This window comes from Athene noctua, chromosome 1 (genome assembly GCF_965140245.1).
Source record: "Athene noctua chromosome 1, bAthNoc1.hap1.1, whole genome shotgun sequence".
In the NCBI taxonomy this organism is placed as follows: domain Eukaryota; kingdom Metazoa; phylum Chordata; class Aves; order Strigiformes; family Strigidae; genus Athene; species Athene noctua.
In genome coordinates this window covers 236,151,636-236,268,452 of record NC_134037.1, presented here as the reverse complement: position 1 = coordinate 236,268,452, position 116,817 = coordinate 236,151,636, and the positions used below count along the sequence as shown (strand labels likewise).

At 42.6% G+C, this 116,817-nt stretch overlaps 5 protein-coding genes across 12 annotated transcripts; 2 read left to right on the top strand and 3 right to left on the bottom strand.

The window, feature by feature from the left end:
• Nucleotides 1–2,890: 2,890 nt before the first annotated feature.
• MRPS31 (mitochondrial ribosomal protein S31) lies at nucleotides 2,891–24,511 on the bottom strand. Of its 2 annotated transcripts, none has more exons than XM_074913727.1 (7): nucleotides 24,357–24,511; nucleotides 22,040–22,348; nucleotides 21,191–21,349; nucleotides 16,206–16,352; nucleotides 13,097–13,170; nucleotides 8,683–8,826; nucleotides 2,891–3,579 (listed from the first exon to the last, which is right to left on the bottom strand). In XM_074913727.1, the coding sequence occupies exons 1-7, from the start codon at nucleotides 24,488–24,490 to the stop codon at nucleotides 3,368–3,370; spliced, it is 1,179 nt and encodes a 392-aa protein (XP_074769828.1). In that variant the 5' UTR covers nucleotides 24,491–24,511; the 3' UTR covers nucleotides 2,891–3,367. The 2 variants fall into 2 exon arrangements, with proteins under 2 accessions (XP_074769828.1, XP_074769818.1); XM_074913717.1 differs by having other exon boundaries at nucleotides 22,040–22,330.
• Nucleotides 24,512–29,975: 5,464 nt separating this feature from the next.
• SLC25A15 (solute carrier family 25 member 15) lies at nucleotides 29,976–46,619 on the top strand. 3 transcript variants are annotated; one of them, XR_012634240.1, is made up of 9 exons: nucleotides 29,976–30,092; nucleotides 30,698–30,810; nucleotides 32,580–32,707; nucleotides 36,879–37,137; nucleotides 41,656–41,793; nucleotides 42,118–42,287; nucleotides 43,305–43,463; nucleotides 44,336–44,693; nucleotides 46,374–46,619. XR_012634240.1 is itself a non-coding variant. In XM_074913691.1 (8 exons), the coding sequence occupies exons 3-8, from the start codon at nucleotides 32,653–32,655 to the stop codon at nucleotides 44,458–44,460; spliced, it is 906 nt and encodes a 301-aa protein (XP_074769792.1). In that variant the 5' UTR covers nucleotides 29,976–30,092; nucleotides 30,698–30,810; nucleotides 32,580–32,652; the 3' UTR covers nucleotides 44,461–46,619. The 3 variants fall into 3 exon arrangements, 2 of the variants coding, with proteins under 2 accessions (XP_074769792.1, XP_074769801.1); XM_074913691.1 differs by having other exon boundaries at nucleotides 44,336–46,619; XM_074913700.1 differs by lacking the exon at nucleotides 30,698–30,810 and having other exon boundaries at nucleotides 44,336–46,619.
• A 2,474-nt stretch (nucleotides 46,620–49,093) lies between these two features.
• Nucleotides 49,094–68,933, bottom strand: LOC141973319 (phosphatidylinositol 3,4,5-trisphosphate 3-phosphatase TPTE2-like). 2 transcript variants are annotated; one of them, XM_074931759.1, is made up of 19 exons: nucleotides 68,843–68,933; nucleotides 67,912–68,004; nucleotides 65,812–65,889; nucleotides 63,469–63,516; nucleotides 62,594–62,752; nucleotides 62,065–62,184; nucleotides 59,338–59,437; nucleotides 58,443–58,506; nucleotides 57,850–57,914; nucleotides 57,236–57,296; nucleotides 56,256–56,337; nucleotides 56,085–56,173; nucleotides 54,769–54,830; nucleotides 53,726–53,806; nucleotides 52,574–52,679; nucleotides 51,830–51,927; nucleotides 51,360–51,455; nucleotides 50,821–50,891; nucleotides 49,094–49,329 (listed from the first exon to the last, which is right to left on the bottom strand). In XM_074931759.1, the coding sequence occupies exons 2-19, from the start codon at nucleotides 67,959–67,961 to the stop codon at nucleotides 49,227–49,229; spliced, it is 1,533 nt and encodes a 510-aa protein (XP_074787860.1). In that variant the 5' UTR covers nucleotides 67,962–68,004; nucleotides 68,843–68,933; the 3' UTR covers nucleotides 49,094–49,226. The 2 variants fall into 2 exon arrangements, with proteins under 2 accessions (XP_074787860.1, XP_074787869.1); XM_074931768.1 differs by lacking the exon at nucleotides 68,843–68,933 and adding an exon at nucleotides 68,216–68,353.
• A 7,331-nt stretch (nucleotides 68,934–76,264) lies between these two features.
• LOC141963928 (fibrinogen-like protein 1) lies at nucleotides 76,265–86,094 on the top strand. Of its 3 annotated transcripts, none has more exons than XM_074913672.1 (9): nucleotides 76,265–76,389; nucleotides 76,565–76,622; nucleotides 77,915–77,999; nucleotides 79,292–79,502; nucleotides 80,581–80,740; nucleotides 82,295–82,392; nucleotides 82,473–82,561; nucleotides 83,487–83,677; nucleotides 85,143–86,094. In XM_074913672.1, exons 3-9 carry the CDS (start codon nucleotides 77,925–77,927, stop codon nucleotides 85,162–85,164), a joined length of 846 nt encoding a protein of 281 aa, XP_074769773.1. In that variant the 5' UTR covers nucleotides 76,265–76,389; nucleotides 76,565–76,622; nucleotides 77,915–77,924; the 3' UTR covers nucleotides 85,165–86,094. The 3 variants fall into 3 exon arrangements, with proteins under 3 accessions (XP_074769773.1, XP_074769766.1, XP_074769781.1); XM_074913665.1 differs by having other exon boundaries at nucleotides 84,724–86,094; XM_074913680.1 differs by lacking the exon at nucleotides 77,915–77,999 and having other exon boundaries at nucleotides 84,724–86,094.
• Nucleotides 86,095–86,230: 136 nt separating this feature from the next.
• Nucleotides 86,231–110,228, bottom strand: THSD1 (thrombospondin type 1 domain containing 1). 2 transcript variants are annotated; one of them, XM_074913649.1, is made up of 4 exons: nucleotides 110,149–110,228; nucleotides 103,883–104,848; nucleotides 94,982–95,140; nucleotides 86,231–91,036 (listed from the first exon to the last, which is right to left on the bottom strand). In XM_074913649.1, the coding sequence occupies exons 1-4, from the start codon at nucleotides 110,204–110,206 to the stop codon at nucleotides 89,661–89,663; spliced, it is 2,559 nt and encodes an 852-aa protein (XP_074769750.1). In that variant the 5' UTR covers nucleotides 110,207–110,228; the 3' UTR covers nucleotides 86,231–89,660. The 2 variants fall into 2 exon arrangements, with proteins under 2 accessions (XP_074769750.1, XP_074769757.1); XM_074913656.1 differs by lacking the exon at nucleotides 94,982–95,140.
• Between the last annotated feature and the right edge of the window lie 6,589 nt (nucleotides 110,229–116,817).

Here is a 116,817-nt window from a genome sequence, read left to right as displayed (position 1 = left end):
TAAGAACCCCTGCATTAACACAATAAATTATTCAGCCCTTCATGGAGTTTTCACCCTACTCATTCCTATCGTTCCCTTTGGGTAAGGGACCATCCCCGTGAAGTTTGCTCTTTTCCAGCCCAATTTCTGACCTGTGCAGTTGCGGGGTGTGTGTGTGCGTGTGACACTGAGCTGGATGTTCAAAGCGGGTTGTGAGCAGGTGCTTTGGTTTTAACTTAACTTCAATAATCAGTTCAACTACTGGCAGGGCACAGCAAAATCAGCCCATGGGAATCAGAAATAAAGAAGTTACAGGGACAGAGATAGGCGGGTTATAAGTGTTATGCCTTGCACTTCTCCATTACACCGTTACAAACCACATGGGTCCCTTTCATTGCCCCCTTTTCTTCCCTTGCTCTGCCAACATAGAGTCACTACCCTCTGCCAGGTCTTTTACCCATGCCAATGCCTCAGTCTCCTCCCAGATGGCCAGAGACCCTCTGGAACTGCTGCAGTAGCACCAGATGGGTGGAAAATGGAGACAAGCCAGGTGAGATGGAAAGCAGTGGAAAAGGAGCTTGGACTTCTTCACAGTGTAGCAGCTAATCTGGGAAAGCCATGACCATAATTCACAGTCCTATCAACAGCTACCACTGCCACCAACAGTGAACCTCTATGCTTCTGCACGCAACTTTGCAGTAGCTCAGCCATGTCCACTCAACAAGGTGTTCTCCTTCTCCTACATACCCACTGTAGCAATCCCAGAGGAAAAAATGTCACCTAAAAAACACACATGGACAATGTTCCCCACAATTATGGCTCCAGGTCAGTCTTCTCCATCTTCTTGCTCTTCTCAGGGCAACATCAGCTGCCCCAGCCCACAACAAAGGCAGGCAACTTTCCAGTGTGGGTGTCATGGAAGTATAGCATTAGCAGCGCATTAACAAGACCTCAACTTCTTACATAAAGAAGAAAACGTAGAACCGCAGAACACAACAAACGCTATTTAACATTAGGATCTGTCCAAGGCAGAGTCCGTTACACGTAATGCCACCTAACCAGTTACAAGGGGAAAACCCAATCATCGTAAGAAAAGCCCAAATGACTCCAGCACAGGAATCACTAGCCACAGCAGTGGCTCCGCTCTGAAGAACGGCAGACAGACTTTATCCTTTGGGCCGCAAAAAGGGGTGATTTTTATGCTTCTGACTCATCTGTAAGCAATGCTTTAAATTCCTGCAAGCCTACTCTTTTGGGACTACCAAGAAATATACACCCCAAAAACCTACACACAGAAAAACCCTGCCACTTGGGCTCTCTTAACATGCCCCAAGCACTCCCAGCACACATCTATACATATGTGCAGCTAGGTCCGATTATTCAGATCCTGTTGTCTAGTATTAACTCTCAAATCTATATTTAAGCACCTAATCAGGAATTACTATAGCTTTCCAAAGATTCTAAGCACCAAGAGCTCTTGTTAAGAGCTTGTTGAAGTACTGACCTCCTAATGAATCTGTTTAAATAACAACATTCATCTCGCTCCCAGTCCTGTGAAATTCAGTATTTCACATGCAGCTAATGCTACTGAACCTCTTCCAGTAGGAGCCAAGCTTGTGAGTGTCCTGTCTTTCGTATCAGAAGACAGGTTAGATGCAAATACACAAAGGATCTAATTCTAAAAGCCCGCAGTGACTTCAAAGTGACTGTGCCCCTTTTTAGAAAAGGCTTGAAATATGGCAGAACGCAGGCTGTGCATTATAGTTTGGTAGAAATTTGGGAAGAATGGTACTTTTTAGGTAAAATGCATCTGAGCATTAACCCAAAAATTCAAACTGTCCTAGTACTAAACGGAGATACTTGGATATAATTCTCTCCATTCCGAAGTCAGGAATCCTCTGAAAATTTCTGCAGAATTTGAATCTTGCTGTTCTTATAGATAGAAAGACAAAAAAGCTCCTTTTGCCTTTCTTAGTCCGAATCTTGCCCTTTGCCTGAGAGGCAACATCACATCCTGCAGAAGAGCAGAACACAGCAACAATATTCCAACTCACAGAAAAAGACAAACTACTTATTTTTCATTTGCCTTCCTGTAATTCTGATTCTAAAGTCAGTTTGTATAGGAAGCCAGTGGGTTACCTTTATTCCGTAACTTCCTCCTTCCTGCTTGAGTCATAAGGAAATGTGAGAAAAAGATAGGAGCATATTTACAGGGCCAATAGCTGCTAAAGTGGTTGGAGTAGAGAGGACACAGAAGTACACAATATGCAAGGCTGGAAATGCTCTGAGAAGTTAAGCAGTGAGACATAATCGAGGATTCTGAATGACCAAGTAATTCTGGATGAAAATTTAGCAAAAGATAACTGAAGTGAAATATATTGCAACTGCTTAATCAATACAAAGGACCATACACATTTAAGAAGAATAAAGGATCTTCTAGAAAAGATGCTACTTCAGCAATATCAGAGGACTAGACAGAAACAGCAGTGGCATCATGCGACAGCAATCTGCAGGCAACAACTCTCCTTGCCAGTAAATGTCAAGTCCTCTTTCTAGCTCTGCAGATGCAGGAGATAAGGCCTCAGCTCCAAACATCGTAGTGATCAAAACTGTTTGCTCTAATGAAACAGAACTTTATAGATTACTTGACAACCAGACCCATTTTTGAACAACAAACACCGATGAAAAGTTGGTCAGAAGCTTCAGAATGGATGTATGGATGGTAGGAGAGACTTCCCGGATTATTTTATGTAACTCGCCAGTATTATGCTGTGCACAGATCTCAGGAATACAATAGCCTTTCATTGAGCGGATGAACTAACAAGCATTCAGTTCAAACGGATTGGTTATTACCAACATTTTTAAATTAACCAATAAAGATAATTAGTGAAAGGAGGATAAAAAGGATTAATACCATCCAAATACTAGTGTATTTAATGAATTAACAATTACTATCTCAGTAACAGCTTTTCAAAATTAGAGCTGTATCAGGATTTTTACAAATGAAAGCACTACAAGTTTTCCAGTATGGGAAAAATGATCAGACCTGTCAAGATACACACCAAGTGTGAAGGGCACAGAAAGTGGAATTAGATCTAATATTTTGTAGGGTCAAAAGATTAGTTTCAAATTTAAAAAGACAAAAAAATTGTGATAAATTTTAAATGCAAGTTCTACAAAAGTCATACTCTTCAGTTTCTTCTTTTGTTGTCAAAAAATATCTACACATACATGGACATACACACGTGTAAGTATGACCTTTCAGTTTATTCTTTAAAATACAACTTTCAGGTCACATGATTACTATGCACTGACAGGATTTCCGTTATAAGAAATCATCACTTAACGTAATGATTCTTCATTTCAATGTTAAGCACTTTCCCAAGTCTCAAATCTCTTGAAGAAGTTCCTTCTTCTCCTCAAAATAATTCTGAAACCATTCAATGTGTTCAATCTTCTGTTTAACACTGAGGTATGGGTTTTTTGAAAGCCCACAGATGACTAATTCCATGAAATGGCGAATAGGTCCTTGCTTGGGAAAGTCTTTGAGGTGTTTCTCCAGAAAGATATGTTCATGAAATTCAGCATCATCCTCCATCCCTAACAGAAAGTACAAAAAAAAAAGACGACAAAGTTTTTATAACAGCAAATTTAAAGTAAAAAACAATAGTTTGCAAATGATCTTAAATTATTAAAATTAACAGGTTTTTGCCCTTTAATTCTTTTGCACAGTTAAGCCAACCACACAGAAGTGGAAGAAACTGCAGAATTTTAAAACGTTAATTTCTTCCTCTACACAAAAATGTCAGCAGATATCATACTCCTGTCTACCATATTACTTTCATTTCGTGCTCTCACTTATAAGAATATCTAATATTTAAATCAACCTTCTGGCTGGTAATCTTGCTGAAAGCTGATATCAGGGCAGGAGCAGGGAGATTAATTAAAAAAATAAATCAGTCTTCTTGCTAAAACCCTGTCTGTTCAATACATGAAAATTTTGTTTCATCATGTGTACCACCCTTTTAGATTGAGAACACTTTCTTAATGAATTCTGTAAGAAAACATTGATTGCCTAAATTGTGCAGAGGATTAAAGAATACAAGCTAGTCTTGAACAAATGAGGCAACCTTATAAAGTATCTAATACTGAACAGCTACCACACTTGCATGTTTACTCCAAGTCATGCTTTTAACATTCTGTTGATAGCAAATGGGCACAGAAAATTGTTTTTCTAACACTTTCTGAATCTGTGAGTGCATGCTGATGTAAAAATGTTGTGTATCTCACCAGCTGCTACTTTTAAGTCATAACCAGCACTAAAGATGATGCATTCAAAAGCATCCACAGGAACACGGGACAAGGGATTATTACTGTGGATATCTAATCAAGCACAGCTCAGATCCTACGGTAAAGTTTTGATCTCTGTCCTGTTGATCTATTTTGCTGTTGTTCATATTATGATGCTAGCGGACACAAAACCAAGATTCAGAACACAAATTCCTTTCTCAGTTCCAAATTCTGAGACAAAAAAACAAGGCAAAGTGGGATTTGCAACTGATTTCTTCAGTTAAGGATACGTGAAAATTTTTTTGATCTCAATTTGCTATAGATTCGTAAATGACATTTGCACCTTTAAATACATGTCTGTTATTAAAGAAAAATATTGCATATGAACATTTCTAGACAACAAAAGTGGGAGTTTTACACCACAGACATAAATGTACATGTTTTTCTATACTAGCTAGCATATGATACATTATTTGATGACATTAAATCAGGAGTACTAAAATGGAGGTAATTAAGCCACATCAGTCACAGGCTTCCTCCAGTGTTAGAGCTTTTACAGTTTCAGAAGAAATGATGGTCACATTATTTCTTTCCTGTTTTAAACTTTAGATACTCCAATAACTGAAAAAGCTGGGAAATACCTCTATTTTTCCCAGAAATATGTGAGCATACCAATACCAGCTACATGCCATATTTATTTCCCTTATCCTTGAAAAAGGAAGCACGTTTCCTACTTCAGAAGCTCTCTTCTTTTTCCTTTAAGGAAAAAAAAAAAAAAGAGGTCATGTCAGCTTCAGAAGGTATATTTCTGCTGTGCTTGGAAACCTATGTCCGCTTACAGAAACACAGACATGATCCTTTTACCATGCCACCCACACCAACCTTCCCCCGCCAAGGGAAGGTGGAATCTCACTGTACCTGGATGCTGATGGTTGCTTTCACAAGTTAACATTCTTTCTAGATTTCCATACTTCTGCTGGTCACAAAAATCCAAGAGAACTAAACTAACAAGCCCACTACTGAAAGAATCTGAATAATGTTGACAGCAAAATACGGCCTTCTGGATGCTCTTTTTTTAGGGATAGATACAGGGTATCACAAGAGATTATGTCTAACTAATCATTTCACCAATTTTCATCTCTAACCCAGAAGAAATTAAACCATTTATAATCTCACAGAAATGCAGGTCAGAAGAAAATATTACATGATGTATTTTGATCTCCCATTTGTCAAAGACACGATACATAATTTGGGGATGAAGTGTTAAGTCCAAATATTTCAGTTAGACCACATATTTCAGTCCTCAAAAAAGTAAAGTGTGCATCACAAAAAGAAACCACAATTGCCCAAAGCATCAAAGGCTGAGACCTCTGGTGGGAAATGATTAGATGAGATATGCTCTCATGACTCCCCACACCCCCAGCAAGCCATAACTCCTGCTGCATGGGAAGAACAAGCCTGTCTGTCCCTCAGCCTCTCTTGCACTGTCCTCAGAAACCTAATTTGAAAGAACATGCATAGTGGGAGTGTAAAGTAGAGGATTTTCTTTATCAACCTCAAAGCAAGAAGCCACCCACTCTCAAGATCCTATTTCCAATCCCCTACATACTACAAAACAGAAAGTCTGAGGAATTTCTCTAACTAAAACACTAACCCTTCCAGAACATGAACAAACTTGCCTTAAAGATGACATCTCAAATGCAGATGTCCACCCGTATAGGGAGTGTGCTGACAGGCTACAAAGATGACCAAGTATCCTGATCTAGTGAAAGACATCCCTGCTTAAGGCAGGGGTTTGGACTAGACGATCTTGAAAGGTCCCTTCCAACACAAACCATTCTGATTCTAGGATTTTTTAGGATGAGATAAATCATGCTCTTACAGTAGGTCCCTAAAATAGACTCAGAATTAGCAAAGCAACCCCCCACCCCCCCCACAAAATGGTTGTGTAACATTTGCCACCTCTCTTGGCAAACTGATCCAATGCTTCTCTGCTGGGAACAGCACCTCAGCAAAACAGGACTTGGTGAACCTTTGCCTACAGAAGCCAGAGGCAACTGAGGCAATGACTTTCTGAGACTTCCATTAAGCCTACCACTTTTGCCATCAAAATCTCTGGCCCACCAGAAGCATTTGCTCCTCTGAATGAGCTGCTAAAGCAAAGTAGCACCAATAACCTGCACTGTCCTTTTCAATGACTGCACTCTTCGGGATTTGAGTCACCAAGGCATAAATGCAAATAAATAATTTCTAGAAGGGGCAGAAATCAATGTTTTTCCCAACTTTTTGCTATGGCAACTCACAGAGCAGAACCAAAGCTACTGGAAGCAGAAGAGGCAAGCAGAAAGAAGGAGGAGCGAGAACAATGTTACACAAGCTATACTAATGGTTTGCTAATCTGGTAAAAATTAATCAGAGGTCAGAGAGATGGAGAGAAAAAAAAAAAAGGGTAGTTTTCTGCCTAACTGTGACTTCAACTGTATCAGATAATGGAAAGGACAGGCAGGATCAGACAACAGGGAAGTGGGGAGTGGAGGGAAGACTGCTACTGGCCACTGTGGCGAGCCAGTACATCCAGCCACATCTTCAGATGTTCACACCAAGGCCAGAGAAGTTTTAGAAGTCATGACCTTGCCCTGATGCCTCAAAGCACAGCACTGTGCCTTGGTAAAGCACTCTAACGAGAATACCAGAGATGCTCTGGAGCCAAGGAAAAGTTATAAGCAGTCTTCCTTCTTTTCTATATTTGATTTAAAACTTTAAAGGCTTTCATAATGCTGTAAGTTGAACATTCATGCTGCCTGAAAAGAAAATTTAATTACACTTATGTTTTTAAAGCCACATAGCATAAAAGAAAAATCACACACTTCTTGATACAAAAGAAGCTGAGATAATGTCATCCTGTTGAGGGAAATGACTGTCACAAACTGCAAAATTAACAGCAGGAAGGGGCACCTTTCTTTTGCTGAGCCACTGAAATTACAGTATGTTTATATAATTGGAGCGAGGTTCTCAAGCTTTTAATTGTGCTTTGACATACCTGATCTGATAAACAGACTGTGGCTGGCAGTTTGATAGGATGGAATTTACTGACTTGGTATTTCAACCTGAGAGGTGAAAGATTTTGGAATGCTCCACTGGAATTTTCCACATGACTCGTCTTTGTGGACAAATCAATAAAGATTCTTGTTTAAGTATATGTAAAGACTCTTTGTCCATTTGCCACCCCATCCCAGACAGCACAGTTCCAGCCGCATTGCTGCAACAGAAAAATCATTGGCCGCCAAAGACGCCTGGTCCACTTACAGCCCCAGACAGCAGGGTTCCAGCCACATTACAACAACAGAAAAACCATTGGCCACAGTGGTTTTAAGCTTGCAAAAACATGACTAGAGTATACTCGAATTTCTACATGATGGAACAGATCAATTCTGGGAGCAGTGATTAAATTCTGTGAAGAAACTGCCAAAATAGGATGAGAATAAACATTAAGAAACAATGAAGCACATTATGCAATTTGCAACTCAGTATAGGACAGATTTTCAAAGACTCCCAGCTTCAGATATTAACCTGTTTTGCTTTCAGTGACTGAATCATTCTAAAGTAGTTCTGTTTGATGTCTTTAAAGTCTTTTTTTTTAAAAAAAAAACCACCACAACCAAGCTCTCCCTGAAGTTACCAAGTCCCCTTTCCTAAAGTGTACGCTTGCTTTGTGTAGTTCTTCCCTTCCTTAACACTCACTCTCTCTTTGTTGGCTTAACTTCACACAGAGCTGGGGTGGTGTTTGTTTTTTGTTTTTTTTAATGGTAATAAAGTAAATACTGTGCACAAAGATGTCTACTTAAGATAGATGCCCAGAGTGAGTGAATATTGTGACTGTTTATTCTTATGAAACAGAGAGAACAAAGGGAGCAAACAACTGTTTAACACTCAGTGGTGCAGATATGGAATTGTCAGATAGCTGATTAGGATCCAGCTAGCCACTTGGTCTGGGAGACACACCGAAGAACAGAATCAACATTATAAAACGCACACAGCAGTTTTAAGATTCCCCATCCTCTGCTAGAAGCTTCTTTAAGAAGCTGCATAGTAAAAGCTATTATGTAATAGACTTGAATGGTCTCTTGATTGAAAGCATTTGGGCTAAGGGAGGGAGGGAGGGATTTCTCCCCTTTTTGGCAGCAGCCAGTCCTCAGATCAGCCAAATCACCTGCAGGATTTCACCTGAAGAGAGCCAGAACGAGTTCATCTGAAACACCTCTAATTTAGGACAGTTGGAAGTTACATTTATTTACAATCAAATGTATGATTCGTAGCTGAAGCACTATGTTAAAACAGTCAAAGGTCATAACATGCTCTTATTCTCAAAAAAGATAAATATAGACAGATAATAAAAGTTAACGGTGCATGTACCAGCTTCATTGTCAATTGGGAACTCCCACAGTATTCCTTCTTTTGTCCACTGGATCATCTCCTCAAAACCATTTCGGGGAGGCTGTGCAGTTACTGCTGCAATCTCCTTAGCGAATTCCAGATCCCAAATTGTTGGTGAAGATACTAAAAAGAAATTTTGTAAAGATCCATCAGCATGTCAAAGCCTTTCTCATTAGCTAAAACAAAGTCCTTTAATGTTAACCTTTACAGAGACTAATACTTTCAGCTGTGCAAATTTTTCTACCTTAGATGTTAGCATCACCTTTCTCAAATGAGAATTCTCTGTTGAGATGAAAGTCCATTAAATTCTCAAATGTCTGGTGAAAACATATTCTGAGGGGACAATTTTTAAGCCTTTCACAGAGAACAGAAATTTAATTTTTCCACCGTCTTTTTTTCTCTTTTGTCTCTCACAAATTGTACATAAGGCAAACTAGAATGACGGATTTATAGATATATAAATACTTATATCTAGAACTAGACTGATGGACTCTGCTAAAGGAATCTCGCTTACTACAGGAGTTTTCAGGTAATTCACAATTATCTCCTTCAGGGAGACAATTCAATCTACAGATGATGGCAATTCCTTCTCCAGCACTCATAAGTATCCCAGTTTTGTCTCTTGGGCTGGAGAAATCCTGACTTCCTATTCTTCTTCCAAAGTCAAACAGTCCCTTTAGGGATGCATTTTTCCTGATGCATACAATTTATTTATTTTAAAATCAAAGCGTACTCATATGGCAGCAGAATTACTCTTAAGGAGTTCCTGCCCCTCCACCCAGGAGAACTGGTCATGAGCCCAGTCTGAACAGCATCACTGGAGTGAAGGGAACAAGCTGTTACCACAGGACAGGGAGGAACTGCTTGGGAGTGCCTTGGGCTGCTGTCTCATGAGCTGGTCTAAGTCGCACCCCCCTTTGTTTCTTGTCTCCCCCTGTTATCAATTCACCCTAAGTTCCTTGGAACAGAGATCTTGATGTGAATTCAAATGTTATAGTCCATTTGAAGTGGATCATGGCCAGCTATTATTTTACTACTCATAAGTGTAAGTATTTGAAACTAAGATATAATTTTGTTTGGCTCAGTGACTTACAACTCAACTGGATTTTAAAAAAATTCCCCCTCCTTTATGAAAAAAATAAAATGAAAGGTCAATCAGTATTTTTTACATACTGGAAAGTGTTTTCATTTTTTGTGTTAAATCAGGAGATACTTTTTCAAATTATCTCTTACTTAGCAGGGAGATTTCCAGAAATATATTCCCTATTTCCCTACTTTTATTTAACGGCTGGAGGCAGAAATAAAATATAGATAAAAGACAACATGAAAAACCATACAAGACTGAAATTATTGTCCACATCTTAAAGAATAACTTCTAATAATGCACTAATAGTAAACCTTCTAATAGAAGAGAACAGAAACTAGGTTTTTCAAGCTTGCAGTAAAGCTGATAAAGATTGTATTTTCAACTCTGTGAAACAGAAAATATTACTGCTATTTTATGTTAACAGTTATGAGTAATTTTTTCAGGATGCCAATTTACTTCCAGTTAACACTCAGATTTTCAAAATAGTCAATACATAAGATAAAACTTGCTTTTCTGTCATGTATAAACAGTATTTTAACTCATTATCTCCACTAATATGAGCCAAAAAAGTGAAAGCAAATGAATCAAAGTATCACACTGGTATTCCCAAGATTAATGCAAAAAAATTATTGTCATCAGGCTTAGACAGTAAACTGAGTAGTAAATTTCCTTGGCTTAGAATATATTATAGACTTTCTCAAGGCTACCTGGAATCAAGCAAGAAAACGCCATAAAAAGCTGAAAGAAGCTTAATTCTTAATATCTAATTACAAAGCCAATAAACTCCACTTGCACTCTTACGCAATTTGTGTGCATTCCAGTTCTGTGTTAAAAAAGTGTATCTCAACTTTTTATCTATGGTGACTACTATGTGCTGTTGCATAAGCACTATGCTCATGCAAAAAGGAAAGGTTAAATTATCACCATTTTAGCTGAGAAAATTTGATTCAACTCAAATGCCAGTTACTTGAATACCAATTTGTCAAAATAGCTAAAAACAAATGCTGCATCATGCATTACATTTTTATATATAAAATTGACCGATTTTAAGGAAACTGCCAGTCTTAAACAACAGCAAATTGACTTCCATTCTAATAAACAACTGTCAAAGTCCACCACAGAGGGGGATGCATTCAGAAAGCTCACAGCTGCTTGAAAAATACGCAAAGAGCATTATCTGTCATTTTACTAAAGAAATTAAGTAAACAAATTAATTTCTCCCTGCAGTTTTAAGTGTAAAGAAAAGGAGAAAACTACTGACCTAGAATCTGGCAAAGACTAACAGTCCTACTCTTGAAATAGAAACAAATACATATCATTTTCTAAGATATCAGAGAGGAATATTATTTCTACAGCTTATGGCTTTATATATAGAGTTCTAAGACACTACACTGGAATAAAGTCTTTTTTTTCCAAAGGGCCTCAAGAATAGCTTACAGCAAACAGTGTATTAAAGATCAGTGCTAACAATCCACAGTTTCATTGTTCAAAAAGAAAAGCAAGGGAGAGAGTTCTTTATGTGACTTGCCCACATTCACAAAGTCTTACCCAAAACCCAATCTGTAGTAAAGCTAAATCTTCATGCATGAAAGCTGTCCCCCTCATGTGGCATTAAGACTGTTCCCGCAGAGCTGTGCCCTTCAGTGAATAGGAAGGTGGGTCATACCTGTTTTGCCATTGTTTTTATCTTACATGAGTTTTGGCACATATATTTGGTGGATAAGGAATTGACTGGATGGTTGCATCCAGAGAGTGGTGGTCAATGGGTCAGTATCTGGATGGACATCAGTGACATGTTGTCACTGTTTTGGTATCTTCATCAAAGACACACAGAGTGGGATCGAGTGCACTGCAAGCAAATTTGCACATGACACCAAGCTAAGTGGTGCAGTTGACACATCTGAGGGACGGAATGCCATCCAGAGGGACCTGGACAAGCTTGAGAAGTGGGCCCATGTGAACCTCGTAAGGTTCAACAAGGCCAAGCAAGGTCCTGCACGGGCTGGGGCAACACCTGCTACCACTACAGGCTGAGGGATGAAGGGATTGAGAGCAGCCCTGAGGAGAAGGACTTGGGGATCCTGGTGGATAAAAAACTAGACATGAGCCAGCAATGATCACTGGCAACCCAGAAAGCCAAGTGGCTTTATAAAAAGAGGCCAGCAGGTCGAGGGAGCTGATTCTGTCCCTCTACTCCACTCTGGTAAGACCTCACCTGGAATACTGAATCCAGCTCTGGAATCCTCAGTACAAGACAGACATGGACCTGTGGGAGTAGGTGCAGAGGCAGGCCACAAAAATGATCAGAGCACTGGAACACCTCTCCTAGGAGGAAAGGCTGAGAAAGTGGGGGTTGTTCAATCTGGAGGAGGCTCCAGGGAGCCTTTCAACATTAAAGGGGGCTTTAAGAAAGACAAGGACAGACTTTTTAATAGGACCTTATGCAATAGAACAAGGGATGATGGTTTTAAAATAAATGAGGTTAGATTCAAAATAGATACAAGGAAGACATTTTTTACAACAAGGGTGGTGAAACACTGGAACAAGTTGCACAGAAAAGTGGTAGATGCCTCATCTCTGCCAACATTCAAGGTCAGGTTGGATGGGGCTCTGAGGAACGCGATCTAGTTGAAGATGTCCCTGCTCACTGCAGGGGGGTTGGACTAAATGACCTTTAAAGGTCCCTTCCAACCCAAACCATTCTATGATCCTAAATGTATATGAAGAGCTTTCAGAGTAGGTAAAGCAAGGCATCGTTTGTCATCCACTTAAAGGATCTTTCAAGCTACACACACAACACTAAACAAGAGAAGGCCAGAAAGCAACTGAGTGTCTGATACTGGTTTTTTTCTACCCTGCTTATGCTTAGTCGCTGCAGAGCACACTTGTTTTCCTGGGACCACAGCCTTCTGTTTCTCTCCCATAAAATCAATGCAGAAAGCTTGCAACTTGACAAGCTAAACTACTGGAGCAAACATAACCATTCTCCAGGCTGGTTTTACGCTCACAGAAGAAAGACTGGCCTTAGTGACAAAAAGCCAGTTTTACCCTTCAAGTTCAGTAACAGACTGCCCTGATGAGTACAGAAAACAATCTGTTACACTGCATGGAAGTTTTGCTTGCTAAAAAAAAAAAAAAATTAGAAAAAAAAATTCAGAGTTACATTAAAGTATTCATTTTTTTATAGGTCTAAAAAAGCAGGAAGTTAACAGGTCATAAGTCTCCTTCACAACAGTGAATCTCTTGACATTCCAAAAATTCAGAACTTGGCTTCACTGGGTTTTTCATTATTGAATTTCCACTAACCTGTTTTCAGTGCGTTTTCTGTTTCTTTAGAAGCCTTACTGAATATATTAAGCCTCCTTCCTACTTTGAGACTTCTATAAACAAAAAAGAAAAACGATATTTAGTATTTCACAACATTTCACAACACTGCCAGATAACACATTTAAAAGCAGAAAATACTCTCATGAACTAACAGATCTCTGGAGGGGAAAAAAAAAAAAAAAAAAAAAAAAAAAGAGATAGTGACTCTCACTAAATCCTCAGGGTTTTAACTAGAGAAAGTGTTTATGACTTTATTATTCATCTGTAACAGAGCTTCCCAAAATGTTTCCCAGTGAAAGAATGAGCATAAATCAAACACTATATTTTCAGCCATGTTTTACTGAAATATTTAGGAATCTGATCAAAGCTAAACAGTATCAAACCACAGTACTCAAGCAACTTTACAGTTACAACTAAAAAGTGAATCTGGTGATCTGTGTTTTTTCCCTGTAAAAAAATATTGCACAACTCAGGAAGAGAAAAGGCAACAGCTAAACTAAACAATTCCTGCTTGATGACATAAATAGCCTTTTGGAAGATTACACAGTTACCTCTCTGCCATAATGACAAACACTCAAAATATATCTGTACAATATATTTTAAAGAGCATCACCCTGATGCTCTCTCTTCTGAATATAAAAATATTTCACTCTTGACCATCTATTTTGAATTGTATTTATCTTCAGCATAAGCCCATACTAAAAAAAAACCTAAAAATCCAAGAGTTCAACAAGTAATCAAAATAAATTTTCTTATAAATGGAAACAAAGAAAAAACAATGCTTTTACTGTAGAACACACTGAACTTTAGAACAAATGATTCTTTTAACCACACAATCTTCCAGGTTTCCACTGAAATTATAATAGTTCCTACTTTATGTTATTACATATTCACTGTTACCCTAGTGATACTTGCCCTTCCTGACCTTAAATTTCACCTCTCTGGATTTACTGCAGATTTCTGATGGCCGCAACTACTTCTGCAAACCTGCTCTTGTCATACTACATTCTACTGATGTAACTACCCTGGATCTATTTCAGCACAGAGCAATCTAATTACAGAGCCTTAAAAGAATGTTGATTTACGATTGTATTTTCCTATCTGTAATTCCCAATAACACTGGCCGAAGATACAAGCGTGACTTGGAGGAAGATTTATTTTAAAATGACTAGTTCAGATTACTATAAAGCAGCATCACTCATTTCACTGAAATCTACTAACTCGATTTAAACTTAGATATTCTTCCTAACCCAGTCTTTTCATATTATCACTAGATAAGTACGCCCATTAGATTTTTCAGGGATGAAGGAGGAAACTTAGGACTTAAACTGGAGACAGTTTGCTCATTACAGGGATTTTTAAAACTATTTTCAGGTTTCTAAAGGTACATACCAAGTACATTCTCATCACACAAAGAGAGCAAGACAGCTTCTCAGATATCATAAATTTAATAAATGTTCTCAAACATAAGTGAAATTCGCTTTACTTTGCAGTATGTTAATAAAATGTTTAGCAAAGACATAAAATAATACACACTGCACAAGCAAGTAATACCTCAGGTTTTCAGTTTATACTTCTAGTTCATATTATTTCTATTCTTTCAAACTTGAAAAACTTTTAATCCAACACCTTAAATAAAGTATTTCTCATAGTCAAGAATCATAGCATAATAACAAAATTATTTTCATGTGACTACCAACACTGTCTGATAATTATCCCTAGATTAAAAATATCTATAGAGCTATTCAGCAGCTGATAATGAAGTCAGTTGCCTTGCTCCTCAAACCGGCAGCTTATAGCTGAATTAAAACCACAGGACAGAAATATCTAAGTCAGGAGGGCTTGGTCAAGAACCTTGTTCCACTTCTTCTGTTCAGTTTCCATTACAAGAAGCCCCCCTTGCACTTCCTACAAGCTTTGCATCAGGAAAAGAAAACACTGCTTGCTGGCCTTCTTGAAGAGGCCCAAGAGATACTTTCCTTAACACACCTTAACAGTTCGGTAGTTCAAGAACAAGGAAGTTACTCAGAAACATTTCAGCAATCAGGTTAAGTTCTCCTAATGACTGCCTATAAGCTGCCACTGAGGTTTTTTTGCACGATTTACATACTTCAATGCATATGTTCTGATTTGTTCCTTATGGAAAGCCACAATTCTGTGTTTACGATATATTGAAATAGATGTCTTGACCAAAGAGGACAGAATATTGTACATCTACTCATCTGAAAATTTATGGGTTTTCTTAGTTATCCAAATTCTGTCTTCAGCATTATCTATCTAAGCGCAAATGACTCCTTCAACTTCCAGCCCCTAACCTCAAGAAAAGGGGATTAATTTGTAAAGTAAAACTAATGATTACAGAAGTTAATCTTACTAAAAACAACGGCCAGAGAAAGAATATACTGAGAAGGAATGTGATGGTGCACTGCCATGAGAAAAATCAGAAGACTGCAGGCAAGAAAGCATAGCTTACAGGAGTAAAACAAAAGCACTCCTTAATTCATTGAGAAATAGACTGGCCACATAAACCAACAGCAAGATAAATTTAAGGAGTACCCTGAAATCATCATGTAAATTGTAAAGTTCATTTCACAGACAATTATAGTGTCACAGACAACAGAGAAATCAATTACAAAATGACTTCTTAGTTGCAACAAGATGGTAAAAAAATAAAACAACTTTAAAATCTCTTCAAAAACCCAACAGAATGGATGAAACTTTTCTAAACAGAACATTTAAATGTTTTCCATTAGATGGAAGTCTTCAAAGCCTCCATTTCCCAAAAAGTTAAAAAGTTATATAAAACTGTATTATGCTTAAGTGAGAATAATTTAAACTGGTTAATGAACACACATTTCAGTACTAAGTATTTTTAATTATCTAAAATTATCTGATTAGCTGCTTCATATTAACTAGTGTGTTCTCACAGAAGTTTATTTCAATGCTAACAGTACTTTTCTTGAAAAATACTTAATTTCTTTAAGCTCTGAAGTACCATGGTAACATGAATACGTACAACTAAATTTAAAGTACTATCCATTAGTAATTGATTGCACACTCCTATTGGAAGGAAACACAACAATACCACCTTCTGTTGTCAAAAGACTGAGGTGACAATCTTTCAGGCTTGATTCTTTGATCATCCTCATCCACCCTCAAGGAAATGCGACTGGATATCCTCACACCTCTCTGAGCCGGGGACTGCCTTTTAACTGCCATTTCTGAAATAACGTTGCTGAAATGAAAAACATGAATGTAAACACTCAACAAATCAACAAAGCAAGCAAGTTTGTCATGCATATTAACCAGAAGCTCTATTCTAGGTTGGTTTCCTAAGTCTCTATGAGACAGAATTATACAGTCCTCACAAAATACACCCATTTTTAAGTCACTAAACATTCACGCCTTATTTTTTTAAACCATGTCAGTTGTTATATTCTATATAGATTAAATGAAAAGTGCTATTTCAGCCTACTAAAACTACAATGAAAGCTTTCTTAAAAATTAGTTTCCAGCTAAAACAAAAACATCATATATCCGCATACCAATATTCACAGAGTGCGCTAGGTATGTTTTCCTTAAGAAAATGAGGAATTTCTCTGGATATAAAGAATACGCTGGAATAGGGAGGTAAAAATCACCATTTTTTTGGACAGGCACTAACACTGCCCAGGGACTGAGCTGTGTGCTACTGACCAAAAGGAAGCTTGCCTTCACACATCAGCTGACAAGGGTCAATCATGCCACCATAATAAGTAGGTCACCTTTCCTGATCCACTGCAATCTGCTGCATTGCATAATCATATTACAGCATTAACAGACCACATCTTCCTTCGTAATTCTGTAGTCAAAATCATACGTGAAGAGCAAACGCTCTGATCTCTTCCAGCACTGTATGCAGCTCATTCTGAATGCAAAGGACAAAACACACCACCTTTCTGCCTCCACTAATTAGTCCCCTTAACTGTTAAGTCTGTTGGTTGGCAAAGACCAAGCTGGTAATTCGCCCTCACATCTATCCTCTCCGCCCAACTGCTTCCAGTAACACAGTCATCCAAAACTGCCACTCTCAAGTTTTAAGGCATAAATATGGTCTCAAAAAACAAAAATAGGCCAAGTAAAAAATACTGCATATCCATTTTATGAAAATCTGAATGAAATTCAAACTATGTTTTTAGCAGCTTAAGTCAAAAGAGACTTTACCGACAAAAAATAAGTACTTCTGGAAAATTGTAAAAGCTAATTGCCACATGAACACAGCAGGATTTCTCTTTGGTCTTAGATGCGGTTTCAAATGGCAGAACAAGAATAGCATCACTCCTCAAGTACCTACTCTGAAAGAAAGGCATCTAAAAACAAGTTCTAAATAATTTCATTTTAATCTTAAAGAAAAAACATCTCAGATTAGTTGTGTATCTCACACTAGAAATTACTCTATAAAGAGCCTACTGGCATTAGAGAGCTGGTGTTGGGCCAGAGGCTTGACATACTTCTGAGGGTCAAGGGGACATAATTCCTAAGGTCAGCCACACACAGCCAGGCCAACTGCTGGACTCAGCTGAGACCTAAAAGGCTGGAGTGTTCCCATGCTACAGAGGGATCAGGCTTGCTCAGAGAAGCTCTCCTCACAGCTGACCTTGATTTATTTGTGGTTTTGCACAGCAGGTCTGGACAGACTATGCCACGAAGCTATCAGATCATGCAGCCAATGGTATATTTCTCACTGGAAGTTCCAGTGTCACCTCATCATTGGTATATGAACATTTCTGGCAGTAACATTCATCACTCCACCATTAGAAGTGCCCTGTATTAACTAGAACTACAAAGATGTTTTTTGTTGCAAAACGCATTAAAACATCAGATTAAAAAGCGATACTCCAATGTACCTACAGCAGTTAGATACTACCCATGTCCCAACATGAGGTTAAAAACCTGAATTCCTAGATACTCCTGCCTTCCAGAGATGGAAACAGGTAGAGCTTTTGTAACAACCACAAATTGTCTCTCCTTCCTGATTACTAACCAATAATTATAATACTAAAAATGGAGACCCAAGGAGCTTTGGATATACTTTATCCTAAGCTCTGAATTATTTTTCTTCTTCACCCAAAACAGGAGCTGAAATTTAACTTGTAGTGCTGCAGATTTTATTTTGGTATAGTACTGTTGTAATTTCCACTGAGTGAAACTTCATCCCACGCTGAGAAAAATAAATTCCTGTATCACTAATATTTTCCCCTTCTAATGAACAACACGCTGTCCTCACACAGTCTACAAAACAAGGCAGTGAGACAACTGCACACAACAGTGACCTCTGGAGGTCATGTCACAATCCTGGCAAAAAAAGTACAAACCAAAAGAGCTGAACAACATACCATTTATTATATATCATAAGTCTCAACAGCAGTATACCAATTTTTTGCAGTTGAGCATTATACGGCTCTACTGCTTGTGAAGGTATGTCATTTTTAAATATCAGAGGAATATATATTGGCTTTTAAAACATGTCAGTGTATTGAATACAAAACTTTTCTATAAAAAATGAAGTTAAATGGCTTGTATTCTCTAGTCAAAATTTAACACAAAATAATCATGTATGAATAAAAACAACTGATTTCTCATATATTAAAAGCATTTTAGTGCCTCGCATGGACTGGAGTATTCTGCAGTATAATTCATGTCCAACCAAGTCTGACAGCTGCTGAACTTTATAAAATCAACATTTTTAAACACTGATCAGAAAGCTGAAAGTACCACATTTATCTCAGAGTCTGACTGTGAAAGGTTACTATTGACCAAGTTTTCAGTCACAAAAATCACAAGGAGTTGCTGGTCTTTCTTGAAAATTCATCTACCAGTAACTATTAAGGAAGAAAATAAAACTCTTCAGCATCCTGGGAGGAGGGGGGTAAAGTATATTCCCAGGGAGAAACAAGCTAGTTCACAAAGCTGCCTCAGGGTGCAGAACTTCCCAACTCAAAGCACAGCAAGCCAGCCATGGCATTCCTAGCCAACCAAAAAGGCTGGCTTTGGTTGAAGAAAATGCATTTTTCTAACCATTCTTTAACCGTAGTGATTCATGCACAAGCATGTTATAAAATACTGTAACAGCACCTCCTAACCCATCAATCTACTATATAGAGGCACTATATAGATGCAGGGACTTCAGCATTTACATTTCTGAAGAATTTAAACTGTCAAGAGAAAAAAAGCCTTTTTTCTTAGGCTACAATTTCCTTAGACACCTTCCTTCTTCCACAGCAGCCACAGCTGGCTAAGTGCTTCATGGAAAGTATAATGGGTGGCAAGGACAGTGAGCCCTTGATGCCAGCAGGCAGACTAACCACGTTTAGAGAAGAGCATGTATACCTTAACGAACAGATGCAGGCGCACATGAGGTTAGCCACTGCACATATTAGCTCAGGCAGTATCAATACAATCCTCCAACATCTTATCAGATACTGAAGTATGTTCTAATTATGTTAAAGTTGGCCACCCACAAACAATGCCATTATTAAGACATTTGTGTACTCTGCTCTTCTGAAAACCCCAGTGACAGAGATGGAACCACCTCACTGGTAATTAATAGTTTAAGAAACACATGCTTTATATAAAACAGTCCTTTTTTATCCTTCTTACATTAGGAGGTGTCTCTTAAGTTTCTGGTAATACTGCACACACACACCAAAAAAAAAAAAAAAAAAAAAAAAAAGCAGAAACACATGAATTTTACATAAAACAACCAGACCTCTAACCTTTAAAATACTCGGTTTTGCTCCAAGAGCCTGTGGAGAGAGAAGCTTCTGTCAAGTTCTATATGCAGGCTGAAAGGACATTATGAAAACAGAGCATACACACAGCCTTTGGAGATGCTTGCATGTACTACCTAAAACCATACTTCCTCCTCCAACAGCACAGACTTCACACGTTTGGTGAGAATTTCATTCTGCTCTCCACAACCACCATTAGCGCTCTTGGTAGAAAGAATCATGAACACAGGCTAAAAGGGAAACTTACACAGTTTCTCCCTTTTCCCTTCACAACCTCTGAAGAACATGCATTTTGTTTAACAAAGTTCTTAACTGATCATTGTGATGGTTGCAAATAGGTTGGGAAGCAAACTCGATCTATTTGCAAGCATCTGTCACATTCTTCCTTAGTTTTCAATCCCATAAAGGGTAGACATCAGCCACAAACGTCATTAGTTTGTGGGCTACTCTGTTTGCAGTTCATTGATACACATACAAAGCAAATCCTTTACTGATCCCTAGAGCAACCTACAAATAATAATACAATCATAGGCCAAACTTAAATCCCAGACTGGGACAAATTCATTTTCATAGAATAAATTAAGATGATAAGCAACCTGCAGTTCACAAACAGCCATACATAAAAGTTTCACATTCCAATTTTAAGATCCAATTTTTTGTTTAGTTCAGCCTTTCACCTGGATTTAATGCTTTATTTTGTGAATAGTTATCTAAATACTAGCTGAAGAAAAAAGAGAACCAAAAAAACTGTCCTTAGCCATCATCCAAAACAGCAGTATGCACAACTGTTTCAGCTTCCAAACAAATGTTTCTCATGTTTGAAAACCACACTGGAAACGGAGTTAAGCCAAGAGATGAGTTTCTTGGGTTGACTGGAAAGTTCTGAAAGGAAGGGTGGGGCTATAAATAGAGCTGCTCTAGTTCAGTTCTGCAGAGCTGTCATGAAAATCCACCAGTCCAGACAGAACGTCTGAAATGTCTACAAATCCATCCATTGTGTGAGAATTTCAGAAGCTTGGAAAGAAAAAATTGTTATTTTGCTAGCCTGTCCAAGAAAGTAATGATCCTGGGCAGGAAAACAATTCCATTTCTGCAAAACCATTTTAGAATGAGGATGGCAAAACTTACGAAGTTTGGTATAATCAGACCAACGATATCCCCAATATTCATTCATTCCAAGGGTATACCTGTCCAAACGCATCTTTTAGGGCCATCTTTCCAACACAGAACCCAGTCACCTTCAAGATGATATTGCGAAATCATAATTTCAAACACTATTGAGAATAACATTCAATAAACAGACCGTATGTTAATAAGTCCCCCTTTTTTCTGTTTATCTGTGGTTTCTTCATGTCTTCTTAGTTGTGCAAGAAGTTCTGATTCAGTCTGTTTCTTGTTGAGTGGTAGAGAAGATGCAACTGCAGAAACAGCCTGCACCAGTTCTGGATTTAAAGGCTTGCCTCTGTAAGAGACACAACAGATACGGAAATACAAAAAATAAAGGCCTTAATATATTAAAATTTTCATTTCTATAATGTCATTTTATGTCCTAATAACTCAAAGTTAGTTACACATCATCCCAAATGGGAGTGGCCAGGGGGACAAACAGGTTCACCCCATTTTACACTAATCATCAACTGCCAAATGACACTGACAAGCTCTTGTTCTCAAACCTCCAAAAATGGCAGCCCTACACCACTGCACGGCCACCCCAGACACGAAGCTTGAAGACCACAAGCAGCATAGACTTGAAGGGTTACAGACATGATGTAACACATTGTGGAGGGGAGCCACTTGCAAGACTAAACAATCATAATGCCATTCTTAAAACTGAGGAAAAAGGAAAAAAATTATTTTATCTGAACAGTATTTCCCCCCTTCTCAATAAAATAACTTTCCACAGGCAAATGCTAGTGCTACCTTTCAAGAGTCTCAGTGCAGAAAAAGGTACCACATGGCAGAAAGCACACATCTTTTGTCCAGATTCTCCCCTGTGATTTACTGCAATCTACATCTGTACAGCACATTCCCTTACAAGATTATTTTCCACACCTGGAAATGGCATTTGATGCTTTTTTTTGGTGCTTGATAATGAAAAAAAAAAAATGGAAAAAGGAGAAAACAGGCTAAGAGAAGTTTGTTAATGCTTTACCCCTGGATGTCTTCTGTAGTTCTCTGAAGCACAGTACGTTCACTGTCCGGGCCTTCCAGCATGTTTGTGGCTTCCTTTTTGATCTCACGTGTTTTTAACTGTTTGAGTTTTGTCCTGTAGCTCACTTCTACTGTCATATTACCAATAATGTCTAACAACTTCTGCTTTGGTGCTTTTGCTGTACCCTCCTGACTCTTTGATGCCACTTCAGTGGTGCTGTCCTTGGAAGAGGTAGATTTATTGTTCTCAGTAGAAAGCACGCTGCTTGTGCTGAAGAGTTTCTGTATTTTGCTAGATGAGATTAAAAGTTTTAAAAAAAAAAAAAAATCAGAAGTCACAAACATGTCAAACAAGTACCCTTTGAGTTTTGAAAAGGGCTACGGCACTATTTAAAACTCTTGATTATTTATGGTTTCTTCATCACAAAAATCAAGTAAACAACTTTATTTCCTCCACAAATAAACTGTGTTTAATCTATGGACTTTAAACTTCTAAAGTATCTCTGCATTAGGTAGCAGACTCTACCTGCTACTTAAATTCATTAATACTATAGAAGACCCACTGAAACTCTTAGAATGAGGCAACAGAGGGATCACTTCTAGTCACCTGAAAAAAGCCTATACACACACATTTAGCTTCACACCATTCCACATTTGTGGCACTACTATGGATCACGTTCTTCTACTCTCTGCTCTGCAATATAGCAGCCAAGCATTTGTACAGCCATATAGGGAAATGGATCCTGCTGCAAGATAACCCAGTAACAAACAAAAAGTTACTTTGGTTATTTTCTCCCCTCTGGAACAGCTCCTCTACCTAGTTTACCACAGCACTGCGAAGAAGCTAAAACCAGCACAGCGCACGCAAAGATGAAAAGCCAGGGACAGCAAGGAGCTGCTCAGGATACTGCTGCAACACAGACACAACTGAATTCTCTAGAAAAACTACCATAAACTTCAAAGAACTGTTCTCTTTAATATTCTAAAATAAAATGTTTAAATCTTTACATTCACAACTACTTATTTTGTTTAAAAATCACCTTGAAGTTACTAATATAAAGCAAAACAACTTACAATTAAATATTTATTTTGATTGAAAACACTTTAATAGATCTTAAAATACTTCAACAAATCCGAAGGAATTTTGACATATCTTCCCCCTTCTCACACACTTCTCTTTGGCTAAAAAAATCTGCTAGAATCAGCAGGCACCAACATTATTATTTCAGTCACTCTGCACTTAATAAGTCATCAGCATTATATTGTCACCATTAAACCCTAAATTTCAATGTTGAAAAGCAACAGGCAAATTTAAGGGAAGCTTCGGAACCACATTATTGAGAAGATGGTAGGAGTCCCTCTGCTTTACACTGAGCTATTTTCCACAGATCTTTATAAACACGTGTTTTTCATTAATTCAGGCCACATGCCCCTTAAAACTATTTATCCATTCAGAGACCTTTGCTTACAGTATCAGAAAAACACAGCAATGAATTAAATGAATTAATGTAGTACACTGCAGTCTGCATTACTGTATTTCACCTACCATCAGGTTTGTCTTCTGCTTAGAAGCCTATGCTTATAAAGCAAACACTGCTACAAAAGAAACCAAGCCGCTTCACCCATGAGGCTATCACAAGTACCAGCGCTCACTCAACAATGTCGAGGAGCTTTGAAACAGAAAAATAAGCACACAACTGGCTTCTCATTAAAAGCAGTTAAAGTCTTTTAATTAAAAAAAAAAAAAAAAAAAACAAAACATAAAAACCCAAAACACTTCCAAAAATTAATCAGCGTTTTGGGCATGTACCTCTGCCAACAGGCAGCACTGCTCTGCTGATACGCAGGGTGTCATGTGAAGTTATGGTACCACGGCACAATGTAAAATTACGCTCAGGTCACACACCCGATTCCTTCCCACAACTCAGAAGTGAGAAGGACGGCGAGGAAAGCAACACGAGGAACACAACCCAAACCACTCCTCTCTGCCTGATTTCACTTTCCCGACGGCTTCTGCCACCGGTGCCCGCAGCCCCAGCGGGACAGTCGGAGGCGGGCGCGGCCTGCGCGCTGCCCGGGCGGGTCTGCACCCCAGGCACCGGCAACAGGGCACCTGAAGGCCGGGCGGCGACGCTGACTAGGCCCCGCACCCCACCCGCCCGGTACAGGTACCACGGTCACGGGAGACTGTGGCTAAAAACACGAGGCCCACGTTTAAAGCAAAGGCCAACGGCGACAACCTGCTGAGGGGCACAGGCCGCGGCGAGGCACCACCACCCCCCCCGCCGCCGGGCGCCCTCTCCCCCAGGTGAAGGTACCTGCGAGTCCTCCCCTCCAGCCGCGCTAGCCCCGCCACCTCCCAGCCGCTCGCTGGCCCGGCGACGAGCCGCACGGTGAGGCGACAAAAGCCCCCGGCTGCGCCGCCGCCCCAGCCACGGACGCGGCTCCACATCGTGCCCGCGGCGCGGCGACCCGTCCCCCGGCGCTGCCGGCTGGGAACAGGGGCCGCGCCGAGCGTTCCGCGCAGCAGCGTTCCGGCCGGGAGCGGGGGGCAGTGGCACCGCCCGCCCCTCTGACAAAACCATCCCGTTACAGCCCGGCCTTTTTCTCACAGGCTGTCGGCTGCTGCTAGGAGTTACAGGCACGTAAACCACATCTTGGTTTACACTTGCCCTTGTGAGGCATTTAATAGTCGGAGGAGATAGATACCCCCAAGGATTTCAGCTGGGGCTACAAAGCGTTTACCTCTAATGATTTTGTGGAGGAAAGAAAAATATTAAGTTCACGTGTCTAATCAAATGGTTCTCATCATTCCATCACTGAGTACTCACTAAGTTGGCTCTGCATTAGGAACACCAGTCCTGCTCCAGTGGGAGCGTGGGTCACCCATGCCAGTTTCCTAAGCACCAAGTATCTATTTCTTGATACTTAAGAAATCAATTTAATAGATTCAACAGATTTGAGTTCCCAAAATACTCTTTTTTTAGTCTCCCATCAGCAGTACAGATGAGGACAACTGAAACAGGTAGCAGCACCCAGAACTGTTCTGTCATGGTATCTAAAGAGCAAAGTTACCTCTCCAAAGGACAAATGGTCTTGTATTTCACAGCTTAAGTTGCTTTAAGAAATTTAAAGTAAATTCCTATACAGCCAGCTAATTCAAGCACCTCTCACCTTTCTCTAAAGCTTGTGGTACTGAAAACAATAAATAAAAACATTTCATCCCATACCAGGCTTTCAGTGCATGGCTGGTTCCATAGTGATGTTTCGGCACCGAGTTCCTGTTAAATGCCTCACTTCTATCTGTTTTCAGAGGGAGTGCGGGTGCCCAAAGAGGAGTGTGGAGACCCTCTCTACATCTGGCACAGCTGCGGCACTTTTTTGCCTGTGCTCCCCTTTCAGATGGGTGTCAACCACAGCTCAGAGGTATCATGTAGGAAGCACACACCATCAAGGGAAGGGAAAAATGAGACAACTTTATTTTTCTGGACAAAATCTGTCCACAACTAAAGAATAACTGAGCTTACAAGTACTGAAGAGATGAAATCTGGTGGTTTCACAGTCTCTGCCCCAGGATACACCCATGACGGTTTTGGGGTGTCCAGGTTGGAGACAGACAGACACATACAGTGGATCTGCCTTGCAGCCTTTAGCTGTTGCTGAGGAAAATGGCTTCCTGCTGTGAGCACAAATACTCATGAGAACTCTGATCTAGCTGGAAAGGATCAGAGGAACTTCAGATGTACCAGAAATGGAAGGAAAATATTGGATCTGGCTCAAAACAGTCTGAAACCAAAGTGAAAACAAATATCCAATGAACTGGGAACTGCTGCTGTTGGCCAGTTTCCTCAAACTCTCTCTGGCTTTTGGCAAAATGCTGTGCTTTTTGTCCTCCCAGGGTATTTTTTCCTATTGCATGCAGTAGCAATTTCCAAGTGACTTTTTAACCTTTGATATACAAGTGCTCCATATTTCACACACAGAGATATTTTAACATAGGTAACTTCACTAACAAATGCCTTTTACTCCTAAAAATCGACTCTTTTGCATCACAACCCTCCTTCCTTGTAAACTGCTGCCTGGTAGTATCCCATCGCCCTAGCTGAGGCAATGTATCAAAAAAATTCCCAGAGTTTGGTTGATATGCAGTAACTAACTCTCCATAACTTTACTGAATGCCTGAACAATTAGTTATTTAAAAATCTGATAGAAGTCTTACTAACATGTCCAAGAAACACACCATTTTCAGCTCTGCATGTTGGTCTTCTGGGTTGCTCTTTTTGCATGAGATTTTAAGGGCAAGTATTTGATAATAAACAGGCAGAAAATGCTCATGGTGCACCATAACTCCATAGCAATTAGTAGTTATCAAGAAGCAAACTAAGAGAAATTATTTATTATGTGATCAGAGTATAGAAAACAGAACCTGGAAGTATAATTCTTACATTGCAAAGAAACATTCCTCTAAAGACCTATCTCTGCGGCTGGTTTACTTTGCTGTAAATCAGACCATATCAATGCAGTACTTGAGTACAGCCGAACACCTTTGATGTTTTCACTCCTGTGGAATCAATAGTCACAGCAACGTTTGTGTCATCATATCTGCTCCAAAGTATTTTGGTGGTCTTCAGTTGTCTTTTCACACAGGAATGCATCCTGCACTGCCCAGCCGCACCATTTACCTGCATGTTCTCCGTTGTTTCAGAGTCACAGTGAACAAACACCAAGTGATAAAATGGTGGCTGCAGGTAGTCCCCTCTCTCTCAGAATGATCCCTATAGTAAGAATGTGAGCTTTTTTTTTCTCTCAGACTTGCACTATCCCTCATCCCTGTGCTTCCAGATAGATTTGTAGTAACATCTTCAATCTCCATGCTCTCTAGAAAACACCACAGTCCAGGAAGTTCTGGAATTCCCAAGGTGGTGGGACCATCTATACTAGTAATTAACTTGGTGCAACAGAAACAAACCAGCACATTGAAATGTCTAGTGCTGAGGTTCCTCACCTGTGACTTGGAGAGTCTAGTTTCATTAGGTGAGAGCCAAACATCCTTCTGAAACATGTAGTTCAAAGTTGTGCCCCAAACCTTCACTTCATTGAGTGCAGCCTACTCTGGAAAGGGCAACACTGTCCTCTCACTTGCAGCTGACAGCAGTACATCAGTACCCAAATCACTATCACCTGTGTAAGGCCTTACACACAGAAGCTGTCTTACTTTTCCTCCATGTACAACCCCCATGTGGTACTGTACTGCTTGACCCACCTCTCCAAACAGTCTGGACAACATCTACTGCAAGGTGCTAGATGAGTTTTGATTGTCTTGTTTCTGCATCTCTGGCTGCTATTCTGGGATGATACTTGTGAAGAACTGATGTTCATCCTCCTGGCCAATGAGGACTTCCCCAAGAATTAGGAAAGGCAAACTGGCTTTTAGGGAGCAGTTTGCCTGTGATTGGATGGAGATAGTAGGTTCAGAAGATAAGTTTGGACTGCTGGTATCCCACAGGAGGGAAAGGAATGCATGTTGCAAGGAAACCCGTTCCTCTCCTGCCTCAAACAAGTTTCCATGGTGTCCTGCTACCAGTTTTTCAGCTCCCAGAAGTTACCCATCTCTCCCGTGCCAAAACACTCAACTCAAAAAGGTCTGTGCCCCTCCTGTCACACAGCGGGCCATCACATCCCAAAGCCAGACCCATACCCCAAGCCCTTCAGTCCTAAAAAGCGCTTCCATGTTCCTGCACAGCACTTGCAAACCAAGCTCTCTGCACACGTGTTCCATTTCTGTCCTGCCTAAATCCTTTGAGGGGAAGCTTGAAGTTAAGCTCCAAACAAATTGTCCATTAGGACCTCCATGCCAGCACGGTGCAGGAGCAAAAGGTACAGTTTGTCTTAGTAGACATGGGTGCAGGTAGCAGAAATAGCCATGAGGTGGCAATATGCTCATTGTAGTGCTGCATTTCACGGCTATAAAATCTCCCAGGCAACATTTCAAGTACTCTCACCATCTCTATCTTTTGTACAGGGTTCAAACAAGAGCAGATCAGGCCTGGTGGTCTGCCCGAGGAACATGATTCTGAAGAAGCATCCTGAAATACTCAAGGCCTGATGTTTCATCTGGCAAATGGCAACGGCAGGCAGCACACAGTTTAATGGCATATTAGTCTCAAGCTTCAGCCCATTAGGGGTTAGATGTTTTCCACCAGCTGGATCTTCCAACAGTGATGCAGTCCTGCTAAAAAAGAAGTCAGCACACAGGTCAAAATTCTTTGTGACTAAATGGTAATCTCTAAGTATTTCAGGTCATTTGAGATGCACAACTAACAATCACTTAACTGTTTACCACAGCAATTATTTCTACATTAAAGCAGTAATTTACAATTTGATGTATCATTTCTAAAACTATTTATAACCTGGCCTGGTCTTCCTTAACAATTGCTATATTTTGAAGAATAGCCCCAAACCATTTAAAATTAATGTTTCAAGGAAATAACCATATAGAAAAATCGTATCTGAACCCTATACTTAATTAATAGTGACGGGGGGAAACATACACTTAACTTTCTGGTATTTATAATGCTTTTTTGCTTGGTTAGGGCTTTGAAAGTAAGAGCCATCAGTTTTATTTGGGGGAAAACACCATGGATCTAAGCTCAAATATGTAGGTCTGTGTGTCTCAATCCACACAAACACATCTGCAGCTCAGCAGAGATTGCAGGTGTACGGCACCTCCCAGAAACACTGCCTGGTCTGTCAGAGTATCTTGAGTGTTACTGATCACTGATATACATTATAGCTACTGCTCATTTACCTTCTCACAGGTTGTACAGTGTCCTACTGCTTACAAATAGGCAGTGCTTCTGATGAGCCTTATTGCAAGCACTTCAGTTAATTGCTAATCAAAATAAAAAGAAAAAAAGAGTTTTGTGACGTTTCAGTTGAAGAAAGTGGTATTAGCCCTCATGCCAGTGGTTTAAGCCATTATATGCCACTTCACATTCCCAAAAAGCAGCACAAAGGGTTTTTTTAATGTTTTAAATTTTTAATTTATTTTTTTTTTTATTTCTCATCTTGGGAGAAGTTACTTGTTGATCTGCAGCGAATTGCTTCTGAATGTCTGTCTATGTCCAGTTTAATATGCTTACGGGCCACTGTTGAGTATGCATTAGTAAAGCTAGAGGTTTTAGCATAAATCAGAACAGAAACAAATTTTTTATATGTATCTCCACAATTATTTGACTATTCAATCCAGCTAAAGCAGCAGAAAAAAATATTTTAGTCAGTATGCAAGATGTTGGGTATATCTTTATAACTTTAGACAGAAGATTGTAGACTGCTGTTATCTTTATTTTTTAAGTATAAGATAGCTACAGACTTGTACAGCTTAGTCCTCTAACACACATGTTAAATTTCATGGGGATTTTTTATTTTGGGAAAGAGGGAATAGTAGTTTTTGTTTACGTAACTGCTATTCAGTCACATAGTACAAAAAAAAAAAAAATATGGCCACAGGTAAATTTTCCTTCTCCTCTATTGCTCGAATGACATTTTAAAAATTTGTCAAATACTTCAAACTAGCAGGAGGCAAAAAAAAAAACATCTAGTCCGACTGCGGCTGATGGATGAGTGCCTGTCTCGGGAATTGCGGCAGTTCTGCTGGGGTTCCCCTGTACGCACGAAATGTTATTTCAGGGTATTTAATTCCTAAATAAATCCTTCTTTAAAACAAAAAAACACCCACCCAACCAAAACATAAAAGGTACTGTGGGCCGTAGGGTTTCGGAAGGGGCCGGAGCAGGGCGCTGCTGCGACCGGTACTTATGGGGACCCCAAAACCCCGTCCCCGACCCTCTCCCCGCAGCACGCCGGCCGCCGGGCGTTTCCCCGCCGCCCGGAACCGCCTCCCGCCGCCGGGGGCCCGGCCTGGCCCGGCCCCGCCGCCCGCCCACCGCCTCCCCGGCCCGCGTCTTCCCCGGGGCCGCGGGGGGCCGCGCTGCCTCCCTCGGCCGCCTATATAGGGGCAGCGGCGGCGGGACTGCCCGCCCGGCCGGGCGGCGGTGAGTGGCGGCGCTAGGCGGGCCGGGGGTGGCTCGGGACGGAGGGGTCCCCGGGCGGGAGCCGGGCTGCCCCGCGGCCTACGGGCCTGGCGGGCGGGCCGGCTGGGTGCGCTGCGGCCTCGGGGCTCAACGGTGCGCGGCCCCCCGGGAATCGTCGGTGTGCGTGCAGCCTCCCGGGAGGCGCGTCGCGCCGACGTGCGGGGGGGCGTGCGGGGTTCAGCGGCCTCCTGCCCCGGCAAGGCCTCTGCCATCTCCCCGCGCCGCCCCGCTAAAGGCCGGCCGGCGCTTTCCTGCTCAGAAGGGTGGTGTGTGGGAGCGGGGGGTTCCCGCGATGGCGGCCGGCGCCTGGCTCCCCTGAGGAGAGCTGCCCTTCGGCTTTGCCCGCCCGGAGCTGGCGGTGTGGCCGGTACCGAAGAGAGTCGGCGTACAGCGGCCGGGAGCACGTGTGGCAGCCTGCGCGCTGCTGCCCTGCGGGCTGGCCCCGGGAGCCTTTAGGTTTATCCACTTGGTGTTTGGGGGATGCATCAGTAGAGAAGAACGTCTGGGGCCGCGGCTGGAGGACCCTGCGGGGCCTGTTACACTAACCAGTGCTTCTGTGGCTCCAGGTTTGAGGACTGGATTCGCTTGGGAAGTAACAGCGGTTGTTGCCTTGTTATATCTACAAGCAGTTTTTAATCTGCTAGTGTTATTGCAAATAGGAAAAAAAATAGCAGAGAAGGTATGTACGTGTATACTACTGGCGTAATTTTGACTAAGTCTTAAGTCTTGTGAAAGTGATAATGTGCTCTTATGGATCAGGAAACTAAACTTTGGCTCTCAAAACTTCCGTGTTTTTATAGGCATTGCTGTTTTTCCTTCTGCCAGGCGATCAGTAGGTATCTGTGGGGGATTTGGCATGTACTCCCGTTGGGGACTGGCACGAGTTGATAAGCACTCGGTGTGATGCAAGCAGTGTCCATTTCACTGAATGCGGGCAGTTGTTGCTCTCTAGTAATTCCCTTCATTCAGAGGCTGTCTCGCTGATCTCTTGTTCTTTTTTCTTCCTCTGAATGAGAAGCAAAAGTGTGGAGTGCTGTGTGAACGCTAATGAGGTATATAGGATAATGAAGTGTAACTTGGTCTTGTAGCCTCTGTTTTGAAATAACAGTATGCTATGCTGTCAGTGGTGAAGAAGTTCCAATCTGTAACCACAATTCAGAAATAGCATGTATTAGTGCCATTTACTGTAAAAGAAGGGATGCATCTTTTTTAAACCCATTACATTCAGATTCATGCAACTCATCTTAAACAGACTGGACATGTGAAGTTACTGAGGGACAGTATTTGGCCTACTGGGGAGTTTTTTAAGCTTTGGCAATAATCTGTTTAGAGATAGGCTTTCTTAAAGCCTTAATTGCATGCGGGTGTGTGTACTTGTAAAAGTTGTACAAAGGATGTAGTTCATACAGTGTGTTTCTTTAATTCTTTCAGTATAGACTACTGTAAATTGTGTTTTCCATAAATCTTACCACAGAATACGTTTTTGGAAGCTTCAAAAGAAGCACCACAGTAGGTAAAAGAGTGAAAAATGTTCTGTTCGCTGATATATTGTCCTTGAAGCCAGGCTTAAAAGTCAGTGAGGGTGTGATTCATGTGTGTATTTGTGTGGATTTAAGACTCATGCAACTCTTCTGACAGCACCACCAGCTAAGTGTCTCACTCAGCAGCATGGCTCTGTAACAGTGGGAGCTCTTTGGCTTAGTGATTTTACTCCAGATAAGCAATCTTTTAACTGCTCACCCAGTGAAAGTACCTTACTGCAAACTTGAGAACTGAATTAATTTGAATGTTTTGTTTGAGAGTGTCACCTTTGCATTTCTGCTTTCCAACTGCCTTCCTGAGAGATGAGATGTAAATTTATAGTATGCTGGTGTGGAGGGGACTTGTGCTGGGAACATGACATCCAGATACAATTCTAGATGTTCATATTTATTCCCTTTCTACTCGTATCTTCTGAGAGCCATGTAGAAATGTGCCTGTAGCATCATGAATGCAGTTTTCTTAACTGCTGTTCACCATGAGGAGAGCAATTCTCTTGTTTTGCTTTGTAGGTGGGGAGCCTGGCGGGGGTGGGGGGGATATTCCTGCCAGCTAGCCTTAGACCCCTGATGGAGACTATGGTTCTATAATCTATAAAAAGGTAATGCTCATCACTTTTCCCTGGGGTACTCTTTGCTTTCATTTGAGAGATCCATGGACACTAGAAACTGGAAAGCCCAAGTAATCTGAAGCTAGGCAGTGATACTCCAGAGGATTTGCCTAATGCAGCAAAACTAGTCAGTCAAAATACAAATATACTAGATATCAGTTTTGGGGACAAGCATTTTCTGTCTGTAAATGGTTTAGAACAGTGTAAATGGAAGAGTGAAAGTGAAAGCAATCTTGTGATGCTTTTGACTGTCAGTTACTGTGGTAAATCGTGTATGCGTCATCTTTCTCTTCTCTTAGGAGACGACTGTCTCAACACCTGCCAGGAAACAAGAGACTTCACTCTGAAGTAACTGATAAACAAGTGTGAAGCATGAGGATCAACTCAGCTATTCAGGCTGCTATTGACCTCACAGCAGGAGCTGCAGGTAAGCTAGAGAACTTAATTGCACAAAACTTCTGAGAGACAGAATAATAATGCCTTTGAGCATTAATAATTAGAGCAATAATAATTAATACCTTTGAGAAATGTAAAAGCAGTTTCCCATTGCTGTAACAAGCCTTGCCTTATGTATTTTAAGGACATGGAGGTGAAGCAGCTGACCTCAGCTGGTGTTGTAACTGCATCACTATTACCCCTCCCTGGTGAAACCCCTGCCACACAGTGAAGGTGTAAGCCTTATTCCAGACTAATAATTTTCCAGAAGGAGATTTAAGTTTCAGTGTTAGTTCTCGTGCTTACATGAGTTTAAGCATTGGTCACAAGCAGAGTTTTGGAATGAACTTAAACAGTGTGTTGAGTGGTTGAGATGCTGCTTTTGTCACAGGAACCTGCTCTAATTGAAACAGGCAAGAGACTATGTGAAGGGTTATTAGCTCAGATAACATCCTGATGTGAATCTTCAAAAGCTAGGAAGCTTAGTAGTAGGACTAATGATGAATTCATTCAGCTAACTTCCAGTTCAGTCTATGTGCTATAAAGTTTTGCTGAACCAGTTGTGACAGTCACAAACGTGGAAACAGTTGCATTGTCTCACTAACATTACCATGTTGGTAATGTCCATGGCTGAGGGGTGAATCGTTTTTTAACTCTGCCAAAGAAAAGGGGTCTTTTTGACACTTCTAAGCTGGCAGTGTTTATACAGAAAAGGTGGAAGGAAAGATTTGTCCAATGTACTCTTGGAAGCAGTTTAAACAATTTAATAGTTTTTTTTCCCATACAATAGCTAATGCAGTTGGTTGGTCCTTTTGTGATGGTATTAATGGTGTTAAGTGTATTTCAAGGGTAGTTATTTGAGGTCATTTGTCAGACTGGAGTTAACCTTAGTGCAGTGAGAAATCAAGGGGTGACAGATAACATGAGTCCAGTGTGGCACCTTCATAAAGCATTCTATCTACCGCCACATTTTGCCCAGGTAATACCTGCTTTGTTAGCCTTTGTAAAAATATGTTAATTTACTAGACAACACTCTTTTCCTGCAAGTGAAGTGTTTCTGCTATTATTCTTTTATTGCCTTAGAAAAAATGTTACTGCTAGTCTGTTTATTCTCCTTGGTTTTTGAATCCTCAGTAAATAAGTGTCCTGGTTCAGCTAGGATAGGGTAAAGTTTCCCCAGCAGTGGGGAGGGAGCTCTAGCCGGGTACCATGCTGATGTCAGGTCCGGGTGCCCAAGTGGGGAAGAGCATTGGGACAGTTTGTGTTCCTGGTTGGTACCTTCACTCAGTACCCTCACTTGCTGTATTCCGTGCAGTATATCTCCTGTTCATTGTTGTTATTGTTGTTGTTCAGTTTGTTGTTGTTGCACTGTTGTATTAAATTTTTCCTTATCTCAGCCCCGGGGTTTGTATCTCACTCCCTGCCCTGTCTGGTCTGAGGGTGGGGGAGGGACAGCGGCAGCATGGTCTCGGGTCCCCGCAGGGCCTAAACCACCACAATAGCTATTATCTGCTCTATTTCCCAAAGTAGTAACTTAATATCTGTGCAGTTCTTGATGTTTTTGTGGGTGTTCCCAGGGGCTTAAATAGGAGGTGTGATTGCTTTCCTTCCTCGTACTTCAGCTGAGGAATGGTTAACATCCAGGGCAGTGGAGCACTCTGGCTTAGAAGCTGTCTTTCTGAGTTGAAGCTCTTGGTGACTACAAGAGCTGGAAACTAGCATAAGCTTAGAAATCCATTTCTTGGCGATACTGTTCCATGCTCACACTCAGGCTAACAGGGCATGCACTTGAGGTTTCCCTGGTTTTGGCAGTATTGCTTAGAGGATCTTGGAGCTAATTATGCTGTTTTCTTCTCTGGTAAAGTTCTCCTTCCTTTGGATAAGATGAAGGAAGTCAGACCTCTTTGAAAATTACTTCAGTAATCCTAAATCATTGTTCTTTGCTACTTTTCTTCTAATACAGTTTTACTGTTCCACTAGTAGTTATTTTCCATATTCTTTCCACATACTTGCTTTGTATTGCCTATGTTCATTGGTAGTGCTCACTTTTGTGTTACATATGTGTCTGTACCCTTTAGAAAAGTGTTATTTAGGCAAACAGCTAGTTGCTCCCGCAAATGCACAACCTGGTTTTACCTTTCTCTCCAGATACAGTCTTGACTAACTGGTAAATAATGACATACTGGAACAAGTAAGTTCTGAACAGTAAGTCCTTCAGGTGCCTGAGGGTCATAGTTCTTTGCCTAGGATCTGAGCAACCTCTGATCACTTTTCTGATTAAGTAGAACTCTTTTCCCCACTGTTCCCATGTCATTATTATAACCACATTTGTCTAAACATTCAAGCATGGTTGACTTTTTTTGTTTTTTTCTGGTTTGTTTTGGGGTTTTACACTGTATTGCTGGCTGGAAGAATTGTTTTCTTTAATGTTTTAGATACTAATTGTGACTCTTGGTCTTTACCTTGAAGCTTACAAAGTTCATTGCTGTAGTTTACTGGGCTTCTTGTGCTACCTCCAATGACAGTGTAAGGAGAGCCCTTTCTCTTTTTGGAACAGGTGTTCAGTCAGCTCTGAATTTTTTAGTTTTGCATGCTCAAGACCACTCCTGGTTTTCTTGAGCTTCTTCCAACAGCCATTATTTTACTACACATGGATGTTTTAGGTCTGCCTTTACACAGGAACCTGGCATTTGTCTGCCTTTACACAGGAACCTAGCATTTGTCCTCTAGATTAAAATCTACCTGACTTGCCTGCAGGTGGCATTGGCTGAGCCTTTCTAGCTCTGCTTCTCATCTGAGACTGACATGGGTGTTACTGGTCAGAGCCAGCTACTTTCTTCCTTGGTTATTCCTCACCTAGCAAGAAGCTCTTCATGTTTCCTTGCATAATTTGCTCTGAAGCTTTTAATGATCCATTTGATGTTTTATGGCAGCTAGATATTTAGTTCCTCTTAAAGTCCTGAAGTACCTCTTTGCAGAGCAGCAACAATATAATGAGTAAAATTGCTTGAAAATAACCCTGGTTAAACAAACACTTGCTTACTCTTATTCTCCCCACTTAGAAGAAAAATAACTAATCTTAATTGGATTCACACATATGCTTCTTTTTCAGTTTCTTTACCTTATCTGCATTTACAGATAATTACTTCTGTTTCCTAGCTGAAAAAATCATCTTGTTAACTTGTTCTCTTTACAGTATATGCATGTCAGCTGTGCTTTAAATGTCAGCTAAACATTTAAAGATGATCTTCCATTTTAGGATAGTTCTTATCTCTTGCTAAAAAAGCAGAATCATAAAGTCTGTGTAAGGTACACCTATCATATGCTTCCTCTTAGTCACTGGCTTCTAATAGATTGCTGTCAGTGTACGTAGGTATTTCTTACTGAAAAAGTGTAATGTTAGCTCTTTCTGCAGACTTCTGAATTGAGTTAGTTCATGTAGAAGAACAGTGCGCTGAGGGAGAAGTGATTACTGGTATTGATTGAAATATTTCACAGATTTTCAGGGTATTGACCTTGCAGTTCAGTTTGGAAAAGATAACAGGTTGAGGAACTTTGCCCTTTTGCCCTTTTTCAGCTTATACTGGACACTTTCTTCTAGTATGTAGGAATAAATGCACATAAGAGTAATCTGGAGTTTTGAACTAAAGGGATTGAGTCTTTGGTTAACAATTTGTCTCATCAGTTTTAGCACTATCTCAGCAGTGTTCTCTTGTCCTGGAGGAGTCTTTGTCTCACTTGATTCAAAATCTGTCAGGTTTTTGTTATTAGAGTGTAAAATTGGATGTCTTCTGAACCACTGCATTAATGAACAGTGAAAATGTTGCTTAACTCAACACAGGTGACTTGATTTTCAGAACAGTATCTCTAATTCAGTACCTGTTTATGTAGGTGAATCGATTCAGTTAGATGCTTGCTCTTAATAAGGTAAAGAAATGCTTAATGAGACTTAAGCTGTTACTGCTTTTATGCATGGTTTTCCTTCAGGTAACTAAATTCACCACTGATAACTGATGCCATTGTGCTGAAATCAGTGCACTTGTCTTTTCCTGTGGAGAATTAATTAATTGTTGCTTTCTGTGTGATTTTCCTAATAGTGCCGTTTGTGTATAGATGTTTCAGTTGTGATAACCTTCATCCACCCTCTTCCACTGCTTGTTTAGGTGGGACAGCATGTGTGCTGACTGGCCAGCCCTTTGACACTGCAAAGGTGAAGATGCAGACATTCCCCAACATGTACAAAGGAATTGTAGACTGTTTTGTGAAAACCTACAAGCAAGTGGGGTTTCAAGGCTTCTACAAGGGAACTACACCAGCGCTTGTAGCCAACATTGCAGAGAACTCTGTTCTGTTCATGTGCTATGGATTCTGCCAACAAATTGTGAGAAGAATTGTCGGAGTAGACAGGAAAACAAAGCTCAGGTTAGTTATAGAAATCTGCTTCGTATTTTAAAGGAAATAAGAACTATGCAACTGCTATTTGCAAGTACTGTATTGTCAGAGCATAACTGATGTCCCAGTCCCCCTCTGCCAGTATGCATTGTAGTAAGTTTTGGAATATAGACCTTTGTGCTAGGATATGGTGTCTAACTACAACAGAGCCATCTACTTGTTGCTGCAGTTGGCTGGTTGAATTGCAACTTAACTGGAATATTCAAGACCTGGAATACTTTTACTAAACGGACTGAGCATTGCAATACCTGGAAGTTAGTATTCCCTTGACCTTTAGGTGGTTCTCATTTTACAGGGCAGGTAGTGGTTCTTACAGGGAGGCATACCAAGGGGAAAAACTTTTCTAATATTGCCTTGCTTTTAAAAATTTAAGTTTCAAAAGCTGGAATGTAATGAGGGTTAGATCAAAGGTCTAATTTTGCACAGTGTGTTGTCTGCAGCACTGGCAGTAAGTGGCTGCCTAAAGAGAGAAGAGAGAAAGGAGGTGTTTAATACTTACTGTGAGTTCTCTGCAGACTTGTGTTCTTAGTTCAGAGGATTTCTTGATCCTTGTGTGATCCAGTCAGTGACTATGGATTTCTTCTGAAGCACTTGTCTGGTCTCCTCTTGAATTCTTGTAAGTTCCTTGCATCTGCAGTACACTTTGGCAGGGAGTTCTGTGGGTGGTAGTCATTAATTCTGTAACTGGAAGAGGCAGCTGATCCTTACCCACTGTCTCCATGCTACCTGGGATTTTGTAGATCTGTCCACTGCTCCATGCTCCTCTTCCCCACCCCTTCGTTGATGGAAGGATCCCATCCTTCCTAGTCAGTGAGTACTCTGAAGCTGTTTCTTTAGCTCTCCTCACTGTCCTTCTCAAACTCTTGCAATCCTGACATGCCTGGATTTTTAGCTTATGAGACCAGAGCTGTGAAAAGCATTCAGGGTGTGAACAAGTCCTGGTTTTATGCACTGGCATAATGATCATAATCTTTTTCTAGCTAGGATGGCTTTTCTCCAGGGGCATCACTTTAGAGCTGTCAGTGGTCCAGCAGTCTCCATGTGCCTTACTGTTCCACATTTCTCAAGGTATGTCTTTGGTGCAGCACTGAAAGTAGCTGCACCTTCTCCATCGTTGTGCTGCCTCACAGTGTAAAAGATTTCTCATACTGTCCTAACTCCAGTCAAAGGGTGGTGCAAGGTTAACCACATTAATCTTTTTATTAATAAAAACTTTGTTCTGCCTCTGTCATGTCTGTCTCCAAATGAAAGTAGCTGAGGAGGCCATGAATCTGCATTAGAGATCTTTTGACATGACATAGGTAGCTACCTAAGTGCAAGACAAGTATCTAGAAGTGGCATTAAGTGAGGTGTTCTCCTGTCACATGTTAAGATGTTGTATCTTAAGGTTGAGGCCTGCTATGAGGGAATATGAAGTGATGAAGAGACAAATTATATTAATTGTTCTCTACTTGCATTCTCTTTCACTGTTTTCTGACAGTTGAAATACCTCAGCTGAGACAGTCATTTCCACCTTTTTTATTGCTTTCTTAGATCAGGGGGTTTCTGCTTGCTCAGCTTACAGACCTCTTATCTTTTACTACCCACTCAAATGTTAGGAGGTAGGCCTACCAACGCATGATTTGCTGCTTAACCATCTTTTATGACCCTCCTGGGAGGTAGACTACAGACTTGCAGAGGTCCTGGGATCATTTCTTCAAGGGACTGAGACAGCATGTTTACAGCATATGTAGGGGAGGTAGCACAGGAAACTTTCAAACAGTATAGACATAGGTGTACTATTCCACATCTTTGGAGTAGAATACAGAATGGGAATATAATTTGAATATGTAGCAATAGCAAGTGCCTCTGACGTCTGACCTCTCTTTCCTTGGTCAGGTAAATGGGTACTTTTCAGACCCAGGATGGCTGTTTAATACATTGTTGATTGAAGAACAAATAGTGTGATTGCATGGCTGTGCTAGGATAAAACACTAAAGGATTTACATTTATTTGAAAGATTTCTCCCTTGATGCTGCTTCCTTGATCTCTTATTCTGGATCATTGTGGGGGCATCTTATGAGGTGCATGTATGAGAGAATTGACATGGTTTGCAGTGGTGCCCTGAGTACATGTGGTCTGTCCAGGATGTCTCCAACCATTCTTATTGTGGGAGAGTCAAGAAGCCTTTGTGTGCTGTAGAGGAGGGAAGAAACCCTGATGACATGGTTAACATCTGGACGTGACACATAAGGAACTATAATTATCTTCATTGCCTCTGCTGTTTAAAAACTCTCATGCTACCTTAGCTCATCAAGTTACAAACTGAGGTCAACCTGACTATTTTTCTCACCTGTATATAAGCAATTGCTTCTCACTTTTTCATTATTTTGTAATGCTTGAGATTTCTCAAAACCAGCTACAATAGTTTGGTTTTGCTTTAAGTTACCTTTCCAGTCACACCTTTAAATGGCTTGGGAATAAGCTTGCCTAGGCTTCTTGTGTTCAGTGATACCCCAGTCAGTGAGTGAAGCCTTGCAAAACAGTTGTAAAACAACAGTTTCTCCAGTTAAAGGAATGCATGTCACTGATGAGTGAGTCAAAAAGAAAACTAATGGAGAGAAATGCTAAATTCCATTTATCTTTTAACATCCATTTAGTCCAACCAAATTGATTTCATTCCATGCTAAAGTCTAAAGTGAGACAACCAAATGGAAAGAAAAGTGCTAAATTCCATTTGTCGAAGTGCCCACTTAGTCCAACCAAACTGATGTCATTCTGTGCCAAAGTCTAAACTGAGAGAACTATTATCCTTGTTCACCTCAGTCTGACTTTCTCAATACGTGACTAGTCATCTTCAGCAGGTTATTTTCTTTGAAAAAACAAGATAAATACCTTTTATAGAAGAAGCAGCAGTGTTAAGAGTAGATGATTTTTCTTCCTGTGATGTATGATCAAAACTCTCCCATCCAGAAAAATTACTGAATTAGGCATTTTGAGTTGAGAGGAAACCTGAACAGCATTCAAGGCTTATCACTTCTGCAGTGAGGTTCACTATATTAAAGACCAAAGCCTAAACAGCAGGTCCAGTAGAGTTTTTGTATGCAAAATCAAACATCAGAGGGCAAAAGTAGAAAGTATCTGAATTACGGCTAAATCTAATGCTTTACTTACATATGTCAATTCTTTTTGTCTGATAGCATCATTTTTTTTCTTTCTCCTGAAGGAGGAAGGATCCTGTGCACCCTTTAGGGCATAGTTAGAAGGCACCTCTTCCATGTCATCTTACCCTGATTTCTTCAATGTGTAACCCTACTGCCTTGCTGTAGCTCATAGCTGCTTAACTGTAGGGCTCAGTGCCTTTCTCTGTCTCGAGCTTTAGAGAGTTGCATTTCAGATCCCTGTTACACCAGGCTTTGTGTGCCACTGTTGTGCAGTCGATGTTGCCAGTTCTTACTTACTCCGTATTATGTGGTCACTGCTCCGCAGGCAGTTACTGACTTCTTCCACTTTGACAGTTCTTGTCGCTGCCATTTTGCTTCATGTGACAATTTCAGTTCTGTGATGCTTCTGCAAGGTGAAAAGTTGTGGCTTTAATCTTTAATACTGTAGATGTATAAAACTACTGGGCACAGGGCAAACATCTCCTGTGTATGGAAAGAATTTCTGTGCAGCAGCAAGGGCAGTCTCAGCTGTGCTGACTCCCCAGGTTCTGAAAGAAGGGAGAAGCTCCACTTGTTCTGTGCTGTTGTGCAGCTCCTGTGCAACACACCAGTGTCTGTAGGAACATGTTTAAAGTGTATCTTATCCTGGAGTACCAGCCTTTTGAGTCCTAGCAGTTTGGCAGCCCAGACTTCATGATACGTGTAAAATAACTGCAAAGTAAACCCCGGTTTTGGAATACTGTGAGTCAATGCAGATTATAGTGCTGTCTTGTTCAGTGGTGTTTGTCTGCACTGTCTCTGATTCACATGGCTGCATTCACTGCAGTACATCCATAGAAAGATTATAGTGGTCCATTGTGTCTTGGTTTCAGATTTCTAGAGTCCTCCATTGAAAACTGGTATTAATAGTGGTAAGGTGAATTTGAAAACACTGACATCTGTATGAGGTAATGATTATTCCTGTTCTGAGGAAGTAACTAGTACCCAAAAGTTGCCCAGTAAAACTACTCTGTAGAAATCTTTATCAAATTTTATCCTTCTTGACTTTTATAGTGTTTATTCTGCTGCAATCAGTAAAATATGGCAAAAAAAAGGTAAAGGTTGCGATATCTTCTTGGGTGTCAAAAGGATGTATTTGAGTTGTATATGATGATGGGATGAGCCAGGTTTCTTATCTCCCTAGATCAAGTAAGTGCCCTTTTCCCTTGAGATTTTCCCCCAAGACTGTGTCAGGTTTTTCTTGATGATATTTCGAGTACAGGTTCAGGAGGCTGATTGCTGGTGCAGTGGCTCCACTGCACTGAAGGTCAGTGCCCAAATACCTTCTGCAGTTTCTCTCTTGCAGTGATCTGCAGAACGCTGCTGCAGGCTCCTTCGCCTCTGCCTTTGCCACCCTTGTCCTCTGTCCCACAGAGCTGGTGAAGTGCCGACTGCAGGCCATGCATGAAATGCAGTTGTCAGGAAAAATAGTCCAGGGACACAAGTAAGTATACACCCTGCCCAGTATCTCTGAAACCCTTTTACGTGTGATTTTTTTAATTCTGTATTGGCTTGGTGTCACATCTGTAGTGCACTGTTAACCAGAGAAGAGTTGGGGCTGGGAGGGTTGGAGCCTGGAGGTCTTTGAGGTACTAGTAAAGCTGGATGCCAGTGAAGGGCTCCCCCTAGGATCTTGTTCTGAGTCTTAGTTGAATTCTGTTGTCTAAACAATGGGTCTAATCCTTAATTGTTGCTGCAGCTGCCTATCATTCCGTAACCTTCTCATCTGGCTATTAAGCATCACTAACTGGATCAACCTCTCTCTCAGTACAGTTTGGTCAGTAGTGAAGGGTGTTATTCAAAAGGATGGTCCCCTTGGATTTTACCGTGGCCTGTCAAGCACTTTGCTGCGGGAAGTCCCAGGCTATTTCTTCTTCTTTGGAGGGTATGAATTGAGTCGGACATTCTTTGCCTCTGGGAGATCAAAAGATGAGTTAGGTATGGTATCTCTTTTTTCCTGGTGGATTTTAGCATGCTGTCAGGGGGTCATAAAGGGGGGGGGAGGGGCACATATCTTCCCTGAAGATGTGCTTATGATTCACGGCTGTTGTAAAATAGATGTAAAACAAGGAAACTGGATGTAGGAAATATGGAGGTCTGCATTTTGTGTACATATAGTAATGAATTATTGAAGTGACCACTTTCCATTGGGGCAGAATGTATTCTAAATGGAGAAATAAATACAGTGAGCTAACAGTAATACTACAAAACTACTTAAATATCTGACCCTACAGTGTAACACAACTCTGAACTATTTCATCAGCTGTTTAGAGTGATTTACTTTACAGCTTTAGCTGTATTCTCTTGAACAGTGAGCATACATGTGAACAGACCGTTAGATGTAATTACAACGATAGTAAGAGAACACTGAGATGGGGAAGTAGAAATTAAAAAATGAGGAGATGCCAGAATAATGACAGCTTGTCTCCTGTTGAAATATTTTGTCTTGCTGGGAGTTAGGATTTTAGCTGCATGCATTCTGGTTGCTGCTGTTACAAAATGTTTATCAACATCTGATCTGAAACACAAATCAGGTTGCATCCTGAAAAATGACTGATCACAAACTGCACTGTACCAAGTAAATCTGTTTAAGTGATTAGTGACACTATGTGATGTTACTCTAATCCATTTCATGATTAGCCTTGAAAAGTGATTGCAAGTGTGAAAGGAGTGGAGTTAATGTAGTTAATACAGTCAAAACAGAATTCCAGGTTATGCTTTTTTACATGGTCAGTAATCTAAGAGGCACTCCTTATAACCTTTGAGCTTCTGGTTAGACTTGTGACTTCCCAGTGGCTTAAAATTAACTTAAAGGTTTGTGGGGGAGTAGAAACTGCTTCTCAGTCATAAAGAAAACACTGAGGAGAACACTGCTTGACTTCTGTAGATGAAATAATGTGATACTTATGTTGGTGGATATTTTGTGGTGTGTATAAAAGCTTTTCTTTATTTCAGGTCCCATTCCTTTGCTACTGAGTGGAGGTTTTGGAGGCAGCTGTCTGTGGATTGCTGTGTATCCTGTGGACTGTGTCAAATCTAGAATTCAGGTTCTTTCAATGGCTGGAAAACAGACAGGCTTTATGGGGACATTTGTAACTGTTGTGAGAACTGAAGGTGAGTATGCAGCATATCAACTGAATCTGTAGGGCTACAGACTGAAATCTATACCCTCCAATACCAAAAGCTGCTTAAGAAATCTAGTCCACTGATAATGTGTTAGAGACAGACAGTAGCTGTTTCTAACAAACAGAAGTATTGATGCTTCATGTAGTCTGGAAAGCTTGGAATCTAGAAATCAAGACTGGCTGCATCTGCCATGCCTCTTGGTTTAGGAGACAATTCACAGCTCAGTATGCATTAAAAGTAGGTAAAGGAATGAGCTCCATTACCCATCACCAAACCTGTACATGAAAACTGAAATAACCAGTTCAGTAAAGAATTTATCTTCACCTCTAAAAGTTCATCTATGGCTGTTTGATAAATCAGTCCTATCTAGCCTGGCAGCTTGGGGCATCTATCTGTGTCTCATCTCTGGAACTGCACTAGGCACTTCAGAAGATGGTGTGAGAATGTACATGGCAGCAGATACCAATCCTGGCCCTGTTGCTAGGGAGGATAATCATCAGAGCGGGTCTCTGATGTGGGGCACAGCTCCAACAGAGTCCTGTGCTTTTTTTGTCCCCTTGCCAGCTGTGGTACAGCTGCTGTGAATGGTATCCTCAGGTGACCAAGGTAGTGTTCTGCAAACGCTGTCATACCTGAGATAAGTAAGCACTGGGATGGCTAAACTCATGTTAAAACTTCAGATACTTGTCTACCACTATCCAGTAACATTGTGGTTAGCAGCTACACCAGCGAGTTCAGCTCTCTGTGCATGCCCCTCTAAGCGGAAGCATTACTTCAGTATCCTTCAAAGGTAAAAGCACAGTGGTTGATGTGGATAGGCAATTTAATAAATTGCTAACTGGCTCCAATTTCATTTCCAGGTGTACTTGCCTTGTATTCTGGACTAAAGCCAACTATGATCCGTGCATTCCTGGCCAATGGGGCACTGTTTCTTGCCTATGAGTACAGCCGGAAACTTATGATGAAACAAATAGATTCATACTGATACCTTCCAGCAGATGGAGAACAAATGATTGTTTAAGGATTATTTAAATAAATGATCAAAAGCCTGTAGATCACATCATGGTCTGAGTAGGGCCAAAACAGTGACCTAATTTTAGGAACTCAACTCCAGTTTAGGATTTGTAATCTTTTAAATTCAGGTGATTTTTATAGATGTGTACATGCTGCTTAAATTGGACCAGCAGGATTATCTCCATCTCGCAGAGTCTGCACTAGGTACGCTGCATGTCATAAATCTATTTTCCTGACCTGTAATGGTGCTAAAAAGACTTCATGTTGACCTGTTGGGTTTAATGTAACATGCAGCCGTAGGCTGTGTTTTGTTTAAGACAAAGCACTGTTTTAAGATCTGTGCTGTGGTGGTGAACTTTCCCAGATGTTGCTGACAAGTGTCTGACTCAGAGTAATGGCAGTCCTGTCTAATCTTGCTGAGTATGGCTGACTTCTACATATCCCTCATCTAGACACCTGCCCTTCTCCAGCTCCCTTCTGCTCTGTGACTCTCCAGGGTCATGGCAGGCAGTGTCCAACTTGTGTACTCTGGGCTTATAAAATAGGAAGTGTTCACCCCTTACCTTGCACTTGTATGACTTTGAGCCTGAGGTATGCCTGTATTTGAGATAAAAACATGTAGTTACTGGGTTTAAGGAGTCCATGCAGCATTTTATTTTCTAAATCCTTTTGAGAAGTGCTGGAGTATACTAAGCACCACTGAATTAAGCACTTAGTGTAAGGGAGACTGTTGGAAATAGCTGCTGGTGCTGAGCACAGAATTGTAGCTTTGTGCAGGCTCCTGGTTGGGTCACCTTGATGTGAGTGAGTCCATGTGCTTGAAGGACAAGAAGCTGAAGAGGAGCAAAAAGTCAGAACTGAGGTTTTAAAGACAACTGACACTGGTCTCCATGGTGTAACATGTGCTTACTTGGGCTGGAGTCCTGCCACTTGCTGTGTCTCTTCAGCGGAGTGGAAAAAGCTCATATGACTGGATAGTTTGTATCACCTTCAGGCCTGGAGGGCATGACTGCTTGGTCATGTTACTTGATTAAACATGCAGTCAGTGTTACCCAAAATAATGCAGGAACACCTATTTCTAGATGCCACTTTGATTCTTGAAGTAGGATGTTCTTTATACAAGCATCCACTGCCTTGTAAGAGGCAGCTACTACCTATCCTGGGAGAAGGCAAAGCAGGTCTCAGCAGCACAGTGCAAGACTCAGGCCTGGAGTTGGACAGAGGGACACTGCTGTGACAGCCCACCCTTGTGGAGGACACAGAGTGCTCAGACCCACCAAAATCATGGATTAGCACGATTTGTCAGTGACTGACAGCAGTCACAGCTGGAAGAGCTCAATTTTGCTTGTTACAGCTTCCTTTTCAGATCCCAGAAACAGGAAAAAGCTTTAGGCATAGGTGAAAGCATGTCACTACCTCCTGCCTCTTGCAGTGCAGCCAGGGTGCACTTAAACTGGCTCCTCCACTGCACTGAAAGGTGGTTGCTGCAGTTCCACAGACTCTTCCTGCTTGCCCAGCCTTCACATGCAGCAACAAACTGTTCATCCCCCTTTCATACACTCATGAGATGAGGCAGTTAGAGCAGGGTGTGGTTGGAGAATCTTCACTGTCTTGCATCAATTTACCTTGACTGGTACATTAGGGGCAGTATTACTGTACATTGTCAGTACTTTAAAAGGAATTTATACCAAATGTTTAAATAATCCAGGTAGGAGGGTGAGGCTTTAAGAGTAGTTAGACTTGCCCTTCTTTTCAAAGGTGTTTAGCCAGAGAAAGTATATTTGTACATGTTTCTAATAGTTATGAAAAGTTGAAGACTGATTCCACATCAGTGGAATATTTCAATCTATTTCTTAGATTTGTCTTTGCTTTCATTTTTTAAAGCTCATGGTTGCAGTTTTTAATACAAAAGTTGAAGCTTCAAGAGAAGCATGATATTTTGAACTGAACCTCCAGCAAGAAGTTGGTGGCTGAAATAGACACAGTTGGAGAGTTTACCTCTTGAAGGTGATATAAGCAGTAATTTTTCCATTTACAGCTGCTTAAACTGTACACATGTATTGGTTGTTCAGCTAAGAATAATGTTGGCAGAGGAATTAATGGGAATAAAGTTTGATTTGATTAACTGCATATCTGACTGTTGTTATGCAACAATAATTAACAAGCTTGTTCACCTGAGGAGCAAAGAGAGGGTGGAGTTGGTGTCACCACCCTTCCAGAAGTAACAGGAAAGATTTTTACAAACAGTGAATGTAATAAAGCCCTCAGCTGAAGGGAAAGTGTCAGCCATAACAAGGTGCTGTGAAATACCTGCAGATTTTACATAATCTGCTATGGAAAATAAAGTCCATAGTTTAGCCTTTGGCCTTTAGAACTGACTTTAGTACTAACAAAGCTAATAGTAAGGTTCAATTCCACTTCCAAGTGTCTGTCTAGATTGTTGAGTACCATGATATATATACTCTTAAGGGTCAGTTTCCTGCCAGAAGTCCAGCACAGGTCCCCTAAATTCCACATAGGTAAGGGATGAGTGTCTATTACCTTGAAGCCAGAGCTGCAGGGAGTTTAGGAACTATTGTTACCATCTTCTAAGCAGTGGTACTTACTACATTTCTTATAGAGAGATCTATCTCCTACATACAGCTACTTAGTTTTTACTTAACTGTGCTTCAGCTAGAAAAATCTTGATGCTTGCTGTTAACAGCCTTTGCTGCTGCTACACAAGATTAGTTTACTCCATCAGCAGGAAGAAGGTTCACCTTAACTGCCCTGTAAGCTATTAGAAAGGGCATCTGAGGACAGCGATATGCATTTGCCTGAGCTAAGCCAAAAGTAACTTAGTCATCAGCCACTTCAGGCTTCAGAAGGGCATCCTCTTCCAGCTCCTAGCACATCCAGTGCAGACACAGGCCTTGTCTGCTGCCTTGCTCCATCGCCCTCTAGTGATGCAGCTGTGGTCTCACTCCTGTATCACTGGGCATTTTTTCCTTTTCTCAAGTCGAGATGCAAGGCTTACATGAACTTTGCCAGCACCCCATAACCTTGAAGGGCAGTTTATGTGCAACACCACATGCAGCCTCTGAAGCATTGCAGGAGCTGACCGTGAGCCAGTGTACCCTTGCAGAGGTGAGGCTGCAAGGGCAGGCTCTGGAGCCAGCAAATCTGACAGTTCTGCCCCTCTGCTCAGAGCCACTGCATTGGTCAGAGCAGATGGGGAGTACCACATCTAATTTCATGATCCACAGTGCAAGAAAGGCAGTGACATACTAGAGCAAGTCAAGCAGAGGGCAGTGAGGATGCATGGTGGAGAGAGCACTTTGTTCACCCATAACAAAGCTGAGGAGGTATCTTGCTACAGGCTACAGTTACCTAGTCATGGGAGAGGTAGAGCCAGGCTCTTCTCAAAGACATGCAACAGCTACAGCCTAGAACATAGGAGTTTCCAACCAGTAAGGAAAAGTAATTGTAAGATTAAGTCTTATGTGAAAACCCTACCTACAGGGATAGATGGTTTGCATAGGAGCTTGGACTATGTAATTGACCCTGGCTCACTATCCTGCACCTTGAACTGCACAGTTGGTGGAATGCTGTTGGTCATTCAAGAGAGATTTCAGCCTCCACCCTTGAAGTACAGTGTGGACAGAAGCAGCTTCCAACAGGCTGGCTCCCAGATACCAGGTAAGTACACAGCAACATCAAAAGTTGAGTCCACACATGTACTTTGTAATGTACCACTACCCTCAAGCGAGCTCAGGAAGGTATGTGATTTCTCTGCTTACTTCATTAACTAGGTACCAGCTAGGAAAAGCTCTATCACTGCCCTTTTGCCCTTGGTTCCTAACAATAAAAGGACTAAGGAACAGAACCAAGAAGTTACCTCAACACATTTCACATTAAGGAAGACATGAACAGTCTCCACAGAAGAGCTGCACTACTGTGAACAGCAGGAAACAGAATAAGCATCCTGGGGGTTTGTGGATTACAGGTTTTAGTATAGCTCAAGAGGAGTCAGTGAGCACTTCCAGTATTAGCTCAAAGCAGCAAGTCTTCAGATTAAAGGTATTAAGGCAATCCTGGCTAACTGACCCCAGGCAGCTGGCACCCTCCTGAGCTGATGAGACCCAGCCTGCAGGAAGGGTGAGGGCATGTGGCCATCTCAGCCCTTGGAGGGGAGGTACAGCAGCAGAGAAGCAGCTGTGCAGTCTCCAACACCCACAGTCAGGTCCCAGGCCAGGTGTTGCTCAAAACCCTACATCACTGGATTGCTCATGAGGACTTCTAACACTTCTAGAGTAATCTGACACAGGCAGACTGATATTTGTCCCTCCAAATTCCCATATTCTACTGACCTGTGGAAAACCCTGATGCCAAGGGAAGGTGTGTCAGATTTTTCCAGCAGTCTCCTGCAGACTGCTGGTCTCCACTCACCATCAGGTTAATGCTCTTGCTTAAAGACAGACAATTGTCTTAGATTAATACAGTAGGGATTACCTGTATGATGAGACATCTAAACTCAAAAGGAACCAAAAGCTCATTAACATGACAATCGGCTGACAGTAAATCAGAGTATTATTGCTCTGCACAACAGAACTTCATGTAAGTTTATTTGAGAAGTTGTATCTACACAGAAATACATTAAGCACATCTAAGTGAGACTGCTTCACTTTATGCTGAAGCAGCAAGACACTCTCCAGGAAAAGAGATTAATTTTGCGTTTCCTTTTTTTCCAGCTTTCCCTTATGGTTCAATAAAGTTCACCTCCACAGCAAATGTCTCACTATAGACTTTCCATGTTTTAGACTTGTGAGGGTTGTCCAGCTCATTCCTGGGAAGGTACAGTCTGAAAGACAAAATTCAATATATCTTAGGCTGAAAGACATGATTTTTCTTTCAGACAGCCAAGAGGACTTCAAGCTCAGCCCTGAAGTATTAAATATAGCCCCAGATCTTGAATTCAGACAGATACCAGCCATGCCTGCACAGGGCTTGAGATGGGAAGTAGTCTCAGAAACATACAGTCAACCCGATGGGTTTGTAGGTTGGTTGGTTTTTCTTCCAGAGCCCCACAATGCAATATTGTTAGAGTAACTAACTGTTACATTCAGCCCAGTGCTTCCTGATGGATACAACTGGCAGGAATTTAATAACTGTCCTTCCTCATGGCAAGGATTTGATTCAGTATTCAGTCAAGCTCACCAGGCACATTTCCCACTTTTAATGCTTACCAAATTCATGTCTAGTTATCACTTAATAGCACTTGTACATCAGCTGTGGCTGAATTAGAGAGACATAAGCACTGCCCTAACAGCAGTTTCATTTCTGATCAGACCTAGTCCCCCATCAGGTCTACCAGAATTTTTTAAGCAAAAAGGGAGACAGTCTCTACTCTCTTTAAGAGAAGGTCCGGTGGGACATCCTCCCCAGCCCTGGAAGAAACAAAGCCCTTGGGTGAAACTTTTGAAACAGTTGCAAGGCTGTCAGACAGCAGGCGTACATTTCTCTTGGCACTGTTTGATCTAGCCAGCCTGCAGACTCAATGTCTGCACCTAGAATGCATGGTGTATTGCTGGCTCAGCCTATTAAGTTTACAGTTTGAACACATACTCATGGCTTTCTCTCCTCATGCTCTGATGGGATCTGTTAAATAAAAATTGTTTTCTTCTTGTTCCAGTCATGGAGAACACAGGAATTATCTCCTATGTCAAGTTCACTGTTCCTCTGTCTAAATCTGTCAAGTCTGATAGACAGAGTATCTCCTGTCTCTGCATTTCTACATCACTCCCCTAGTGAGACAGACAAGCTCAATTTTCAGTGTCTGGAGCTCCCCTGGGAGTTCTAGTCTCAACAAGAAAAAACACAGTAATTTCTTACACTTTAACTAAAGCATAAGTAGTAAAAGAGCCTTTCTTTGGGATCCCAACCATCAGCACCTCTAAGTCTGGTCTTAATGTTGAGCTACTAAGCTGCTGAATGAGTTCCAGCCTCCCAGGCAGCCATGCTACAGAGGATGGAAGAGCTGCCTTTGCTTTGAATAGTTAGCATTACCTTTTTGAATTCAAGTTTATTAGCAGTACTTAAAGTGCTGAGGAAAGACTCCAATGGATTAAGTTGATGAAGCTAAAGAGCTCACATGTTTAAAACACTTGTCACAGTGCAAACAAGTGTGCACCAACTGCCTGCTCACAAGTTACAGTTCAGAGTCAGAGACCTGCACCCACACCAAAGTTAGGTGGCTGATCCAGCCTGTCTTATCTCAGCTATGTTTATGAACATCCACCTCTGTTCAGACACCAGCAGCTAGGATCTGAAGGCAGTTGCTACGATCACTTACCTGTTATTTTCAATAAAGGAAGTGTTGAACCAGAAAAAGAATGGGCAGTTGTCATAGCCTTTTGGGAGATCCTAAAAGGAAAGGCCTTGTTTAAGGACTCCATTCCACAAAACTACTATTTTTGCAGAGCAAGAGTACCTACCTGTCCTCAGTAGTTTGGTTTACAAAGCTACAGTGCCAGAGTCAGTACACTTGAAGAACCCTGTATCACACCCAGATCACTATTGTCATTGAAGTTACTTTAGGACTACGTCACTCAAACAATACAACGAAGTGAGACACCCATGGTAGAAGCAGCAGGTACTCAACTAATGTGTTTTGGTTGTACTGTGTGAACAGCCAGACACCTCTCCTACTGGCTCAGGCTGATGTAGCAGCATTTGCTGCATCACTCACTGCACAGTGGGGCCACTCCACACAGCAGGAGTTACGGCAGAAGAACACAGATTCTGCCCCCCACAGCACAGCCAGTCCAGCTGCAGTTTACACTACAGCCTCTCCTCATACTCAAGTGAAGGTCTTCATGCTGTTATACTTACAGAGAGCGATTCAAATCTGACTTTCACATCACCACTTATAACAGGACTGTCTTCCAAGCCAATGACTACAGAGTCACTTTCAGAATCAAGGAAGAGCTGGATGACAGAGTAAAGTATTACATTAATGAAAAGCTACTGCAGAGACAAGGGACCAATTCATGACAATACCTAGCTACTCATTCATGGTATACAAATGCAATAGCAATGTCAGAATAATAGCCAGCAATTTAAGCCACTCGGGTCAGAGTGATTTACTGCATTTAATTGACTTCTAGCAAAATCTTTCACTATCTTACCACTACTTTTCCTGCGATTTAGCAAAGCTTAGCTTTTTCATTCTCTCAGAATTTACAGCATCCATTTATTTAGACAGTTTTATGTTCAGTATTCAACTTTTACAGGAAGACATTTTTGACCCATAAGTCAGCTTTCAGCTTCTGTGACTCAACATGATTTCACAGTACTCTCACCTTGCAGTTTCCTTGATTGGCACATACACATTCTAATACAACTTGCTTCCTCGCTATTATCTGCACCTTCATATCAGTTCCATTGCCTTTTCCAACTCCTAGGAAGAATTATATTATACCACAGTACATATATTAGCTGGAAACAAATGGTCATGAAGCCATGTGCAATCCTATTCAAAAGTACCTTCTCTCCAGAATGCCTTGCTATAGACTTTAGATAACTCACATCCTAAAGGTAGCTCAAGGTTCAGTGGTTGATAACTGTATTTTGAAGTAGCAGTAAATCCTACTAGTGGAGCCAGAACAGGCTAATGTAGAGTCTAGTTCCACTGACTGAAGAACAGCAGTTTGAAGTCCCCTTGAACAAGTAGTGCTGAACTTCCAGCCTTTTATCAAAATTACCAGTACATATGTACAGAAACAGTTGTGTGTATCGAGCTGAGAAACATTAGTGGACCCAGTTCTACATGTGAAGTTAATCTCACCTGAAAAGCAATTCTCCTCCCAAAACAGAGCAGGCTGTACGAAAGCCACCATTTGACCAGACACCCAGAAAGTGACAGAACACATGGGGTAATTGCACTCCACAATGCTCTTCACTGCATTTTACCTCTGCTATTTGAATTCTCAAATCCCATTAAATCTACATTCCTATCATGGGCTTCACAAGACAGACAGAGATCAGCTGCCTGTACTAGGAAACCATTACAAGATAGAGGAATGCCCAAATTCAAGAGTTCTTACCATGTATAGAGTGGATTTTGAGGTTTTTTATTTTGAGTTGTCTCTCTGGTGGGAGTTTCAAGTTATATTTGTTTTTCAGGATCTCGTAATACCCCACATACCTACTCTGTAATGCAAAAAACCCAGACACATTATGCAGTTTCTGTACCCCACACAGACTAATTCTAGTCAGAAGTAGGATTAAATAGAACTTCTACACAGAGTTCTTAGCTCTAAGTCCAAAGACAAGAAGAAAGTAGCCAATTGTTCTCCTTCCCCTCCCTTGTTCAAACAACCCTCTAGACAAATTCAATATCTATATTTTTAGCAAGTATTTAAGCTTCATGTTCTAAGAGGAATTCTGTACTTTTGAGTTCAACAAGAAGTGAAGAGCTTTTATATTGTAGCTTTAAGGGACAGAACATTTAAATGTACAATATACTTTCATTTTACAGAAGCAGATTCTGAAGAACAGCTGTACTTCCATTCTCTTTTATACCAGCAGCTAAAGTACTTCTGTAACCAGCTTCATTTCACAGTACACAATTAATCAGAATGAGCACAGCCCCAGACAGTGGTCTGAGGCAGTAACTTGTTTAGTATTTCCTTGTGAACACAGTCTCTAGAGGCGGCATTCTTCCACCCAGGCACAGCAGTGCCACAGCCCTCCCCAGGCCAGGCTGCAATGAATCCTTGATAAACAGCCCAGTTGCCTTACAGGGTTGTGATCCTGTGAGGGTGGGCAAACACTGCAACAGGTTGCCCAGAGAGGTTGTGGAGTCCATCTGTGGACATTCTAGACCTGATGGAATATGGCCCTAGGCAACCTGCTCTAGCTCACCTTGCTTCAACAGCGGGGTTGGACCAAAAGCTCTCCTCATCTCAACAATTCTGTTATCTTAGATAGCATAATTCAGATTTGGTGATATTACAGAGAAAGGCATAAAGGAATGTGCTTGGACAAATAGGAGGGGTGGGGTGGGGGGGAAGATGCACTGCAACCCTACCAGCTGATAAATCTTCCAATGCTTAAAGAAAGAGTACAGCAAGTTCAGGAGTTAATCATTAGTAGGAACCTACATATCTGAAACGAGACAGGGGAGGTGGAGTAGAGTAAGCACTCACAAGGCTAGTGTTGGTTTGGCTACTGTTGCTGGACTGACTCAAGCTCACCTGGGATGGAGTTTCAACTCCCTGAAACTTGGTGCTTGTGCTTTTATCAGTTCTTCTCTCCCCAAAGTAGTCCAAACTTTCCTACATAGGAAAATAATTTCAAGGGTTAAGATATTCATCCCACCACCATTCCCCTTCCTGAGAAGGGGACAGTAAACTAGAATTACACTGATCAATTCCAGTAGGAGAATATAAGTGAAAATATGCAATAGGTTTTTTGGTACCTTCTACAAGGAGGCTTTTAACTAGAATAAGTACTAATTAGGAAATCAAATACATTAAGTCTCTCATTCATGAAAGAGTGCTGAAAAAGCTCACTGAATGAGAGCAATGTGCTTTTAAGCAATTGCTTTAGAACCATCTATATGGTTTACAGCGCTCTGTGGCACACCAAGCCAAACATTAGGTTCAGATCTTCACAAACCAAACTCAGAGAAAAAAAGTGATTAAATGGATACACACTCTGGCCAGACTACCTTGAGTGACCTGGGTCTTTGCAACCCAGGTCTCCAGACTGATAAACCAGACCTGGGATACTAAAGCAGCACATGCATCTGTCCTGGCTGGGACTTGCTGATCTTTCTCCTTTTCCCCAGAAGGGCTTGAATTGCTGTAATTCTGGCAGTCAAGACTCAAGAATCAAGAGAATTCTTGATACCTCACACCACTTGGAAGGAGGTTGGGGAAAAAAATTGCACTTTAAATCTGTGACACTATCTTTAGTGGAGTATGCTCAGATACCATCTACAGTTTAAGAATGTTGTACCTCAAAATCATAGGTCTATTATGCCTCAAAAAGAGTACTTCAAAAGTCGGTATTCTGCTAAGTTCTAATTTCCTAGGTCTTCCCAATCACAAATAGTCTTCATCAGAAAGGAATTTACATATTAGCAAGATTTGCAAGATTTTTGTGAAATAGATTTTCACAGTATCATTTTTCCAGTATAGACTTTTTGCAGAGCATTAGTGCATTTCACCAATTAGTAGGTTCTAAAAGCCATTTTGAACACTATAATATTCAAAAATTAAACACCAGGTTTTACCTTTGCACTCTCAAACTGGTCACTGTCTATGAGCCAGGTACAGACCATTGTTCCAGTCCTGCCTGTATTAGAAGAAACAGGTTGAACTACAGGAGTTCAAAGGTATTTGGGACTATTTTTGTCAAGATGAAGTTATAAATTTTGAAATAAAAGAGATTATAGTCAAGTGCCTGTTTTTCTGGGAAGAATAAGTTAAAAACCAAGATACCACAGTTCATTAACTTGTTTCTTGAAAACAGTCCCCACATTTCTTGGTGGTATTCCTAAAGATACTTAGGAAGCTGGTCAGTATCTGCATACTCCATTTAACAGGGGATACAGCCAAGTACATGCTACTGGATTAGGTTAGACTAGCACTTGCTAATGCTCTAAGCCTCAAGATTTGCTTCTCTGCTCCAACTTTTTTAGTCCCCAACCCTACTAAGAAGGCATCAAGACTGCTAGCAAAGACTCCAATATCGTTTCAGTTCTGACCTTAAAATTTCAGAGGTCAAGTCACTCCTCCCTACACTTGTTCTTCAAGCTGGTTTTGGCCTACAGGCAGTTTCAATGTTCAGTTTTGCAAAACATTTTAAGCTATGGCTCCAAGTGGGGGAAACTTCTTTACGTTAAGTAACCACCTGGTTTAAGCCAAGCGTTTGCAGCAGTAACAGCAGGCAGCTACAGATGTGGCAGATGTTTGCAGGGAAGTTTGACTTATTTGCACAGCTATCAATGTACTTCAACAGCTCCCATACTACTACAGGTTGCAGACAGCACCCACAGGTCAGCTCACGCCCAGCAGCTTTGGCTAGTCTGTCACCATAAGACTACACTGCACTATCACATAACACTCTGTGTATCTCAATTTAAGATCCAGTGGTACCTACAACATTCCACCCCTCCACTGCAAGAAATTAAAAAGCTTGAAGTATATTACAGTGCAGGGTATTCAGTGTGGGTAGCTAGCTGCCAGGGAACCAAAGCAGCAGCTTAACACTTTTGATAGCAGCAGTTTCAGTAGCTCCCTATCCCCAGCCTCTCCTAGGGGGCTGCTGTTCCAGCAGCCAGGACAGCAGGAAGTTCTTGAAAACCATTTTAAGAGATTAGATGCCATCTTAGATTAACAACTAATTTGGGCTACCTAGAAACGGGGTTGTGTAATACTAAACACACAACACTATACTGTTGCTAGTCATCACAGTGTCTGCAGAATTTGTGAAGCTACACTCCAAACCCATCTCACTACAGCTTAAGGCCATACTATCATCAAAGAAGCCATGATCAGAATACCATGTAATTTGTAGCATACACAGATTACACATGAGAAGTCCTACCTTTGCCTCCTTTACAATGAATTGCTATGATGTTCTTTTCATCTTGACTCATCCATTCACGGACACTGGCAGTGAATTTCAGCATATCCCTAGATAAGAGGAAAATTAAAGGATCAAAGCCAATGCCCGCATAAAACCATCATGATGTATGTATTTCTTGACAGGACTCACTGTAGCGCTGGGACATTGTGGTCATCAATAAAGATCCTTTCCACCCTGTAGTGGAAGTACTTGGGGTCATAGCCTTTTTCACCTACAAAGAAGTATCTGAAGTTATGCCAGGAAGGGGAACAGGATTGCAACAAAGAAAGTGTCTTGTGACACGCAACTGCTGGTCTGAGCATAGACTAGTGTTTAAAGTACAGTAGTAAAAAATACACAGATCAAAAGTAGAAAAACTATGAGGTAGTTTGGCTAAGCTTAGCTTCTAGTTTCACACCTCACTTGAGTGAAAATTCAAGCTCAGATGGCCATTCCTTTCCATAGGGGTTATTTAGGGATCTGAAAGTTAATGCTCTGATGTACTGTCAGGATCAATCACTGCAACAACCACCTACAACGTGGTAAAGAGCTGATAACACCACACTCTTCATCTGTGACCCCTCATCCATCCCTCTGCTGGCTAGAGGATAGTTTTACTGTTTCAGGACTTGTATTGAAGTATTGATGCTTCTACATCATACCTTGTCTGCTTCCAGCTCTGACGCTCTACTATGAAAGCAAAAACCACAGGATAGTTGCTCCTGAAATATTTTTCATTAGTTTTAGCCACCTCCAAACAGATGATGTTTTAACTATTCATTCTCCCCAATCTTCTAAGCCTTCATTAGAAAAATCCTTGAGCATCACTCCAAGTTTTTGCCCAGGTTTATTTCTCCACTTTAAGAGCTTTGAAACATTGAAGCAACTGTTCAGCATGAGCAAGGAAATCTAAACTGAAAGGCATCCAGTATCACCTTTGCAAGCTTCAGTACAATATATTAGATGCTCAAAGTCAGTAGCCACATTCAGGACAGAATGTAGTCAGACACAGCTGTGTGCTTTTGATAGACTTTAAATTCTTGGAGATCTGGTATTGCCAGCATCATACCTTGAAAAGATGTTTTCCCACTTAGTGGTATTTCAGTAAGTCAGCAGCTAAACATACTTACTGCAGAGATTGTAGACTTTATAGTGGTCTGCGTGTTTGGTGTCCAAAAATCTTACAACTTCCTAAAGCAATAACAGGATATAAATTCAGAGTAGATAGTGCTCTAATCCTTATTTCCACTGCCACCTCATCCCCACCCCCTAAATGGGGTCAGCAACTGCATTCATAAGGAGCCCTTGGACAGTAGGCCTTTCCAGCCCAATAACTCAAGTTCTTGTACGGAATAAAAGTATTACTGTGGCTATCTTGCCTGCCTTACAAATTGATGTTTCCACAATATCAAGCAGCATAGCTCTAAAGGCGTTAATGACCTTTTAAAGATTATTTAGATGAGTATACAGTTCATCACTCACACTATTACTAACCTGGGACAGGACTGACTTGGCTCTCTGAAGCATTCCCAAGGAACAAGGGCATTAGAGCACCAGTGTGCACACTGCAAGATATATCCCACTAGGCTTAGCTAAGAGACTACAACACAAACTGTGCAGCACACTGGAAACCAGCGATGACAGCAGGACTAGGACTAACTTGACAATCTAGTCCATATTAGTGGGAACCTGGAAGTGAAACAATATTCAGAAATACTGAACTTGGTAGATGAGAGATTTTTACCTTTATAGGGTTCCTGTAGAAAGACTGCTTCCCAGAAGATGGAAATGACATTGCAATAATGCGATCTGTGAAGGAGACAACAGTCAGAAGTAACAGTGGGAACCCTCCCCACATGTAAGAAGTACATGACTGAGAGCAACATCATTATGAAACAGCTTCTTTCCACCCTAATTATAAGAACCACCTACCCATTTCTGAGAGGTTTTCTTTTGCATTTAGTATAGCCAGCACAGGAGAATAATGCTTCCTGAAGCATCAGATACCATTACGTGTCAGTCTCCACAGAATCACAGGCAAAAATATCATGAGTTAGTCAACAGTTTCTTGGATCTGGTTCCCTAGGCCTCAGGAGAATTTCTATCATTACATACAGCATGTACAACCTCTCTCCTAGTAGGCAAACCCATGAGAACAGTGCCAGAGTTAGGAATCCATATTTCACAATCCCACAGAAAAGAAGTAGGCCTGGTTTGACTTCATACTTAAGTTTCATTAGCCTAAAACATTGCCTGTATTTCATGTCAAGCACTTAACTGAATAACTACTGTTAGCAGGATATAACACACTGAAAACTGTCATTTGCTTCTACAAACCAGTAATATAAGTGAGATCCAGATCAAAGCCATCTTTCATATAACGCCTTTTGTTTTCAGAGACCTGCCAAAAGAGTAGAGTTAGTCTTCCGAAGAAATGCCAGGGATCAACAAGCATTGCCTGTTACTAGGGAAAAACAACCATCTAGACTCTGAAGTTAAATCATGAGTAGCAGAGCTTCATTTTGCTGCAGCAAAGTTCACAGCATTAGCCAATAATAACATTTATTGTGTTAGTTTTTAGAGAAAAGCTCCATACAGAATTTTTACCCTGAAGTACCAAAGTTTTTTCTAATGGAAAGAACACTGCAGATTCTTTGTGGACTGCAGCATGAATCTGTCATTGCTATTGAGGCATTTGGGGGCCAAGGGAAGGAAGAAGTTAAGGGCAGCATAACCAAGACTGCTTATTCCTGAGCAAAAGGACATGCTTGAAGCTTCAAGTATCATGTCAGCACCCCTGACGAAAATAAGAGGAGGCATTTACAATGGGTAGGTCTTCAACAGCTAGGTTGTTTTGTCTTCACCTGGAATAAGCAGCAGAAGCATTACAATTCCTATCCTCCCCCACGTGAGGGAAAACAGTCCATGTATCAGACAGACTAGAAAGTATTGACTAAGACACATGGTAGTGTTGCAATCACTTTGATATGCTGGCATTCCAGGTCAAGTTGTTGCTTACTTAAACAAAGTTAAGAATTATTAGCTGTACTGGAATTGGGGCAGAGCTCCAGTACCTTGTCAGGGACACAGAGCAGATATGCTGTTTTGGCAGTATTATCAGTTGCAGGCCGATAGGCTGTGGGCAGTCTTACTACTCACCATTGATGGCTGTCTGAAGAAATAGAGTTGGAAACAGTAACAGTAGCCTAGACAGATTAAGAGGCAAACTTACCATTCTCCTGGTCACCACTTCAAGTTGCTTCTTTTGTGAAGCCAGGCGAAATATTCTTATTAAGATGACAATTCTCAGAACTCGGAAGAGAGTAACCATTCTAGATAAGGGTCAGATTCACCATGAAAGAAAATGAACATTAAAAAAAAAAAAAAACTTAGCTGCAAAGCTTAAAGCATTCAAAAGCTGTTTCAGACAGTTTAAAGCTTTGTTTCATATATTGAACCAGGACTTCTCAGGCTGATTTTGGAGAAGATACTATGCTTGAAGAATACAACTGTTTTACTGAGGTTTTTTGGGAATGTTATGAACAGCTATCAGAACTAGGAACCCCCCTACTTGCTCAAACAGAGACTTTCACAGGCACCTCTGCCCAGTAAGCAACAAATTCCTTTATCACTACCTATGTTATTACCCTCAAATTCTTGTTCCTTGAAGCTTGTTCTCAAGTATATAATTAAGTGTAAGTAGCCACCTGAAAAATAGCTGAAAAGAGAAGCTGGACAGGCTATATTACACCATGCCTTGATTAAGAAACCTGAGAACAGAGTTGTATAAACCTTGTGTTTAATCATTCAGCAACTTGAGCAGATGATTTTGTTTGAGGAACTTCGAACTGCTGTTGAACTTTGAAGCAGGCAAGATGCTTATGTGAGTGGTTCTACAGAAACAACTGAACAGGGGCAGCTGCTTTTGCATACCACTAGGGACTAGGACAAACTAAAATTCATTCCTTAAGGAGGTATGTGAGCATATACTTTTAAGGAGCACATGCACATATTTTAGGTCCAGATACACTTAGGTAAGAATCCTGGTGAATACCTACAGTAAGGGGAACAAGTATTATGGAAACATTATCTCATCACCTCCACTTGAAGACATTGTGCTCTCCACTGATGTGAAGCTTAAAGTCAGCAAGACAAGGTTCTCCTGGACAACTGGAGGAAAGCTTCAGTTCTTTCCCCTAGCTCCTTCATAGTCCAGGATCACCCTGCTGTTTTCAGGAGTTCGGTTGGAGCTAACAGCCAAGGAGATGAACCAACACTGGAGTGAAGACTCCATAGGCCCTCTCTCCAGCCTGAACCACATCTGTGAGAAGCAGCTCTTTAAGATGAAAGCAGTTTGCAGACTTCAAGGAAACATGTAATTCATCCCAATGCGCACCCAGCTAGACCAGATTAGAAACAGAGACCACAGACCTCCATCAGGGCACGTTACCTCTAAGGACTGCCACTGAAATTTCACCTGTCACATATATGCTCTCATCCACATAAAATCTGTTCAGATTCTAATTATTCTGAGATGCATCAGGTGTTTTAAGACTGCTGTTTGCTTCTTGAGGAAGGTCTATGAGGAAAGAAAAGTGCTAAACCTCAGGCAGGCTACTGGGAATTAGCTGGACTGCGTGGACACTACTGGAGTGTTAGGTAGGAAGACCATCTCACCTCAAGATCTGGAATTCGGCTAAGTCTGAGGTATCATCTAGTGCCAGATCGTAATATTACGGTCATAACAGGACTAAAGAGCCCGTAGCAAGAAAAGCCTCACAGAGGGCCTCAAGAATTACGTGGGTGAGATGGTAGGCCCCAGCTGATTATCTCTCAAGAGCATCAGTGTGAACTCTTTTTTCTGTGACCCAAAAGCCTATTCTAAATCCCCATCAACTTCAGCTAGTGAGAATACAAGGAACTTGCACACACTGACTACAACAGGATGTCAGTGCATGATCAGGCCTACTACTAACATAGCCTAATAAAAGTAGCAGTGCAGATTACCCTGTCACAGTGCTATTTCTCCTAACAGATGCTGCCATAAGATGAAAGTTGCTTTAATAAAATGTGGCCAGAGAGATAGGAAGTAATCACTAAATTCAGATTAATGTTTAAAAAGACCTAGAAGGAAACAACCTTTTATGACTTATGCAAGTTCTATTCCTTTGACAGTTCTATTTTTGAAAAGTGAGTTTATCTGGCATTTGAAAAGACTACTAGGACTTCCAAATGTTTGTCCAATTCTGGATTCTTCAATAACTAGATTTTGAGTTGGTTTCTTCTAGAAGAATGTTTCCCCTCTTGTGCCCAGTAGCCAGTTGAATTGGGGGCAGAGGGGGTGTGATATTTGCTCAACTTCTCTCCCTGGCTGATGCAAGCAAGTTTCATCAATTCAAACCTAGTGCAGATAAACTAATCTTAGAGTTGTAGTTCAGTCTCCATCAGAAGAGAACTCCTCTCACAGATTATTATCTGATCAAGCTACAGAAATCAGATGGAAATATGACTTAACTTATGCACATCAGCAGCATGTTTCCCCTCCCCAGGGTATGGCTGAAAAATCCTACATCAGTTACCATGGGGCTCTTGACAAAGCAAGATGGAAGAAACAAGACAGTGTGGCAACTCTTTGTATTTCAAGGCCCATTATATGTGCTCCCCCCCAAAAAAAAAAAAAAAAAGGCTTGGCTCAGTATCTGGTGGCCTCACTATTCACTTTTTGTTACTCCAACTGGTATGTCTAGATCATCTCTGTCTTCAAAACAGGGACAGTCTACAGTATAACTGTAGACCAAAGTTAGGTGCCTCTGTCCTTTACTACTCTGTACCATGAAACACAAACACAGCATATTCATGATCTAGTACGACCTAGCATCTAGCTTAGAAGTGCCTGAGAAAATTCTCAGAAGATTATCAAAAGACAGCTCACATTTAACAGCTGCTATAACATTCTTACCTTGGTATCTGATCTGCTGCAGCAAGGTCAGAGAAGGAGTACGTCATGTTAATTAACAGAGTGCCCACCACTATGAATGCATCCAAAATATTCAGTTTGGACTTGAAATAGTTCCGGAAGCTGAAACAAAGGAGAGCTTTAGAAAGATGCTCACATGGATAGCAAAGATTGAAACACATCTTTCAGGAAGAGAATCACCTATACAGAACTACTGCTAGAGACAAGTTCTCCTGAAGTAGTTCTTAACACTAAGCACTGAAGACTCACTAAGTAAATATTCTGTCTACATACATAAGTCACAGCAAAGCTGATGTGGTTTTCAAGTGCTCACTTATACCAAAAGCACTCTACAGATTATTCTATAGAAGGGTAAGTGCCAATTTGCACAGCCAAGAAGAGATGTGGCCACTGTCTATGACCAGAAAAATCAGCCTACAGGGCATCCATGTTCATAGTCCAGTCTTGAACTATTGCTTCCTTGCTAGCTTGAGTACTTGCCACACTGACTTAATTTTCACCCATGTCTTACCCTTGAACAAACACCCTCAGGATAACATCGATGAGAAAGAAGAGCGCTATTGCCAGGGAAACACCTTCAAGAATATCTCTAACACCCCTCTTCTCACTGATCGCCAGATCCACAATAACGATTATAATGTCCACAAAGATAAGTACAACTCCAAATACTCTGCAAAAAGAAAAATACAAGTCATCTTGAGAAGCAGGAATGAATTGCTGACTTTGATTGAAAAGCACAAGCCCAGATTTCTGTTTTAAGCTGTTCCAGTGAGAGCATATCATCTTATATATTGAGGCCTGCTTGTATAAGCAGCTGAAGGATTCAAATTGCATTTTTAAGTGATCTGCAAAGAGTACATCATCCATGTGGAACTGTACATATACTTCACACTCAGCTGTAGTTGACCTATAATTCCACAGCTACCCAGAAGTAGTGCAAACCTGAATGCTTTACAGCACACAAGTGTCAGTGCTAGCTTTCAATTTACTTGCCTTCCCTCCCACCTGTGACTTACTGTAGTCCATTAAAAATAACTGTCTTTAATGGCTTACCTTGTTTCAGCACTTACACTGCATACAACTGATGAAATAATTGCTCAAGGCTGACACAGACTGGAAAAAGTCATTAAAAAGCTTTTATCCAAGTCAACAGCATTTCCAGTTCTGACTTTCAGCTCTCCTTGGAGAATATAGTCATATCTATTTAATACTTCCTTCCCAATTAAAGTACTTTGCTCAGTCACCCTTTCTGGAGGTGATAGCAGATTCAGTACTTTCTAGACAGCAGGCTGGAGTCACTGTTGTTCAAGGAACTCCCCAAGTTCTTACACCAGAAATAAGGCCTACTTCTACCCTGCCCATATCGTTACAAGCATGGTCTTTTACCTGAATCCAAATGACATCACAAACGGGGAAATCTTTCTCCTAATGGCACTGCAAGAGAAGAGAACTGGCATCAAGACAACTGACATTTTGCTACTGGCATCAGCCACAAGAGCACTGTTAGATACATTCTTTTGTTTACATTCTTTGGTTTTCGAGTTCTGTATAGTAGTGACTTCTTTAAAGGAGATTACTCATTTGCATTCATGAAGTATACAGGTTAAGACAGTACTTGAAAGCAGTGCTTTGACCACTTGTTAGAAAAAGTACTCATCAGCTACAGACCCTAGAAGTACAGCAGTATGTACTTGTGCATAACACTAGTCAGTGCCACAATTCCACTGACACAGAAGCCTGACTTAATGTCCAGTTATAAGCTTTAAGAAGTGGGCTTATATAATAGTCATTGGTCAAGAGGAAGATTAAAGGGTAAGCATCTCTTAAGGTATATTATTCAAGATATTAGCTTATAGTATCAGAGTATATTTTTCCCAGGCCTGGAAAAAGCTGCACTTGTTAATTCCACTACTGCTTGTGTGCTCTCAGGATAGAGGACAAATCCCTCTTCTGCCTTTCCAAGGAAATACTGGTTTGGCTTTCTGACCGAAGACTCCAGTGCCTTTTAAGAAAATGAGTTACTGAAGCCAAGTTCTTTCAATTGTGAGAGTTATCTCCAGCCCTACCAGGGTCGCAGCTCCTGTTTTCACTTACAGGAGATTATTTGCTGCCTCTCTGGTATGCTTTATGTCTTCCAGTTTAAAGCTAGGCCTTTGCATAACTATCTCACTAGCTGAAAGTTTCTTTAGGCTACACCAAGAACCAAGGTAGAAGCAATTATCTGCTAACCCCAAATTCTGTCAGTTTATTTAACAGACTGGCAATCCGTTTTTCTGTCTTGGGATTACTTAACTACTGTAAGCACTGAGTCTTTTCTAAGACATTTAAAAACCTTCTCCAAGTATATCACTAACAGTAGGACCTACCAAAAGGTTCTGACATACTGACAAAAAGTACTAGTAGATTCCTTCCATATTGTTCACATACCTACCCTATCATTCCTGTTCTATACCCTTACTACACTTCCCCTCCTCACCACCATTAGAGATACCACTGTTACAGGAAGTCTTTGTCAGCTCAATAATGCATGCTGCACCCCAGTGATCCTGTCTGAACTACTTATTTCCTCTAGGGTAACTTGAGCATCGCATTTCACTTGGTGCATATCCTTAACACCTCAATAACTCGGTTTAAGACAAGGCTAGATATCTTTGAAGTTACAAAGAAGAATTTTGCTGGGCTTACTGAATTAATCCACGCTTCTCATTATTAGGTTCATACTTAAAAGAACAAGGTCTAACCAGCAAACACCTGCATCCTTAAGCAAGGAGGAGATACTTAGGTTGTAGTATCCACTTTTTCTACAGAAGTCAAAGATGTAATAACAGGTCGTTTCTTGAAGGCAGCCTAGCATATGGGAGGTTCTCCTTGTATTTATGAACATCTAATATCTAAGGAAGAACTGCAGTATTGTGCTAACAGTTTGCTGGTCTGTGTCTTTGCCCAGTCAATCCTGCAATGCACATGTATTAGGTACACCAAGACTTCAGCTTCCACAGTCTAAGGACAAGTACCTTTATTAGATGCACTAAAAACTGAAATATATATACACCACTCCAATTTGGCCTGCCAACATCTTAAATCAGTTGATGAGAACACGGCACATTTGCTCACATGCTTAGGTTGAAGCCTTTGTGAAATGCATTTGTAAATACCACCTTCTGAATTCTAGAAAGACATTGTCACATAAAAGAACTGAGGCAACAGGCTTAGTCTAAGCTGTTCGAGCTGCAGGAACAGAGAAACAAGTCTATTCACTTGTCACTGACTTGAGTAAGTATGCTAGAAGAGTTAGTAATCTGGTGACAGGAGTTAAGCTCTGTTAGAAAATAACTACTTCAGGAACAGAGTTAGCCACTAGCAAGTTCAAACAGTTTAGTCTTAATAAGGGCATGATGCTTATCATTTGCCCCTGATACTCATTCACCTCATTTTCTTACCAGCATTTGTGCTCTCCCACTCATTCCTTTGGGAAAGTTTAATCAATGCAGTTTGGACTACCTGTTCTCCATAATATGATGGACTTGTTCTTGGGGTGGGCTTTGATCTCTAGAGGCATGAAGAAGCTTCCTGAACTTACTTATCTTTTTTTATGTACTAGAACAAACATCAGTATCACGTGATTTATTTGGCTTATCTCTACTTCAGCAAGCCATCTGCCTTCTTATTTTGTGTCAACAGTTTCCACTTTCGGGAGTAAGCAAGTCATTTAGTATACTATTAGCTTACTTGGAACAGCTGTCTGGTTCATTATCCTCATCACGACCATCATCAATCTTTACTGTGGGCTCTTCTGATGTTGGAGAGCTGGCAAAAGAATAACACAAGTCACATACTGACACAGATGTCAACTTTATACATTGTTACCCTTTGTTGTTCCAGAGAAAAGAATATTAACTGTCAGTCGAGTAGCATACAGCAGCCTGGACCAGAGCACAGGCATAGTACCAGGAGAAGAGAGACTTCCCTTACACTGGCACAGCAGAACCCCTTGGCTTGTACCGACCTAGTTCCCATTAGTAATCTATCTCTCAAAAGTTTCTCTTTTGGGGGAGGAAGGAAACAGATGTGTTCAGCAACAGGATAAAGGGCTTTGAAGCAGGGCATCCAAGAGTCCAATGAGGACTTAACAGTTCAGTCAGACTATGGAAGTGATAGAAACATACATATGCAAAATTGCTTCAGAGTCCAAATGACATTAATGCTATTACAGTAAGCTACTTGTTCAGAGAACGAGTGTTTTCACCAGGAAAAACCATAGCACAGAGATGTTTTTGTGCAGAGCAGGATACCAGACCGGAAACTGGAAGACCAGAGCAGCAGCAGCTGAGCTAGTACTGGAGCAGCATATTCTGGGGGTAGTGGCTGCTTGCCATAACTTCCTTAAAAGGGTCTTTTCAGATCAAGTTTTTGTTCAGCCACCTGAGAAGCTTTGAAGGCCACATTATTTTCTCTAAAGTCATCAAGTGTAACACCCAAATCCAGGATTTGCTAATTCAGCCTCCTCCAAAGAAATACTGTGCTGTATAATAGCACAGCCACAGTGTTTGCTGTGGCTCTGCCTCTGGCATCATTACTTCTTGGGCAGTAACAACTACGTACACGTACTCAATATTGATGTTTCCATGCTGTTCTGAGGCAAATCAACCACGTTTGAAGCATCAGTGTAACAACTCAAAGGATCCACATATTCTTCATCCTTTGAAAGGATGGAAAAGTCCACTTTTCCACAGTGTGGGCTAAACCCCTTCTAAGCAAGACATTTGATGATGCATTTCCTACAGATTCGGCAGCCAGTACTGGTGGTTCACCACTTGTACTCAATATCAGGCTGAATAAAGGAATGATTCCAGTATTTCTAAACACCAATACCTTCATTTTGTTCCTAGAACTGAAGCAAAGCTCTAGCAATGTATGGCCATTCAGCCTCATTACTAGCTATTCTTACAGGATATTCACTTGGGAGTTTCCACTTAATGTACTACTGAAATGCTTCACATTAAAGCAGGTTGCTGCTGCTACAGCAATTTTGCTGCAGATCACTTGCTTATACTTCCAGACACATGAAGCACACCAAATGCCACCTTCTTATCCTCTATTGTGATTAAAATAAGCCAAAATAAGAACGAGCAACAGCAGTGTTTTGGATTAGGAAGCCAATCTTTAACACAAAAAGAAAACAGAAGCCAAATGACAGTACACTGTTTCCACTGTGCTCTCACACAAAAATTCAGTTCTAGATAATGCTTCCCTCAGAGGGAGTTTGTTTTGCTGAGCACTCTACATCTACTTGTTGTCCAAGTTGGAACAAGCTCTCTGCCACAAGCTACATCTAGTCTTTGACTACTGGAATGGAAGAGAAGAAAATGCAGATACACTAGAAGAACCTATTTCCTCCCCATACACACTCTCCCTACAGAGCATAATCTCTTCTGACTGCTAACAGATAAAGGGAACTTCAGACTTGAGGCTTTTAAGGAAAGCAGAGCAAGAGCATCTTGCTATACAAGAGACCTTGACAGTGTTTCTGGATGCTAGAAGAGAACAGGATTTATCACCATGAGCTTATTATACAGGCCTGGGTGCTCTGTACTTCTTAATTAGCTCTTAACTACTTGGAAAAAGTCAATCATGACAGCATATTTCTCTCAAAGATATCACTCCTCTCTGACAAGAACATTTTAAGAGGGGGGGGTGGGGGTGGAATACAAAGACTATATGCTGTACAAACTTCAAGCACTTCATCATTAAAGCACTCTCTAGACAGCAGACAACACACAGCATACTTCAACTCCAAACCCATACACTGGTGCAGTTCATTTCACTCACCTGGACACTTCTGTCAGCTCTGCCCCTTGTTCATACTTCACAGTTGTCATTTTGCCTGGTGTTGTTGCTCTGCTGGTCTTAAGAGAAGTACATCTAGTTAAAGAGAGATCAGTACAACAAACAGTGAATACCAGCATCTTGTAGCAGCAGACAAGCTTCTGCTCCTTTTTCAAATATTTCCCCCTGCCCCCCAGTTGGCCAAGCACAATCTTGATAGGGCTCACAAGAGTGTGCACACTCAGCAGCGTGGTGGTTTTTCAGCTATACCGAATATGCCACAGTGACAATAAAACAGCATCTTTACCTCACGATGAAGCACTTTCCTCTGCTTCAAGCTATAGACACACAGGAGCCCCAGCCGGCGCCTCTGGGAGGGGTGCAGCCCCGGCGGGCCGGGAGCCCCAGGGAGCCGGCCCAAGACCCCCCGGCGCACATCACCGTCTGCGGCGGGAGGCCCGCGCTTCGCCCCCCGCCTCTCCACTGCCTCAGACCTGCCTCGCCGGGCGGCAGCCGCCGCTCGGGCACAGCTTCACAGCCCCAGGGAGGGAACCGGCTCCTACAGCGGCGGCCACGGCCCCACCAGCAGCCTCCCCACCACCCCGGAGAAGGACCGGCATGGGCAAGCCCCCGGCAACCCTGCCCAGCGGAGGGCCCGCAGGCCGAGCCCCGGCCCGGCGGCCGCCACACGGAGCCTGGGGCTCCACAGACCCAGGGGGTAGGGCCCGCGGCGGCCCCAGCCCCCCAGGCGCTCTCTGTGCCCCCACCGCCCTCACCTCCGCGCGGCCGCCCACCGCCGGCCGCCGGGCTCAAAGTCGAGCCCAGACACCCGCCCCCGGCGCTCCGCGGACTCAGCGGAAAGTTGCGTTAAACTTCCTGAGGGCTGTTCTCCCGACCCTCCCGCCTTCCCTCAGCCCGGCAGAGCCCCACTCACCCCCGAAGTACGAACGCCCTCAGCCTAACGGCCTAAGGCCGCGGCTAAATGGCCCGGCGGGGCTGCACCTGGGCCGGGGCCGGGCCGGGCGGCACCGCCCGCTGCCATGGCGACGCCGCCGCCGCTCCCGACACCGCCCCTCACCTCGCCGTGGTGAGCAACAACCGGGTGGGCAACAACCGGCGGCGGCAGCCGGGGCAGGGCCTGCCCGTCCCCCCGGGGTCACGCCGCCCCCGGCCCACACAGGCCCGTTGGAGCGAGGAGGCTGCCAGCCAGGCCGGGCCGGCCGGGCCGGCCTCCTTCCCCTGAGCCTCGGCCATTCGGGCTCTGTCAGCTTTGCTGCAGCGCTTTGACGCCTCTTAATGCATTTCCCGTGGCATGGCGGCTTTTGGAGGCCGCGGTGGGGACTGGGCTGGTGCAGGTAGGCCGCGGACTGTGGGCCAGTGAGGCCCCCACGGCCTGTGACAGCCACTGCCTCCATCCCGGGCAGAGATGCGTATCATTGAGCGCTTAGTTTTGTCATGTACGATTGAGCACTTAGGTTTTTCACACAACATTGAGCACCTTATGTTTCTGCAGAGTCGGAGCCTGCAGGGCAAAACGCGGCGTGTTACCCTGTGCTCTGCAGAGGCTTCACGCCTACCTCCTCGTTTACCAACAGTCAAGCAAGAAGCAATCCCGGAGCAATGAGCACCGTGAGTAGAATAGCGCTGCTGCTGAGGCCAGGACGGCGCTGTGAAGGTTTTCTGCAAAACGCTCGGCAGCAGAGGGAGCTCAAAGCGAGCTTTTGGGGGCTGCTCCCAGGGCTGCAGAGCTTCGTCTGGGGTGGATGCAGTTTACCGATGGCTGGAGACTTTCCGGATGCCTCTTGTTCAGAAGAAATAAATTCTCTAAGACAAACGCTGAGAATAGGGAGTATTTCTGGGCAGCTGACTAAATAGAAAGTTTCTCTTTCAAGTCTGTCATATATATATATATATATATAGCTAGTACAGGGAGTGGTCGCAAGTAATGAGCTAAATATCTTTGGTATATTCAGATGACTATGTATTCTAGGAGCAGCTAAACATGGATGGAGACCAAGCTGGATGATGAGAAGAAACTATTCGACTAATTTGCTTTTCGTTCTGAAAAAAAGTTTACATGTGCATGTTATTTAGTACAGGCTTGAGCTGTGGACCATGTGGGTATCCTGTGTGTTACTCTCACCAGAAGCTTACACCTGTGGAGCACCTTCAAGGGGGGGACCATACTGGAGAAGAGCATAGAAATACAGAAGTCCAGTTTTGGCTGTCCTGTTCTCAAAGCACCAAGGCGTGAAGTGGATAGTTCACAGAACAACCTGCAAAAACCAAAGGAGGGGCTGGAGGCAGGAGTTGTCCCAGTTTGGCACTCAGACTGCATACCAGGGCTGTAAATGAACCAGCTTGCTAGAGGTTGCAGGTGCACTTAAAAAGGAAAAACAATTCTTCACATTTTTCATCAAATACATAGACACCGCACTGCCAGTGATAACACCGTTAACTGTTCCTTTCGCTGTTGCTAATCTTACAGCATTGGTGATGCTGTAGAAGATTTGCCAGCTCTCATGCGTCATCATGAGTTTCCTGGTGGTTGATCTATTTTTTTTAAAGCCCTAGCTTCTGGAATCAGATGACTAAAATAAAAACACTACCTTTTTTTATTAATAAAATTACATTTCTTAGCTCTCAGCTGGTGGAAAAAAGCATAGGAACAAGATCCAAGGTTCAGAAAGCTAAAAATAAAAAAGAAGCATGTTTTTTAAATTCAAGACTTGTAAATAATTTTCATTCTATTTTGCTGGTTAACCCGTGATACTGATGTTTAAAAGCCCCTCCGAATCCAGTTCTGATCCCTTAACAATTATTCATCAGTGTAAAATAGCAGAATTGCCAACAAAATGCAGAAAAGGTTGAAATGTTCAGTAAATAATACAGTTACATACTAGGTAGAGAGCAGGATGAAGTATACATATCTCAGAGGGGTGATGACATACTTTACATTCCAAAAATAACAGAGTGGTAAACAGAATCTCTTAAGTTGACAGATTTTAAAATCAGTAGGTATGGCTCATTTATATCTGATACTGTTCAGAGAGACAGCCAAGAAAAATAATTCCATTAAATCTTGGGATAGCAGAGATATGGAGATAAGTAGGGAAAAAATCAATTCTCTGCCAATTTTAAAAGCAGGTAGATCAGATGGCCTGATGACAATAGATCTGTCAGCTTGGCTTTGCTCCCAGATGAAATGAGAGCAGAGTATGTAGAGGTTTCAACTAATAAAATATTAAAGAATCTTACTGATGATGATGATAATAATAATTCCAATCAACATGGGATTAGGGAAAATAATTCCTGTCAAACTAATTTATATTTCTAAAACACGATTATAAGTTTTACTGATAAAAGTATTTTCTTGCTTCTGTAAACAACTGTCTGGCTAGAAAATCACTTTGATTAAAAAAGTAGAAGAATGTAAACTCAGACTGGTTCATATTGGTGAAAATCCAGCACACTAGTCTTAAAATAACTAAAGGGGAACCATCCTAAAGCAATTACTTTTCAGAGAGGTTCTGCAGGCATTGGGTATTGTCTTACGCTGCCTAATATTGTGGTGTGTTGTTTTGTTTTAAACCATGCCCCAGATAAAATCCCAAGTGCTGAAGTTTGCAGCTGACACAGAGGTTGGAAAAGTGGTGGGATAGAAGAAGAATGGCTGCCTAACACTGAGTAAATTATAACATCTGGTAAATTTAGATGAGGGAGCAACATGCTTTTTCCATACATCTACTGTCAGTCTCAGAACAAAGGACTTCAGGATAGTGCTTTTCAGCTCTTGGTACCTAAGGACCATGCCACAACTTTTAAAAAAATCCTTGGTCTACTTATAGTCCCACTAACTGTCACTGCAAGGCACCTGCCACCTGCATGGCATGTGTGTGTCCATGTCAAAAAGCTTGCAGGCATTTCTGGACTAATTAATCATGTGTTGCAAATCACTCCCCTGACTGAGGGGAGTTACACCATGGCAGGTTAGACTTGAAGCATCAGTGACTGTATTATGAAAACAGGTAACTCTGAAAAATCCTGGGGTAGCGGTAGGGAGTAGCTGGCCACAGGTGGTTGTGGCATGTGGCTCTGTGGCAAAAAGAATAACAAGATCCTTGGATCACAAACAGGAAAGATGCTGGGTTGGAAATATTGCTTGAGCTCTTTACTTGGCTCCTGTGTGCTCTCAGGTCTCCAGTCCTGGTAACCACAACTCCAGAAGAAAGCAGGAAGAGCCATGATGTAAGTAAAAGGCTGTGAAGTGCCCTCATCACACCTGAGTCCAGGGGCTCAAAGCCGTCCATCTTCTGAAAGAAAAGATGAGTGACTTAAACACAATTGGTCCGCGCTGGATCTGGAAAAAAGTCTGGGTGCCCATAAAGGGGTGTAAGCAAACTTAGAGTTCCAAAATTTAGATCTAGAAAGGTACTTGGTCAGCAGCTGCCTAACTCTAGATGCAGTTAAGTTGATTAGGCACCTCTCTGTTGGGCTGCAGGCATCCCCCCAGAACCTGCAGTTCTACTCCTGTGCGTGCCCTGGACTGTCCTGGGCACATATCTCTGCTGCTTGCCCCTGCCTAGGGTTCTTCAGGATTCAGGCTGACATAGCGCTTAGGGATATGGTGTAGCTGAGAACAGTTGTGTCCGGGACTTCTGCATCAGCAGAGAACGGTCAGTGTTATGTTAGTGGTTGGATGAGATGATCTTCAAGGTCTTTTCCAACCTAAATGATCCTGTGATTCTGTGAAATCTAAGCAGAGGAGTATTTCAGTCCCCTCAACAAGCCCAGTGAAACCACCTCCACCACACGCTGCCATACACCACCCACATTTCTTCTCACCCCTATGTATATATTCTGTATTAAATAACCCTGAATAAAATCACCCCAGGAGCAGAACTTCTTGTTGCCTTTCCTCCTTCCCCATGCCAGCCGAGTACCCTACCGAGTACTCTTCCCTCGGGATGTGCTCTTGCCGTGATGCCCAGCCTTGCCCAGCACAAGCTCCATGCAACTCCTCACTCCATGACCCTGCTGGCTTTCCCCCAGCACGTACGACTGCAGCTGAAGTAGGTAACAAGGGTTTGGGTTCCCAGCCAGGGACAGACACGCAGCTTGTGTGTACTTGGACCTAAGCCATAAGCAGGGAAAGAAACATTTGGCAGCAGAGGGCTTTTCCCCTTCACAGAGTAAGGCATCACAAGATTAAAAGGCTGCAAGATGAGCCTTGGCAGATTCAGATTCAGAGCAGAAAACAATAATAATTAACAATGAGGGTTATTAAGCAGTGGAAGAGCATGCTAAGGTCTGTGGCTGGTTCTTCAGCACTGAATATTTTACACCAAAATGTCTTTTTCTCAAAAAGATGCTCCCATTCAAATGGGAGTGAATTAGGTCAGGAGAGTTCTCTGACCTGAGGTAGGTAGAAGATCACACAGATAATCCACATATTCCCCCTGGCCTTGTGACTAATTCCCTTTGGTACAGCTACTCCTGATGTAAGTGAGATCGCTCGGATCTGTGCTTGCCTTCAGGAACTTATAAACTAATTACGTTTGTTGTGTCAACCCATTAGATACTCATAGGCTGCATGCAGACTCATTAGTTAGACTGAATTATGTCTTTGCTCTTTGAACATTATCAAAACATTCAGATCTAGCGTGTTTCATGGTCTGCCACCATTACTCCTTCTTTGTACACAGATTTCTGTGGTTACTCCTTGCTAACAAGCCACAGACTTTTAATGCACATATGTCGGTTTCGGTTATTTCATAGATTGAAACTATGGTGGCTGATGTCATCCCAATCTTTTAAATTTATCATACTTTTGATGAAACCTTTTATTGTTAGATTTAAAAAAAAAAAAAGTTTCAGATCTTGTACATTAACTTTGTTTTAAAAACCTGGCAGCCTAGATTCCTACAGAAAATGTATAGTAGCTCACACATCGAGAGCCTGCAGGCCCCTGCAAAGGAGCCTGGTCCACAGTCTCTCCCAATGAGGAGGACATTCATGAAGAAGTATAAAAGTAATGGCAAATGCATAAAGCACCTTGTTTCAGTGCAAATGAGCTGTTTTGCTTGGAGCTGACTCCAGACTACTTTGAATTTTCATAGGGCACAGGTAGGCAGACTCTTGCTGTGAAAACCTCAGGTCTCTGTACCTCTGTACCTCCTTTGGAGTCCACTTCATTTCTTCCCCTCCCCCTGTAAGAGCAAACAAACAACAACAAACTGATCTCAGAAGAGTTTTGAGATGCCACCATTGTCTTCCAGCTACAGTAATGTTCCGTTGGGCTCTGGGGGAGTGCATGTCCATCAAGTGTCATCTTCACATCTTTATCCCAAGCGATTCTTTCTGGGGGACCCCAGTGCCCTGTGACTGTAAGAGTATCAAGAGCTGCCCCAAAGCCACTCTCTTCATTTACATTTATCCACCAGTTTGCATTCTTCCTGTGCTGGCTCTGCATTTAATGTGCGAATAATAGTTTTTTATGACTGTTACTCAGCACCTACATACTTTTGCTGGAAGCAAGGTGGAGGAAAGCAGGGTGGGGAGGTTTTTAGTTAATGAAACTGTTATTATTTGCTGACAAGATCAGTGAATATCTTAAGAAGACGGAATTTGATCTCCTTCCAAGTAACTAAACAGGAATTTTCACTGCAGAATATGTGTGAATATGTGTATTCCAGGAAAAAAAAAAAAAAAAAGAAAAAAAAGAAAATAGCATTTACAGTCGCATTTCTTAGGGATTTCAACATCTGTGAGGAAAAAACATCAGTGATCACACAGTGTCCACATTATTTATGACAACTTAATTATTTCAGCTCTGGGCCAATGGAGCAGAACATGAACACACCCTTCTGCTAGACCTACTTCACATGAACTCAACCTCATGGCAACCCTCTCTTGTGCTTCAGATATACCTAAAGCTTCATCTAGCCTGGGAAAAGTAAGTTCATTTTGAAGCAGATATGCAAGAAACACATTCCAGCTGACTGGGTTTTTCACACACAGGCATTGCTGAGGGTAATGCTGGTGGAATCTTACAAAGAACGTGAGAGTGCTCCAGAAATCTTGGCTCTGAGAGGCGTTTGGGGGGGTGCCTGAAGGAGAGTTGGAGTTTGAGTCCTACTCCTACAAAGTTGCAGTCACATAACATGCACGCCTGAGTCCCACCGGGACCGCAGCTTCACCATCCCTCCTACCCAGGAACCAGCAGGACTCCCTGGCTGTATGGCCCTGCAGACAGCTGTGGGGGCTGGCTGTGCTGCCCACACTGTGACTCCAACGCTGCCACCAGAGATCCAGGCCCATCGCCAATCCCACCTGGGACCAGGAGGTGTTCATGGGCCGAGGAGGATGTTAGCCATCTAGGCAAGAGCATAAATTGGTGCGCAGCAACTCAAGCGCTGGCTGGCTGGCTCCAGCTGAGAAAGAGATGCTGCTGTGGTTGAAAGCCACAGGGGATGGTGTGCCGCCTCCCTGTGCTCAGGGCACCCCGTGCTACCCGAGCACCCCGCGCTACCCGAGCACCCCGCTGTCAGCTGCAGCCACTGGTCAAACGGGCGGAAGAAAGGGCTGAGTACCCACTAAGGGGGAGAGGAGAGGTTTCACTCATTTAATTTCACAGCTGCCAAAACCAGCCTAAAACGGGTAGAGAACATGTGAGAAGGCAAGCATTGTTTACATAATCCTTTGGCAGTGAAATGGATCAGTGGTTCTTGCGGGAGAAGAGGAATGCAGTTTTTAAGAAATAAACAGCATAGCTGTACATGGTAATAGCTGGACAGTCCTGCTTTCCTGGAGAGTAACACAGAAGTTTACTATGGGCTTATATGCCTTGTCTTTTGTCCCACGGTCTCTTCTGTGAGCACAGCTCTCTCAAATGGAACATTCCTGCTGTTTTCTTTAAAATAATCTGTAATTCTTTGGCCATAATGCAAAGGGAGGCACCCATCTGTTTGTTTGGGTTTGTTTTTTCTCTCTTCCACAAATGTCCTTGTTTGTGTTAACTAGCAAATCTCATCATCCAGCTCGGAGGAGAGTTACACAACTGCAAACCTCCTGAGATTTCAGTAGAATAGCAAATCTTGCTTAATATCCCTGTGTTCGTTTCTTGCTTCAGATTTGCAGCTGCTTTGGTGAAGGACACAGCTGTGCTGTGCTTTTACATATAAACCAGATTAAACAGCAAAAGGAATGCTGAACGGAAAAGCTGTGTTATTTCCACCTTGCAGGACTTACTGAAATGAGCCTGGCTGTATTAAACACAAGATAAAAGTCCCACAGGGAGCGTTAGTCTGAGTGATTCATATAAACAAAGAAGTCAGTCTTGGTTGAGCTTCCTAGTCAAATAGGGTGGGTAATGGTACGCCAGCAGCAGAGCCCCTCTCCTTTGGAGAGCACTGCTGATAGAAACCTAACTGTCATTTATCCTCACTGGGAAGCAGCAGGATGGGTATTGGGTAACAACAGGTAAGCCAGGGTTTGGGTAACTCTTTCCCACAAGGAACTGAGAGTGTCTTTTCTGTGGAACTGCCTAGTGCTGTGGAACATTCTCGGTCTGCATCCTTGATGTGGGCCGTCTGGAAAGGAAAAGCTCATCAACCTCTAGAAACACAGCCAGGTTTATGATCACTTTCTTTTGCAGTTGACTCTAAGGGAGATAATCTTATCAGGAGGAGGTCTGAAGGAAAGGCGAGTTACAGGTATGTGCACTTAATACGTGTTGATAAAGGTGTAGATGAAGTTGCTTTCTTTCCCTCCTGTCTGCACTGTCTGGTTTTCAGGAGCCATTGCTCAAACCCATCTTCCCTGTTAGCTTTTGCCTCCACCCACATGAGGCTTGATTCTGACCTCAATGCCGGGTGCTGCAGCACACCACTGGCACAGCTGTGGGGTGTAAATGTACAGCACCAGTAGTCATGCGGCTGGGGGTCCCTTGCTGCAATACTGAACTTTTCTCTCTATGAGCTGAAAAAAAGCCGCATTCTGGGGCACCCCTCTGCATGACTTCTTTTATGGGTGACTTCCACAGGGCACTTCTTCTCTCAGCTTGCTTTGGGCCCTGCCTGCCCAGCTTGGCAGACGTCTCCCCTGTCGCAGCGGCGTTGCTGGCTCTGGGAGCAGCCCCAGCATCAGCCACCGTGGGGATGCTAATAGAGCTGTAGCTGAAACAAAGCACAGATCTGGGTAGCCAAGTTTCTGCAGTGCTTCCAGATGTGAAGCGGGGGAGTTGGTTTTAGCCTATTTTTCAGATCTTTTTAATTCTTTCTGATTTTCTTTTTTAAAGAAGCATCCAAGCACACTACGAACAATTTGTACTGTTCACTCGCATTCAGCTGCATGTTCCCAGCGGCAGTTGCTTAGTGTTTTTTCTAGCTGAGTCTCTATGACTGAGGCCCCATCTGTGTGCTGGGGCAGGTCATCAGCAGAGACCTCTTCCACTGAAATCCAGGCAAAAACTATCCCATGGCCACTCTGTCCCACGTGTAACTTCTGCCCTTGGCCTCCAAGGTATTTCAATCCTGACAGACCACTGCATGGGCTGAGGAGGGGCAATGCCTACGTTCATTTAACCAGAAGACAAAATTCCTCTTAAACTTTGGGGAGTTTGGACTGAATAAGGATGGTGTAATTTTGGACAACAGTTTGGCAAGGAGTCCTCCAAGGAGGTGTTCTTGCTGAATTACTTCCCGTCTGCGTGGGCACTCAGGAGAAGGGGTAGAGGCTTCGGGAGAGTCATGCTGGGTATTTATTTCTCCAGGAAAACAGGAGCTTGGACCTAAGCCTTGATTCCCCTGTCAGCACACTGCACTGGTGCTAGCTTCTCCCTAACATGCATCTTTTCCCCAATTTTGTCCTGCCTGTAGTTTCAAGTACCCTCCTTAACAAATCCTGCAGCATTTTCTGGGGAATTAAACATGATTGTGAGGGGGGGATTAAGTTGTGAGAACAATTAGATAAACCTCCAATGCAGCTTGTCAATGATTCTTTTCAGGTGATAAGAAATGAGTGAGATGATGCCCTGGTTGCTGCTGCTCCTTCTCCTGGTCAGCTTCGGCTCACCCGCACCCAGGTTTTCAGTGCGTATCTCTTAGCTAGTGTCTATACAAACTCTCAATGGTTTATCATTCCCAGTCAGACCTGCAGGAGCAGAGCAAAAAGGCATCTGCCTGCAGCTAAAGGAAGGTCACTTTTGTTGTCCTGATAATACAGGGTTTTCATGGCATTAGGGGCTGTGCAGCTCTCTGTGTGGCTGGACTGACATTGCCAAGAATGAAAAACAACAAAAACCCTTAAAAAAAAAAAGGTAATTTTATGGCCAGTGAAGAAATACTCTACTCCCTTCCCTCAGGGAAAACTGACTTCATTTATTCATTGTGATTTAAAAAGCAGGAAGGGGAAGAGGAGGTAGGCATAGTCTGAAGCAATCTGTACTCTTCTGGTGAGCAAATTTCTCTTGGGCCAACCCAACAAGGTAAAGAGCTTGGCAAGGAGAGTTTGGTGAGCTGTCCCTGTGTGACTCCAGCCTGGAAATCCTCCTCTGTGGAGGAAAACCAACAGGCCTAGGAGAAGGAAGAGGCAGCTGGGAGGCCACGTTTGAGCACACTCAGCAGTCTGCTGTCGTGGGCAACTGCTTGTTTTGCTTATGCGTAGAGTTGGTCCTGACCTGGTATCACTGAAGCCAGCTTGCGCAGAGTGGAAATAGCCAACTATTCTTATTGCATGGGTTTGCTTGGTTGTCTCAGAAGAGATTTTGCTCAGTTTTGTTATGTTTTTAATGGACTAACACCAGGCAAAGACTAGATTGTTGCTGAAAATGTTTATCCCAGCCAGTGTGGGTCAGATTCTAGTCTTCACTATGGTAATGCAGCTCTGAAGTTACACCACTGTAGGCTCAGTGCTTCCAGCTGATTTGCACCAAATATCAGCTCTTTTATCTTCCAGTTTTACAAGAAAGTATTTCTGATACTCCACTGATTTGGCCTGGCTGCAGCCCACAAGCTGAGTTTTCCCCCTTTTATTACCCTGAGCAGTTTCATAGTCTGCAAACGCTCCCTCTGAGTTCATTAAATGGGAGTTGAGACGAATTATTTTTGTCCAAAGTGATTTTCTGTATATCTGAACATACTCTGGGATGCTATGAGCTGTGGCAAGGTCATTGCAGAAAACCCTTTTCCACTGGGTTCAACTCAATAGCCCATGCTCTGCAAGATTTGTATATTATAGGAAGAGGCCACCATTGAATCATCTTGATCCACAGAAGCAGTGTGACATGTTAGGGTCAAGAGGAGACAGATACTCCTTCTCCCTCTGCCTCCCTCTGCTTACCACTGACTGAAGCATGGGGTTTTTTGTTTTATTTTCTCCACAGGAAAAAGATATTTGCCTCCTAGACAACAATAAATTAAGACAAAGGTTAAAACAGCTTCAAGATTTGCTTTACTTATATGAACTGCAACTGAAGGACATCCTGGAGAACACTTACCATAGAACAAAAAGTGGGCTGTTCTCAGGCAACAGGAGTGTGCAACATGAGATGCTCTTACCTACAACCAGTGGAAATTTGATAGTCTATGACCAAGGTACAGTTTGCAGTAGTGTGAGTGGAAATTACAGCTTGCCACAATGTTTATTTCTCCCTGCAGTGTCCCATGTGTCATATTTTATTTCTGCTAAAAGTTTTAGAATTTTAAAAGTGGACCATGTTTTAAAATGCAGTCAGATACATGGGAAGAAGAAGGACAGACTGGTGGCCCTGGTACCAGCAGACATCCCCTAGGGCCAGAGTCAGCTGGCCCAGCTTTAGGCAGCTACCACTCAGATACACACAGGTACCTGTAGCTGGGCTTCTCACCTGGGACTCTGGTGCAGAGAGGAACAGGCACCTCTCAGATGTTTTCTATCAGACCTACATTAGATATCATCTGCTTTAAGAGCTCATTTCCCCTGAGTGACTTAGAGGAGCCCGGAGTGCCTGGCTTAGCTGCAAGCACTGAAACCCATTTGGAGGAGCCCAGGCTCCCTGTTCCTTGGCTCCTCCATCGCTTGTGCAGTAGTGAGAGTGCATACTCTGTTCCTTGGTGTCACTCTGAAAACATGACCATAACTGGAATTATGGCCTGTGACCAAGATTTTATTCTTCATGGGCCTTACATTGAAATCATGAAGCACTGAGGTCCTAAAAGGCACTCTCTTGATACAGCCCTGGTAGAGCTGGTTGCAGAAGCTTAGCCTCTTATTTTAGAAATTCTGGGCCCTAATCCAATGTGAAGTACAGCTGAGGTTGCCTTCCACATGAAAATTAGCTTCCCTGCAAATGATCTTGCCGACCTGGTCATGTGTTGCTCCCATGCTATAGCCTCACCCTGAGCTGCAGCCATCCTATATCTCACCAAAGATTTGGGAATGACTCCCTCAGAGGACATGGCTATAAAGGCTCCAAGCCTTGCTGCTCTTTGTCAGGTCCAGCAGTTTGCAAACCAGCATTGCTAGTTCCTTAGTGAACCATTTGCTTCGGCTTTGCAGTGCTTGCAGAGCTATACACAGGCTGACCAAGTGTCCTTGTCCGATACAGCCTCTCAACCAATGTCTTCTCTTGGCTTCACATAACGCTTTGATTTCCCCTTTCCCCGTTTAACAAACCGATACCATTCTGCCTAGATTGCTCTGAAGTGTATAATCGGAAGAAGACCAAAAATGGCTACTACCGGATCAGGCCCAGAGCAGACCGAGAGCCTTTCCTGGCATACTGTGACATGTCTGATGGCGGGGGGTGGACTGTCATTCAACGACGGAGTAATGGCAAGGAGAATTTCAACAGGTGGGTGTGTCATGGTTGCATCAACATGTCTTGCAGTCAGGCCTCCAGCTCCCACCCCCTGTCCTGCTTCCTATCACAACCCTACATTTGAGAAGCAGGGTATGCAAGACTATACTTTAGTGATGATAACTCTTTGCTTTAGGACAAACTGGCAGTACATATTGGTAGCAGGAGGCCATTTTCAAAATGGACCTATAATGCCTTTTCTATAGCTTGTCTGCATTTGAATCAGTGTGTACATGTGTGCAGATTTGTTTTATTATTGGAGACTGTCAGAGGTTCTAAATTGGCAGGTATCTGCTGCCAATGCATAGGCTGAGACCTGTTGAACATACCTGTTCTCATATCAGCAATTATGTTCAGCATGGTGTAACATTTATTTCCTTATTCATATCATTCAAAAAGATGCCAAAGCGTTAGTCCAGATTGTCCTTTATGCAAAATCCCAGAGAGGTGACTTTCACCTGGAAATCTTCAAGAGGAGAGGTGCTCTGGTAGCATAGCAAGGAAGAAACGTCCCCTTGCAGATTAGTTCACTACCACAGCATACACAATTTCAGGGCATGTCTAGTGTTTCTTACAGTGAGTGCAGTTCATTGCAAAGCTACCTCAACTGGCTCTAAACTGGCTTTCCCAGAGCGTGGGAGCTATCTAGCCATGACAGTTCAGCTCTCAACACAGGTGAATGAAGAGCATTCTCAAGAGGAGCATTGACTAGTATGTAGGTCAAGCAGAATTAATATCCCTAATAACAACATGAGAAAGGAAATAAACACAGGATTAGTAAAACTGGAAATGATGATACACAGGAAGTATCTGTGAATATCAAAGATAATACATAAATAACAGAGGAGATTTAAAGAGAACGAAATGATGAGAAGAAAGTAACAGCAGGAGATTTCTCTTAGAAAGATGAAACCATAGAATGCCGATGAAAAGTAAATACATGTATCTCTGAAGGACAAGTTGCCACATCCAAACAGTGATCCTGCAAAACAGCAGAGGTGAGAGTGGTCAATGAATCAAAAAGAGATTTAAATGGAACAGGAGCACAAAGCAAACCCAGATATTTTACTTCATCTGGAAGCTTTTGTTTGCAGCTTCTATTCAGTTTCTGATTCTTCACCATACCACATCATACATCCAAGATTGCAGCATAGTTTGGACTGCAACATTCATTTCCAGCCAGGAGTGCATTTGAATTATGCCTTTCTGAAGAACAATAGCAGATGCCTTGCTGAAGACCAATATGACAGCTGCTTCCTTCCCTTTCCACCTGACAGCCTCATTCTGCGAGCACTGCATCTGGCAGTTTGGACGTTTGATCCCAATATATGTGTGTGCCCAGGTTTATCAGGAGAAAAAGTAAGCTGTGAGTTGTATTTACTTCTAATGCCAAGTGACAAATCTCAGCTCAGCTTGCAATGAATCAGATACTTTTAGAAAACAGTGTCTAGAGATAGAGATGAAGGGGTTTTTTTGTTACCATACCCAGGTGTCACAAACTGTCTAATTCTCTCACATGCTGAAATTGGTATTTGTATCTCACTGCAGGAAATGGGATGATTACAAATTGGGATTTGGGAAATTCCAGGGCAAGAATGATGAATACTGGCTGGGCAATGACCACATCTATGACCTGCTTGCTAGAGGTGCAAGTATTTTCCCTCCACAGATTTCTTTCCAATTTGCATGAGATAGTTCATCTAACAGGACACCACTTTGTATTTAGGAGAAAGCTCTTTAAAGATTGACCTGATGGACTGGCATGGGGAAAGACGTTATGCAGTCTATGAAAATTTCCAGCTTGCAAATGAGCAGGTAAGAAATGGAGACAGTGGCAATTTGCTCGTTTTTTCTGTGAGAGTGGGTTATCTGTATATCATAGAATCATAGAATGGTTTGGGCTGGAAGGGACCTTAAAGATCATCTAGTTCCAACCCCCCTGCCATGGGCAGGGACACCTTCGACTTGACCAGGTTGCTCAAAGCTCCGTCCAACCTGGCCTTGAACACTGCCGGGTGGGGGCAGCTACAGCTTCTGTGGGCAACCTGTGCCAGCATCTCACCACCATTAAAGGATTTAATCTTTATACCTAATCTAAATCTACCCCCTTTCCGTTTAAAACCATTACCCCTCGTCCTATCACTACATTCTTGATAAAGAGTCTCTCCCCATCTCTCCTGTAGCCCCCTTTAAGCACTGCAAGGCCACTATAAGGTCTCCCTGGAGCCCTCTCTTCTCCAGGCTGAACAACCCCAACTCTCTCAGCCTGTCCTCATAAGGGAGGTGCTCCAGCCCCCTGACCATCTTTGTGGCCCTCTTCTGGACCTGCTCAAGCAGGTCCATGTCTTTCTTATGTTGGGGGCCCAGAAATCAGATGGCTTCTAGTTCTTGGAGCAAAATTCCTAAGGAGTTATTCTATCTGAACAATATACTAGTTTATGAGGGCAAATACTTGGCAGTTTTCTGCCAAGTTGTTCTTGATGAGCCTGTTGTATAGTGTAGCAAATGGTTATTGAAATACAAAAAAGCCCAAAGCCCTTTGTAGCAGCAGCAGCAATTATTAATCCCTTCTGGAAGTTCATTAAAGAAGATCATTAAAGCATGGGGCCAAAAGTCACCGTTGACTTCAACGGTCATGCCTTTGACAGTGGATACAATGGCCAGAGCAAATTTTATTTTAAAAATGGAAGAAAGGGCAGAGAGAGCTGACATCAAAGACATGTTTCACATATTCTTGCAGGACAATTACAGGTTATGGTTTGGCACCTATTCTGGTAACGCTGGCGACGCTCTGTCTGGTGGGAGCAATTTTGAAGATCAGTGGTCAGCCTCTCACAGAGGGATGCAGTTCACCACATCTGACAAGGATCACGATCGATTCCTGGCAGGCAACTGTGCATCAGAGAACAAGGGCGGTTGGTGGTTTAACAGGTATGGAAAACACTTGATTCCTTTTGGACGCACAGGGTGTGGGTGGCTGTGCAGCCGAGAGGACTTGCCTGCCTTACAGCAGCTGGAGGTTACTGTGTACACTTGCCATCTCACACAGCCAAATCTAATATGTTAACATGTACAGATCCTCATAGGAAAGCAATCTGCTTCTTTCATCATGAAGCAAAGTAGGTAAATTGCATTCATTTTAAGAAACTGAGCTACAGGTAAATTGCATTTATTTTAAGAAAATGAGCTGGAATAAATGCATAGGGGGGAATGCCCTGGAAGGAAAAGAGCCCAGTTAAAATTCCTTAAAGTGCTCTGGGTTATATCCCAGGAAAAAAAACCAATGGTAGTCACTGGAAGGTGAAGTGTATACAATGGCCATTTCTCTGTTGTGGAGCATGTCTAGGGGGTGAGCTACCCCTTAATAGTCCTGACAATATGTTAGGTCATTGGGCATACCCCACACACCAACAGATAGGGACTCAGGCTCACCAGCCCTGGGAGCATGGACACACTGCTCTCAGTTTTTCTCTGCTTTAGTGCAGGATGAGGGTCTTCTTTGACCGGGCCCTCATCCCATGCAAATTGAAATCAGTGGAGCTACAAAAATGTACATCAGTAGTGGGATTAAAAGACATCTGCATTTTTAGGTGTCAATATGTATCTGCCTCCACTTGAGCTGGAGCCTACCAAATGGAACTACACCCCTCTGTTTAGGCAACTGAATCATGTCCCTAGTTAATACACTTGAAGGTGTCAACATGTTGAATTATCTGACCAGCGTAGGTGTCTAGGATGACCCACATACTTCTCTGGGTTCCACTGAATGCATTAACCAGATCTCCATAGGCATCTCCAGCAGGACTTCAGATAACCAGGTCAGTACAGACAGATACATCTAGGTGCCTGAATCTGTCAGTGAATCCCACCCTGGTATTTCTAAATGTACGTTGTATGAAAATTGTACTTCACTGTAATGCTGCAATACCTTCCCATGCTAAACCTAATCTTTTTTCTCTCTCCTACATCATTACAAGGTGTCATGCTGTAAACCTCAACGGGCAATACTACAGAACAGGAAGGTACAATGGATCCCATGACAATGGCATAGTTTGGTCTACATGGCATGGGATGTGGTACTCGCTGAAATACTCAGCCATGAAAATCAGGGCTCCGTTCTTTGTTGACAGCGAGAGTGGAGACGGTGAGAACAGTCAGGACAGCTGAAACCTGCTGCTTTGGAAATAAAAAATTACAGGCTGAAAAGAATTGTGTAGGTTAATAGCTAGCCCTGCATTGCTACCAATCGCAAAACCTGCACTGTGATAACTGGAGTTGCACCCATTTCTACTAGCTGAAGCTAATGTCGCAACTTGTTTTGAGTACAGACGGCCAACAATTTAGTGGAAAACATATGGATGACAATCATGGAATAACCAGTTTTCTTTTTCACCAGTTTTCAGGACTTCATTGGATAGTGTTTATGAATCATAAAGCTCTCTGGACCCTGAATGAGCAAGCGTGTTCTTTTAGCCATCTGTACTCTTCAAGGGCTAAATCTTTCTCATCTTGATTTTAATCATCAGTGCTTCAGTTAAAAGACCATACGGATACAAACAACAAGGTGATGGGGAAGTGGACTTCATCTGGAGTGCCTTTATCGGTGCTTTGCTCTGGATCAGGAGATTGTTTTTAAGCAACTCTGCCTATTGTCCGCAACTGCCACACTTCAGTTGCAGAACACTCCTGGAGTGTGTGAAACCAAACCACCACATGTATGGACATGCTCCAACTGCAAGCGTGCATCCAGACTAAGGCTTTTCGAAGTAAACCCCCACAACATGGACAGTGTGGACACTGTGTTTCATTGCCAACAGCTTCCCACTGCAGACCCACTTCTATAGCACACTGCAATACATTAAGACAATGCTGCCGACCAGACTTAAGCCTCAGATTAAAATTAGGCAGATTTCACTAAATTTGAGATGAGCACAGATATTCTTAGGAGCTCATAAAATGCAGTCGTGATTCATATGTATGTTCTCGTGTGATTTACCAGTGAGTCATTGAAGGGGAATCAGAAAGTGGAAAGTGGTTGAGCCATAAGACACACTGCTTTCATTGTCTCACTGGAGTGAAACGAAAGAGCAACACAAATGACTGAAGGAAATGGAATACTGAAAATTTTTCCACAAGTTGTTTAATAACAGTTGAAAATGAACATAGTATCAGCTTGATGCAAATCATTTAACTACCATGATGTAGAATGAGCTTATTCTTGTTCTGAATTACAATAATTTTTTTAACTGGTAGTTCTTTTCCATTTACTTGCTTTTAGATTCATACATATTGTAATTTGTATTATATATCCATAAAGGGTGAAATAAAACCATCTCAGTAGGACTTAACACTTTGTATCTGGTTTTCAACAGTAGGAACTTGAACAGAAATTTGGATTAAAATCTTGAGAAAGCTCATAATACAAGAAATGCACCCTTCTGGTGTTGGCACCTGCTGTCCCGGGTAGCTGAGAGGGTCTGCAAGGTAAGTTTAATTTCCATGGCTCAAGCTGTCCTGGAGACATTGCAGAGACACATGAAGATTCAGTGTAAAACTTGGTTTGGTTCCTCTGCTTTGTCAAGAGGTAAACCCTGTTCTCACTTCTTCCCAGACATGCCAGTGATTGCAGACATGAACACCAGAGCGCGAAGGGCCAGCACTCCAGGGAACTATGCTCCTAAAGCCTGTGCCGTGGCAAGACTGCACCACTGGCCTCTTCCCAAGCGTTGGCATGTACCACATGGAACGAAACTTGCACCTACATCTCTGAAACGAGGTTGCCCTTGTGAAGAAAGGGCTGTGAACAGCCAGCACTTGCTATTTCCTTTCTGATCCCTACTTCTGTATTTTACTATGGTAAAATCTTAGTGTGAGGTTGTAACTGCATGTTGGGAACATAAGGAATCACTTTGCACATGTTATAACCATGTGGCCTCTGATGCAGTGCCGTAAGGACATTTTTTGTCTAGGCAGAAGACACAGAGAAATGTGAGTGAAATGTTAATGCCTTCTGGCAGATGAAGTTCGATCCCATTCTTCAGTAGAGGGCTAGGGAAGCAGCGTAAAGATTACAGACTAGTGATGCTCAACACTGCATGCTGGAAATCAACTACAGCACCAAAGGGACAACACTAGTGGTTTGACAGTTCATTGTGCAGCCAATAACCCATTTGATAGTGGAGAATCAAGCTGGAGATAAAGTCATCAGGGCTTAGACAACTGCTACCCAGTCTGGTTCCCCTGTGAGAGAGCAGTGAGTGAAGTCCAGAGTATGGAGCCTGTGTCAATGGCAATAGTCAGACTGCCTTCAGCCAGCATCAGTATGTTTGGGTTTTTTTCTCTCTAAGAAAAGGGCGAAGATCTGAAAAGCTGGGAGAGAAGGGGTCTGCCTTGCTGTCTTCGATGTATCAAAGTCCACCTAATGCGTTACAGTAGCAGTTCTGAATGCAGCCCAACACTGAGACAAGGTTGCAGGAAGCAGCACCTGCCTTAGAGCCAGGCTCCCTCTCCTCTGCCCTCCTGTGACGCATGAAACCCCTCAGAGATGCAGGGGGCAAAGGGCTTTGTGCAGGACCCTGTAACTCTCACAGCAAACCTAGGAAGTGTTTCAGAACCCTCTTTATCTTAATAAACAGGGTAAACGCCACTAGCCAAGTATTTATTTGACCCGAGGGCTACCACCAAGCTCAAATCACTCCCACCGAAGGCTGGGGGAATGCTTGCTGAATGTTGCTGTGCTGTACATTGGATCTCCTGTTTCTCCAGGGTCTCCCATGCTGAGAGCCTCACCAAAGCTGTAGATAATGTAGCCCTGTAGCTCCAGTGCTGACAGATCACTGCTTCAGGGAGAACACGCTTCACACAGTGGAGTTCACCCTAGCACAGGGGTGGTAAGTAACCTGAGCAGCAAGAGCTTCAGAGGTTTGATTTCCAGCTCATCTAAGTCAATCTGAAGACTCATTACATTTGATTGGCCTTGGATCAGTCCTCAAGCGTGGACATGTTCTCAAATGCTTTAAAGAGCATTTCAAGCTGACAGTTTATGGGAACACGTAGCCAGTACAAACACTGTGCTGAGCTGAAGAGCTGAACGTTGACAACGTGGCGTGCTGGCGCAGCTCGACAAAGAGCGAGCTCACATCATCCTGTGAGCCGGATCCCGTGCTCCAGCAGCATCTGCAAAACGTTACCCATCAAAAAGACCATTCAAATGGCAGGGGTTGACGCTGGCAGCCAAATGCTGAGCATCTGCTTCCTCCCAGGCAGTCACAGCAAGCCCTCCTGCTGTGCGCCTGTCAGGTTACCTGTGCGTGCTGTGGACACTTCGGTGGGGTGCCATCAGCAGCTGGCTAACACACAGTGATGCTGCTCTCCCTTTAAAACGGTTGTTGATTCAGAGAAAAAGAGACAAAAAAAAAAAAAAAAAAAAAGCGTGGGATTGGGAGATCTATCCTTCTGCTCAGAAAGCCAGTTTTGAGAAAGATAGCAGCTTACTGACAGAAAACTGAGTATATTCTAATTTTTCCTTCACTCCCACAAGGTGGGTTAAAGGGCATGTAGGGTTGGACTCCTTATGGGAGAATGGTTTTAAGACTGACAGTCCCCTGCCTGAAGCTACCTTCTCTCACTCCATCCTCCATGGGCACCATCTCTTTTCTTGTTGCCCAATAGCATTGCCCTGGCCTTTCCAAACATCCTGAAGAGATGCTTATCCTAACAAATGCCAAGGGAAGTCTCTGAGTCATTCTTGCTGGCCCAAGCTCTGTCTCTGTTGTTATTTGGGGTTTCAGCCCAGCTCTAAATACCTGCAGCAGTACGTAATCACCGATTTTTGATCTCTGGTTTTAATGCATGACAAAAGAAAACAACATAACTTTTGTACTTCACCATAAGATTCTCCAGGAATCACCAGATGTTGTCAAGCCATTTTATGTTTTCTTTTTGTTTGCAAAACAGGTATTCATTGAATAAATTTGTTATTTGCAGGTTTTATTCATAATTTATTTTGAGCTTGCTTTACATTTTAGAAAAATTTTGATAAAGGCAAAGATGATTATGGAAAGGATGGATGACTCAACAGTTCTCTCACTGCCTTTTACAGGTGCTTAAATACTGCAGTAACATTTCTGTGAGGACTAAAATTTGATCACCCATTCTCTTTGCCCTCCCTTTGCCCTTTTCTACGCACCCTCCCTTTGCCCTTTTCTACTCATTTCCTGCAAATATTTGTTCATTACTGTTTTCTTGGTATAAATATTGGCAGAAAGAAAATATGAGTCTTGAATGATGGAAAATGCCCCCTCCATTTTAAATTCACTCCAAGTATTCAGCATCAATTGTTTGCACTTTCATGCAACCAGCTAAAAGAAACACCACAACATGACTTATTTGAGCAACTACAACAAATCAACACAGTTCAATAATGACTACCAGAAAAACAATGGAAGCTGCTCACAACTTGAGATTTGTGTTTCCTAAATGGGAAATGATTCACTAATTAGGACAGATGGCTGAGGATACTGGAAAATGGATGCTTTAGGACATCATAATCTACTAGTACACGGTCCACAAGGTGAGACAGGCTAGATCAGTGCCATTCATTATGCATGATGCATAAAATGTGACTGCTTTATGCAATAAAACATTGGCTATTCCTGCATCACACCTTCAGTAACATGTGCTTTCTCAGGGTATTTTGTGTGTATTGTACACACATACATACAAAAAATAATTACATGGAAGCACTTTCCAGCACTTAGAAAGGAATGTGTTTCCACAAGCCAGACTTGGGGCATTCTTCCCTCTTGCTCTGTGCAGAGGTAATGTGACTCCCTCTGCTCCTTCCATTAGAAGCCAACAGATCCTGCAGATCCTCTCCCGTGCACACCCCTCCTGCAGGGCTGCAATGAGTCACTCACATCACCAGCTTCTCAATGCTTAAAGTACTTGTTTCATCCTCTTCATTTGAGCCAAAATACCCAGGGAGGTCAATCATCTGCTGCTCTGCCTCAGTTAAGCCAAAAGTAGTATTATCATAAAAGGCAAACTCAGGGTCCAAGGGGAAGCTCTGGCACTTGTCCTTTCGGTACTGGGCAGGGCTTACACTCAGGACTCTCTGGGAATTATCTTTACCAGTTGAGCCTGTTTCCTTCCGCCATGCGCCTCTGGGGTTAGGTGAAGGGCCCCTCTTACTTCGGCTGGGCTCAGGCTTATCAGCTGCCTTCACCTGACTGGCAGGCTGGCGGTCAGTGATCAGGTCCAGCTTCTTCACTGGGGGACCTGCCCTGTGGTGGCACTTTGTGCCATGGCCCTGCAGTTCACATCCTGGCACAGTGCTGGGGGGCTGATCCAGCTTTTCACAAATTGGATTTGTGTTTCTCGATTTTGGTCGTGTCCTGTCCTCCAAACCCTGGTCCCATGTTCTGGTCCTGGAGTTGTAGAGAGGAGTCTGTCGGGGGGTAAGGGTGGACATGCTTCTCTCTCTGAAAGGCCTGGCCTTTTTAGTTTCATGGAAACTGGCTGTTCTTCTAAACTGTGGGTTTCTGTGACAGCCCCTCTCGGACAAGTCCCCTCTGTTATCCTGGTGCTTGAAATGAGCTCTTCTTATCAAGGTTTGGGTAGGGCTCATTGCAGGATTGGCCTGCGAGAATGGAAAATCCAGCCTAGGATGGGAGCTTTCCCCCAGGAATTTGGGCTGACTGGTTGGCTGGTCCAGAAATGGAGACTTGATCCTAAATTTGTTTACTGCTGCCTCCTCTTGATTTTCTGTGCTCAGGGGAAGCATCGTGGTGGCACCAACAACCGTGTCCGTGAGGGGATTCTGAGAGACATGGTACACCTTGGTGGTCTCAGTCAAGCCTTTCTTCTTCATCTCTTTCAGCTGCTGCTGTGCCAGGCGGTAGCTGAAAATTGGAGGGATTATTTTTTGGGCATTTAGCTGAAAGTTCTCACTTCCAGAGACATCACCTTCTTGGGCAAATTGGAGGCTTCGCCTGTAGGTCAGAGGAATGTTGACAGGGGCATCCCCTCCTTCAGCGAAGCTGTCCCGCTGCTTGTTGCCTTGGCAAATGTTCTCCTCATCAGAGTTCTTCCGGAAGCTGGGGGAATGGACAGAGTTTCGGCGGACAGCGGTGCTGCACTTCTGAGCTCTGCAGAGTTTCCTCCAGAGGGTGATGAGAATGGTGGCAAAGATGATGAACAAGCAGAGGGAGATACCTGTGATGGTGACTATATTATTTGCTTTCTGGTCCTCTCCTGGTTGGACAGAAGGTGGGGTGGGAGGCTTGATAGCTGTAACAAAGAGCACACACATCTGTCAGAGTTGCACTGTCAGCAACACTTTGGTATTTTTTGATGGATACTTTACTACAAAGGAAAAATAACCAATTAAGTTACCAATTAAGTTAATTCAGTACAGGAAATTGTATGTGATTAAAATTTGCTCATTGTAGATGACTTACTACTGATGACTTCAAACTGGCAGGAACAGATCTACTTACCTTAAACCAAGGTTGCCATGGTTTGAATGTAATCATTACTTTTGCCTGTTCTGCCATTTCCATAATGTATTCCTAACTACATGTAAAATGGGATAACAATATTTTCCCTCCTTTATGAAGTATATTAAGATCCCCTGTTGAAAAGTGCCATATAAGGGGTAAAAATAACCCAACCCAGGCTAGTACTTCAGGTATCACTTTGAAATTATTTTTAGGATAGCTTAAGTGGGTGTGAGAATTGCAGTGAGTCTGAAGAGCAGAGAAGCAGCACTAGCAGGGGCAGTGTTAACTTTTCCAAGGAGTCCTCTAAGGGTGCTTCTTCCACCAGGGCCTGGTGTCACAGCCCCAGAGGCTGAAAGCTTCCCCTGCCATAGCAAGCTCCCAACTGAGAAGGCCCCTCTGGGCATTGTAGTACTGATACTCTTCTGTTGTGGACTTGGGAGATGGGCCTTCAAACAGGGAAGAATAGTCTGCAAACCCTTCTTCACTGATAGGGTTGTCAGTCACTAGAACAGGCTCCTCAGGGAAGCAGTCATGGCACCGAGCCTGTCAGAATTTAAGTTGCGTCAGGACAATCCTCTTAGTCATATGGTTTATTTTCAGGTAGTCCTGAGAGGAGCAGGGAGTTGGACCCCATGGTCTTTATGGGTCCCTTCCAATTTGAGACACTCTATGATTCTAACTTGTAATGTGAATGTATCAGAGCTTTCCACAGCCCTACTTAAACCTCTCACTTGCCCACTGCATCACATTACAGATGGCTGAACCAATGACAGATTAATCATTCTTTTTTTGGACGAGGTCTCTAGCATTTCAAGGGCAGCCTTGAGCAGAATACAGCATGGTTGAAAGTGGATGAAGTGGTCCAGCAGCTAATTTTAGTGTGTGTTAGCACTGCCCAGTTTCTTGTGGCCAAACATCAGTTCTGTAAGGCCATAAAAATACTGTTGGAGGACAAGGATGTTCAGTTGCAGCTGGCCATAAAGCTGTGAGCTCAAACTGAACTACTTAATAACCCTTCCTCAGTCTCTAGTTTTATCCAGAACTCAAAGCCTTCCATCAGAGTGATAGAGAGTCAGTTGTAAAACTTGGCATGTGCTTCTGCCTGCACCACAGTGACTGTCCAGGCATACGAAATACGTCTGCAGAATAATGAGAAGCAGACCATGTACTGCCCATAATTTAGAAGAACGCTCATTCAACAGCAAGCTGGTAGCACAGCTATTAGATGTGTAGGATGCACTGATGAACAAAGGCCAGAAGGTCTCAGGCTGCTATGGGAACAGATGTACAGTGTGTTGGGTTGGACAGCAGATCCGTCTGTTTGACTCAGGGCTACCTGACAGCCCCAAGCCCTCTGAAAAATTCTGCCATCGGATTAACTTTGAACTTCATGACACTCTAGAGAGTTTGACATCAGCTTAAAGAACAAGACCACTACCTGCTGAAACTTTTTTGGAGGATCTCTAAAACTTGCATTCAGCCCCATGCCACCATGCCAGAGCACAGAGCACTGCCATTCTGGGGCCCTGAGCAGGGAGTGAACACATGGACCTCAGGGAAGAAGGCAGGACCAGCATTTGCTCTGTTCAGTACCACTGCAGCAGAGCAATTCATTCATTGCTCATTCTTCTCGCAGTCCTGTTTGCTCGTGGTTATTTTCTTAAGACTCTGTTTTCTATCTGTAATGCACACTGTGCTGTATTGTTTGGAGTTGAAAGCTAACAGCTAGCAAGCAGCAAGGATCAAAACAGGACTTAATCACTTAGGTTTGCTTCTCTGCGCACCTCCTCTACCTCTGGCCTGGACTGTGTGCTGGTTTCATTTCTTCAGCCATTTGCTCCATCTGCTGGACTAATGGCTGCAAACATAGTTATGCTGAAAAAAAAGCTTGTCTGCTTCAGAAAGGTGCAGACAGTCGGGGATGGGAAGGGTGACACTCCCAGTTTGAGATCAGGCAGCAAATGAACCCAGTAAGATCACAGTGTCAAGTCACTTCTAGAGCAACCTAAGATTCAATGAGATGAAACCATGTAGGCAATTATGTAAAGGAAGCTGCCTGACATGGGAGCAGGATTAGAAACCATGTGCAAGAGAGAAGTGAGGCAATTCCCTCACATGATCCCACAGCAATGGGTACAGACACAGGCCTCCTGTGCATCTGTGTTTTCTATATATAAACCCTTTATTAACCTAAAGACCTCTCTAGAATTTGAGGACTGTCCAGACCTGCTGTCAGAGCATAACTCCAAGCAGACTGCCACAGGCATGTACACTGCATACACACAGGAGTGCTGACCTATCTGGAAACCATCATATGCTTTATACAGTTGCACATCTGCATGGAAAGAGAAGCACCAGAGAGGCCTGTCACGTCTGCACATGTAAGGCAAGTATATAGTGTCCAGTATACGCTCCACATGCATGGACCCCACTCTGGGGAGCTCTGTGCACCGGGACTGTTCCCTGAGCCCCAGAGGAGTGGGGTAAAACTGACTGGTGAGGAGTCAAGTCAAATCCAGTACTTACAGACATACTCCTCCAGCAGGACACAGGAGGCACGGAATAGCACAGCTCAGCATCAGCTTTAGAAAAACACCAACACCACCACTGCATCTCACTGGTGGCATTACTGCCCGCAGCAGTCTGACAGACTTTGGCATAGAGAAGACAACCTGCCCTAGAGCAGGACATTAGTTTTAAGCTGGGGCCCTAAACATCTGAGCTGTTCCTCTCTGCTTACACTCACGGCTTTACGAAGTAAGCAAACTCACATGGCCAGCATTTTCTGGTCATTAAAAACATCAGACACTTCAACAACAAACTGTTCAAACATCCCAAGTGCTGTACAAGCACTGACAAAATGCAGTACCTGGCTTGATGGAATATAATTTTCAGTATGTTCCCTTCACCCGACCTTTTGTTCAATATAACCCATTTCTTACAGTGCTCCATAATACATTTCAGTCCTTGCCTGTATACTTCCGAGGCCTTCATTCAACAAACACCTTGAAGCTGGTTCAAGCCAACACCTCCATCAAAAAAGTAGTCCTGCCCTCTTTCTGCTCCAGCTACATATTCTCTCCCTCTCTGCTCTCCTTCCCTTTTCAGTGGCACAAGCATTGCAGTGGCCATGTGATAAACACCTCTCCCACAACCCCAAATTGTCTATTCCAGTTCTCCACACTGCACTTTTGCCAGAACAACAAAGTGCATGAAAGCAGTCAAAGCAAAGGGTAAGGCAATGCTCACTTGGCAATAGCTTAAAATATCTGTTAAATTGCAGCCACCTCAAAAAAACCTCCCAGAATGGGAACCCCACACCATGGGTCCCAGCTGGAACCAGCCCTCTTTCAATAGGTTTTCACTTTTTAATAGATTTCCACTGCCTGGAGTTTTTGGCCTGTGGTGCTGAACATGTTCTGCTAGCCCCAAGATCTCTCCTTCAGCCCTTCTCCACTCCCTGGCCACGGTGGAGATTTTAAACCCCCTTCATGGCACCCACAGCACTCAGAAATCTTCCTATGCCTTGGAGCCCTACTTCCAGCTGTCCCACAAATGCAGGTAGGCTCCCACCCTGTCCATCAACTACAGGAATTTGATATCCCCCCAAAATCAATATGACTAAAGGAGAGATCATACGCTTCCATTTTACAAAGCCCTTCTAGTAACAGGCCCTTTGCTTTCACCAGGGCAGACACGCAACCACAGGGAAGAGGAGAGTAGAGCTACGTACACAAACACTCCTCCAGTGAACACAAGGAAGTCTCCCTCGGTGATCCAGCGCAGCCTGGTTTTGCCGGCGAGGAGGTGAGGCACTCTCGGAAGCGCTCCCGGACGCCTTCCCCACAGGTGACACTGCAGGGGCTCCAGGGCTGCCACGGGCTCCATGTTTCTGCAAATACACAAGCTCACAGCAATGAGGAACACATCTGCCTTCTTACCTTTAAAGACACAGCCATTTTTCTTCTTTTATTTAAGAAAACCAGCAATAATTAACCAAATAATGCAAATGGCAATGCCGAAGGAGCAAGCAGCATCCAGGGACCTGCTCTTGTTCCCATCAGTCTGGGCAAAGCTCCCACTTTTTGTTTTCCTTTTTTCACTCCAGTGCCAGCCAGCAACACAGCAGTCAGTCAGCTGGCAGGCAGGTTCTGCCCGGAACAACAGCAAATGGAAATTAATCCACAAACCTTTGGAATGGGTTAGTAATTTATATAGTCATCTAATTCCTGACTGACAAATAGTGCTTTTACAGCAGGATAACTTCATTGACTTAAGTGTGGTTACTCCTGATTTATATGATTGTGAAAGGAGGATAAGCCTACAAGGCCTAATGAAATGGTAATATTGGTTTTTCCCTTTATTATCTTCTCAGCACACAAACGTGTTATTGAATCATTCATTTGACAGCTTACAGGTCCCTATTGTTTTACTGCTGATGTTAGGCAATTAACTCAAGATGAAATTTTGCAGGTTCATTTATTTAAGTGGAGGCAGAATCAGGTTCTAATATTATCTCAAACGTTATCATTTTTTAACGTGTAATGAAATCCCTCCTTTGCTTAGACAGCATCCTCATCTAGCGTTCAAGACTCAAACTTTATAGCAGCAAGAACCCAGTGAGAGAAAGGGACCGTATCTGACAGCTGTTGACACTGAAGCAGGACCACAGCTTTAAATTCCAAACTAATGCATGAGTACAGGTGCAATCTTAAAGGACAAAAACCCTGGGGAGTCTCCTATGGGTCAGCTGACTTGGTGACATGGTTTTGAAATCTGCCAGAAAGAAAAACAATAGACCACTTAACTCCACCACTCACAGATAAAGTGGAAAATCAGCTAAATGAAAAAAAAATATATCAGGTTTGTTGAAGTTTGTTCTGTTAAATAATTTATGGTGCTGCTACTGCCAGCACAGGTCATGATCTTTAGTTTTTATTAGACAGTTGCTTTGCTGCTAGCATGGCCCTGAGCTCTTTACCAGTGACCAACTTACGATGTCAAAGGACTAGACAGTGTTGCATGACTGAAAACAGCTTTATGACTTCATGTTATATTGGTTGCTGTATTGTTCATCGTAAGTTATTCTTTTTAAAAGTCTCTAAGAAAAATGAATACAGCTGTGTTTGAACAAACATGAAATTTTAACTGCTTTTGACCCTATCCTACAAATTTTTGTGAGCATGCCAGTATGAGTAACATTAATGCAAGCAGCATAACAGATCCAGCGGGGTTGCTCTCCTGCATGCAGGTACTCACCTGCATTGCAGGATGGGGCCCATTGGTTTTGAGCTTACACTTGTGCTGTCAGCCAAGGCTGTAAAGCATGTGTGGGCAAATACACACACTTGTGTGTATGTATGTTCAAGTACATCTGCCTCGCCTAACGCAGAGCGGAGATGGGCATGGTGAGACACCTCCATGGTGCTGAGGTTTTAGGCCCACATAACACCAAGCAACCTCCCTGGCTATTTGCCATTGACTCTACCACAATATTGTGATATCCACGATCCCAGGCTGTCTTTCACTTTGTCCTCTTTATGCACCTCTCTGCTTTCACCTCTCCATCTTTGGAGCTGGACAGCTGTTACAGAAGGGCAGAGGAGCCCAGAGCCAGGCTGAGCTTTCACACTCCTCTTCCAGTTTGCAGCCGTGCCAGTTCCCAGTAAAGTGTGAAACAGAGCAAAATGGGATGTGTGTGGTGTCAAGAGGAAAGGGAGTCAGAGGATGCCAAGGAGCGGGGAACTGAGGAAGTTTATTGGGGTAAAGGAGTCCCTCAAAGGTACAGACACTGGACAGTTGCAAAATCACATCAGCTAGTGAGCAGAGCTATTAGTGATGGCAGCAAGAAAAAACAGCCATAATCAACAGTCAGTCAAGGGCTCACTGATCGCTCCTTCAAAAGACTTCATAGTATCACAGTATTTGGGGATCTCATGACACTCTTCTTCATATGAGTATCATGAAAGACTTCAGCAGTGTCCCTCATTGCTGGCAGAAGGATGTAGGCTAGCTGAAGAAGCACCTACCTCCTCACAGTCTACATTATGAGAACAGCTTGGTGAGTCCCTGCCATAGTTTCCAGTATGTGATCTAGCTCACTTCCCTCTCTCCACATTCTCTGCTCATTTAAACTTCTGTTCATTACAGTCAGATATAGAGCCAGACCCAGAAAGGTTCTGGTTGCCTCCAGTGCTAACACCGGTGATCCTGGAGGGTGCTTAGCAGACTCTGCATTGACGCCTGTGGGCTTCAACATATGAGAACCTTTAGGATGAGTAATTTTCCAACTTTGACATCAAATCTATGATGCCCATTGCTCTGGGGCACTTTTCACTGACTCCAGCTTCAGCTGAGGCCACAAAGTTCCTTAGCAAAAACATTTGGCATCTATAGCTTTGGGGCCAAGAATATGCACCTTAAGCAGCAGAACAGGAAATGCTCCATCTCCCATGAAAGATGGGAGATTTAAACTCCTGAAACTTGCTCTGCAACCGCCTGCAATTACCAGAATGTAGAAGAAAATGAAGCATAGTTTATTCTCCCCCAAGGAAATGAAATTATTAACCTCCATTTAAGATAAACAGATCCAAAACGCCAAGGGAAAAAACAGAAGGTATGCACTGCAAACTAGCTCTAATAAGTGTGAATTTTTTCACATACTATTGAGGAATCAATTATCAACATGAAGACATCTAACTGATGAGTTAGTTTGGAAATAGCTGACAGTTGGCAGATCTGTGAACATGAAAGATAAATGCAATTAACTGTGTTAATTGTTGCTCTGCATAAATATCTCCCCTCAAATTTCTGTGTTCATAAGACCTTGAGCATGCAGCATTATGCAACGATGCAGCCAGCAAGGGTTGCTCAGCATCACCCTTCCAGCCTGATGCACGTGACAATCCTAAGCACTTCAACAAGACCAGGGATATTGGACAAAATCACTAATTATTTACAGGCTCCTGTAAACGTCTATGCTATCCCAGGGGACTGCAGCATTATTTGTGGAGGTTGAGATCAGGTTTTAGGTCCTGAGACTGGATGTACACACATTGTACTGGTGTTTGGATAAGACCTAGGAAAACACCCTTCTGATCCATTCCATGTTTCTCTATTTCCATGGAAATGGAGCCTGGGTGCACAGAAATGGTGGCATGCTCCAACAGGTTACTAATTTGGATAACAAAAGGACAAGGATCCCTTTAAAGGAAGAAAACCTAGACTCCACCTGGGCAAATTAGTCTTTTCCCCACAAACAGGCATCTTTAAGAATTGCAGAGGCACAGCCTAAAATTTTTTTCAGAAGCTAAGAGCTATCCCAGTGAGTCCATAGCACCCTATTTATTCCTGAAATGCTGAGGGTGTGGAGATGAAGCATTCACTGACACAGGAAAGTGGATGGGGTACAAACCAGCCCTGGCATACCCAGAGCCCCTAGATCTGCCTATTTCTAAATAAACATAAGCCAGGTACAGATTCAGGCAATAGAGCTAATTGGTTCCCAGATTTTCCTACAGATAGACAGGTCTGATTCATAGTCTTATTCAGGGAGCAAGAATTTGATGGAAGTTGTATATCACTGCCTGACCCATAGATACTTCACTTACTCCTCTCCTCCCTTACTGACCACTTTTCCCTTCAGAAGGAGTTCCCCTACCTTCCTCTTTTCCTTTGCTGGCAACAGCTGCACTTCTCATGCCTGGCTGACCTCCCAATACCTTTTTTTTGACAGTTAGCAGAAGTCAGATGAACAAAATTCATCTCTGATGTCAGCAAGTGCAAGAGACTTCACTGGGAGTCACACCAAAGTTGAGAACCGTCTCCGGAGTGTAACTAAGAACTGCAAAATAAATGTAAGTAACACTGGAAATACAAAGAAGATACACCTGTTTCTATGCTGTGGTATTACTGATTAATTTTATCAGTCTCATTCTGAATGTCTCAGGTTGAATACAGGCTAGGGACATGGAACATCCTTCTAAGGAGTGCCAAAGTCTCGTTGCTGGGGACATTTAATCCCATATGAGCAAAGCATAGGATAAAGTGCTGAAAAGAATAAGCCTGTAATGCATCTGTTTCTGGGTAACATGATCTAACAGAGTTTCATACCTGTTAGACAATCAAATAATCCAGTCAAACAAAGGGAAAAAATTAGCTGCATGACTCTAAATCACCTGTGTGAAACAGTTAACACCCCACTGAGATGAAGTGACTCACATGTCGCTGTTGTTTTTTCACAGGTTCTTCAGCTGGAGTCTACAGAAAGCTGCATAAGTGCTGGCTCACATTTAATAGACATATTCCCCACCTTTAATAGATATATTCACAGCACAAGCTTTTTTGCGACACTTGTTCTGAAGCCGATGCTCTGGAGTTCTGGAGTACTCTGTCCAGCTCTGGGGCCTCCAACATAAGCACACGGACCTGCTCGAGCAGGTCCATAGGAGGGCCACAGAGACGATCAGGGGGCTGGAGCACCTCCCCTCTGAGGACAGGCTGAGAGAGTTGGGGTTGTTCAGCCTGAAGAAGTGAAGGCTCTGGGGAGACCTCATAGCAGCCTTCCAGTACTTAAAGGGGGCCTACAGGAAAGAGAGAGAGGGACTCTATCAGGAGTGTAGTGATAGGACAAGGGGTAATGGTTTTAAACGGAAAGAGGGTAGATTTAGATTAGATATAAGGAAGAAATTGTTTACTGTGAGGGTAGTGAGATACTGGAACAGGTTGCCCAGAGAAGCTGTGGCTGCCTGCTCCCTGGCAGTGTTCAAGGCCAGGTTGGACGGGGCTTTGAGCAACCTGGTCTAGAAGGTGTCCCTGCCCGTGGCAGGGGGGTTGGAACTAGATAATCTTTAAGGTCCCTTCCAACCCAAACCTATGGGGTTAGCTGCCCTGACTCATTCAGGGCCACAGGGAACCTTCTCCTTCCTAGCTCAGCCACAAACCAGACTCCTATTTCACAGGCTGTACTAAACCTGGCTGGGACAAGGAGTAAAGAGCAGGACAAAGAATCAGGAATATAACTGAAACCTGATCTATGGAAAATGGGTATGGCAAAACAATCTTTTATCTCATCCTCAGTGGTTTGGATGAAGATAATTTTAATGATTTAGGAGCTTTGATCTTTTATAAGACAATATCTCTGCCTCACAATAATAGAGCATATGCTAAATGAAGCAAGAACTGGCTGAGTGACAGATTTGATATGCAATTGTCAACAGAAAACCATCACCGAGTGGGAATGCATTTGGAGAGATTCCAAAGGGATTACTATAAGGCTCAGTGCTGTACAGTGCTTGCCTAGCTGACACGAAAATAAATATAAAACCATTACTGAGAAAATATGTCAATCCTGTGATAAGTAGATAGTGCAGTTGTATGGAGCAACATAGGGCACTTGTTAAATTCGGATAACTCAAGCAAAGTAGATCATAAATCAGCAAAATATAGGAAGAAGGAATACAAATTGTACCTGCAGGATGGCAGACTACATACTGAAAGGTCATACACAAAAGCAGAGCAAAGGAAGATTTCAGCCTAAAAGTTATGGCAAAAGTAGCTAATGAAACTGGTGGAATGAAAGCAGAGGTACAGGTAAGAAGGGTGCTACTGCTCAAGCAGCACCAGTAAGGAGGACATCTGAACACAGAACCCAAAGCTGGCACCTGTGTTGTCAAATAAAAATGAGTGTTTAAAATAATGGAAATGGAGCCAAAAAGAGCCAGAAAACGAATCAAATCCTGAAGAGAATGCCTTCTAACTAAAGACTCGATCTTTTCAGTTTATTAAAAAGAACACTGAGATAATCTGGAAGGACTGAGATAATCTGGATGTGCTAACGCCTTCGCAGGGGAAGAAAGTGGATAGGAAACAGCTGTCTCCTCTAGCAGAGAGCAGCGGAGTAAGAGCCAGTCACTAAAAGATGAAGCTAGATGATCTCTAGCTATGAAACACACAGTTTCCTTTTTTTTAAAAAAAACCCAAAACAATAAAAATCAGAGCACAGTATTGAAAGAAATTATCAGAAAGCTCTCTGGTTCTTGGTGCCTTCAACAAAAGACTGGATAACTCTCCAGAGAGTAAGAGGCAGTCAAATGCAAAGACTAGCTGTGGGACTCAACACCAGGGGTAACTGGATGAAAAATGATGGCCTGTCCTGCACAGGAGACCAGACTAGAGGATTTGTCACCCCTCCTTGTCTTAAACTGACTGTGTGCAGGAAGTCCAAAGCAGAAAATAAGTGGCTTGAGGAAAGGTGCCTGCTGTGTAGCAGCCACACATTTTACACAAACAGCTGTTAGGGGTCTGGGTCTATAGACACCATCTCACAGTGCCCTGCAGCAGGGGAGAGGACTCAGGTGAGGCTTTCCAAAGCAGCCAGGAGGCGGATGGCCATCGCAGGCAGTGCAGCTTTGCTCTGCCTGTTGTGGCTTCAGGCTGATGCACCCCTCCCAGAACACCCTGCTCCTTTCAAACACTGCCTGTGGGCTTTGAAGTCTCACAGATACAGGCACAAAGTCAGAAGTGCTGCAGCCTAATTAATTTCAGATTGACATTTTATTTACGGCTACACAGTGTGGTTTCACTTTCATCAGCTTTGTAGATTTGACACTTCTAACTTGGCATCTATTGACTTAACTCTTCTTCACAGGCGCAGCCTGATTCTTTCAACTGCAGTTGTAAGGATGGTGCTATTGGGTAACCCAAGGAAACAAAGTAGATTGTAGGGAGTCATTGCCTAAGGTGGATCTCATCAATTAAGACAGTCAAATATTGAGCACAGAAACATATCTATGTCATATCCTAGGTATTCATCTGTCAGTGTAATTATCCAGATCCTATCAGCGTAGCAAACCACCCAAGCACAGAGAAAGAATTAGAATTCTCTCTTCCTTTTTCCTTAAGAATTATCTCCATTAAGAAAATAATATGCTTTCATTTTCAGATAGACTTTCTTATGCCAAAGGAAGAGAGAGTGCCGACAGAGAACACAGATGGGAAGTTAAGATGAAGAGAAAAACTACTTACCAAGTTTGGCATGTGGTGAAAATAGAGGTCATTCTTAGTACAGAGTGTTAATGAAACAGCTAACAGTTTTAGAATTTATGAAATAGTAGGAAGTAAGACCACATGATACTAGGAACCTAATTAAGGTAGGCTGTGTCTGGACTGTGTGCTATGGAGAATGTCCTACACTCCTGGTCTCCTGATGATCCCACTCAGATACCTGCCCATAAAGTGCAATGACCCCTTCTTGGCTCGAGTTCCTGCACTTCCTTTTCAGGGAGACCATGGTGGAGAGGTGTAGAAAATGGCGTACATCTCAAACCTTTCAACCCAAACTCTTTGACGTGTGCAGATGGGAAAGGCCAATTCATTGCCTATGGACACAAGGCTGCTCCAAATGAGAACATTTACTTTTCTGTTCCAGGGTGTAGGCAATGCAACCTAACCCAATCCCAATCCCCTCATGCACACACAACCCACCCCTCACTGTAGTTGCCTTCAACAAATGAGGGATGAGAAGGACATTTGGCTCATCTACTTCCTCTGCCACACTACTGTGATTTGTAGAATCTGCCAAACCATGGATTGCCATCTCTGAAGCTACAGCTACATAATATATATAGATATAAACAGAATGTATAAATATTCCCTGCTTAGGGCCAAGGAGCGTGCTCACGCTCTGTCTTGTGATCGTGCTTAACTGTGATCACTTCCTAACCACGACCATTCATACTCCTGGACACAGTCTTGGCTTCTGCCAACCAGCACTCTCCCAGACCACGCCTGTTCATAGCCCAAAGGACTATATGGACCACAGACTGTGCCCAGTTGGCAGTTTGTCGGATTCTAATCTTGCTGGGGAGGAAAAGTTTAACTATATGAATGTGACCCATGATCTGCCAGGTGGCCTCATGGGTCAGAAAATGCACCCTGGTCTGTTTTAAGCAGCAGAGACATGTCTTGAAAAAACCCCACAAGTTGTCCAAGTGATATGACAGTGTCTTTTGCTGAGGCCAAATCCTGATTCATCTTACCAAAATTTGTGTATCTAACAGGTAGGACCCTAAACTCCTACAGCAAATGGGCTGGAAGAAAAGACACCCAGGTAAGGATGCAGCCCATGTGTCTTCTATACCCATGAATCACCCTTGTGAGATGCCTGTCTCTCTTGACTAAAAAGGCAGACAACTACTTGATGTTGGACCCTTTGCTTTCAGACACTTAGATGTAAGTAAGACTAATCCCACCTTTAGTGTCTCCAATGGGCCAGATCTACTGCCGTAGCTGCTTATCTCCCTGAGAGGGCAAGCTTCAGTTTTGCCTGAACTAGATAGATACATCATTCAGAATGCCTCAGACAGTTTTGGTTGGTACTTAGCGTTAACTTAGTGCAGTTTTAAGCTACCACAGTGGCATTTGTTATCAAACATCCTTGTGTATGTCTCTACATAACAGTCTACTCCATCTTGTTCTCATCTGAATATGGCATTACAACTATTTTGTCTGGTGTTAGGAGACACAAAAGTCCCCTATTGAATAGCTACATCACAATCAAACCTATTTATCATTACCCATGTTGGCTAGGAAGAGTGCTGATTTAGGCTGAAAGAGGACGAACATCAGTACAAACCCATGTTCCTTTGGATCATCGTACACGCCTTAACTCTTGTTGGAAAATGACTTCGGTTTGAGAAATTAAAGAGGTCAAAGCAGTATTTGTTCTTCCCCACATCAAACAAAGTGCAGTTAAATTCTGTCCTGTTGTCTCCTGGGTGAATGGTGTTTTCATACAGCCAAGTTGTTCTTTGACTAGGATGCTTGAGAGCCTCTTTATAGACAACAATTTTTCCACTGACAGAAGTGCACGGTGGAGAGACTACAAAGACCTGAACCAAAGTTTTGCATGTTGCTTCTGGTGCTACAACTAGTCTGTATCCAAATTTGTGGAGGAGATCAATGGGTCCCGTGGAGGCAATGATGGAATGTGTTTCTAATGATTTCAGTAACACAGTGATGTATGTTTCTTGACCAACAGGTGGGCAATCAAACTCTACCCACTGGGACCTAGAAAGCAGGATTCTTTTGCTAGTTCTAAAGCCCAGAGTATCATCAGAGCTTACTCTTCTGAATTCATAAAGGGTGCTGGTGAATATCACATCCAGTGAAACCACTGTCTCGTTCATGGAACACAATTGCTCATTTGTAAAGAGTCCAACCTGAAGGGAGCTCCCAAGCACCTCTGAACTCTTGTTCAAATCAATGTGAAATACAGGCCATTCCACATGAAGGGTGGACATGCTGCTTCTGCTCCACTGGGAAGCACTGATGTTATTGCTCGGAGAGACCATTCTGAACAAGAAGTCCCCTGCACTCTTGAAATGGAAACACTCAAACTCTATCCTCCCCTGGGACCGATTTGCTGGAAGCTGTTTTCTTGCAATTATCTCGTTGGTGCTGGCATCCAGCAACAGGATGGACAGATGCTCTGCTGTCACATTACCACCACTATAGTATTGATATTCCACAGACACTGTGTCATTGCTGAAGGCTACATGACCTGGGCGCTCCAACAGGAGATACTCCACTTCGCCGAGAACTGAAAGGAAAAGAGTTTCACAGCAGTATTAAAAAACAAAGAGACAACTGATTGTTTATCTACCTTATGGAAGAAAACAAAGATTTATGAAGTGGATATTTAAGAAGTGGTTCTCAAACTTTTAAAAGTGAAACAGTCCACCAGAAAAAAATAAAAGGTCCTAGCTACAGCAATTAAAAGCTCACCACCTCTCCTTTGGGCAGGGACGTAGTTTCTAGCACTCCAAATTCCACTGCAACAACATGTTCAGGAAGGTTAAAAGCAAGGTTTAAAAAAAAAAAAAACAAACCATAACCCAGAAGATTCACAGAAAACTTCATTTATCAGGATTCTCAAACTTCTCAACCTCTTTCACGTAAAGATCCTAAAAGTCCACTTCACAGGGGCCAGCTGTTGTTCCACTTTAGCTATAATTTAGCAAGAGGACAGTAGCTTCTTAATACAGAAACATGAAAAATGTCCCCCAGATTAAATAAAATAGGAAGTCTGCATGATGCTTTTTGAAGCCTCTTTTCTTGCTTTGTCTTATGAATCTTTCATTTTGCTCATTTGCATTGCAGAGACACTTGACTGAAAGAGCTGAAAATAACAGTGATGGTGACTGCAGCACTTTTCTTGTCTCAGATGTGGTGCAACATGCCTAAATGACATCATTTCATTATAAATGGCGCAGTCTTTTTAAATGTACTTCTTGCATGACCATGTTTGTGCAAGTTGCCAAATTATCCTGAGACGTGCTATAACTAGTGGGGATAGATGATATCTAAAGCAATGGATTGGGAAGATCACATTTCCATTCTCAGCTCAACTAGCTTTGCTGGGTTGCTTGAAGCTTAAGGATTTCAGACATAGAAAGGTTATCTGAAAAATGGGAACTGCACACATCTATTCCAGATATAGAATGTGCTGTGAGACATCTTTATTTAATTAATTGTCTGGGAAAAGGTTTCTGAGTCTTGGATCAAAGGTCATATGGAAGGGTAAAACTCCAGTTACCACAATCCTTTCATAAGTAGTATCAACCAACAATCCTTTGACTTGTTAAATCTGTTACACATGTCTTAAGATTACCTCAAAGAAAGCTTTGCTGGAAAAACACTGTAACTGCCAAGGCAAGCACTCAGCAGTAACAGGACTCATCTCATATAATATTAGGCGCCTACTGCTCTAAGCTTCAATTTGAGTTAGTCACCTTGGATTCACTTTCTTCTCAGCAGGGAAAATTTTCAGGAAGAAATTCATCTGACCAGCTACAAACATTTGCATCAGGGTAAGGTGCAGCATGCACTAGAAGAGCCTATTATCCTCCACTGGCTATAACATGTCCTTCAAATAACAAGCTCCAACTACATCCATTAAGTCCGAATGAAGGTGGCATGCACAGCCTTACACATATAAATCATGCATATACTCTTACACGTATGTATTATAACTCAGTCTTTAATTTCCACAAGATGCTGCTTCATTTGGCAGATGGATGGTGCTTATTACCAGAGGGCTCTTTTGTTCTCATTCTTCCATGGGTGGTCCCATGTATTATCGTCTGCACACCATCCAAAATCCATCCTGATAATACAGAAGTATTCATTTCTCCCAAGGACTATTCTGTTGTGCTCTTATAATAGTATATTAGTGCATTAGAAATATGAGTTTATCCTTCTGATATCCCTGAAAGCTGAGAGGATGTCACTATTCTTGTTTGGCGTGTTAGGAACCAAGGCACAGGCACAAAGGTGAAAACTGTCAAGTATCTAGTAATAGTGGATGCCCTGAGAAACCCAGGACCTGATTTTAAATACAATGGTCCTTCGGACATTCAAAGCAGGATCCCAATGCTCCCAGCTGTGGTGAGCACATGGCACCTCAGCAAACCTGATCTCAGCTTGGACACTCAATGAGTAGGAAACAGGCTCTGAATGTCTGAAAAATAGCTCTCTATAAATTACCCAGCAAAACATTCTCTTTGCTCTTTATGCTTTGGTTCTGTCACCTATGCCTGCCCATATTTTCTAGTCCTGTTCCTGCTGTCACCATCTCTTGGGTACTATCCTAACTCCATTACCAGGGTTGTCCAAACTCCTGCCCTCCTATCTTTGCCTTATAGCTCTTCTACCTTCTGCTGTTCCTTGGGCCTGCAATTAACTCCAGCAAGTTCCCACCTTTCTTGCTCACTGCAAGCATGACAGCAGAGAGTACAGGACAAGGAACTCTAGTGCCCAATACTACAAATGTGGGGGAATGTTGCTTCTCTGTGCTGGCGCACACACAGTATTCTGTGGGGCTGGCAAGAGGAGCCAGAGGGAGTTAGGGCACACTTGACCCTTCAGAGAACTTCATCACTAACTCATCTGCAAGGACTTAGATCTGGACCAAGTCTGGGCAAACCTTCATAAGGACAGCAGAAAGCATGTCCCAGGCCACCGTCAGCATTCTAACAAATACGGAGTTCCCACAGCTGTGTTAGAGCTTCCCAGTGCAATGGTTGTGAGTTGCTAGGTTGTTGTTTCTTTGAACATAGGCAAAACAATGCATTTCTCTACAAAGGAATTGGCTAGGTTCAACTTAGCTGAAACATTACAAGGGAAAGGCAAAAATCCAGCATAAAAAACTTCAAGCTTTAAACTTACAGCAAAAACAGTAAAGTGATAGTAATGAAAAGCACTGATGTTTGTACCTACTGCTTTACTGTCCTTGCTCTCTTTCATGACTGTCTTGACTCTCCTGCACTATTTTTTATTTGGAATGACTCAGACGAGAAGTAACACCACTCTATGTGTGTGGGAGGAGTGGAGAGAGGCCAGCGGATGGCCATGTAGCTCACAACAACCCTAACGCAGATCAGTTGGGAAGCGAGGAAAGTGAGCATTACTGAGGACACTGCTACAGCACCACAGTTCACAGCATTCAGTCCCCCATCTTTGGTTAATAACACAAAAACTTTGCACTCATAGACAGTCCACACAGCAGTTTACAATGTTTCCAAAAGGTGCCAGTCAGAAGCAGCTAGCTTCCACCACAAGCTCCTTCAGCTGCCCTCCAGCCCACTGTGCATGCAGGCTCTGTCACATACCTAAACTTGCTCCCAGTTGTTTAGACAGCCAGTCAGGGGCAGCTTTCAATGCATTTGTATATTTTTGGTTGTCATTACAACGGTCTCCCATCAAATGGAGTCTGTCTGTGGCACCAATCTGCCAGAGGAGTCTTTTCAAGAACTCAACTCTTGGAAAGATCAAAAGGAAAATCCTTGTTTTCACTGAAGAGTGAGAAGAATTATTTGAGGGTGCTATTTTGATATTTATTTCTTTTTCATTGTGTTTAAGCCAACTTGGGTTGTGCTGTTGGCTTGTCAGCTACCAGTAGCACAAGAGCTAAGAAGAACAAACACATCAGAAAAACGTAAGAAATGAGAATACTGTTTTGTGCATGTTAGGGCTTTTTTTAGCATTACAGTAGTTTTCCAGAGCATACTGGATCATTTGAAGAATAGTCTTGGTCTGAAACAGAGAAGTGTATGAGTGAATTAGTTATCTAAAAACTACGTACACGTGATACTCAAAGATGTGTACATGCAGAACTGTTTGGAAGACATTTTTTGAATTATGGACTATCCTTTAACTAGCAACGAGGCAAAAAATGATGCATCTAAAGTTTGCAGCAGAGATTCAGCTCTTTAACTGCACCTTGTAATTACTTACTATGCCATGGTCTATAAAGTTCAGGAATAATAGCTTTTACCTCTGAGTCAACTAGTTGTGAATGCCTACCTGACTGGCTCACCAAGAACCAGTGAATATTGCAATCATTCACCTCACTTCTTGGGTTAAGTGAATTTAATACTTACCTTCACTGTGTTCCCCACTCCGTGCAGTGTTCCTAACTTGGCTGGTCTTATTAAAAGAAGAAATGGTACTAAAAGTCATAGACAAGTGTCTCCACTTCTACTGGAATTAAGTTCATCTAAAAGATGGCAATTCTAGGTTCTTTACACCTTCCAGTGACACCTTGTTCTAGAGCAGAGATGGAGCAAGCACAGAGGCATGAGTACCTGAGCATACTTAGTGTTCAGTCATTACCTATAATCCGATTTTTCTCACTCATACAAGCAGAGCAAACTGCATTTTTGGTCCATTTCTCTCCTTTGTAAGGCATCTTCAGCTGTTTGGTGTGTAAACTACCTGCTACCACAGCTCATTCCATAAGTGGGGACTAAACAATCCTTTTTCCATGCTATAGACATTTCAGCTGTACATGGCTTCATCCTTTAGCATGGTTTGACAGTGTACTGCAGTTGTCAGAACAATGCCTGCTTTTAAATTAGGAATGTAATTTTCAAAAATATATGTAGTATTTAGGAATTAAGAGCCCCATTTTCAAAATTTCTAATTCACTGTGCAATAAGGAATTAATTTCAACTGCAAATCTACTTCCTACTTAATACATTCTTGGAAAAGATAAGACAGCATGCACAGGATGCCCCTCAGCTTCTAGACATCTTACAGTTGTCTAACTTGAATTTAAGATGTCTAACCTCCCTCCTTGGCAGCTGATTATGAGAAGGAGGTCCCTTTTCATTCCACACATCTCAGATTGCAGACGGGTTGGATCTGTTTTCAATATGTGGTGATTTGTACATGGACTACCCAAACAAAACTGCTTGCCTCTGACTAGCTGCCTAATTTTACATGACTAAAATTGACTAAGTATGAATACCATCCTTGGCTTCTTATATGGTCACAGGAAAGAGCACCTGTGTTGTTCTCAAAAGTTCTCTAAGTGGCAGCTTAGGTCCATCAGATGAGGGCTCACTCAATCATAGGAAGTTGCCTGTACTGTAGATGCTTACATCTCAGCCAACCACCATAGGTTCTTTCTACAGTTAATGGAGAGAAATAGGTATGGGTGCAGTTCTGCCCATCCTGGTATGGATACCTAAAATAGGTCTGTCTTCCATGATGTTCATTAAATATTATGAAATACAGGTCTTACAAAAGAGCAGAGTTCCAGTTACTGCTTCTAACACAACCAGTCCCTCGGTGATGCCCACAGAAATCTGTTCATTTATCTTGTTTATTTCTCTGAGCAGATTTACAGCAGGAAACGTTCCTGTCACTCTGATCTAAACGGGCAGTTTATGCAAGTTCAATTTTCCACCTAAATACTGCATAATACTGCATTCTGTGTATATCAGTGGTGGCTTCTGTGATACCTATTTTCAACAGATCACCTGGAAACAGCACCATCTCAAACCACCTTGTAAATACACATCTCACATGTTTTCCCTTGATAGTTCTAATACTCACCGTAGTCACAGAGCACTACTAACAACAGATTTGAAAAATCTTTCAACATCTGTTTCATTCTGACCAGTGAGATCCCAGGTCCTTTTACTCCTCATGTCCTTCTTCAGCTCCAAAGTGCAAGCACTTTTTTCCAAGAACGCCTGAAAGTTAAAAAATTACAGCTGTGTTGACTTTGCTTACTAAAATACAAGAACGAAAACATTGCACTAATAAGTAAAAAAAAAAATTAATATACTATTAATCAACACTTTTCTTCCATCTACTTAACAATTATTAATACTGTATCAATGGATCTGAATGAGCACAACTACAATTCACTGTACAATAAATTTTCCCTCCTGGAATGTCAGCTCCTGTGCCAGAACAAAGACAGGTCACAACAATTTACCTCTGCACTGCAGTAACTGCTGCTGTGCATGTCTTATATTAAGATCAAGATTCATGATTAGGAAAATAACAAGTATTTTATACAAAATGTAACTCTGACCTCAGCACATACCGATATTGGAGATTCATTACTGCTACACAATTCAGATCCCTTACTGTCAACTGCTTTCAAGCATGAAAGAGACTCATTAGAAGACTACCATTCTGGTCCTCAAACTGCCCTGTTGTTCAGGTCTAGTAATATATTTAATTATCTTACTAGATTTAGAAAAGATCTGCCTTTTAGGTTATTCAGACTGATCAGATGGAGAAGGTGATAACTTCCACTTTTTCTTCCATCATTTTTTAAGTTTACGTTATCTGCAACCTTGGTTAAGGTAACAAAAAATAGAGTTCCTTTTGGCAAGTTTCATAATTTTATGTTCATGTGCCTTAAACTAGTCTTTATGAGTCTCATAACAATCACATAAAACAGGCTGGAAGCACAATGATAGCAGGAAAACCAACAGTTTGGTTCAGAAACAGAAGTAGGAGAGAATCTAAAAAGAGTGTATCTAGCTCAAGGGAACCACTCTCAAAATACAAGAATTGCTCTTTTGTATTACATAGGAGCGCCAACAAGTCAGCCTTACTGTGTTCACCGTCACACAAACACGCAAGAAAGTTCTTGTTCCATAAAGTTTACAACCTGATTTTATGAGAGAAATCTGGCACTGAAGCAGGCAGAAGTTAGGAGCGAACAAAACTGTGGAGCATAAAGGTAAAATGTAGGAACCAGGTACGGCAAAGATCAGGTACATCTTTAGGAATCACAAATGAGATATTTCAACAATTACATTGCAAGACTTGCTGAAGTAAGGGACAGCAGACATAATATTTGAAAGCTTTTTAAACTGTTCTCTGTGCCAAGTGGCTGGAGAGAATACTTTCTAAGAAAAGACTAACAGCATGGCTTTGCTCAGTAAAAGCCCATTACAATAATAGCTGTACATATCTGAAGGGAATAATCATCATCTGGCCCATGAACTTGACAAGGCTCCAGAAAGAATTACACAGGGACAGTGATACTGCCACCACCCACAATTTCACTTGATACGCCATAAATTACAGTAAGACAAACCTTACGCCTCAAGAGAGGGGCGGGCTGCTAGCAGAGTGTGGTGAAAAGCCAGCCTGCCTCCCAGGGCGGCCACTCCATAACTACCCCCAGCTACTGGCAGCAGGCACTGCATTGCCTCGGGGACGTCATTCCTTTCCTGTATCACTACGGACAATCAAAACGAAGAACCAAAGTGGTCCAAGGAAGAAAAAGCAGGTTTCATTTTTAAAAAAACCTACTGCAATAGGTGCCTTGAGCTCTAGCATTAACTACTCAGTGAAAACAGCAGAAGTTACATGGCATTGCTGTAAACCGCTCTGAAATAAAGAGGGGAAAAAATGCTTTGTGGGCCACAACTGTGCTAGATGATTTAATGGGTCCTTTCCAGTCCTAGCTTTCCTAGCTGTGTATTTTTCAAATGGCACTTTTAAAAATACTTCTTTCAGAGAGACACACGCTGACAGGTGAAATTCAACTAATCCTGATCTCAGTCTAATGAGTGACACACTGCAGAGAGGAAATGAAGTTATGGAAAGGAGAATAAATCCTCAGGAAGAAACAAAAAAAGCCTGTGTGGGAGAGCACTCCTGAGATAGTTTCCTTACATCTTAATTTGCACATCAGCCCAACCAAGGGAGAAGCAGCGTGGTTCACAAGACAGGGCACCAGTGGGAGGCACAGGAGACCAGACTTCTGTTCCTATTCCTGCCATTGCCCGGCATACAGCGTCAGCAGACTGAAGCATTAATCTGCTCCTTCCCTTCCCATCCCATCTCTCCTGCTCCGTAGGACAGAGACTCTAACCAAGCCTGTGGACAGAGCCCAGCATCAGGGCCCTTGGGTGTTTCGGTAATGTCGACCATTCGTTAGACCAAAATCTCCTTCTCCCTCAACCCTTCCTCCCTCAGTGTTATCTTGGCTTGCTTGGGAAAAGACTCCGGCGTGCAGTGCAGGCAACACCCCGGCTAGAACTGGAGTATTTGAAACGGTACCAAAACTAACTTCCAATTAGTGAGATCAGGTACCTCTGGAAGCCTAGCCCAGGGCTACTTCACCCTCCACAAGCCTCTGCTGTCACTGCATTGCAGCAGGAGCCCTACCACCTCACACAGCTACTTCAGGCTACTGGCTGTAATACAGCCGTACCTTTGAACAAAACTCCAGTTAAAGTGCTTCCATGAAGACTCCCTGAGATTCTGCAACTTTGCTAGCTCAATTCTAACAGCAGTTTTGAATGCAAGAATTGCTGGCCCATTTCTGGGTAGTACTGCCCCTCTCCTCCTCTCCTTCCGCAGGAGTTTCTTCCTCTCCTTTTCCCTCTCCTCAGTTTTGGACAGGCCTTATGCTGACCTCTAAATTCAGTTTAGACTGCACTCCCTCTCCCTCTCCTTTCCGTCTCCCCTAAGCCAACTTCTTTCTAGGTCTTTTTCAAAACTCTTCACATCTTTGCCTTCTGCCCCCTACTCTATTATCCTTCCACTTTGCATACTCACATGAAATTTTGCTTTTCAAGGCAGACAGTACATCTTAAACGGTTTCTACTCTATTCCGATCTTCTACCTCAAGTTCATTAACTTAATGAGATGAAAAATGATTGAACAGAGAAGGCTATCAGACTTTTGAATAGTTGGCTTTTCTAATTTATTGCTCTCATGGACAAGCATGGACTAAGGCTCTATTGTTTGAGATGCAGCAGAAGCATAGCAACATAAAATAATGCTTTCTTCTTCCAAGAGACAGGGTAATGGGCTGTTTGGAAGTGGAAGACTCTCTCTCTGAAGGGAATTGGAAATGGCAGATGAGGAGGGAATAAGTCATAAAGCACCTTGGAAATGAAGACCAAGAGGCTTGTGTGTAATGCAAACGACACCCAGGCTAGAACTGGGTGTCATTTGCATTACCAAAACTTCAAGTCCCTGTTCTGCAACAGACTTCCTGTGTGATCTTGATCACATCACTTAGTTTTCCTGTGTTATAGCTCTCCAGTGGAAATAGTATCTCACTATCTGGTATGGGTATTACAAAAATAAATCCACCATGAACTGCGAGGCTTACAGGCACCACAGTGTCAAGAACCATGTGAGAACCAAACCGAACATGAAATGTATAATTTTATTTACAATTTTTTTTTGCAAATGCAGAAGTAACAGAATAGGTTATATATACTATTAGAGTCACATATATTAATCTATTCAAATAATGTCTCTATTTCTCTCTGTTATTAAAATTGTATTTTGTGATCACTTCGGTTTTATAAACAATAGAAAAAAACCAAGCCCAGAACAACAACAAACCACAAGCCAACTGGATTTATGACTCCCAGTACTTTTTGCAGCAGTACCTAAGGCCACAGAGCAGACATGACATTTGACAAACCAGCCACCTCTTCCAAGTGCTGTCACCTGCTGATTTAGCACAGCTAACCAGTTACCACGTTCATTAGCTGCAACAGTATAGCATTCAGCAGCTACACACCCCTCAGAAGAGAGATGAGAGGCAAATGAGCCCTGCAGTTGAGAAAGGGCCATCAGGAATTAATCAGCTGCTCCATGACCAAGCACGTTGTTTCATGAGAACACAGACTCATGGCAAAACCTCCATACTCTGGAGCCTCAAGTCACGTGAGGGGGAGTGCCACTGATGGATCCCATATTTCACCTCAGCCACAGGTACCCTCAGTCCTCCTCTTTGCAAATCCCCTGCAAGAGCAGAGTCTTTCCCTGCCCTAGCTCCATCCTCCTTCAGAAACTGGAAAGAGGCCTGTCCTCCCTTATCTCTTCTCCAAGCACAGACCTGCTCCTTTCTTGTCCCCCAGGCCCCACAGTTCCAGGTGAAAGGCTCCTCCATGACCTGGGGCACATGTGAGAGCAAGGTGGAAAAAGGGCTCAGGGAAGGAGTAAGTGTGGGGGGGTAAGGTTGAGGACTGATCCTCTCAGACACAGCTTTTCTTCCCCCCTACACTGCCTGGAGCAGCAGCACCTACTGCTGATGGACCCAGCAACCAGCCAGGGTCTGGAATGATGCTGTCAGAAAAATAAAATTATTTATTGGAATTTTAAGCAAGCAAAATGTTACTAGAATATAAAGGAAAAAAAAAATCCCAGATGAAAAACAGTTTCCTTAATAGCTGTCCATTAGTAAACATTTTTCAGTCATATTTGCAAGCCAAAATTTGCACAATTCTGATTATGTGTAAGAGCCTCACAGTAAAAAAGACTTGAGACAGAAAAGCCTGAAAGTCCCTAAATCCTCCCTGCATTTCACCTGAGGGATGCTAAGCAGCACGAACAGCAAAAATAAATTTGTATCTGCAACATTTCCACAAATTTAAGATATTTTATCTGTATGGCAGGAAAGATTAATTATTTTCAACCAGCATTCGCTCATTGCAATGGGATTAGGCAGCTATTGAAGTGCCACCACCAGCTGGGAATTTCTGAACTTCCCATATAATCCTTTCCCTTCGACATTAAAGAGGGAGCACCTCAGGTGTGCATCCCATTTTATCAAAATCTAATCACTGCTGACCAGTCAGAGTGGTCAGGACCAAAAATATGCCACTTCTCAGAAGATACTGAGTTTAGCAAGAAAAGTATTTATGTGGTGTCTGCCACAGCAGGGGGTTAGAGCTGACATCCTCAAAGGCATCTTTCATTCGTATTTACACATCAGACAATTTTACATTGTTATCAGATAATGGCTTTATTAAAATTATGCATCTAAATTCACTAGACTGAAGCTGACAGCACCAGATTCTCTATGTGCAAGAAAAAAAAAAAAAAACCAAAACAATAATTAGCTGGTAAAGCCTATTTTCATCAACATTTGGGGTCTGATCTCACAAAATCATGGGATTTCTTAGCTCCCTTTGATATCAAGTCAGCAATGCAAGAGCTAGCTGGCAACCAACATCCGTCCTTTGAAAACTAAAGGCTACAGTAGATTGAATATATGGATGAGATTTACTTTGGAAAATGCACAGTGAAAATAAGTTTATTAAGCTTAAGGAGATTTGGGAAGGTGTCCAAGCAATAATAAATAATGAATGTAAAGAATTAAATATATTAGATCACCCCTTATGGCATAAGGGATGGAATGCAGTCATCCATTCTTTCCCCTCTAGATTTTTTTTAAGTAGATAGATCTTGTTCACTGGTTTTGGAATTCCCCTTTTAGTGGAGTTTATCTTAAAGATCATAGTAAGGGGAATTATATTGCACAACTGAAATAAATAGAAATATGTTTGAGAAGCACGTCTGAAATATCATGAAGTATCAGCATTAGAAAGAGAACCGGGAAGCTGTCTCCTATGCTTTACACCGATTTTACCGTTTACCCACGCGGTTTCGTCTGGTCTAGCGACCGATGTAAAGTATACATCGCCAAACATACCGAAAACCACCAGCATTAATCCTACTCAGCACAGACTCGGAGCGACAAAAACAACTACTTTACGTGTCCGTGCTACCTGCACTTCGGGAGAGCTATGAAACACCAAGCGGGACGGTCCCTGCCTCAAGGGGAGAGACGGATCACAGGGAAAATCCAGAACCTGAAGTCAGACGCGCCTTTGTGAGAGCCTCCACACCCGAGAGCTGCTGCAATCGCAGCGCGGTCCTGCCGGCACCCCTCGGAGGCGACCGCCGGGTCCGCGCCGCCAGACGCCCCCAGCCCGCTCCCAGCCTGAGGCTGCCGGGGGCTCGCCCGCGGCGAGAAGAGGCAACCGCCGCCGCAACGGGGCAACCCACCCGCGCCCCGCGGACGGCGCCTCAGCGAGGCCCGGGATCCCCCGGCCCCCCGCGCCCGCCCCGCCGCCGGGGGAAGCTGCGGCCGGGCCGCGGGGCAAGGGGGCTCCGTTCTCCCGCCCCGCGCTCACCTCCACGCCGCTGCCCGCGGCTCCGCGCGGCCGGAGCGGCCGCCGGCGGGACGGGACTGAAGCGCGATCCTTCCTCTGGAGGAAACCTCAAACGGGGCTGCCCCTCGGCGGCGGGCGAGCGGGCGCTCCCTCACCTCCGGCGGCGGAGGGAGGGTTAAATGGCGGCGCGGCTGTCAGGGCGGCTGTCAGCGGGGCGCGGGGCGGCGGCGGGCGCCTTGCGAGGGGAGCCCGCGCCCCTGGCGGCGAGGCGCGACGCGGCGAAGCGAGGCGCTGCCCGGCCCGGCCCGGCCCTGCCCCGCCGGGGCCG

What these genes read in the sequence shown, in the direction of transcription:
- MRPS31 (XM_074913727.1), bottom strand. Translation starts at nt 24,490, where the DNA reads ATGTGGAGCCGCGTCCGTGGCTGGGGCGGCGGCGCAGCCGGGGGCTTT. An exon ending in CTGGAGGGGAGGACTCGCAG is followed by an intron (nt 22,349 to 24,356) that starts GTACCTTCACCT and finishes TTTTTTTTTAAA; the next exon opens with ACTTTTAATCTCATCTAGCA. An exon ending in ACTACAGAAGACATCCAGGG is followed by an intron (nt 21,350 to 22,039) that starts GTAAAGCATTAA and finishes TGTCTCTTACAG; the next exon opens with AGGCAAGCCTTTAAATCCAG.
- SLC25A15 (XM_074913700.1), top strand. Translation starts at nt 32,653, where the DNA reads ATGAGGATCAACTCAGCTATTCAGGCTGCTATTGACCTCACAGCAGGA. An exon ending in CCTCACAGCAGGAGCTGCAG is followed by an intron (nt 32,708 to 36,878) that starts GTAAGCTAGAGA and finishes CTGCTTGTTTAG; the next exon opens with GTGGGACAGCATGTGTGCTG. An exon ending in GACAGGAAAACAAAGCTCAG is followed by an intron (nt 37,138 to 41,655) that starts GTTAGTTATAGA and finishes TCTCTCTTGCAG; the next exon opens with TGATCTGCAGAACGCTGCTG.
- LOC141973319 (XM_074931759.1), bottom strand. Translation starts at nt 67,961, where the DNA reads ATGACAACTGTGAAGTATGAACAAGGGGCAGAGCTGACAGAAGTGTCC. An exon ending in GAGCTGACAGAAGTGTCCAG is followed by an intron (nt 65,890 to 67,911) that starts GTGAGTGAAATG and finishes TTCTTTTGCCAG; the next exon opens with CTCTCCAACATCAGAAGAGC. An exon ending in TAAAGTCTACAATCTCTGCA is followed by an intron (nt 56,338 to 57,235) that starts GTAAGTATGTTT and finishes ACTTCTTTGTAG; the next exon opens with GTGAAAAAGGCTATGACCCC.
- LOC141963928 (XM_074913665.1), top strand. Translation starts at nt 77,925, where the DNA reads ATGAGTGAGATGATGCCCTGGTTGCTGCTGCTCCTTCTCCTGGTCAGC. An exon ending in CACCCGCACCCAGGTTTTCA is followed by an intron (nt 78,000 to 79,291) that starts GTGCGTATCTCT and finishes TTTTCTCCACAG; the next exon opens with GAAAAAGATATTTGCCTCCT. An exon ending in CTATGACCTGCTTGCTAGAG is followed by an intron (nt 82,393 to 82,472) that starts GTGCAAGTATTT and finishes CTTTGTATTTAG; the next exon opens with GAGAAAGCTCTTTAAAGATT.
- THSD1 (XM_074913649.1), bottom strand. Translation starts at nt 110,206, where the DNA reads ATGAAACAGATGTTGAAAGATTTTTCAAATCTGTTGTTAGTAGTGCTC. An exon ending in AGTAGTGCTCTGTGACTACG is followed by an intron (nt 104,849 to 110,148) that starts GTGAGTATTAGA and finishes TTTTCCTTTCAG; the next exon opens with TTCTCGGCGAAGTGGAGTAT. An exon ending in TTCACTGGAGGAGTGTTTGT is followed by an intron (nt 91,037 to 94,981) that starts GTACGTAGCTCT and finishes TCTTTGTTACAG; the next exon opens with CTATCAAGCCTCCCACCCCA.